At 28.9% G+C, this 101,069-nt stretch overlaps 11 protein-coding genes, 1 non-coding gene and 1 pseudogene across 38 annotated transcripts; 5 read left to right on the top strand and 8 right to left on the bottom strand.

The window, feature by feature from the left end:
- The first annotated feature begins 5,377 nt into the window (after positions 1-5,377).
- On the top strand, positions 5,378-6,718 carry LOC145192579 (uncharacterized). The gene has a single exon (XM_080069870.2). The coding sequence runs from the start codon at positions 5,488-5,490 to the stop codon at positions 6,439-6,441; it is 954 nt and encodes a 317-aa protein (XP_079925996.2). The 5' UTR covers positions 5,378-5,487; the 3' UTR covers positions 6,442-6,718.
- A 1,880-nt stretch (positions 6,719-8,598) lies between these two features.
- On the bottom strand, positions 8,599-24,169 carry LOC145192179 (AP-1 complex subunit mu-1-like). 16 transcript variants are annotated; one of them, XR_016450406.1, is made up of 15 exons: positions 23,985-24,169; positions 22,810-23,034; positions 22,560-22,690; positions 22,002-22,273; positions 19,858-20,072; positions 16,862-16,951; positions 16,648-16,716; positions 16,426-16,480; positions 16,223-16,293; positions 16,042-16,117; positions 15,317-15,602; positions 12,440-12,761; positions 12,232-12,351; positions 9,060-11,357; positions 8,599-8,952 (listed from the first exon to the last, which is right to left on the bottom strand). XR_016450406.1 is itself a non-coding variant. In XM_090080820.1 (11 exons), the coding sequence occupies exons 1-11, from the start codon at positions 24,024-24,026 to the stop codon at positions 15,577-15,579; spliced, it is 1,272 nt and encodes a 423-aa protein (XP_089936946.1). In that variant the 5' UTR covers positions 24,027-24,169; the 3' UTR covers positions 15,160-15,576. The 16 variants fall into 16 exon arrangements, 1 of the variants encoding a protein (XP_089936946.1); XR_016450411.1 differs by having other exon boundaries at positions 8,599-9,286; positions 11,325-11,357; XR_016450404.1 differs by adding an exon at positions 12,880-13,048 and having other exon boundaries at positions 8,599-12,351.
- LOC149894703 (small nucleolar RNA SNORD36) lies at positions 16,621-16,689 on the top strand. The gene has a single exon (XR_016449409.1). It is a non-coding gene; the product is annotated as a small nucleolar RNA SNORD36 (small nucleolar RNA).
- Positions 24,170-27,641: 3,472 nt separating the features above from the next.
- On the bottom strand, positions 27,642-28,752 carry LOC145192685 (uncharacterized). The gene has a single exon (XM_090100570.1). It carries the CDS (start codon positions 28,703-28,705, stop codon positions 28,112-28,114), a length of 594 nt encoding a protein of 197 aa, XP_089956696.1. The 5' UTR covers positions 28,706-28,752; the 3' UTR covers positions 27,642-28,111.
- Positions 28,753-34,269: 5,517 nt separating this feature from the next.
- Positions 34,270-52,783, top strand: LOC145192110 (tetratricopeptide repeat protein 39B-like). Of its 5 annotated transcripts, none has more exons than XM_090093641.1 (19): positions 34,270-34,317; positions 38,221-38,296; positions 39,358-39,413; positions 39,776-39,852; positions 39,977-40,044; positions 40,175-40,239; positions 40,896-41,001; positions 41,117-41,182; positions 41,937-42,045; positions 42,366-42,433; positions 43,330-43,389; positions 49,832-49,923; positions 50,418-50,487; positions 50,707-50,819; positions 51,008-51,122; positions 51,252-51,363; positions 51,462-51,579; positions 51,662-51,787; positions 51,959-52,783. In XM_090093641.1, exons 2-19 carry the CDS (start codon positions 38,234-38,236, stop codon positions 52,290-52,292), a joined length of 1,818 nt encoding a protein of 605 aa, XP_089949767.1. In that variant the 5' UTR covers positions 34,270-34,317; positions 38,221-38,233; the 3' UTR covers positions 52,293-52,783. The 5 variants fall into 5 exon arrangements, with proteins under 5 accessions (XP_089949767.1, XP_089949760.1, XP_089949773.1 ...); XM_090093634.1 differs by lacking the exon at positions 34,270-34,317 and adding an exon at positions 34,366-34,563; XM_090093647.1 differs by lacking the exons at positions 34,270-34,317; positions 38,221-38,296; positions 39,358-39,413; ... (1 more) ...; positions 39,977-40,044; positions 40,175-40,239 and having other exon boundaries at positions 40,973-41,008.
- LOC145192109 (metabotropic glutamate receptor 3-like) lies at positions 45,022-48,860 on the bottom strand. The gene is made up of 3 exons (XM_090093624.1): positions 48,667-48,860; positions 47,897-48,322; positions 45,022-47,607 (listed from the first exon to the last, which is right to left on the bottom strand). Exons 1-3 carry the CDS (start codon positions 48,695-48,697, stop codon positions 45,119-45,121), a joined length of 2,946 nt encoding a protein of 981 aa, XP_089949750.1. The 5' UTR covers positions 48,698-48,860; the 3' UTR covers positions 45,022-45,118.
- Positions 52,784-54,271: 1,488 nt separating the features above from the next.
- On the bottom strand, positions 54,272-59,483 carry LOC145192138 (uncharacterized). Of its 4 annotated transcripts, XM_090091434.1 has the most exons (5): positions 59,289-59,474; positions 58,182-58,316; positions 56,721-56,790; positions 56,016-56,414; positions 54,272-55,653 (listed from the first exon to the last, which is right to left on the bottom strand). In XM_090091434.1, the coding sequence occupies exons 2-5, from the start codon at positions 58,194-58,196 to the stop codon at positions 54,443-54,445; spliced, it is 1,695 nt and encodes a 564-aa protein (XP_089947560.1). In that variant the 5' UTR covers positions 58,197-58,316; positions 59,289-59,474; the 3' UTR covers positions 54,272-54,442. The 4 variants fall into 4 exon arrangements, with proteins under 4 accessions (XP_089947560.1, XP_089947563.1, XP_089947566.1 ...); XM_090091437.1 differs by lacking the exon at positions 58,182-58,316 and having other exon boundaries at positions 59,289-59,483; XM_090091440.1 differs by lacking the exon at positions 59,289-59,474 and having other exon boundaries at positions 58,052-58,316.
- Positions 59,484-61,633: 2,150 nt separating this feature from the next.
- LOC145191966 (alpha-1,6-mannosylglycoprotein 6-beta-N-acetylglucosaminyltransferase A-like) lies at positions 61,634-82,388 on the top strand. 3 transcript variants are annotated; one of them, XR_016451182.1, is made up of 21 exons: positions 61,634-61,859; positions 62,028-62,150; positions 62,353-62,472; positions 62,568-62,687; positions 62,957-63,021; positions 63,103-63,192; positions 67,322-67,387; positions 67,597-67,761; positions 68,070-68,227; positions 68,589-68,714; positions 68,836-69,017; positions 74,652-74,770; positions 75,118-75,222; positions 75,297-75,377; positions 75,492-75,565; positions 75,723-75,803; positions 75,882-76,010; positions 77,878-77,952; positions 78,950-79,049; positions 80,978-81,038; positions 82,180-82,388. XR_016451182.1 is itself a non-coding variant. In XM_090083225.1 (21 exons), the coding sequence occupies exons 1-21, from the start codon at positions 61,754-61,756 to the stop codon at positions 82,373-82,375; spliced, it is 2,352 nt and encodes a 783-aa protein (XP_089939351.1). In that variant the 5' UTR covers positions 61,634-61,753; the 3' UTR covers positions 82,376-82,388. The 3 variants fall into 3 exon arrangements, 2 of the variants coding, with proteins under 2 accessions (XP_089939351.1, XP_089939359.1); XM_090083225.1 differs by having other exon boundaries at positions 75,482-75,565; XM_090083233.1 differs by having other exon boundaries at positions 61,671-61,859; positions 62,568-62,783; positions 75,482-75,565.
- Positions 63,966-65,607, bottom strand: LOC149894702 (uncharacterized; annotated as a pseudogene).
- On the bottom strand, positions 65,695-66,796 carry LOC145184792 (uncharacterized). Its single transcript, XM_090071394.1, has 2 exons — positions 66,079-66,796; positions 65,695-65,847 (listed from the first exon to the last, which is right to left on the bottom strand). Exons 1-2 carry the CDS (start codon positions 66,391-66,393, stop codon positions 65,695-65,697), a joined length of 468 nt encoding a protein of 155 aa, XP_089927520.1. The 5' UTR covers positions 66,394-66,796.
- On the bottom strand, positions 69,404-80,880 carry LOC149894701 (uncharacterized). Its single transcript, XM_090083249.1, has 4 exons — positions 79,282-80,880; positions 73,064-73,309; positions 72,677-72,964; positions 69,404-72,158 (listed from the first exon to the last, which is right to left on the bottom strand). Exons 2-4 carry the CDS (start codon positions 73,143-73,145, stop codon positions 70,765-70,767), a joined length of 1,764 nt encoding a protein of 587 aa, XP_089939375.1. The 5' UTR covers positions 73,146-73,309; positions 79,282-80,880; the 3' UTR covers positions 69,404-70,764.
- A 3,141-nt stretch (positions 82,389-85,529) lies between the features above and the next one.
- On the bottom strand, positions 85,530-89,577 carry LOC145192212 (ras-related protein Rab-3C-like). 3 transcript variants are annotated; one of them, XM_090083273.1, is made up of 4 exons: positions 89,368-89,577; positions 89,159-89,223; positions 86,463-86,577; positions 85,530-85,936 (listed from the first exon to the last, which is right to left on the bottom strand). In XM_090083273.1, exons 2-4 carry the CDS (start codon positions 89,202-89,204, stop codon positions 85,705-85,707), a joined length of 393 nt encoding a protein of 130 aa, XP_089939399.1. In that variant the 5' UTR covers positions 89,205-89,223; positions 89,368-89,577; the 3' UTR covers positions 85,530-85,704. The 3 variants fall into 3 exon arrangements, with proteins under 3 accessions (XP_089939399.1, XP_079925535.2, XP_089939408.1); XM_080069409.2 differs by lacking the exons at positions 89,159-89,223; positions 89,368-89,577 and adding an exon at positions 87,661-88,180; XM_090083282.1 differs by lacking the exons at positions 89,159-89,223; positions 89,368-89,577 and adding an exon at positions 86,775-86,899.
- Positions 89,578-89,830: 253 nt separating this feature from the next.
- Positions 89,831-96,156, top strand: LOC145192210 (calbindin-32-like). Its single transcript, XM_090083258.1, has 11 exons — positions 89,831-90,025; positions 90,561-90,622; positions 90,800-90,880; positions 91,364-91,447; positions 91,816-91,872; positions 92,357-92,434; positions 93,964-94,019; positions 94,167-94,206; positions 94,328-94,375; positions 95,751-95,831; positions 95,938-96,156. Exons 1-11 carry the CDS (start codon positions 89,929-89,931, stop codon positions 96,046-96,048), a joined length of 795 nt encoding a protein of 264 aa, XP_089939384.1. The 5' UTR covers positions 89,831-89,928; the 3' UTR covers positions 96,049-96,156.
- Positions 96,157-101,069: the final 4,913 nt, after the last annotated feature.

Here is a 101,069-nt window from a genome sequence, read left to right as displayed (position 1 = left end):
AACTGTTTTTTTTCTGTACACGGGAGGCAACATTTACTAGTGCAAATCCTTTTTTCTAGGTAAAAATTGGAAACGAAGTTGATTTTTTTTTTGTGAACATCTTTTTGTGGCATTTCAATTGGACAGCCGTATCAAAGCCCGGTTCCTAGGCAACCAATATTAAAGTATTCGAAACAAATACGCGGGCCAACAAAAAAGTATGTTGCAAAAACTTTTTTAAAAATTGCAGTTGAGTTATATATTTTTTGGTGCTGAAATCATGTCTAGCATCAATTTTTTTTTTATCCCCAACAGCTCTCTCACAATTTGACATTAATTGTATTTTAAAATGGAGCAAGTAAGCTGTACAAAAAAATTAAACAAATAAACTGAGTTTATTTAAATTAACACACTATACAAGGTGTCGAAAAAATTCTGATAATTTTTTTAAAAAGTTTCAACAGCACGAAAATAATGTATAAGTAACAAAATAATTCAACTCAAGAAAAAATAAAGTCTCTTAGAGCGATAACAATAACAATAAACAAAAAAAATAATAAATGCTCAAAATTGTCTCCATCAGCCTCAATACATTTTTCTACACGTTTTGGGAAAGTTTCGACGATGGTCGCACATTTTTCAACCGTTATCTCGTCCTACGCACGGCTCGAGAGCCGTTTTAAGTGTTTCCACCGTAGCGTTTTGTGTTCCCCATATTTTTTCCACCTGGATGTTAAGATCCGGCGAATTAGGCGGCTAGACCTTTTTGCCGCAATGCCGAAAAATAGCTCCTTGTAGACGGTGGTTGTAAACTTGGCAGAATGCCCCGGCTCCCTGTCTTGCTAAAGCATGAAACCTACTAGGGCAAAGTGCTCTGTTGTCCAGGGTCTAGTACGTCGTGGAGAACTCGCTGCTGGTAGCTGGCGGCATTGATCTTGACGTTCCTCTGGATGAAGACCAGCGGTGTCTTCCTAGTAGTACATTACTGAGGCTGAAAAATGACTGCGGTTGATGATTTTTGCCTCCAAGGTCTTCTGCTGACTCTTCTTGCGAAGCTACCTGCGATTCTGACGGTTATGAAGCGGCTCGACCGTGAAGATCTTCTCATCGGTGAAGAGCATCCGTAACAAGTGACCACCGCCAACCAGCCAACGTATTCAGTGGCGTTTCGCCTTCATCGTTTGGTTCAGGAAATGAATGCGAGCGATCTTGTAACTGCAAAGTCCCAGCTCCTACTTGACGATGTGACGGACGCTTTTCTCATCGACACCGAGATTTTTAGCCATCTTGCGCATCGACATCTCAGAATTCCAACGAATTCGACATGTTTTTAAATGTTTATTTGTTCATATTCCTTTTCTCTTCTTTGATGCTTCTTTTGTAGTTTTCTCTCCGACTTGATGCGTTTTGTTGGTTTGATGAAATGACCAGTTTTAATCATCCATTATGTTGGCATTCTATTATCTTTAGTAACGTTTCTTAACGTTTCGTAACGTTTTTTAACGTTCCATCACTTTGATGTCCTGATGAAACCAAGCAACTAGCTTTTTTTTCGTTTATCTTGAAATCGAAATATTTTGTCCAAAAATAGCGTATATTCGTTTTAAAAACAGCAGCAGTTAGCTTAAGTTAGCGTTCTTTGAGTAAATTGACACTCGTTGAGTAAATCGACACTTTTGGGTTCAACTGTAGAACGAGAATGAGTTATTGATTTTACCATTTTGAGTATTGAGTGTATTTTAGCGCGAAACCTTGAATACCATGACGTCATTGATAAGTAGCAAAAAAAATATTATGGACAACTTTTTTTTATAACTATTCCATATAAAAACTAGCACATGATTTGAATAGTTTCTTTGTTTTGTTTTTGTGTGTATACGTGTGTGAGGGTTGGGAAGGAGGAATGTTCCAAACAGAATGATTCTATGCACTACTCTGCACAAAGGTTTGAAATATTTTTCAAGAATATTCTTAAAAAAACTGAAAACATTAATTTAATAGGCTTTTAATAAGTTATAGATAGAAATGTGATAGCATATAGATATTCATATGGCAGCACACTGTGCAACGTTGTATGCCAGGTGCAAAAACATTGCATAAAAACTAGGCAAGCCAGAAAGGCACATTTAAAAATAACCTCCCTTCTCTAAATTGTTTGTACCTATTTTTGACTCATTTATTTATTGAGCAAGACACTTGTTCAAACCGTTCAATTCTTATTAACGTTATACTGGTGAGAGGCTAAAAGATGTTTGAGAAAATGATTCAAACAATTTAGCTGAATATATTACTGGTATTCAATCCGTTCACACTTTATTTAACAGTAAAGCAAATTCTGCAACTCTTAACTGAGGAGTGGGAATAAAGCTCAGCGATGTATGAAGAAAAATTACCCATAATAAATGTTGGAAATCATTATAGCGACTTTTTTTTAATTTGATTACGCTTGCCTGTTACATAGATTATTTTCCTTAAGAAATCTACTTGATATCTTTAGGCAAAATGGTGGAGTTTGCTTTAACTTAACACAGGTATTTCTTAACAAACTTGGCAAAACTGCAAGTACAAATAGGTCACTAACACGGGTGTGCATGGATTTAAACAGTTGAGGATTGAAATTGATACATAAGAAATAAAAACAATATTGGATTTAATTATATCAGCTATTAATTGTAAAGAATTTATTGGTTGTATTTTCACTGGGTTCCATACTGCATTATTTCTTTCAAAATCTTTATAAGATTTGAAACAAATGATTGGTCTAATATTTATGCTCTTGAACTGAAAAAAACAGCAACAAGAGTTTGAGATAACAAGATTATACTACAGCTCTATTTTAATCTGCTTTCTGATACATTTCTATCCAAAGATATTACAATACCCTCCGCTAGAACTGAATCAGAAATCATATGTGTTTGCTTGTCAATAGAAGACAGGAATATACACTAATTCAAAAGGTTTGATTACCTACCCTAAGTGACTGCAACATTAGAACCTCAAGAGTGCTGCTATGGTTATATCATGCCTGTTCGGGAACAACGAATCATATTTTGTAAAGATAACACAAATCTACAACGAATGCCTTACGTTTAGATGATTTCAGTAGAAATTTTGAGGAAAAAAACAAAGTATTTCCTTCTCTTGTTGTCTTTTTCTTTTATTTGATTTGATTTAGTTTGTCTTTACTGAGAATATTTTTGTATCACCCATTTTTGATAGAAGACGATAAAAAATACCTAAGTAATATTAGTCTTCATTTGTTTTTTCTTGGTTTCTAAATTCTTTCGGGCCCTTATTTTTAGATTGTTTTTTGTTTAGTAAAATTTTGATGAAAAGTGTTTTGATTATTGATTTTAACTTCCTACAGTCCTAGTGGTGTATTTGAGGAAGCTTTGTCATTAACCATCATTATGTACCGAGATATTGATCTACGAGAGATGCATAGATCATTGAAGAAAGTTAAGCTCACTTAGTTTCATTTTTTGATTTTAATTAAAAAATGAAACTAAGTGGGTAATACAACAAGTTTTCCGAGATGAGAGGAGTTGCACATCCGCAACTAAAATTCCTAGCAAACGACAACAAAAATTAAACCTTAAACAAATTTCATACAAAAAAATATGAAGTTTTAGTTTGTTCTTGTGTTATCAGGTAATTTTTTTTAAAAAAATGGCTTTGAAGTTACAAAAGCCAAAGAATGTACCTTTCAAACGAAAAACCAAAGTAAAACACGTGTTAAACACATGTTAAAGAACCGTGGAAAATATATTATTTTGATATATTTGACTGTTGTGCAGGAAAGATTATGGCCTCATTATTCAAAATAAACACACATCTTGCAATGATCATTTTTGAGATTTTTACTAAATGAACCAGCAGTTAGCTTTTTTAATATAATTTATAAAAGAAATGACAATAGTAGACCAATCAAAAAATTTATAGGTGGAGCTGGTAGACTTATCAAAAAGGTTTTAAAAAAATAACAAAGCAAGACACATCTAATGATATTAACGATCCTCAGAATTAATGTTGTTGTTTGATTTATCAGCATTTGTAAGGCCACGTAATGAGCCACGTCCCATATATTCAACAATGTTAGCACAGTTCTTTGTGCTTTCCCCAAAAATAGTACTCAGATCATTATTGATTTTATTTTCTCCAAAAATAGTTATGATTTTTTAAATATACTCACTATTGTCGGTTCTGCATATCTTAAATGGTTATTCCTTAATACTCATTTCACGGGACTTTTCAGTTGAAAGAAATTTATTGAATTGCTTTTGAGTCACAAAACTTTAAAATGCAATCTAACTTATACTTTACCGATTTAATCCGTCTGCTTGCTAACTCGTATGGCCACATTGTTCAAGAAGTCCAGTTAATGGAAATTGAATTTAACTTACCTCTAACTTCCCAGTTGTCATTTTGATTGTAGGTTCTCTTTATTGTTTGTGCTATCTAAATATATGCAATAGTTTTGGATGCAAATATATACTGTAATTAAATGCCTAATATATTTAAATGTTTGATTTTAAAAGGTAATTGAGAGAGCAATTCATGATTTTCTTAAGCATGATCTTAATGTCACATTTTGGGCTGCAAACGCACCTAAAAGAAGCGCCTTCAATCGGATAGAAAAAAAAAAAAGCACCTTTAAGTTGTTAACTTTTTAGAGTCTTTCTCCCCCGTGATCAATACGGAAGCCATCTCAACAAGGCTGGTGTGATGATAAATGATAATCTGGAAAAAGAAAGTTTCAAGTTGCGGGGTCACACAGTCTAAAATCTGGTTTAATGTTTCAATCTCTCAATTTCCTAATATTGCAGAATAGGCCCAGAAAAATGCTGTAAATAGTCAAGAGGATACTACTTCACCATTATAGCTGATCGATTTTTAATCACCACTGATTTCTCTCACATAATTGTCGGAAAAAAGACTTCAAATTCTAAATGCATTGGACCACAAAAAGTTCTCATTTGATTAGGCGAGATATAAAGTTTGATGATATTGTCCTGATAGTGTGTCGGACCACAAAATTTTTGTGGTCCGATGATTTCTTCTGCCCATCTATGTTAATCAATAAAGAGTTGTTGCATAAATCTGAGCTCATAAGAATCATTTTGAATGAGGAAAATGGGGTTAAGGTTCGTAATAAATTTGAAAACAATAAATTAAAAATTTATAACCTACTTTTAGGGAGAAGGGGCGGGGGAAAAATGTTACGTCTTGTTACAAGGAGAGGAGGGTCCAAAATGCTCAAATATTATGTGACATTATTATGGACAACACGTTCCCCTTTCACCCTTCCTCCCCCCCCCCCTATCCTATTTTACTCGATTTCCGATTTAGTAAACTCGATTAGCTTGTAAAATCCAAAAGCAAGACAAACAACCTGAGAATTGAAAGCGAAACTTTTCAACAAACCCAGCCTTTTAGTACGCAGAGCTATTCCTTTCACTTTTCTTTTCTGAAGACGTGTTCTAAAGAACGAAAGTAAAATCTGTTATCATGTCTGGCAATTCAAGTCCGAACTTATTTCGTCAGTCACTTCCAGAATGGTTAAAAGAACAGATAGATAGTGGAAAGCATAAAGGAGTTTATTGGATAGACGAAAAAAACAAAATTTTCCATGTCCCATGGAAACATGCTTCGCGAAATGGGTGGGAAGTTGACGATGTTTCACTTTTTAAAGCTTGGGCGATGTATACTAATCGTTATAAGGAGGGAGTTGATAAACCGAAACCTGCTCTATGGAAGACAAATTTTAGATGTGCTATTAATTCTCATAACTCTATAACATTTCTTCCAGATCAAGGGCAAAGAAAAGGAGACTCAGCTCATCGTATCATGAAACTAATTGATCATCCTAAAAAGATAAATAAAAGATTGTACTGTAACAGTTCTAGTTCAGAAACCGAAAGTCCAAAGAAACTTGTCAGACTAACCTATCCTCATGGTAAAACTGAATCAAAGGAGTTAATGCCACCAACAGAGTGTCGAGATTGTTGTTTCTTAAAAAGAGAGGTACAACGTGGTTTAAATGCATTAGATATTTCTTCAGAGGAGCATCAATATGCGATGTTACAGACCAGGTGTCAGGAAATAATTGAATCTCAGCATCATGTTTGTAAAGATAATGACGCAGTTCATCACGCAGATAAGAAGTTACGCCAATCAAACCTTCAAGATCTTTTTTATATATCTTCTTTATATTTGCAATCAAAAAAGGATTCAAATGATGAGCTACCAGGAAACATTAAATCAGAGATAACGTTGAAACTTCCAGATGGAGGCATTTATTTAAATAATGAGTCAGTGACTGAAATTGAAGTTGTTTCAAATGAAGAAGATGTAGAAGATAAAAATGATTGTGATAAAAAATATGATGTTAAGATTTTTAAAATGGAGGATACAAGTAACGATGAAGTGGAAGAAGATGTTATACTTCCAAGAAACATGTAATTCACAGTTTTCATGAAATATTGTAGTGCTTCAATATTTATATATTCATTTATTTTATATGTTTATATACATATACATTATATATGCTTACATTTTTTGTGGTTGTCTGTTATACTTATCTAGAGTCAAAGTTTTTTTATATTTATTATATACATTTACATAACATTATGGATGTGTTATTTACATACATTCATAAGTTCAACTTAGCTGCAACTTTCAATGTTTTTGAGTGTTTAAAATAAAAACTATTGTCAATTAAATCAGATGTTTTTTATGTTTGATTGCCAGATTAATGTATTTCGTTGCGAATATCTTTCTTTTGATATATATATATATATATATATATATATATATGTGTGTGTGTGTGTGTGTGTGTCTGTGTGTGTCTGTGTGTGTCTGTGTGTGTCTGTGTATGTGTCTGTGTGTGTGTCTGTGTGTGTGTTAAAAATCAAAATGAAGCACATTATAAGATTCCTTGTTTATTTGAAAATTTTTCCTTTAAAAATCTAACAAATGTTTTGTGTTAAATGAAAGTGCAAAAAATATTGACTAAATTTTTTAGATTTTCCTTGTCTAATAGGAACTTTTATGAGCTCTATGATCAGTATAAACAGTCTTTTAGACGTAGCCAATTTTAAATAGTTAAACTTTTATATTTTCCCATGTTTTCTATGAAGTGCGACGTGTTTTAAGTGACATTGAAGTTTCATTTCATAGGCACTGTGATTTAAATGATACCACCACACAGTTAACTGCTATCTCAAATGTAATTGAATGAGTCAAACTTTTACACTTTAGTATAAAAGTTTGACTCATTCAATCACATCTTTAAGACAACAAGTTGGTAGTTGTGGTTTTTTTTTTTTTTTTTTTCTTGGTTAGTTTGAAAAGTTAATAACTTATAAAATCGTAAAATATTCTAATAAGAAAGAAATAATGCTCTGTTTCAAATCTTTGATAAAGTTTAAAGTTTACTGCCTACAAAAATGTTTGAACAACGGGAAATGTCTAAAAAGTAATGGTTTACCTAAGCTGTTTAACCATATCAGAAAACACAAACCTCGTAATTTTTGTTAAATTTGTTTTTTTTTATTTGTTGGAGGAAGAATAATAAGAGCATAAAAACTGAATTTCATTTTACAAACAATTCTAGATTCAGAGCAACTCAGAAAATATATCTATATGTTAATAGTTTTTCTGTTCTCTTTGTAACGCGACATTCCTTTAAAAAATTGACAGTTCATGAATAATTTATTTTAAAAAGATCTTTACAAAAGTACCGCACTATAATGTATAAAATAATCTAAATTCTGTTTTATAAGATAAATAGTAATAAAAATTAAGCACTAAAATCATAATCCCAAATTGCATATATATATATATATATATATATATATATATATATATATATATATATATATATACATATATATATGTATATGTATATATATGTATATATATATATACATATATATATACTCCCTGGAATAGGGGGGCGGCGGGTTTTCCATCTATTAAATATATAGAACTTAACTGTATTAATCAGAAATGCATTTGTAACACATCGATAAATTACAACAATCTTCGCTCCAAACAAAAAACTGTCTTTAAAAATTTTTCGTTCATTTATACCGTTTACTTTTGCAAAAAAAATTCCTCAAAAATCGTCATAGAAAACCGCTAACACATATTTACAATTTTTAGTTTTTACTGGTGAAAAAAGCTGGTAAAACCATTAGCTCCGTAATCACCTCCTCACTGGGGGTAGGAAATGGTCAGAGGGGGCTGAAACTTGGTTCCACCCATAAGCACCCTGAACATAGAGTCTGGGGTGGTCCAAACCTGTCCTTAATCCTTCGCTTGGAGATATTTAAATTGTTTGCAAAATTTGGTAAGGATTGGATCAAAACTGTGGATTTGTATAAAGAACATACCCACATACATGCATGCACACATACAAACTTTGGACTATATATATATATATATATATATATACATATATATATATATATATATATATATATATATATATATATATATATATATATATATATATATATATATATATATATATATATATATATATATACATATAGCTTTCTATACACTATTTTTATCATTTGTGATTCTAAATTTATAAAAGGTTAAAATGAATTATTAACTATTCGAATCTATTCAAAATTATCATTATATGACAGAATAATCTCCTTTTGATATATGCTTGACGCATTTCCTGCTCAGCTATTTTGTCAAGATGTTCTTATGTCGATTCTCAAACGTTAATGTTATGCTTCCGATATTAGTTTAACAGTTCGCTGAGCACAAAGAGAGTGAGATGTTCGGAATATCTGGCTTAACAGAATTGTCTATGAAGTAATAAGTTTCTTGAATTGAAAAATGTTGCGTGATAGGAGGTTTCGTTACGTTTGGAGCAGTGAGGTCAACCAACTCATACCAGTGATCGGCGTTAAAATTTATTTCAGGAACTTTTTTTTTTTGGCTATGTTTATTCTGTAAATATAAAGTAGTGATCCTACGTTATGATTGCGTTTAAAAAAATAATGAAATAGTTTCACTAAGTTAAGTTACTAGGTCAATTAAATAATTTAAAAAGATACCTTCGTCTATGAGCCAGTATTGATTGAAAACCATGATTTCGGATCTAGTTTTCGTCATCTTTAACCATCCCATAAAGAATGTTTTCAAGTCTTAGGCAGAATGCGCTATTTTTAACATCTTAATACATATTACATCATTAAATGATGGAATAGTCAAACTAAAGCAGAAAAAAGAAGACGAGTAGAGCCGTGCAGTTTCGATGATGTCTTTATTTCGAACGTAAAATCTGAACAATAGAGCGTAAATCTGAACAATAAAGACTGGTTTTGTTCATCATCTTATGTATTTAAACAGAGAATTCGAGTAGCTAGAATTAGCCACTTTACGTGGTTAAATGGGCCAATTTAATAAGCAGCCCATTTATCAGCAACTTTACCAAAGACATGGTACTAAAGGGGTTCAGTACTTCTTCTGGAATATACCCTTCAACTATTGGACTTGTGAAAGATTCCAACAAAACTTGATGTGTATCCAGAATATTTTCAGCATATCTTCTCCCAAGAAGGCCGCTGAAACATCCTAGTCCAGTTTCCTTACCATCTAATTTTTAAAAAAAAAATTCTTAAAAGAAGTTAGTTTTGATGTAACGCACATCCAATGAGGTGTAGTTTTCTTTTTAACAACTTATCAAGTTTTACCACTAAACCACTTATTGATTCAGCATCAAGAAGAACTGCCTGAATACTTTCAACACTGTTAAATTCTAATAAAATATTAAGCGTTTCTTTTAGATGTACTAAACCACTTGCGCTAATAGTTGGAATTGAGTCAAATAGGTACCAATAAATTTTCCATCTTCATAAATAAATGCCCCAGTGGGCATTTGACGTCCTAGGATGTCCAAAGACGAACAAATTTAGTCCGGGCTTCCGCGACATAATTAGATGTCCACTGAGGTCCAAATTAGTCAAACTTCGTCTTGATTTCTAATTCGGTCGTCTATTGACGTCAAAATAAAATTTTTCGGACATATTCTAACACGCTTGCGTGAACTATTTTATTGAACGCTAGACTTCATTTTTCATTCTAATGAACTTATGATCAGTGGATTTTCTCATAAGCTGAGTGATAAATATTCAAATACAGATGATGAAGAAGATTTATTTAAAAAAACTCCAGATAAACTTTGCTTTCTTAGTATTTATTTTGACTTTATTATCTTTTAGAACTAAAAAAATTGAAAACAGTACAAACTCCCAGTGTGTTACAGGATTTTCCGCCTGATTTGGCTTAAAAAAGTATTGGCATTGAATTTTCAGCTTTTGATGGTTTTTAAACTGATAAATTAAAAAGGAAACATTCAATTTTAGGTGATGGTTGAATTTCTTCTAAAGAAATGACAAATAAGCGTGAGTACCTTTGTATTTACTTGTATATATTTATCAATATTATATTACAGATAATTTATGAAAACTGCTTCTTATTCATTTTTTTTTGTATTATATTATTAATGATATAAACTTTTCAATTGTTTGATTTAATTTTAGTTTTAGGAAATAAGAATTTATTGAATAAAAAAGCTAATTAAATCTAATTAAAAAGTTACATGTTTAGTCATTTTTGACGAATGAATGTATAAAAACGTTTAATTAAAATCTCAGCTTTTATTTTCAGAATTCCTATATGCTATTTTTATGGAATTGACACGTCAGTTTGATCAAATTAAGGAAAATCAAAAGAAAATCTTTGATTGCCTAGAATTTCTTAAAAATAATGAGGTAGGACCTAGTGGATTTTATTTTCTCTAGATTACACAGATTAGACTGATTTACAGAACCACTTGACACGTTAGAGAGGTTTGACGAGGAGGAAAATTGATTAAACCCCAGTAAAGCAGCTTCAGGTTTCAGAAGGTAGTTTTGTCAGTGCTATTTTTTTTAATGCAGAAAACTTACTTAAAAAGTAACATTAATAAATAAAATTTAAATTGTGTACCACTATAAAGATAGCTCAAAACTAAAAACAAAGTTTATGGTGTTTTGATTTAAAAGCATCCCTACACTGATATAGACTGTTATTGTCTTTCCTCAACTATAGATTTGTTTGCACCGAACTTTTTTTTAACTAGGTTTTTTATTCTCTCTTGATTACACAGATTAAAGGTGTTGGTGGTTCAACGCCACGTAGAACAGTTAAAAATGTGTTTGACAGCATAATGATGCAACCTTTGCAAAGCTGTTTTAGTAAAGATGGGATAATGGGAAAACAGAAATTTGTACCCACAACGTTATACAAATATTTAAAAAGTAAGTTAGTTTACATACCAAGCTATGTTGTAAGGTTTCTACTGAGTGTTACTATGAAGAACAAAAAAGTTATAATAAAATTTAAGTACGTATTTAATTAAATGTATATATTTAAATAAAAAATAGTTCTATATTTTGGTTGTTTTAGAAGCGCTTATTTCAGAAAAAGATGGTTTTGACGTAGGCAATATCGAGACACTCTTTGGCGACTTGTTATAACGAGCAATGCCTAAATTGCAAGAACAAGAAACTAAATAATATGAAAGTTCTTTTTTGTTTTGTTATAGCATTTATATTATCTAATCTATATTTAAACTAGTAAATGTATTTTTAACTTCAAAAAAGGGATTATTCCTTGATTTTAGTGTAATTAATGCCCGAATACTATGACCATAAGTTTAATTTGGACGTCCGCCAGTCGTCGTAATTTGTCCTAAAAGTGTCTTAAAAGAACGTACATGAACGTCTAACATGGACAGACGAAATGTGTTTCATTTGGAAGTCCTAAATAGACATCCTAGGTCCAATTTGGACATCCAAATGCCCACTGGGGTGAGGTGATGTTCAGATTCAATGGATTTTTTGAGCAATTTCCATTCAGGTGAGTTTATTATACTAGAAATTCGAGTGATCTGATCAAGTTCAAGTGATCTGATTAAGCTTGCTAACCACACCATGGTAAACTAACAGATTTTTTTTTTAATAAACTTTTTTGCTTCACTAAATCTTTACATCTAAATTTTTAACTTCACCTTTAACTTCTACTTGTGCCCTATCTAATTTGTATTTTTCAATCAAGATATAATTGATATCAACATCATTTCTTAAGATATGTTAAATGTCATATAGTAAAGCATTTGCAAGAGCTGCACCTATAAATAAATTTATATAATTAATTAACTATAAATTTCAGTTTAAAACTTACCTGGTGCATTTTAAAACTTAAGCTTCATAATTCATTCCATAGCAAATCTGGGAAAGTTAATTAAACTGTAGTCTTTAGGAATTGAAGCTTCGAGCAGGTTGGCTTCAGGTTGGTTTCGAGCTACTTACAGAAAGAAAATGCAGTCTACAAAATGGGTTTTCAACTTGCGTGTATTTAAAATATTTCAATAAAATTACAATAACTTTACCTCAGTTTCAGACGAATTGCTCGTTCCAGATGAATTGCAAGTTTCTTCGGATGACATTGTAAGTTGTATGAGAGATTCTGTTTCGTCATCCTTTGAGATAGTTGTATGAGAGATTCTGTTTCGTCATCCTTTGAGATAGTTGTATGAGAGATTCTGTTTCGTCATCCTTTGAGATAGTTGTATGAGAGATTCTATTTCGTCATCCTTTGAGATAGTTGTATGAGAGATTCTGTTTCGTCATCCTTTGAGATAGTTGCTGTTGCACATTTTCGTCTTTTTCTTTTGAATTGTCATCAATCTCTTTTGAAAGCTACTTAAGTAACTAAAAAAAAAAGTTGATATGCTCTTTTTGAACTAGTTTTCTGGCTCTGATCTAGAAGATAAACTCTATCTTTAAGAATTACTTTCGCATTTCGAGAACAAATACATAGAATATGTACTTCTGAGTAAGTGTTTTAATGACACTTCTTTATGCACTGCAAGGACATCCAATGAGCACGAACTAGCAACATTGAAGAGCTTATCCAAACTTGCATCTAAATTTCGTTTGGTACTTGCTCTACCATGGTTTTTGAGTTGTTTTTCACGGCAGTGAGATCTATCACTTTTCTAGCAATAGAAATTAGGATTCAGTGCAGCCCGAATTGATTTTAAATTATTTTCAATTTGCTCTGTTTCAACTATGCGCAATTGGCTTTGCATGAATAAAATAATAGTAGAACTGAATAATCTATCTGAACGTATTTGGGTCCGTCAATATATTCATACGGTCCGTATTAATATATGACATCATACATTCATACGGTCCGTATGAATATATGACGTCCGTCAATAATTCATACGGACCGCCACTTGTTTAGCTTGTTTCAACTTTTTTGTAATAGGTGTAACTAAACTTTCGTCATTTTTGTTTTGTTGATATATGTAATTCTTGCTGAAGTTTTTATGTTTACAAATTTCTGTTTATCTATTTTATTATCATCAGATACGCTAAATTTGATTTGCAGCTGTAATACAATAAACATTTTATTGATTGCATTATATATTCAAAACGAGATATTTTGGAACGAGATAACTTGCTTAAGTTGCAAAAACTTAACAATGCTAGTCCATAACTGAGGACTTTAAATGCAAATAGGAGCCACTTTTCATACAGTACAATTGAAATTTGGCGGAGATATAGTTAGATCCTAATTAAACATGCAACAATACTCAATTTGATGTTCGGTAAAATCGACCTACCCTAATATACAGGGTGTCCATAAAGTCTCTTTAAAATTTAAAAAATTAATTACAAAAGCAGTTTATGAGATATCTAAACAAGATTGGTTTTATTTTGAAAATTTTTTGCTAATGTTTTTTTTTTTTTTTAATTAAAAACTTTTTCACATAAAACCTTTGTGTTTAGAAAAAGCACAATATGTATCGCAGTTTGAAACAAAATCGGATTTTCAGACTCAACGAAATAACAGATCTAAATATAGAAGAGATCCACTATCCCGTCCTTCCAATCGTACATAGCACAAGAAATTTATGGAGACAGCATTGGATAAAGAGAGAAGCGAGCAACCAAGATCATCTGAGGAAAACATCGATCGTGTTTCATAAGGATTTACCCGTTCTCCTAGGAAGTCCATCCGCACTACTCCCAGAGAATTGCAACTACCACGTTCAACAATCCACAAGGTTCTCCACAAGAACTTATGATTGTACGCAAACAAAGTGCAACTGTTACAGGTTCTTGAGTCAAATGATAGGCATAAACGAAGAGAGTTTGCTGAAGAAATGCTGGAACGTATTTCTGAGGATGAAGCATTCCTAAAGTCCGTTTTAGTGACAAGGCAACTTTTCATGTTTCAAAAGAATAAACAGACACTGTAAGAATTTGGAGGTCAGAACACCCCGTGAGACTAGAGAGCTTCACTGGGATAGGCCAAAAGTGAATGTGTGGTATGGAATTCTGTTTGATGGAATTAGTCCTTTTCTCTTCAACGAGGCAAAAATTACTGCAAATATTTCCTTGACTTTCTGACCGAATGTGGCACCATCACTGATTGACCTACAACCAACCATTGTTTTCTAACAAGATGGTACACCATCACAGTGGTGACGCTATGTTCGTCAGTTCCTCAATCAAATATTTCCAGACCGATGGATTGAAAGGGATGGACCAACTCCATGGCCATCACGTTCACCAGATCACTCCCTCGGACCTCTTTTTTATAACGTTATGTAAAAAATATCGTGTATCAAACAAAGGTACGGGATATTGATGGCTTGAAGTAAAGGATTCGTTATGACATTGCCACCATTGATGGACCTATGCTACAGCGAACATGGCATGAAACAAAGTACTGACTTGATGTCCTTCGTGTAACTAATGGTGCCCATATAGGGGTCTATTAAATAGAGTTAAAAACTTTAATAAACACTTATTAAAATAAGACCAATCTTGTTTAGTATCTCATAAACTGCTTTTGTAATAAAATTTTCAAACTGTAGACTTTGTGGACACGCTGTGTATATATAAATTTTACAGCAAAAATCTTGAACACAAATTAATGTTTGAACAAAGATGTGATAGGATCAAAACAGTAATACGAGTAATAAGAGAACTAAATAAAAACAAGGATGAGACAAAGAAGCCTTAAAGTAAATTCATAGTGTAAAAACAAAAAAAAAAAAAAAAATTTCAAAGACATAGAAAGCAAATAAAAAAGTTCTAGAATAGTAACAACTTTTTTACTACTTTTTTAAAATAGATATATAAGAAATAATCACAAGCAAATTGTTTGGCTTATAAATTCAACAGTGATAAGCGCTCATGTAAATACATACACAGAAAAATAAAAATAATAAAAAAATATAATTTCCTACCAATTAATTCTAAAAGATTTAATTGCAAGGAGTCAAATCAAAACATGGCTTACAACAAACCTTTCTCAAAATAAAAATACTCAGTGTCTCTTTACAGAAAATTTGAATGGGTTCAAAAACATTTCACGTTTATAAATGATTCTTGCATCCGAAACCAAAAGTAAGAAAGTTATTATATAATATACAAAAAATTGAATCGTATTCTGGTTTCTGGCATTAAATTACCACATCAAATATTCCCGAAAAATAAATATAGTTTGTTACGTCGATGTCCGCAAAGAATAATCTAAAGAAAAAAGAGAAAAATTGTTTTCTTTTTAAATGCATAAATTTATGTAATAGCTTTACGAATAAACTTACCTGAAGTTTCATCAATAAAATTAAACGGAATATTAAAACAAAAATCTCAAAGATATGTTAAAAAAACATATCTTTGAAATTTTTTTTGTAAGCAAAATGGCACACAAAACTATCTTTTGTAACACACTGCAAACAAAAATATCTGTTTTGAGTATAAAAAACAAACAAAAAAAATTTCGACACTGGTTGTTGATACAAATTTTACATAAAAAAACGAAGACTGGATTTATATAAAGAAAAAGTTGGTCGTGTTTAAATCTCATAATATAGCAACATAAAAATAAATTTTACCATTTTGAAAGTATTTTTCAATATCTTTTAAATAGTAAAATTTTTTTAAAAAGTACTGACTGTTTTACACTTACCTCCATTTTGAGTAATATAGCGTACCCATGGTAATGCTTGATACCCGCTCTTTTCAATAATTTTTAAGTATCGCACCTGAAAGTAACATAACTTAAACACAGCATGATATAAATAACAATAAATGATGACGAGAATAATAATAATGAGGGAGTATGTAATGCAGCTCAAGGCTTTACTTACCTGTATACCAGAAACAGTGAAGTACGGAATTTCAAACTTTACAGTGATTGGTGGACGAGATTCACTTTCCTCTGCGTTAAAGAGAAATTGTGCAGTTTATTATAATCTCTATTGAGTCAAAATTGATCTCTATAATTTAAATTCAAAGTTTACAAAATAATGTCAAACTTACAAAATTAACTCAAAACATAAGTTAATCAAACCTGCTTCAACACTGGGCAATCCAAAATGAGCACGCATCAAAAATTCTTTGCCTCCCTAAACAATAAAACTCAATTGAATGATTACAAATGGCCACAATAGATTTTCAAATGTATCAGCAATTTCTGACACAAAAAAAAAAACAAAAAAAACAAACAAAGGAAATTAACATTAGCCATGGAAATGCCTGTATAACACTGAATATGATTGATCTGAACTTCTACCTGAAATGACTTGATGGTCCAAATTATTGAGCTTTTTTCAGGAGCATATTTTACAGCTCCAACAGAGGTCTAATTTTAAAAAAATTATGTAATATAGCAAATAAAATAAAAAAACTATAGTAAAAATTAATAACTTCTCACAAAAAATTGCCAACTTAAAATCTTTAATTTAAAGTAAATAAAGCAATACTTTACTTGAGAACCCAAATAATACCTTAAATTTAGGTGAATCTGCATCATGTGGTACAGGTATAGCTATCTCAACATTGTTTGCAGTTGATCGCTTTTTGAACTGACTTTTTGCCTAATAAGAAAAAAATAAAAAAATATTGTTTGAGGTATTAACATAATGACAACAACCTTGTGATTAAGCAGTAAATATAAATGAAACATCACATCTTTTTGATTATGATCATCCTCATCACCATCAAAAATAACAATTTATTTGTCTAAAAAATTTACAATAATAAATCTGAAAGAAGAGCCACAACACTGATCAATTAAATTTTTCTTTTTTTTTGTGTGTGTTTCTTTTAAATGAATAGTTTGTAGGATGAAACAAGGTATTTTTTATTTTAGGTAACAGGGAAAATTACCTTGTTACCTGAAATCTTCATGCTAGGTTTCATTATGAGTTTCAAACAGGATTTGGAGTCTTTTCTTTTTTTTATTTTTTAGAAGAAATCACTTTGATATTGGATAAAGAAAAAGTAATGATTGGTCACATGATTCTTTGGTTTAAGAGTTCTAAAAAATATTTTCATTACAAATAGTATAGTATAATAAACATTTTTACAGCCAAACTACATGCCTTCTTGATTTTCCAATTTCTATATATACTACAATCATATTTTACATCATACAATGGACACTCACTTTTTTATCTCAATCAACTTGTTTTTGTTTTAGTGAGTTTGTGTTTCACCCTCAGTTTTATTGATTAAAAATTCCCTTACAGCTGTAAATTTTAAACTCTCTGAATACCATTGAATTAGTTGGTCAAACAACAGCATTTCAAAAAATCTGGAATTTCAATTTTCTATTAAAAAATTCTTATTTACACCATTCTTATAATCATTTACATTTCTTCATTTACATTCATTTCATTTAATTTACATTCATACAGATCATTTACATTCTTCTCATAACTAAATATACAGTCATATATCTCTTCTTTGAAACCTCATTGATAATAGCCCATGATAATAGCCCAATAGATGACAACTTGATCAGGTTTCATTTTGTAACAATTGGGAGGATTCATGGTATAAAACTGATGTTGCTATCTTTATACCACTGTTGAATCTTGTGGGAGTAACAGGAAGAAGCCAGATTAATTCTAAAGAATGAAGGTTTGTTGTGGACCTTAAGAAAAGGCCCCAGATGTTTCTAACAATTAATTATATTCATTCTTACAGATTGTTTGCTAAAACAAGTATTTTTGTGGGAGCTTTTTATGAGCAAAATTAAATTTGTTAGGAATTTTGCAGCATTTTTCCAATCCAAAAATTGAGACCTGAAAGCAATTTGAAGTAAAGTTTGAAAAACTGTCCATTTCAAATATCAAATACTAAATTGAAATGGTTGATTTGCCCCATTTAAACAAAATAATGGGTGAGAGAAGAATTAGTTTGATTTCAATTAACTAATTTTAATTAATTGAAACCTTTAATACTATTTGCTCAATTCATGGGTCAACACCTGACAATTATTTTGTGATCCACCTTTTCATTTCACATCTTTAACATCTAAATAATGTTTAAGTATGGTGGCTTTCTTACTGCAACCAATTAAATGATACTGAAGGTTGACTGCCATTCGACAATTTCTGAGGAACCAACCTCAGAAAAAAGTTGAATGGTACTGCAAGAAACAGAGCATACATGATCCACCTAAGTTTTATCTTGGCCACCAAATTTGCATCCAATTTAAACTAATATACAAATATCAATTCATTTCAGATACAATAGGAACTAACAATAGAGTTAGTAGAGTGTTTTCAAGGCATGCATTGAAATTTTTGATTAAAATAAATCTTAATAATACAAAACTTATTCAATCAAATACATAGATTTCCTTTAAGTAAGCTTTGCAATATATATTCTAATATGACATCTTCTCTTGTGTAAAGAAAAGGGAGATAAATTTGATAAAAATTAAATATTAGGATTTTTTTATAAACTAAAGTACTTCAAAAATTTAAGAAGTTATTTTTGAAATCAGCATTAAAAAGTGCTTAAACCGGAGAAGAGTCAAAAATGTTGTTTAACAGTGTGACAAAAAAGAAAAAATTTAACTAAGGTTGATCTTGGAGGTGCAAAATTATTTGTTTAAAGATTATGAAGGAAAGTTTTGTTTCAGTAAATTTTATCAACTTTGAATCTTTAGTTAAACTAATTCAAACAAGCTGCTACATTTATTAGATCTTGAAAGGGACTTAAGTAAATAAAAGTTCAGGTTACTCAATTATTAAGGAAGTTATAAGCAAAATTCTGAGCCTTTGTACTTCTTGCAAAAACAAAAATGGGAGAATTGACTTTTTTTTTTTAATCTTTTTATTATTATTTAAAAACAATTAAGTGAAAATCTCTTGAGTAAATAACAGAATCAAAATTGGTGGTTATTTTTTTAAGATCTACATTTCTTATGTTATTTCTAATGTAAGTTCAACTAGGCAAGAATTCATTTACTAAATCCTGACAAGGTTTCTTATATAAAATTGTTAAAATTAGAATAAATGCTAAGAAACATCAAGGTATAGTGATAAAGCATATAAAATAATTAAATGCTTGTGATGCACCCTTGTTTAGTTACTAATATCAGTTAATGTTAGACTTAAATTGTGCTACCTTGGTTATTGATATTTCACCTTCAATAGAATACTTAGTGTGGTACAAATATTCAAAAGCTTGGCTGGAGTACTTTAAGCCAGTACTTTAAGTTCAGTTTAAAACCTTATCGATAAGAGGTACTGAAAAGTCTGATGCTTTTGTAGTTAAACTAAGAACCTTGTTGCAGCTTATTGTGCAACAAGGGTCTGATGCAACCTTGTTATCAGAACAAGTATCTGAGGCAGTCTACAACATCTTTAATCAACTACAAGAAGAATCTGGTTTCAAAGTTACTGCTAAAAGGTCATATATACAATTCAAGACATTTTTAGCAGAAACAATTTTTTCAGATTATTTAGTAATTAAATTTTTTTTTTACCTTTATCATATACTCTACTCTGCTGTGTGAATGCCTCTCTATGACAGATTCAATCCAAATAAGAGGTTTCACTTGAGTGTTTAATCTATATGACATTAATTCAAATTCACCATCTGGAGGAATAAAGGAAATAGTTCTATCATTTTCAAAGCGTGATAAACGAACACATTGATGGAATTTAACATCTTCTAACTCAACAGCTTTACTTTTTGAACCTAAAATTATTTTAAACAAAATTTTAAAATGTTTTTATTTCTAATAAGTATTTATTCTTAACATCTTTAGTAAAACTCTATACATAAACCATAGTGATATGACTTTTGGTGCATATTTTTGTACACTAGTATTACCTTTAAAAAAGTAATACTTGTGAGAAGCAATAAGTAATTACATCACAAACCAATAATAAAAGAATATGTTTTGTCAATAAGTTTCAATAGTCAACTATTGAAACTAATTGACATAAAAGGCAAGCTATTTTACAAGCATGTTTTGTATCTAATAGGAAATGTTATTGGGTCCCATCTGGCCACTGAATGGGCAATTTATTTAGGACCTGAACCTAAACAGTGAATTGGTAAATACCTGTGAATGTACTTGAAATCATAACTGGCCAGGTTAGCAAGTAATTACAAATGAGGGCAAAAACTGAAATATTATTGGGTAACTGTTTAAGCATTATTTTTATGAATGCCCAAAACCTTCTACCTTTGTGGTACTTGACATCATGACTCTTCGGTTTCAGAGAAAAAAAAAGAGCAATTATAGTTAACAACTCTAAAGGAAATCTTTTTAGAATCATTTAGTACCAACTAAAATTTCAATTGGGTAAATTGTTGTAAACATTGCAGAATTAAAAAACTGATATGTTCCATTTTTTGGAATCAGTTAGGTCCTAAAAATATTTCCAAATAAATAATGCCATCATCCTTGCATCCTTGAGTATATCTTGGGTGGCTGTCTAAGATGATGTATTTAATTAAAAATTGATGAAGTATTTAAAGAATGCTCTAATCAAAATTAATATTTACAAAACAAATTTAACTAGAATAGCTTAGGTTTACCCATTTCTCTAGTTTTTAGCACTAGTAACCAATTCTTAGTAGGACACTTGGCAATCAGACTCTTCATAACACTACTTACTAAAGTGCAATTAATTTTTTTTTAATGTTATTAATACTTTAACTGGGTATTTGTGATTAATAATGTAACTTGGTTTTTATTACCTGGATTTTCAGTTTTAATTTTGTTGGGTAGTGGGTAATTTAGATTCAGATCTTGCTGTGGAATGTCACTTCTACCTTCATACTTTTCTTCATTGCCCATGTCACGATGTCAAGACTTTGTGAAAACCAAAGATGTAATTGGCTAGCAAACATTTCTTTAGAGTTTTGCAATTTCTCTCATGGCTGATTGATTGACCTCATATTGGTTGATTTGTTGTTTTTAACAAGCTTGCTTTGCAATATTTTAGTTTAGATATTTCTAAATTTGTTTTTAACCTTAAAATAATTTAAAAAAAGAGAAAACACTTTCAAAAACATGCAAAAACACTTAATGACTGCTTAAATTGGTTTTTAGTTTACCTTAGTGTTACTTCTTTAAAAATCCCACAGAGATCTATGGCATTAAAACAGTTGATGGCTGTAAAATTTACTATTTTTGAACCTAAAAAATGTCTTTACATTTTAAAAAAAAAATTTAATTTAATTTTTTGTTTTATGAGGTTTATTGCAACTACAATATACACTTTGTGGTTATGTTGATTAATTTCTGAAGAGTAAACTATTTTAAAACTATTTTTTTTTTGTTGGTGTTATTGGGTAATCTGGCGTTATCTGACAACTTTATGGATTGAGTCCGATTTAATTCTAATCAGGACCCAGACATTAACATCTAAATTAAATACTTTCATGCTTAACAAAAAAAAGGCCCAACTTATGCTTCTAAAGAAATACTCTGCATATGCAAATCATTAAAGAAAAAACTAAGTTATACAAATTAAATTATACAAAATCACATTCAGGGTAATTCAAACCCTGTTTTTAGAGACAGATGCCTATATTCTTAACATAAAATATTGAAATAAAGGAGAACACCTATTGCTTTGAATAACTTTAAATAAGAAAAACATTTAAACTTACGTCCAGTATTATCAAAGAGAATTTTATCATTTAAACCAAGTCTTAGTTCAGGCATTCCTGTGAGATAAACCTTCATTTTGACATTGCCAACAATTTCACTGCGAAGTACATTGCCATTAGTATTAACCAGCAAATTTACTGATTCAATTACATCTAGGAAAACCTCATTTTTTCTATATTTGACTCCTTCCTGTCGCCAAGATACAGCATTTGTTACTGCTGGTGGTGGCCTTGGTGCTGTCTCAAGTTTGTGGCTCTGCTGTGTTATATATCTGTCAACATAAAAACATCTAATTAACAAGAGCAATACTTTTTGCTAAACTTCATATAAGGTCCTGATCTCATATAAAATTACAAGAGCAAAATTCAGTAAAAAAACTCAGTTACAAGTTTGCCTTCATGAAACTGTTTCCAAAGTTTTCGTACTTAAAAAACATCTACTGTATTGGGTATGCATAACTTTGTTGTGAAAAGGTAAAATTATTAAGCAACCAGAAATTTATAATATATATATTTATGTATTAGTTATTCACTTCAGTCCAAAGTCAATATACTCACTCTTGAAGGATTTTTGTATCAGTTGTCTGTGGGTAGCCGAAATCCATCAGTTCATCAAAAAGTTCATAAATCAAAACAAAATTGTCTCTGATACTTTCTTCTTCCAACTCCTTGAAATATTCAGTGAAAACCTAAACAAAAAATTGGCTAATGTGTATGTTTTTTTAAATATATGCTAAGCCTAAAGACAAATGTTTTTAGTTAAAGATTATGGCTTAATAAACTCAATATGGTTTAAAACTTCTCTTACCCTAACTATTCTGTGAAGAAATGAGAAAATGAGTGCCACATTCGAATTTGCTTTTGTTATTGCAACAATATAGAGATTATTATACTTGATATACACAAACGTCACATCACCACAAACTACTATTGGTTGATCTACACTCTCCTCCTCCTGATCAAGTACAAGTGGAAGAAACTTCTCAATCACATTCATACTGATATCGCCACGATAAGTTCGACATATCAAGTTCTAAATATTAGCATTTTAAAATATTAAAAGGACTCTACACAAGAGTATTCTGAAAGAATCTGAAAAAGTGACAGTTAATCCCAATATTCTAGAGATATTTTTTGTTTTAACTATTTCAGTTATATAAAAACTCATTTCATGAAATAATTTTTCATTATCAGAAAACATGACTTTAAAAACTTTTGCTGGCAATTTATTATTACTTTATTTTTTCATTTGGTGCTGCTCAACTTTCTCCTCTAATCCCCTATTTTTATAATTATAAGGAATTTTATGGTAATTAAATATTGTATAAACATTATTAGCAAATTGCTATGCATTTCTGTACTTTCAATTTCTGATTAGAGGACTTTGCTTTGATTTTAAGACCTACATTTTTATACAATTCTTAATTAGAATAAAAGTCTCTATCATAATCAATCATAAAAATAGGGGGAAGGGAAAGGGGGAGGGAGAAAGTCAATTAGTGCCTTATCATTAAACATTGAAACCTTAATTTTAAAAAAATTTTTAAATTTCACTTAGTAGTTGCCAAAATGCAATTTTTTAATGAAATTCCCTTTCATTATATTTCCAAATAACAACATCCACTACATATAGTTTTTGTTGTCTACAAAGTTTGATACATACAGGTTGTATTGTGTATTTGATAAGAATAAATGGAAAAGTAGATACTTCAATTAATTTCACTTAGGAACAGACATGAACATACCATAAATGATTGTTAGTTATAAACCAGTTGTGTTACATAATGACCTATTAAAAAACCATTCTTAATTTGGCTTTTATTTATTACAAATAAACTTGTTAGTTTTTATTAGTCATTTTATTGGATTATGCTTATACTACAAGAGGTAATTCTATATTTAACAAATACTGAAATGTCTTGAAATCATTTAGGTATTTTTTTTTTTTTTTTTTTTTTTTTAGAAAGAAAAAAAGAAAATTACCTTTCCTTTGAGGTCTAAGATAAAAACAGCTGACATTGACATTTTATTTATAGTATAAAACTCATAAAACTTTAGGCAACATATTTAGGTAATTGGCATCTAGTCTATTCGTTATTTCCTAATTCATATTTCCAGTATAAATAGACTTCGATTCATTACGCTGAGCGTTGAAGTATGGCTAAAAGTTATGCTATAGTTCATACCGCAATGCATCATGGCTATTACAATAGAAACAAATCTTATATATGGCATCGGCCTTTAATTTTTATTGCTAATAACGAATAATAACGTACAAAATCTTATATATCATTCTTTTAAAATAAATTTAATTTTCTAAAGTTTATTTAAACAGAACTTTTTATCCAGTCAAAAAAGCAAATTTTTTTGGTGTAAAAAAATTTTTTTAATAATATGAATGCTTTCTTAAAAAATAAGTTTAACAGATTTGATAGAATTGCAATTCTGCGCTTTTTCTTAAAGGGTTGAAACTAAAAAGAATAAAGCACGAGGGGGGTATTTCAAATTTTTTTTTCTGAAATCTTATAACTTTTTGTCGAAATATAAAAATTATTTTTAATTTGATTTATTTCAAATTTTTTTTTAGACCGGTAATTATTTTTTTGGACTGATTTTTTAAAAATCAAAAATATTAGCATGAAAAAGAAACGTTTTTTTTCAATAATATGAGCTGAAAAAAAACGGTTCAATCATGAATTTGCTTATGGTAAAAGAAATGGACACAAACCCAATGTGGTATTAGTGGATAGTTTTTTTATTGTTTTTTACTGTTTTTATTTTAAGAACTGACTCTCAAAAATAATAACATACTTGGCAAAGTTACACTTTTGCGGTTTCAAGATAATCAAATTTTAAAGTTGGGCTTCGGTTGTTTTTCAATTATTTATGGTTTTTTCAAAATTTTTTTTAGGAAAAGAACATATTTATGCCTCCATATATAACTACTCTCTATATATTTGGCGGTGGCGATAACATTACATTTTCAAAAGAAATGACTGCTGCCTTCTGTTGCCCCCTGTTGTCTTAAAGTTGTTATTTCTCGAAAAACTGTTACTTCGAAATACACAAACTGTTCGTATGAACATGATATAATACATTTATTACTATGGATTTCAATGAGAAATACTTTGGTTAATCTCAATCAAGAAATTGGTCAAAACCAAATGTTTTGATTGAGCTATAAAGCGTAATACTTCAGCAATAAAAGCCGATTGGTTCGAATGAATATATATTATTAAGCCAGATTTGAAATACTTTGCTATTATTTCATTTGCGTCTATTAGACAAGTGTTAAACTGTGTTAAAGAAATAGCCCAACAATTCGATAGCTTTAAACAAATTTCCCACAACTAAAAAACGTGCAAACGAACTTTCATTCGACGAAAAAGATTTAACGGTCTTGGAACTTCACAATTTTTCACGTCTTTTCATCCTTCGTATGTGACTGTTAGGCGAAATAGTAAGCCGACTAAAATAAATAGACAAAATCACACGTTCACATTTCTTCATCTTCTGTATCTTGCTTTTCACCTTTTTAATTGACAAACTAAATATCTGGAAAGGAAACTAATAAAAAAAGATTTGTTTTGACCTGATAATCACTTGGAAATAGCTGATATATTTGATTGGACGGCGCTAAAATAAGCGTTTTGATAGGAAATAAAATTAAAAGTATGTTAGCCAAAGAAGTTGATCTACACATCTTGAAAATTTATTTACACTATTTGTATTTTCCAATAGATTTGAAGTGAATTAAAATAAAATGAAATAATGAAAAAAAAAAAAAAAATCCGTACAATTTGAGACAAGGTAGCGTCTTGGGAAAGTCAAAAAATCAGAAAGAATTGAAATTTAAGCTTGTTGACTCTAAAGATGATAAGAACACTAAATAAATAAAAAAAGTTGTGAGTCTGTAGACAAAATATCATCAGCAAAGGAAAAACACTACTCCCTTCTAGGTGTTGTAAGAATAAAAAATTAGCTTACATGATCTTGATCATTTAACTGCTCAACAGTTATGTAAATTACAAGAAGACATGTTAAATTCCATCTTCAGTACGTGCTAGACTCTTGTATGTCAATTGAGTCTAGATAGGTTTGTGTTAGATAGGTATTTATTGTGTTAAATAGGTATTTATATAGTGTTGATGGGGCTTTATTTTCATGTTATAAGAAAATGCTTTTAAAAGTTACAAGTTGTAGATGGTTGATTCATTGAATAAAAAATAACCGATTAATCTATTAACTTTTAAATACTAGTGTTATTATTATTAAAATATATTTTAGTATTATATATTTAAAAAAGGTCTTTTTCAGTAGAGAAAATATTTAATGTTAACGAACATCTACAAAGTGCAAAACCTATTTAAATTTGTGAAAGTAATGTTGTTAGGTATGCAGCAACTTTTTATAACTGCTTCACATCTATGTAGATTATAAGGCTTGGTTTTGTATTTAAAGGGAGTTTAGATGGGAGTTCGGCTCAGCATAAGCTACAAACAATTAGACCTAGCAGAATTTAGTAATTCATCAACATTTATAATTTCACGTGTTCCTTTACAATTGCATAACGAGGAAAATTAAGCTGCTATTGTATCTCAAAATCTAGTTCCTTCCTCCATAGGATTCTGTAGACCATTAAAGCTTTATACCAAAAAAGAGACTGATGCTTGTATAGTGTTTCATCTTTTACTAAAATACATATTGTAAAGGTGAGAAAATTTTTTGATAGCGTATAAATAATTCGCGCAACAACCGCATTTACTGTGCATCGAATATTGTTGAATATTTATCTTTTTATTGTCTAGTGAAGATTCACTTTTATAGGCTCCTCTTACAAGTGGTTCAATCTTCATTTAATCTACTAAGTAAAATGATTAACAAATTACGCAATCATTAAATGTAGATTATGCAATTAATTGAACAAAACGAGGAATTTTATTTTACCATTTTGTTTCTTAGCAAATATCTGTCATTGCTTTTAACTCAGAGTTTTCAAACTATAATTACAATAATTTAATTTTTTATAATCGTTAAATTAGAGATCTTAAAACACTACTTTTTCCTTTTATAAAGTTACGGTCGCCGAGAATGTCATCACTTGAAATTCCCTATTAAATTGCTTTAAGAAAGCATTGTGTAACAACAACTTTTAGAGATAATTTATCAATCCTATTAGTGAACCTATAAAACAAATTATCTCGGAAATTTGTTGTGTAACAACAACTTTCAGAAATAATTTATCAACCCTATTATTGAGATTAAGTAATAGTGATTTCGGATTAAAGTATGCTGAGTTACACAATCAGATTTAAACTGAAGTTAATAAAATGGCAATTAAGTTCATTTGAGCAATCGAGAGTAATCGAGCAGACTAATTTTATTCATCGACTCATTCTTTCAATGAGGATGTAATTTTTTAAACTTCGATCTCTATCCACAACAAGCTATTTTTCAGAAACACTAGACACATAAGCCCGGTGTATAAAAAATTTTGAATCAAGTATTAAGTAATTTTTGAATTATTATTCGTAATAATAATTATTTTTGTAAATCAAGCTAAATCTATAACTTATAACAGAAAACTGAAGTCAAAATAATCAATAAAACAATCTTAAGCAGTCTTTATTACAAAAAATACAAAGCATTTACCCAATTTAAAAATGGGCAAAACTATTTACACTGTTTTTCTCTGTAAAAACATTTGAAAATGTTTTTATCTACTAAAAATGCTTTTATATTTCCTTTAAAAAAGTTATTATTATGAAATACTTAAATGAGCAACGGTTTCACAGAACTTCTAAATTAAATTATCTTTTTAGTTATTTGTCATAGAAACAAGCGAGTTTCTCTTACTCGTCATTCAATAGTTATGTTTTGAATGCTATTTAATGTGTTTTTTCTGAAGGTCATTTTTGTTTGTTTTAAAGGTTCTCTTTTATAAAAAGAAAAAGCTTAAACTAATAAAGGAAGTTTTACTATTTACATTTGAACCTCACCAATTAAAAAAAAAATTTAGCCACTTCTCATTAAAATATTTTGCTAGTAAAGATAAAATTTAGATTCTTAAAAATGCATAAATAAACAACTATTGGACAGCACCTCACGTTTTATGATATGTTTTGGCGACGCAAAATTTCTTTATACATTGAAATGGTTTCCTCCAGTTTGTGATTGTTTTCTTGTAGGTTTTGCACAGTAAATTTAAGACTTGCGTTTTCAACTTGTAGAACCTCGCATTTTCGATTGATCTCTATCTCCTTTTCTCTCCTTTGCTCTCGCGAACGCTTTGCGGCTTCGTTATTTCTTTGTCTGCGTTCCCAATATGTTTCGTCTTTCTTTTTTTCATCAACAAATTGTCGTTTTGATTTCCGAATCATTGGTAATGGTTTATAATGATATTCGGTGTTGTTCTTTGTGGCATTTAAATTTCCATTTAGCGGACTAACAGCATTTTCAGTGCTTATCATAGAAGGGCTTGAATTGGATGTCGATCTTAAGTTCGTTGGAATGTTGCTGTAAAATCTATCGTTTGTTTCCGAAATTAGCGATGGTCTTGAAGCAAGCAATTGATTGCTATCTATCAAAGATTTCTTTAATGTTTTTGGTATATGGAAATAGGTTTGTTTAATACAGTCGACAACCCCATACTTTTGTGAAGATTCGCAAATAGTAGGACTGAAATGATTATTTGCTTTTGACATCCTAAAAACAATTAATCATTTATACGTATGTATGTATGTATGTATGTATGTATGTATGTATGTATGTATGTATGTATGTATGTATGTATGTATGTATGTATGTATGTATGTATGTATGTATGTATGTATGTATGTATGTATGTATGTATGTATGTATGTATGTATGTATGTATGTATGTATGTATGTATGTATGTATGTATGTATGTATGTATGTATGTATGTATGTATGTATGTATGTATGTATGTATGTATGTATGTATGTATGTATGTATGTATGTATGTATGTATGTATGTATGTATGTATGTATGTATGTATGTATGTATGTATGTATGTATGTATGTATGTATGTATGTATGTATGTATGTATGTATGTATGTATGTATGTATGTATGTATGTATGTATGTATGTATGTATGTATGTATGTATGTATGTATGTATGTATGTATGTATGTATGTATGTATGTATGTATGTATGTATGTATGTATGTATGTATGTATGTATGTATGTATGTATGTATGTATGTATGTATGTATGTATGTATGTATGTATGTATGTATGTATGTATGTATGTATGTATGTATGTATGTATGTATGTATGTATGTATGTATGTAGGTATGTATGTATGTATGTATGTATGTATGTATGTATGTATTTATGTATGTAAATTAAAGTCACTTACTCGTTGTTAATTAATTTTCAAGCTAAAACTAGATATAATTTTGTTGACTTTATTACATAACAGAAAGGCTTTTGTTGTGCGCTCTTACGCGATAATCAGAAGCTTATTCTCAAAAGCTTTTGGTGTTGCCTCAACTCACAGAAAAATTAAGCGGGTTGGTTAAAAATAAAAACCAGCATATTTTTCATTTGATCGAACATCAATTTAATTTCAGATTTAAGCAAAATTTTTTTCGGTCATTTTCAAATTAAAGCTATTATTTAAACACATGAATTCAAATGTAAACGAAAACGCTTCGTGTTTTTTATCCATTTAATCTACTTTTGAGTTACATAATGGTGTATTAAAAATGCCTCTGAAGATAAAGATATGCATTGAAAGTTTTTATTTCCATGCTTAGATTAATATTTTTAAATATAATTACTTTGTTCTTCTATTTTATAATCTAATCCGTTATAATTACAGGTCATGGATTTCTATTGATGATTACGTGCTAATTAGAAAACTTGCATTTCTATTTAATTACTGCCAATTGCATTTACACAAAAAACAATATATTTAGATAACTAGACATTTTTTTGACATCTTTTTTCCCAATAACTAATGAATCTTATAAAAACAACCAGTTTGATGACCAAAACACAAGTTAAAGACAAGAATCTACTTAAAAAGACAAGAATCTAAACTACTTAAAAAGGAAATGTTATCCGATTATATTTTACAAAAGAATTTCAAAAAAAGAAGATTTAAATAGTAAATAAAGCTGACCATGGTCTGAGTGTTTTACAACTGTATCTTTTGTATAGTTTACTGATCAAATTTGTCTTTAACAAATTTTCTTATATTAGGCTACCTCGAACAAATTGCTCACTATTTTTGCTTATGGAAGGGTAACACCAGACGATGGGTAATACATGATGAAGGGTAATACCAGACGATGGGTAATACATGATGAAGGGTAACACCAGTTTAAGTATGGTTTTTAGTAATTCTAAATAGACAAACCGACGAAAAAGTGTTAAGGAATGATTTGATGAATTAAAGAATTAGAAGAGAGTGCTGGGTTCACTCTCTGCTTCACCTTGGAGCTTAAGTGGCTTGTTCTTCAAGTATTCATAAAGTTCAAAAAAATCTAAGTGAACAAATTCTGTGGAAATATAATTGACCTCATTATTTTACCTTGCTTTCGAGTGGCGTTAAGTTTTTTTATATGTATTCTTAAACAATCTACGTCGAAATTGTTTTTTAAAATTTCCGCAAGAATAAACTTTCTATGCTCGCTAAATGTTCACTGGCCTCACTGGCCTTTTTTAAGTTAAGAATTTGTGTATCAGAGAGAAAAAAGAACAAATTCAGAGTTAGTGTCCGACTCTGTAATCCCAACTCTGAAAAATTTGTATTCAAAATCATTTCTAACCTAAAATTAACGAGGCGTATTATCGTTGTGAATTTTACTCAAAATTTTTCTGGTCATTACTAATGCAAATTTTCGAATAATTGCATCATAATTTAGAGAATTCGCAGTTTCATTCTAAATAGATATTATGCCTAAACTTATTCTTTCATGTGCCGCTGCGGATTTTAAATATTTGATTATCAGTTTTGTTTGTTAAGATGCTAAAACCACGTGATGTCACAGGAATGCCGAAATATACTTAAAATGCTACTTTGATGTTGGGGTACATATTTTGAATTTTATAGCCATGAATGAATTGTGATCGTTTGTGGTAAAAGTTTATCCAATTATTCATATAAAGATTTGCTTATTTAAAACTTTCCATGTTTAAACTAAATTCAGTGGCGTCATATTGTGTCATGGCGTCATAAAAAATCATAGCGTCATAATCTTCATATATTCTAATGCAAGATTTTTTTTTTCTTTAATAATTGAACTGATACATTTAAGAAATTGTCACTTTAACAAACAAATGCATTCAATAGGTTGTGACCGTTTGAAATTTTAAAACATACGTTTACAGAAAACTTTAGGCATTCTCATAAATGAAACTCATCGCAGTAGATTTTGTTGACAAGTCTATTTGGCTTTTTATTCACATTTGACATACTAACTAGCCTACTAACTAGCCAAATTATCCATTTGAAAATTGACTTGTTTAATAAATTTACGTTTAAATTTAAAGAACAACTTATTGAGTGATCATCATCGATATATAATTTCACGATAAGAATCGTTATTATTAGCAAATGAGCACTACAAAAAAAGTAATAAACAGTAATAAAATTATTGAATGTTGAAAAAGTTAATAAACGTTAAAAAAGTTTATACAATTTTTTTTTGCGGATATTTTAAACGGCTGTTTTATGCATTATTTACTCGTCGATCTCGTCTAATACCAAATTATGTTGAATGATTTCTGATGTTGTTGCAATTTTTTTATGCTTCTGCCGCGTGGAGCATCTTCAATGCTTTTACCACCAAGTTTAAGCTCTAAAGTCTTCATGTGAACTGTTTGAAATGAAGGAACAGATTTTAAAATATTTCATTCAACCCTTCGTATCAGTCAAAAAATGTACAGGATCAGCACTTGTTACAAACAAGTGATAATAGAAGCTTTCTCAAAAAGCTTTCAAAAAAAGAACCAAAAAAATTAGCTATTAAATCTATTTAGTAGCTGACTCAAAAAATGCTGAAAACTTTGTTCATAGATTGTTTCAATCAGTGAATGTCTGAGTCTTTGAGTGTCGATTATAAAACCCAATAGAGTCTTAATCCAATGGAGCATGTTTGAGAACATTTAAATAAACAACTTGAAATAAGGAAAAAAAACAAAAAAAGCAAGTTTATTTAAAAATTGAGAAAGCTCGAAATGAGACATCATGGTTAAGCTTATGGATTACAGGAGAAGACGTTATTAAGTTGATTTTATCGCAAAAAGCTCCCCAACTAAGTCCGATGTATCATAATTCATGTTTTTGATATACGGGAGAACTTTATTACATTAAAATTTGATTTTTTAACATTTAAACTCGATTAACAGTTAAGGAGTATGATGTAAAATTATACTTTACATAAAATAATTTAACTATTACTGATTATTTTGGAGATAAAATATTATCTTTTTTCTTTTTTTCTTTTGGTATTTTATTTATTTAGATGTAAATAATCCTTTTTTTTTTTTTTTTTTCATATCTTATATAATTTTGAAATTGTTACTTGGAATAATGTTATACTTTTAAATTCTTAATCTTGAATCTGTTATAAGTAAAATATTTAGCAAAAACATAAAAATTTTTCTTTTTTGGATCCCCCTAATGTTTACTTACATTCCAATCGGAGAAAAAACGTCTTTGTTTTCAAACATGTATTTACAAGCATAACAAGCAACCCCAAGCGGTCTAAAGGAATAAAATGATTTTGCTTGCAGTGTTTGAAATTCATTGTATGTTAGCCTGTATTTCAGAAGCCAAGAATCAAGCGTCAATAAAAAAAAAACACCCAAAAAGACAACATTTTATTATGCTTCTTTAAATTAAGTACACATTTTATTTTAAGTAAACTGCTAAATATATTAAAATTTTAATGCTTAACCAAATCGATATCAATATCAAAAAAATATATTAGCTACAACACATAATCTTTTTTTGTTTTACAAATTTTACGCTTGTTTCGACTTTTGCATTTCGCTAGAATAATAGCATTTCTTTTCTTGAGGTTGATGGATTTTCCGCTAGCTTCAGAAGTCAATTTCCAAAACTACTTCAATAACGTCCTAAAATTTTTCCTAAAAGTAGGGTTGTTTTCGACAAGAATAATTTGTTTTTGAAATCACAAATAACACACTGATTGACTTTGAATCTGTTCGATTTTGCTTTTATCATAGCAATCAATAATTAAATCAACTTTTTCTATAATAATGTTTCCCAAACAGTACGAAAGCTGTTGCAGATTTCTTCAAAAGCTTTCTATAATTTAACTCTTATTTAAGAAATCTATTTTAAAAAATACTTAGAGATTTGTATTTGTAATGCGGATTCGCTTTTGAATTTAGGTGTGGATCGAGGTTTAGTTTCAACTTTAAATATGTGAACCCCAATCTAACTGTCGATTTTTGCCCAACATTTTACAAATAATTAGTTTTAACTTTCGCAATAGATTTCTATTTTCTTGATATACTTTAAAAGTTTCGGAGCAGATCCTTTGTCTAAAAGTTTCAAATGGGGCTTATTCTTTTAATAACTTAATTTAAAGGAAATTATTTGGAAATGATATTCCAGCTTATCAATCTTAATGGGAATTTTCGGAACCTACTTTTCAATTAGTTAAATTTATAATTATTTAATAACGTCATTTATTTGCTCTCAGCCAAAATTTCGGCTTGTTGTGGTTAAAAATAAAATTAACACCAATTCAAATCGGATCTACATACTAAATGTTCTTCTTCACAGATTATTTTTTAAACTTTTATTGGGATAGATATGTAAAAAAGCGTGGAGCTGAAGCTCTAAGGAAATAACTTTAAAAAGTTCCAATGATTGTAAAACATTCCAGAAATACCGCAATTAAAACAAAGATACTACAATTCTGTATTTCTTCTCTTCAGTATTTTTTTTTGAGCAAAAATTATTTTTTTCATAAAGTCTTCATAAAAAGTCTTCATAAAGTTTTCATAAAGTCCAAAAATGTTTTTTTCCTCATTGAACAATTACAAAGTTACAGCTAGAATATCACTTTCGCATAGCTACTAGATTTTGGAAGAATAACTGGTCCTATTTGGTTTGTTTATTGCAGATGGTTTCCGTTTATTATCATATCTTTGTTAGGTTTTAGCTTTGTATCAAGATCAGATAAAGGCTAAATGACAAAGTCAAATATATATTTTATAGTTGTTAGCTGATTTTGCTTCATTCACTGATCATTTTAATAGTTAATAAACTTCTATGTTGTTATATACTTAACTTTCTCAGTGGTGCGTATGTTTAAAGTTAAAAATACTTTATTGAACAAATGTTATTTTGTATGTCTGTTAAGCTAACTTTTTTTTATATTTCAGTAAAAAGAAGTAAATAGGGATTTAGATATACATGTTAAAAAAATATTTTTTTATGGCAGCTGAAGAAAATGCATTTAAAGAAAGCATTAAAAATGCAAAAAAAGCCCTAGCTTTATGTTTGTGCAATAAGTTTACAGAAGCACAGGAATTCCTTCAATCATTGTGAGTTTAAAACTCTTTAAATATTACTTTGCACTTAACATAATTGTATTTATAATACTAAATATAGAACAAAACCATGTTAATAGTCAATATTGCATGTTTGAAAGTATATTGAGCTGCTCATATCATGTATTAGTAGAACCATGCCATCCAAAACACTACTTGTATCTTTCTTTCAAACTCCTGTTTGACAATTTTATATATATATATATATATATATATATATATATATATATGTATGTATGTATGTATGTATGTATGTATGTATGTATGTATGTATGTATGTATGTATGTATGTATATGTATATGGAAAATAGCAAGTTTCAGTTTGAAATTTTTTTGGTAAACTGAATAAAAAGTTAAAAAAAAAATCTTGTTTTTTTTGTTGATAAAAATCTGTTTTGAGAAAACAGCTGGTAATTTCATTCTGGTTTTTGTTAAAAATTGATAACAGATATTAAACAGATTTTAACTTTATCCAGTGTATTAAAAGTAGTTTATATTTTGCATTGCATACAAGGTTGTTGCTAACCATGGGCCTTGGTCATAACTGATGTATACCATGAATATGAGCATTTTTGTTTGAAGCAACCCACCTCAATAAGTTTTTTGTTTGTGGAGTGGGAGATTGTTTTTTATATTCTGTTGAGAAAGATTTGTGAAATTTAAATATCAACGAATTTCCTCTAAATTGGTATATTTTGGCAATTTCAGCCTTATCTAGTCAAAGCAGTTTTTAACAAACTGAATGTCCAACCACTTTTGAAAGAGTATATAGGAATGGGTCATTTGGAGTGCATAAAAAAAAATTATGCTTAATTTTTAAGGTCTCCAATTTCTGTTTGTAAAAATAGGTGTTTTTAGCTACAATTTGCAAATGCGAACTATAAAAGTGGTACTATATTTTTATTTTTAGCCTCAAACGCATTTTTTTTCCTATGCATTAACTATACCAGATGTTTAGGATTAGAGAATCCAATACTGGTATACCAGGGTATAAAAAACTGAAAAACTGGTCAAATTTTTCAGTATTGAATACTATCATTAAAAGATTCAAATACCAGTATTTTGTGCTTTTATATTTCTTCTTTTAAAAATTGTTTTTTTAGTCATTATTTTAAAACTATTTGTATCCTTTAATTACTTTTTTCAGTTTTTTCTTTCTTTCTTTTTTTTTTTTGTTCAATTAATCCTTGATTTAGAAGTAAATCAAGTTGAAATAGATGAAACAGTAAGTTCTGAGAAATTAATATGAAAAGTATTATACCAAACTATTTGTGAAAAAATGTATTATAAGATTGTCAGAGAATGACCAGAATGTACTAATGATATAATCAAGCCTAAAAAAAGGAAATGAGGCTATTTGAAAATGAAGATGTGTGAGGAAATTATTTCAAAGTTTTATGATCTTTTTTAACAGTTTGGCTGACTAGTGTTTAATTTGAAGTCATCTTTTCTGCTGACAGAGTAATAATGCCAGACAACAAAACTCTGGATGCTCTTTGTTTTTAAGAAGGTACTATAATAGAATTAGTGATAAAAATTCTGCCAAATAAACCGATAAATTTGAGTGATTTTCAAGTGCCATGTGATTTGTAAATTTATTTACTTTTATTATTATTAAAAAATAATATTACTGTAAATGTTTTTGCTTTGTATCTTACAAAATAAATGTAATTTATTCATTTTCTTTGAATACTTGTTTTAATACCAATATTCTTGTATTATGTTTCTATATTACTGAAATACAAGTATTGATTTTATTCCAGTATTAAATTCCTTAGTTTATTTTAAAAAAAAGACTTAAATTATGGTCCACCTTAAAATACCTATGTAGTAGTTTGGCCCTTAAAAACGAAAGCTTACAGTCAATTTTTTTTTTTAAAAGATTGTGAAAGTTGTGTAATAAAATGCCAATTCAAAAATTGCTATTAGATTGCTTTGATATAATGATGCAAACCTGTAAGTTGTAAGTAAGATGAAAATTTAAAAACTTGATTTCTTTTTCTCCAACCTTCTCTTTCTTTATTCACTTTTCAGGATTTAGAAATGGAAACAAGAGAGAAACATTTATTTACTTGAAATATTTGCTTACCATGCATCTCTACAAAGTTGACAAATTTACAGTTTTTTTAATCTTATAAGTCATCGAAATCGTATCTTTATTAAGCAGGAAGGTCTTATTTAGCATGAAATTCTTGCAACAAAGATTTGTATAGACAAATTAGAACTAATGCTTAAAGACTAGAAAAGGTCTGCAGAAGCACACAAATCAAAAAAATGAGGTCAAAATCCTCATCATCTGTTGCTTTAACAATTCACTGGGATGATATGTAGATAAATATGCAGACCATCTGCAAGCTCTTGTTTCTGGTGTTATATTGAAACAGTTGCTAGGTGTTTAAAATCTGTAAGCTGGAACAAGTAAAGAGCAAGTTTCTGCAATTAATGTTTAAAGTGGGGCATTAAAGATCAGGTGTACTTTGTTACAACTGCATCAAATAAAAGTTATGTTGGTGCTTGTTCATTGCTTAAAAAAAAAAAAAAAGAGAAACAATTTTTTTTTCCTGATTTCTCACCATCTTGGATTGGTCATAGGAGCTGCTTTAGAAAAGACTCTAATACACACATCCAAAAGACCTGAACTTTTAATTTCTAAACACCAGTAACAGTTTTTAGATCATGACAATTTTTAGATTTTTAGTCTTGTCAGGCTTTACAATGGAATCATTGGTGGCACCTCCTTGTTCTAATATCTTGCTATTTGCACAAATATAACAGAATCTGAATAGATGACTATAGGGAGTTTGTTGAGCTAAGTTATATTGCTAAGTTATAAGCTTGTGGAATAAGTTTAAAATGCTAAGTGCCATTTACTGAAGTAAAACTGCTTCAGAAGAATAAAGTGTATATGATCTTACCACTTTCTCTGTTTATTCACATCAGAACCTGGATTCCAACCATGGGACTTTTATGTTATTTTCTAACTTTTCCAACTGCTGTATTATATACAAATGCTACTTACAAATAATCTTTCATTTTGGGAATAAAATGAAGATTATACACAAACACAGTTGTCACTGTGTTTACAAACAATGCCTTAGCACTGTGCAGTTGTCAACAGCACAGTGCTAAGGCATTTTTTGTATCCAGGATTTCAGCAAGACATTTACAAGCAAGAAATATAATTTTCTATGACTAATTGTTTTTTAAAATTTATATTATATAAAGTTTATATTAGTAATATGCAATGATCTAGATAAAAAATATATTCCTAAAATGTTTATTTATAAGAATGCAAAATAAGGAAGAAAATCTTTTATTAAACTGGTGTTAAAATCATGCATGCATGCATGCATAAAGTAATTGTTTGATTGTAAATAAAATGGGGTCTCTCATTTTTTAGTCTGTTAAAGAAAATAATTTAGAAAACATTGCATTTTAGTTTTTAATGAAAATTCCATCAATTTTTGACTAACTAAAAATAAAGTCAGTTATTTATAAGTTGAAGATTTCAATTTTCCTTCAATATTGCATAAACTCTTTTTAACTTTCCTATATGTTTGTCAATATTGCATATACTCTTTTCAACTTTGTCAATATGTTTGTTTTATTTATCAAAGTGACATTGATGTATGCTTTTGAGTTTGACTTAAGGGATGGAACTTGCATGTATCATTCTTTATCAATATCAACAATAGCATATCTTCAAGCTTTTTTAACATATGAACAGGTATGTATATATTTTAGTTAGTATTTTACTTTTAATTCAGTTATCTATTCATGTATGTGAGTTAAAACTTTCTTTATGAAAATGTTCTGTTAAGTGCAAAAATAAGGAAAGTTTCCCTTTTCAAAAGCCAACTCTCACTTTAAAGACAAGGGTACAAAATGTTTTACAATTACAGTTAATTTATATAAGATATGATGTATTTTTCAATGTAAATTGAAAAATGCACCATATCTTATATAAATCAACCATTAGTTAAAATAAAATAGTCTTCACCCAACTTTAACAGTCTGAAATAGTCTTAAAGTAGTCATAATATTTATATAATTAATTAACTAATAATATAATTGATAGTCTAAAATAGTCATAAAATAATCTTGAACCAAATTTAATTTGAATTTAATTTGAAGCCATATAAGAGCCAAAAAATATGTGGTTTTTAAAAGATATAGTGTTCTCTCTAATAGTAGCCTTGAAGTTTTATTAGTTCAACTTCAAGTTTTATATTTAATTATTATAGAGGCAGGCTAATTTTTCAAAATTGTCTAATAGTACAAGTTTAATTTTTAAAAAAAGGTCAAAAATGATAATTTTTTTTTATCTAAATTTTTTCCAATTTGAGAAAAAGAAATGAATTAGTGGATTAATAGATCCGTAATGCAGGATCTGTAACCAGACAGGATAAAGTTTAAAAGACAAATCAAATTCTGCCAGAACTGTTAGAGCCAGCACTTTTAAAGAGAGATCTATTAGAAGGAATGCAGTTAAGTAAATTTAAAAAAAGCTATTCTTGAGTGTAATCTTGTAAGCTATTTTAGGTAGTAGTAGTATAGCATAGAAGAGTTGCTTATACTTTTATTTAGGTGTAAATTAGGTGAAATGTCCATAATATCTGTAATTGAAATTTTTGATACTAAGATTTTAAGTCTCCAGTATCAAAATTTTTTGGTTTCTTTATGTGCACTTACTTAACAGCTCTTTTTAAAATTACTGACTAGAGTTGGAAATAGATATTATAATAATCTATCCAGATTCATTAAAATTCTTAAATCTGAATTTTTTAGAAGTATATTCAATTAGCTCATGAAAAAGTGAAGGAAACTCTGAAATCATGTGATAAGTATATTTATATTAAACTTACTAATATTTCAATATTTATAATCTATTTACAATTGATATTTCAATATTTATAATATAATCTATTTATTATTGGTATACAACAAATTTAATGTTGATAATTTTAGTATGGGCTTTTTTCAAAATAAGAAATAGAAGTAACTTAAAACAACAGCAAGTATATTTTGCCATCTTTAACCAGTTTTTTATCTATTATTATTTTTTGTTGCTTTCATTTATCTTTATTGTTATATATATATATATATATATATATATATATATATATATATATATATATATATATATATATATATATATATATATATATATATATATATATATATATATGGTTCTTTTATTTTTCAGATTAAGAAAAAAAAGAACATGGAATGAGTCATTTTACAGCTGGTTTGGAAGGCCTTACTTTGATGATTTTACAATAAGTAAAGCAGCCAAAGTTATTATCTAGTTATATTTAACATTAAGCATAGTTGAACCAAAGTCAAAAGATACTAACCATCATATGAATTGAACTTATGATTGATTACATGTAGTTTTATGCTTTAGTTGAACTCCATGCAGAATTGTGCTATGCAGAGTGTCTTCTTGAAGAAGCTTTGCTTACTTTTGTGCAGGTTAATAATTTATTAACCTGTTATTCAAGATTTTTGAAGAAAAGTTCTGTCACTAAAGTTTTTTGCAAATAGTAATCAATTGAAAACCTTTTTTTTTTTTTTAATATTGTTTTTTGATTTATTGATTTAGGATGAAAATTTGATTAGCTTTGTAAAAGGTGGGTTAAAGATACGTAATGCTTACCAACTATACAGGTACATATTTATAAAAGTTATTGTTTTCTTATGCTGTTTAGTATTTTTTAGAAATATTAATTCCCGTTTTCCTTCTAATTTTTATAATAAACATTACAGTTTTTGCATAATTAGTGTTTGGGATTTGTGCCTGGATTTTTTTGTTAGCACCTCAGTATGACCAATTCTGATGCTAAAAAAAATCTTAAGGCTTCTATGACAGTATACAAAGCAGAACTTCTCACTATCACTAGACTTTTCTCTATCTGCTATCTATGACTATCAATATCACAAGGCTTTTTTGTTTGTACCATGTTTTACCTTTCTCAGAGAGGGCTTGGTTGCCTGAATCCATCTCCTAAGGTTCAGACATACTCATCTTGATAACATAACACCTTTTGGTGAAGCAAACCAGGTAGATGTTCCTCACTGGCTGGTCCACTAATTAGCTCCTTGTTTCATTTACACCTTGCTCTCAGCTAAATGTCATACCTCAAGTTATCTCTCACTATTAGCAGCTCAGACACAGTTCTCACCCTTTTTCAATAATGTTATTTAAACTTTGAGTTTGATGTCTTTTTGTTCTAACTTTAGTCATTTCTTCCTCAAGCAACTATTTTATAAAAAAGGTTCTCCAAAGTTTTAAAATCAATAATATATTTTATGTTTTTTTACAGAGGCTGTCTAAATGCTTTGGAACAAAGTCCTATCTCACTGAAAGAATCAGTAACAAGAGCAGATTTTGAAAGTGGGGTTGAAATGGGCATGGGTACATTCAATTTGGTAAAATGTAGATACAGCTTTGGCTTTTTAAATATATTAATTTCTACCCATTGTCTAGCTATGTTTGCCACTAAAGGAATATAAACAAGTAAAAAAACTGTTTAAATATTGTTAGCTCCTTTCTCTACTACCTCCACGTGTCTTAAAACTGCTTGAGTGGATTGGTTTCTCTGGAGATAAGGTAAATATATACTCATATAAATTTCTACAGCATGATAATCAAGTTGTTTATGTGTACATTAGAGAAACTAATTTTACTTAATTGTTCTTTTATGATATCAAAAATTTCTTAAAATTTATGTTGTATGTATTAACATATATTTTATTTTTAGTTTAAGTTTTTACTTATTTGTAACTGCTTATTAAAATAACTTTACATAAGATTCAGTGCATAATTCAGTGCATATTACTTTTGTTATTAAACAGTTAAATTGTTTAACAGCTTACTTAGGCAGTTTTATAAATGTTGAAAGAACAACATTTCAATAAATGTTAAGCTTTAATTAGAAATTTAATAATTTTACCTAATTAATTATGTTCTGATTTTCCATATTTTGTCAAATTTAGACGCCAGAACCAATATTTGATGTTGAAGAAACAAACCTCTATATATAATAACAATTAATCTAAAAAAAGTGATAGTAGATACCTTGAACAGAACACAAATTAGAGAATATTCGTTGAACACTTATTAAGTTTTTTTTTTTTTTATCGAAAAGTAACTAAAGTTTCTTAAGATTTTAGGGATTCTATTACTAGTTTCTTATAAACACATTTCTTATATATCTATATATAAAACAAAAAAACCTCCATATATAATAACAATTAGAAAAATCTAGAAAAAGTGATAGTAGATACCAGAAAGAGTATTAAGAAAAGTATCTAAAAATATCTCACATTAATTTAAATATTAGATGTTTATACTTTCTTTATAGGAGTATGGGCTTTTACTTCTCAATAAAGGATGTCATTCTGAAGGTTTACGGGATGCAATGTGTGGTATTACTCTTTTGGGCTTTCACCTTGTTGTATCTCCGTTGTTAGGTAATTTTTGTTATGTGTGGGTGTGTCATTCATTCACTGGTTCTTCTAACTATCAATTGAATTATTCTAATCCTTGAAATGTATCATGAATTTCCAATGAAAGTTTATTATATTTTATTGGCAAAAGTTTAGCTTATAACTGTCTTTTTGTTGTTTCTCCAAATAGAAAATATTGTCATGTGCAGTTACCACCTAATATTTTTCACCTATCTTTTTTTATTTTCACATTAAGTTTAACAAAAATGATAATAAATTTACATTAAATTTAGGGTAAAAAAATTTCTTTTTTTTTTTAGAAATTCTCATTTCTATTTTTATAGGAATTGGAGATATTGATATTGCATATAGCTCAAGCCGTCTTTCAAAATACATGACAATTTACCCTGATGTAAGCAGAGTAAATTTCGAGTTTTATTATTTTTTTTTTTTTATTTATTTTTTTTTAAATACTTAGCTTTTTCTTTATTCTAAAAGATTATTGCAAAAGATTAATAATTTATTCTTATCTTGTTTGCATTAAAAGATGTCTAAGAAAATGTTTGATCTTAGAGTGAGTTTTGTTAAATAACAGTAAGATTTATTAATTTCTGAATGAAATAATTTAATAATGCTTTTGGCTTTCTAAGGATTGCATTTAGTTAATGCAATGGTGATAAAAATTAAGTTAATGTTTAAATAGTGATTATTATAAGCAATCAAATAAGAAAATGTTAAGTTTATTTATAAAACAAAGTAGTTTTAAAGTTGATTAAAATTAAACATTCTAAAAAAATTGAAAAAGTATATACATAATGAAAATGTAATAAAAAGCATTTACATTTATAGTAAATTAACCACATCAATATATTTATTTAGTTTAAAATGTTATTAAAAAAGATCTTGACAAGATCTTGGTATGTAAAAGAGGTCATTTTTTTGATTCCTTTCTAAAAATTTAAGTTCTTGACATATACACTGGTGTATGTAATCAATACACTGGTATATACTGTAACATTTAAATAACATTTATTAAATATATTGTTTTACTTATACTCCAATAGTTATAATATTAGATTTTAAAGTTCATTTTTAGTCTATAAGGTCATTTGTACTAGTTAAAGTTTACTTAGATAGATAATCAATACAAAGTGATCAAAATAATCATGGTAAATAAACTTTTTTTGAAGTAAAATTATGTAATTTTATGGTAATATGGCTGGTTTTATGGTAATATGGCTGGTTTTTTAAATTAAAAGCTCTTCTAAGTTTTAACTTTTTTATGTTGAAATGTTTTTTTTGTTTTAGAGTAGTTTGTTTTTGTATTTTTCTGGCCGATTGATGCAAACACAATGTTATCTAGACAAGGTATACTTGCATTTTATTTAGATTAATTCAAAATTTGTTTTGAAAAACACTCGCAAAAAGTGTTCCAGGTCTTTATGAACATAATTTATGTTTCTTAAAGTCCTGCATACATTTATATATATATTTTTTTATTTATATACATATATATTTATATTTATGTGTGTGTGTATATATATATATATATATATTAGACATGTCCAAAAAACAACTTTTTTAAAAAATGTCTGAGCACAGCTGCTAAATGTGTTCTATGTAATAAATTAATACTAAATTTAAAAAATTTTTGAATAAAAAAAATTTTTAGGGGTCGCTCAAGACCCTTAAACATCAGACGAGTCCCTAATATTTTGAAAAAAAAAGTTTTTTAAAACCATATCATGTTGGGTCTCAAAAGAAGTGAAATTTTATAAAAATTTCAAAAATAATAAAAAAAGTTTATAAAAAACACAAATTAAAAAGTTTATTAAAAAAAACTTTAAAAATATGCACTTTTTTATTTTTTGTTAAAAAACGATAGTTTTTAATTCATAAAATTTGAACTGGTAATTTTTATATAAAATAGTTAATATTTTTGAAATTTTTATAAAATTTCACTTCTTTTGAGACCCAACATGATATGGTTTTAAAAAACTTTTTTTTTCAAAATATTAGGGACTTGTCTGATGTTTAAGGGTCTTGAGCAACCCCTAAAAATTTTTTTTATTCAAAAATTTTTTAAATTTAGTATTAATTTATTACAAAGAACACATTTAGCGGCTGTGCTCAGACATTTTTAAAAAAAGTTGTTTTTTGGACATGTCTAATATATATATATATATATATATATATATATATATATATATATATATATATATATATATATATATATATATATATATATATATGTATGTATATATTTACATGACACTATATCAAAAAGATTACCATAGCAAAATTGAACTAGGAAGATTTTTAATTAAATAACTACTTTTGATGTTAAAAACTTGTTGCAGTTTTTTAAATTTTTGTACTTTTAAAATTTTTTTAAGTTAATGACGTTTTTTACGAGTGTTTTTCAAAATATATTACATTTTTTAAAAATTGGGAATTGCGTGTTCCAGCAGAATGGAGCTCCAAGTTATTCTGCCATAAAAAATCCCAAATTTTTTTATAAAACAATGACCAATTTTTAGCCCAAACACTTTTGGCCTTTGTTTGGCCTAGTTTGAATCCACTTATTCAATATGGAGTATTGTGAAGAGCAAGGCATAAAAAAAGTCCCTTTTAAGTTTTTGGTCTGTAAAGTCATCCATTACAAGGGCTTAGAGCTCTATGTAAAGGGAAAGCTTCTTTTTGTAAATATTACTTAGAAATGACTATTTTTGACTCTAAAATCTCTTTAGTCTAGTACTAAAAAGTCTGCAAATTGCTACTGTGTAAAACGCTATAGATAACTTAAGTCACTCATTTTAATGAGTCATTTCATTTTAATCTTTTAAAAACATGTTATAGATCTAAAAAGACTATATTCACACACCCACACTAACACTTAGTTTTATTGTTAAAAGTTTGAGTAAAAGTAATTGAATAATTATCCCTAATTACCAGAGTAATACTTGGGCAAATGTTTTAACCAAAATGAAAACACTAATGTAAAAAAATTATAAAGCTAAATGTTTTTTTTAAAGACTTTTGAAGAAAAATAAAATAAAAAAATAAAATCTAACTATAAATAATTTTTAAACTCTGATTACTGTTCACTATTCCTTCTTACTAATTGAGTTTCAGATGTTAAAGATGCAATTCTGTTAGTCGTTTTAAACATTTCTGTTTTGTTCTCAATATCAGAAAAATTGTCAAATGCTCTATTTTGAAAAGTTTTAATGTGATTTAACGATGCACTTCTCTTTATAGATGGGTTTATCTTATGATTTGGTTGTTTCATTGACTTAGCAAGTTCCTTCATCCTTTTTATTTTGCTGTTTTGCTTTCTATTGTCTTCTTTAAAAAGGATTTTTGAATTTTGTGAAGTTGTGCTACTTTGTTTCATGATAGTTGATGTCTTTTTAAAGCTTGCTGTGGATATCTTGTTTTTTCGCCTGTATGAGTCAAACATTGAGTCAAAATCAAATTTAATCATGGATGTTCCATTTGATCTTTCCTTATCTATAAATTCATTTTGATTTATGAATGCTGTAACTGTAGCATTCTTGCGGGCTTTCTGGAAGTAATTTTTGTTATTTAAGTGAGGATAAAAGATAATTATGATGAATCTGTGTCCGTAGAGTATAGTCAACAAACAAAAGCTATTTATCAAGTTTATAACAAGAAAGATCAAATTTTTTTGCTCTCGCTCACTTATAGCATGAAGAAAGGCAAATAAAGCCCATGATAAGCATGTTATAAACATTGCAAGTGTAATATATTGTGCTTCATTGAAGTTTTCAGGAAGTTTCCTTGCGCGAAAAGCCATCCATCCACTTACCAGAGATAAAAAATATACATATCCAATATTGTAGTAAAGTAATATGTCACTATTATTTCCACAGTAGTCAACAATTGTCACCTGTTTGTTGTTAACATAGCTTTCAACTTTAGGAGGGTATATAAAAAACCAACAAATCTCACCTATCAGTTGAACTGTTACAAGTGATAAAGACAGCATTATTTGATATTTGTTTTTTAAAAATTTAGAAATTTTTGAAAATCGTTTTTTTCTAAATACGCGTAGTAACCGATATGTTTTTATAAGTATAAAGGATATTATGTAAGCGTACAGAATACCAAACCAAATAGTTTGCACTCCACAAAGAATTGGAGTTAAATTATTTAGATAAAGGAGTGGTAGGCAAAATAGAAGCACAATAGAAATCAGCTGTGTTGTTGACATTTCTCTACTGGATGCTTTTATAATAGGGGTGTTCCAATTTTTTATAAAGAGGAATAATGATGCAAAGCCAACTGTTGCACCTAAAAAAGACATTCCAAAAATTACTTGACCACCCAAGTTTTTTAAACTAAATTTGATATTTGTTAAATTTAGACAAGTTGTATGTGTAAGATCACTTATTGTTTTAAATGGACACCTATAACAGTTTATGCCATCTACTGAGAAAAAATCCTCATCACATTTTGCACACTCCCAACAGCATTTTCTTTCTCCAACTATTGTTGAATATCCTGGCTTGCATGGTTCACTGCATTTTGCTAATGGAGTTGATTTGAAACTAGTTTGTTTTAAAAGAGAAAAGTTAACATAAGTTGTACTTTGGTTATTAGCGCTCCAGTTTCCAAAGATGTAGAATAGACTTTTATTTCTCGGCCATGCAACAAATTCATATGATGTTGAAACAACATCTCCATATTTGTTGAATTGAAATTTTTGGTCTGTACCTGGAACAATAAATGATGAACTTACAATATCATTTATTAGTTTTGAATAAAGAATTGGTTTATTGTTATTTTGACACCCACTTTCTGTGCAGTTTAAGTATTTATGTAAGCCATGTGCTGCAGCATAAACAGCTGACATAACATTATAATAGTTAGGCTTTTGAATCCAATTTCCTTTAGGTTTATCATCTAGATCTATTCCCAATGATCTCCAATAACTTTCGAACCATACATTGGGTAAATGTGACTTTACTATAATATCATCAAAGAAATCTTCGAACTCGCTTACTTTTGGTATTGTTTTTTTAATACTAATTATTCCATTATTTATAGTAGATATATTTGTTTTTGATAATGCAATATTTGTAGCCCAACTTTCAGTTCCAATCCAAGTTAAGTTCAAAAGTCCTTCTTTATTTACAGCTTGAATGATTTTTTTTGCATGTTCATACTCACACAACAAAACAACAACTGTTGTTCTTGTATATTCACTTTTTAAGTCTGCAATGATGTTTGGTATGTTGTTTTCCAAACGTTGGACATCAAAAAGATGTGAAGCTGCCAAACATATTTTACTATCATCTAGTTTGGTTTGCATTAGCAGTAGAGAATTGCGACCAAAATCATCATCAGCTGCAATGACAAAAGGAAATGTCCAATCAAAATATTCAATTAATTGAATAATGGCTAAAATCTGATTTTCATCTGGGGGTATTGTACTCAGGTACCGTTTAAATCTGTTATCTTTTCCTGTATATGATTCAGAAGATCCATATGCTATTTGAGGTACATAGTCAGTTTGCAAAAATTCTGAGATTACCAGTGAGATAGTGCTGGACTTACCTCCTAAAATAAAATGATACAGAAAATAAGTACTAAGCTCATCAACATCTTATTATTATCATCATCATATTATCATCATGTCATTATTTTATTATTTTCATCACCATCACCATACTCCCTAGTATTGTCACCTAAATTTTTATAAAACATCAAGATATTGACATCTCTGATATGTTGATGTTTGGTAAAAATTTGTTAATATAAAAAAGGAATAGTTATAAATAAAATTATAAGTTAATGATCCTTAAATATATTTTTATAACTATATACATATTTTTTTAGTTGTAAATACCTATAACAGCAGCTAATGAACTCTTTCTGTTTGCTTTACAGTAGCATGTATTATTTTTAAACAGGATATTTTCTTGCTCATCTTTAACATACTTTTTATCAAGCATAAAATCGGTTGTATGTGCAACAGCAACTTGTATGTTGTTGCAGCTGTTACGTACATCAAAGCCAAGTGTCACATTGGGTAAAATACTTGAGCTGTTGTTAATTTCTTCAATTGTGTACAAGAAAGCTTCTATGTAGGGCATCTCTTCAAAAGAGTAATAATATTTTTGATTATTTAAGTCTAAATCTTGTATTGGAAATAATGCACCAATAATGAAATCTGCGTTGAGATTTGTTGATGTTTTATTGTATATGCATCCCTCATCATAAATATCATCCAAATCGAATGTGAATGTCTCAACAATTAAAACAAGCAGTAGCCCTATTTAAAAAATTTATTAAAAGTTAAAGAAATATCAAAATTTATTTAAATGTTTGTATTCTATTTTAAAATAAAAAATATTTTATAATTATAAAGTAATATTACAAATGTTAAATGAAATATTCTTTGTTATTTTGTATTAGTATTATGATAGAAACAAATATTTACTTAAAAATTTATATAGAGTTGTAGAATTTATAATTAATAACTATTTTATTTTATAATAAAAAATAGTTATGCATAAACAAGACATAACAAATAGAAGAGTCATTTATAATGTAGAAATCTAATTATTGTAAAGTGTATTTAGAATTTTTGTGAAAATATACAAAAATTATATTTACAGTCTTCTCCTTTCATTTGAAATGGGAACATTTTTTCTTTCTAATTGATCTTGATTTATCTGTTGATAAAACCAAGCAATCAGATCACCAGTACATATGCTTTTATGTTGATAAAACGGAATAATAAAATCACCAGTACAAACGACGTTTTTTTGGGCATCTAATGTTTAATGTAGTTCTTTTATTTACATTTTGCTTAATAAAATACAACAGTCTCTTTTATTTTCTGTGTAAACATTGGAAACATGTCAAATTCAACATTGGCTTGTTTAATCTTTGTCTAGTGCTTTTATTAGAAGTGCATAAGATGTGTACAAATGTTCAAGAAACTGAAATATTTTTTTGTTGTGTTAAAAAAAATACTGCAAAAGTATTTATGAACATTGAAAATAATATAAATTGTGCAATCAATTAATTTTGTATAAAATTGATATTTGTAATAAGAGATTGAATTAGGTAAAAATTGAACTGTTTATTTTTTAATGGTATTTTCTCTCTAATTTGTGTCATAAATCTGTTTATTAATCTTTCATAAATTAATTTGTTAATCTTTCTTGACTTAAAGTTTGTTTTTTGCTCTACGTTAATAAGTATCTTACTATTTATAAACCAAATGCAAAGAAGAGACTGCAAAAGGCTTTACAACATAATAAATTCTAATCTAATATTTGCTGCTCTTTAAATTGTAACTGTTTATGTCAAGCGCATAAAACAGCTTTATATTGGTTGTTAAATCAATCACTACAACCTGTTATTTACTCACACTTTAACAAACTTTTATAAGTTTGTTTTAATAGTTAAAGTTACAAGAAAGTTAAGTCTATAAAAAAATAATATATATAAAAGTAAGAAAAGATAAAAGTTGATTTTAAAATTGTTTTTTCCTATTTTATTTAATTTCAGTTTAAATTTTGACAAAAAAAATTTATCAGCAGTTTATCAATTTATTTATCAATATATATTATTTTTTAAATTGATATCAATTAAATCTTAATGCTCAGTTGTATTTGTCTGTTTGCTGAAGATTTGTAAGATTGTGATCAAGCTCCACATAAATCTACTTATTCTTTCCAGTTATTGAAAATAACTTCTCAATCATAAATACTGAATATTATTTATAGTAATTATATATATTAAAATTCTATTGTATTTTGCATGTTTTCAGGCACTGATCGAATATGAAAAGTCCGTATCTGTAAACATTGATTGGAAGCAGATTCACCACATATGCTATTGGGAAATGATGTGGTGTTACAGGTGTAAATTTAAGTTTTGTCCACTTTGTTTTTGTCTACTTTGTTTTATTTAAAAGAGTGTTGATTTTAAGTGCAAAAGTCTAATTTGATAATTATTCTTTTGAGGTGATAAAGTGGTTTTGTTTTTATGATTGTTAAGTAAATATTTTTGTCACTGAGTAATTATGAGTTGCCGTTGATTATTGGTCAAGAATTATTCATAACTGCAGGTTGTGTTTAAGTAATTGTAATGCTTCTTTATGTGTTTAATTGGTTGTGTCATTTTTAATTTGTTTGTGGTGAAATACTATACATAAGTGTTATAGGGTACTGTAGGTCATAAGAAATCTGAAGTGCTATAAAAAGTTAGTTAATGTTGTATGAAAAGTAAATTGAGTTGAGATGATTTACTAACTTTTCCTACATTTTACTTTAGATTTTTTATAAAGGTCAGTTGTCAGTTGTTTTTTATAGTTTTATGAGATCCAAAAAAAATTTAAATTCTCTTTCTTTCAGCTTTAAGGGAGAATGGTCAAATGCTGCAAAATATGCTAGCATTCTTGCTGAGGAAAGCAAATGGTCAAAGGTCAGATATTTATAAATTAATTAACAAATTGAATTTATTCTAATAAACCTGCACATGTGTCTGTCTGTCTATTTTTATGTATGTATGTATGTATGTATGTATGTATGTATGTATGTATGTATGTATGTATGTATGTATGTATGTATGTATGTATGTATGTATGTATGTATGTATGTATGTATGTATGTATGTATGTAATCTTATCTTAATTTGTTTAAGTGCTCTTACAAGTATATGCATGCAGCATTCCTTATAATGCAGCAATCAGAATTACCAGTTGACGAAGATATAAGTCAAACGTCTATTAAGGAAAATATTGATAAACTTTTAGAGTAAGTCCAAGTATTTCATATAAATATGACAGCAATGTTTTTTTTTTTTTTATGAATGATTAATGATATTCTTATCAGTGTTTGAATCAGTTGTTTGTTTTAGTCTTTTATTTTAATTTTTTACAAATTTAAGTTTTCTGTAATCAATACTATGAAGTAATAAAGCATGTTTTTTGAATTTGTTTTAGTGAAGTAGTCCAGCATCAACAGAAAATTGCAGGGAAATCAATTCCTTTTGAAAAGTTTGCTGTGACACGAGTGCATAAGTACTGCGAAACTGGCAGATTAGTATTGCCAGGATTAGTAAGCAAAGTTGTTCAAATCTTAGTTGTTAAATGTTAGCCGAGTTATATACATTAAAGTTACTTTTTTTTTTAGTGTAAACTTTTCTTTGTGTATTATGCGTGTTATTTGATATATTTATGCACTCAGGAAATCATCCACATATGGAATGGCTTCACCATGTTTCATAAACACGAAGAAACTTTGAAATATTTTTTGGATCTCGTACAGAAGTCTCTTGACGCTTTAAAAACGGAACCAGGCAAGAGTGTTATTTACTTTAAAGTTGTCGTTTCCTATTTTTCTTTTATCACTCTTATCTCTTATCTTTCTTATCTCTTGATTCTTTTTTCATTTAAGATTTATCAAAGCATCACCATGACAACGTATGTCTTTGCAAACTTTTACAAGGCATCTGTCTACGTCACTTAAAGGAGAACGATCTAGCTGAGAAAATTCTTAACGAAGTTGCAGACAGGTAAAATATTTATCATATGTGTGTGTAAACATTGGATAAACGGCTTCTTTTCGGTAATATTGTATCTTCATTTTATTCACAGTCCCTTTACAAGCCATTCAAGCAAAATGGATTGTTACTATCCACCTTTCGCGTCTGCCGAGCTAGCTTTTATGTACAAGAGTTTGGGTAAACACGAGAAAGCATTGGAAGTTTTCAATAACACGTTGTAAGTAGATAATTTCGTCGTAAAAGCAAATTCGTTTGAGGTTTTAATAGAAAGTCTACGCGATTTAATTTATTTATCACCACCACCACCACCACCACCACCATACTATTTAGAGTATTTAAACGAACCAATATTTGGTATTTTTAGTGTTTAACATGTTTCCTTTTACAGAAAAAATTATTCGAAGTATGGGCTTGAGAACCGTTTGCATTTTCGATTACACAGTGGCATAGCCAGCCTAAAGAAGTTAGACGTTGCTGAATGTATCGATGAGCAGTCTCTGGTGAGCAGATTCTCTGCCGATACAAATTTAAGCGATATCTCTCAAACCATAGAGATTGCCACTGCGATCGATGACAAACCTATGTCAGACGTCCCAGGTCACACGTCCTATGTAAAATTAAATGACGAGAACTTTTTACTCTCTGCCGCTTCTGCGCGGGTCTCGCCGATTATTTTTAAAAATGATAATGACAGGAACATTAACATGGTATCTAGCATATAGAATTTTTAATAGGCATTTACTAATGAAAGTCTTTAATAGACACCATTTTTGAGCTCGAGACTTTGTTAATATACAGAAAAAAACCTGAATTGATTGCAACGCTATTAATGATCTGATTATTATTATTATTATTTTTGGCTTCTTACAGGGGTTTATCGCACAAAATTACCATTTGCTTAATACGAAAATTTTATTTTTAAAACTGTTACAAATAAATTATTTGTAAACCATTTAATTTTTAATTCTGTTATACATAAAAAGGAGTGCATTAGATAGTCATATTAATTTATAATTATTTGTAATTTATATTTATTCATAATGGGGCTGGCTTCATTTTTTTTTTCTAACGTTACCCTCCTTTTGTGATTGCTACTTTTTAGAATGTGGTTTATTTCGCTTATGTACAAACGTTATGTACATCACTACGAGTATTCTGAAAGTTATTCAAATTGTATATATTTGCAATTGTATATAAATATGTCTATATCTGTCGTTCGATATTTATTTTTTAACAACGAGGCAAAAAAAATCAAAGAACTTTTATTATAGGTTTAAAAAAACTTGTCGCGTTGTTGTTGGACTAAAAGTATTCGTCGCAAGATTTTCCTTTTAATTCGTTAATGAAATAAGTTGTTTCATATGAATTTAAGTGAAAAGCTATTGAACACTTTTTTTTTGAGAATTTCACTGTATTAAAAAACTCTCCAAAGCTACAGTAAACCCCCCTCCCTCCCCATTTAAAAAAAGTTGGGGTTTAAAGCATTTAAGGTGATTTTAAGTGAGCATTGTATACTTTATTTATCGTTATTTTTTTCAGTTCTTTATCTTTATTTTTTTTCATCTACACAATCAACGTTTTAGTATATGAATATGTATTTGAGTAACTTGCCATGCAGAAAAATTGCTGATTACTGATGATGTTTTGTCAGCCCATAACAACTCAGGAGTGTAGGTCAAAAAAAACATCTTATACAGATTGATGTTTTGGGTAGTAGCATCTAAAAGGGGAAAAACGCCTCCGCTTGTTCACTTAGCAAACCCAACACTAAAAGTTATGTCAGTATCTTAGAAACCAAAGTTGTCCTCTGGGTCAAGATTATCCACATCTCTCCGATGTTGTTTTTATTCAAGATGAAATTATTTGCCATACTTCAAAGAAGACCTAGACATGGCTGAAAAATAATCTTTAGTACCAAAAGAATGGTTTTTCAGCTCCTTAGACCTTTATCCATTGAACCTCTCAGTGTGATTATCGGTAACTCAGAGACCTGCAAAGTTATGTATGAAAAATGTGACTTCCTTAAAGAAGCAAGTTTCCTAGACTAACTTATCTGAAAAGTTTTTCGAGCTTAAGGTATAAGTTGGAGGAGGTTATTATGACTGAAGAAGCTTTTTTTAATTTGAACATTTCTAAATAATTTTAAGGTAGGCCAGTTTTTAAACTCCAACAAAACTCGTAAAGTTGTGTGTGTGAGTGTGTGTGTGTGTGTGTGTGTGTGTGTGTGTGTGTGTGTGTGTTTGTGTTGTTTCAAGTAGAGACGATGGAAATATCAACAAAAAAACTCTCCCAAATTAAACTAAGATAAGTTGCATTCACAATAGAATGTGATAAAATATAGATCTCTCTTGAGAACGCGAGAAACTGTCCTGTTTCTAAAACTACTTATTGCGCATCTAGTTAGACAGTTTCATGAATGTTTCAAAGTGTTTAGAAAAAATGTAGTTTTTATGTGTCATCAGAATGTGCGAGAAGAGGAAGAGAAAGTTAAAGATCACTAGGACAACGAATTGAATGTAAATGTGTTTAGTTTGATACATGTCCAGTTCTAGACATCTTTGATATTTTGCGAAAAAGTGCTTTTGTTGAGATTCATGGTATTGAATATATCCTAAAGGTTCATTAAGAGTCATTTTCTACCCCTTAAGTTAATGTAAGACAGTAGGTCATCTAGGTTATTTTATAATTAAAGACTTGTTAATTTATAACTTCTTATATTTTCTGCTTTCAAACACCTTAAATAACTGACAAACTGTAAAGAAGCAACTTAATACAGAATAAATTTATTAACAGCTTTTTTTTAGAATAATCTGACAAAATTAGTGACTAATATTTTTGGAGAATTTAAATAATATTACATAACGTTACTTTTTTAAACATGAATTTCATTTTCTTTTAAGAAGTTAGCTAGTCCAGTTTTATTTGAATCTCCACCGACGTCTATCGTAGACCTTTTGCTTCTTTCTTCTCTGATTTCGCGTTCTCTTCGTTCTGTCTCGGCGATTTCTTCAATTATACGCGTGTTTTTCATTCCGTAATTTACGTTGGTTGAGTTGGTTTCGTTTGATTTCTTGCTCTCGCTTTTGGTGGATGTTACGTTACTTTCGAAGATTATATTTTCTAAGTCTGATGCTAACAAAGTTACCCCTATCTTCTTAGCTTGATCAGACAATAGATTGTTTGTACTCCCAAATTTATTCTTATTTAAGTTTGATGCTGCATTGTCGCTTTTGCTGTCAGGGACGACTTTAGATATGTTATCTCGTGATGTCCAATCGTATTTATTGAAAACACCTGCGTGATAAGACTTCGGGCGAGCATTTCCTTTGTTTACGTTACTTCGCCTGTTAACCAAAGTTTCTGTAGTCGATGCTGTTGTTTGAAATAACTTCGCTACATCTTTCACACTTTGTATGCTTGCTAATACTTCTTTGTCAGTTTTTTGAATGTCATTAGCACTTGAATTATTATAAGAATGAGGCTTAATTGATGAATTTTCTGCTAAATTATTTTGAGCCAGACCTATTTGAAATGAGTTAAGAGGAATATTGTCACAATTACTTCCGTTTTCTAATCTTTTGTTGTCATTCGCAATGTTTTGTTTTTTGAGAAAAGTAATTTCATTGTAATTGTCAAGTCTTTTTGCCCCCTCATTGACTTTTATGCAATTTTGTGTTGTTACATCCAAGTCTACACTCTTGCTATGCCTTATCTGTGAAGGGAGCTTATAAGCATTTCCGCGCTTGTCTCCGCCATCAATACAATCTCCATCTCCTTGCAGTAATTGATGTGACTGAGTTTCTTTATCGTTTATAGAGCTAATTGAGCTATCAGAGATTTCTACTGGTTTGGTAATCTTTTTATTATCTTGAAAAACATCGGATTTGCTTTTCACATTCGTTGTTGTTGCTGTTTTCTGAATTTGCTCCTCTAGCCATCTTTTTCTTTTGTCTATTACAATATTATCTTCTATTACGTTTTCGCTTTTTGATCTCTGATACTTATACTGGGATTTTTCTACCGGTGGAGGTGCATGCGCACTCGGAGGTATTGGTAACATGGGTGAACCAACCGCTCTGAAATCTAATATCAAAAATGTATCACGTATAACTGTCATATTTATAGTTAATTGAATCAGTGAATTCAAAAACAGAACAAAACCAAAATTTTGAGGTTATCAAGTAAATTTTAGTAATGTACTATGCAAGACTAGTAACCCCAAAAAACTGTTTATTGCTCTCGTTTTCTGAAACATAAAAGATACAATTCTATACATGTTAATGGTAAAGTTCGTGCCTAAAATTTTGCAAAAAAAAAAAAGTAATTAAACTTGCTGAGCTTGTACTGTTTTGAACTCACTGATTCAATTCTACAACTGGAGCAATAACAACATTGACAAATGATAATTACTGTCATTAAAGAAATTGGAGAGAAAAAACAAATACCGGCTGACTTTTTTTGCAAGAGATCTTTGTTCTTTTTTGACACAACTTCCTCAGCAACAAGACTTTCAAGCCACGCGCTTTCTTCTTGAAACGAAACTTGAGAGGGATCATTGCGGTTAATTAATCCTTTCACTTTTTTGCTTTCGTTCCCCCGCTTTTTTTCGCTTGACAAATCAACACTTTTACTTTTCAAAATTTTAAGGGGGTTGTTGTTATTAAGATCATGTCTGTTATTGCTGTTTTCGCTGCTTAAAGCCGGCCGCCAAGACACCATGTTTTGAGTAGATTGATCTTGAATCTTTTCGACAGCCGGTTGAATTGAGTCATTAGCAGTAGTTACTTTTTGTATTTTGCTTTCGTTAGAGTTTAGATGATCGAGATCCGTCTTTGAACTTTCGCCTAATCAACAAAACGAGTTTTCAATTGAAATCTTAAAAGAAAACGTATTTATGGCTACTATAAAATTGAATTAATTAATATAATAATTTATTATAAATATAAATCAATTGAAACTGTAAATACTAGTTATTAAAATGTAAGTTTTTTATTGCAATTTTTAGTTCAGTACCTCTCGTCGAAAACTTTTTTTTCCGGTTTGTTTAGCTTTCAAAAACAAGTTTCAAATCCAAACAAAAAATTAAACAGTCAGAATGCAAACTGAAAATTAGTATTTAAAAGACAGGATAATTAAAATTCCATTTTTACCTGTGTAAAAAAATCCTTTTGATCCGCCATTATTGAATACAGTTCCACCCTGCTGTATACTTTTTACTTCCTAAAAGAAAATCCGATGTTTGAGTTTAAAGAAGAACTGAAGGAAAATGAGGATGAAGACTAGATGTTTAAGTTTTTATTAAATTTTTGCAAAGAATATATATATTCATGATCTTTATTCCACTTCATACAATCGGTTATTGTGAAATGAGAACCAGCTATCTTAATATCAAAAGATCTATCGCGTAGTTTTACGAAAGTGTTTATTATTGTATAGAAAATAGTCGGGGAGGCTTTTCCTGGTTTTCACTTCAATTTCTTAGTACATCTTTTGATTTCTTAGTACATTTCAGATGACAAAAGGTCCAAAAAATTGTCGTAGAAAAAAAATCTCCTCTCCAAAAAGAGGGTTTCAATAACTTTTTGTTAATCTAAGAGTTACTTACCCTACCATTTGTTTAGTTGCTTATCTTTGGAAATAATACAAAAACAAGCCTTCACACATGCAAAACACATCCTATAGATTACACACGCGCGCGCACGCACAAACACACACGCACACATATGTAAATGCAAACTTCACTAGTTTTTTTTTACTCGAGAAATCTACGTCACAATCTGGCATAATGTTAAAAATATATGTAAGAAAATTTTTCAAATTTTTTTTTTAGGAAGTTTTTCACTTATTAATATTTAATCATTTTGCGGCTGTTTCATTGCACAAAGAGCCAAATGCTTCCTCAATCTAATATTGAAATTGAATGCAACTTAATAAATTTTTTAAAGTAAAGATTTTCTTTTTCTTAAGTTAACAACATCGCTTCACTATTTAAACGTTTAGTGAGAAAATGGCGGACAAGTTAATGTTTTAAACTTGTAGTTCATTGATTTATTGTATATTTTAATGACATAAAATCTGTAATGATTGTGGAAATCTCTGTAATTTCTAATTTCTTTTCTGTTTTTATGACTTTTTGCTTTCAATTTAACTTCGTGAGATGAAGTGAACACGAAACTTTTTATTTTCTTTAAAAGCTTCAATAGTTTTTTGCTGAGGGTAACGCAAATATAAGAGTTGCTAAAGCATTTTGAATAATCATACCACATTAGAATAATGATAAAAACTCATCGATATACTTAACAATAGGCTTATGATGCCTATTTAAAGGATGAAAGCGCAATTCAAACCAGAACTTAAAATTTGTATTGCGCTCTCTCGGTAAATGTCTGAGATTCGGCTTAAATAGCAGCGGTTCTTTAAATTATTACTATGGCGTAAATAGGATTGTACTTTATAATAATAAGATACATGTCTTTCTAACCTCGTGATTGTTGTGACGTCACAAGAAACTTCGCGGTTCGTTTTATATACTATATTTTGTAAACTATAAGTTAGGGTGCCGACTTTATACAGAGAATGCGTTCACTAAAACAAAAGATATAATTAATTACTTGCTTTTCAGTCATCTGTAGTTATGCTTCCAGTTTCTACTTCTATTTTTTTCTTTATCAAACTTTAACTATTGTTTTTTTTTTCATATTTTTGTCCGATTTAGTGAAATCTTTTCAATAGATGGTGACAGATCCCTGAAAATAACATAAGGTGGCAAATATATATATATTAAAAAAGGTTTTTTGCATGTATTAGTTGATACTTCAGCTAAAAGTAATTTGAAACTTATTCCTCTCACAGCGAGCAAGAAAAATTTCAATATTTAAAAGAGACGTTGCTTTCGAAAAAACTCCTTTTAATTTGATTTTTTTTTGTTTGTTTATTGCCAATATTTTAACAACTGTTAGTCACGTGCTATGAAAAGAGATTTTATGAGTTGATATCATTTTATTTACTTGAACGTTAAGGTTTTTAAATTAGGTGCTTATTGAGCCGAAATTAGCCATGCGAATGACGTCATAGTATGTAATTGTTAAACGGATATTTTTATTAAAAGTGACATTACAATGGAAAACTCTTAATCGACAAAACACTTTACGACAGCCTAAAGTAGCAGGCCAATATCTATTTGACAAAGTATGCTTCAATGGGCTTTAAGCAAGTTTCTTAAACACTCCTAATTTTATAATTACTTATAATAAAATTGTTTAGGATGGTATAGTTAATGTAACTGATATCTCAAGTACATTATATTTTAGCGTAAATTGTATTCATTTTATAAAGCAATTTACAAAATAGTCTTGTCACAACTTGTCGGTTCTCGAAAAGATAACCATAAGAGGAAAAAAATTTTGGACGTTTTCTAAAAACTACCATACAATATTCTAACTTTTTTTTTTTTTTTTTTCGTTTGTTCTCCCGTCAAAGTTGCATAATACTTTTACACTTCTAGCTTAATAAAGTCAATTCGGGGTTTGCGTTTACACACCCTTTATTTGTTTATTTACTTTAATTAGTTGTTTATTACTTACTTCACAGAAATATTTCTTAGAAATGATCAAATATTTTCAAGATGACAGTCGAGAGTTTAGTCAAGAGAGAAAATTATCGAGTGAAGGAACTCTTCCAAATTACAGTGAGAACATGGTAGCAACAAAAAATCTTACCATTTTACTTAACAAGAGCACGAACCATATCACTCGCCACAATCACGATTTTCGTGAGCAGCAGTTTAGTATTCTGCTACAAAAATTTGAAATGACATTTTTGCTCGTCTTAGAAATCATTAAACAATATCAATAAATTCTCAATAAAAAAAATAGATCATTTATAAAGGAAAAAGCATCTGTACTAGTAGGATTAGTGGGATAATTTTGTCAGTCCTGTGAAGGTCTTCCTCGCAGTGAGTTTATAATCTAAGCTTGTAATGACGCGTCATTGACATCGCATAAAATCAGTCTTAAAGCGTTTTTAAAGACGTCCCATCAATCAATCAACTTTTCAAGTACTTCCCATCGTCTAATCGACTCCATATTTTGAATGCTAACTCAACACCATAACAATTCAAAACAGCGATTATACATTAATGGATTAGTTTTAAACGAACTTACAGCTACGTGATTTCGTTTTTTAGTAAAAAAATATCTTGATTTCTCTGGCAAACTTTCAAATCTAACTTGTTCAAAAGTTTGAGTTTTTGATTTGAATAAGAATATTTAAAAGCCTCGAATGCTCATTCCTTTTGTTAATTATTATTAACGACACAAAATTTTATTTAAAATCAAATGTTGTTGTTTTTTTCTCTCCTGAAATTTTCCACAATTTTCACAGATTGGCTAAATAGACCTGCTACCCCACTTTGTTTATAAAATTTTGAAAGCTGTTCAAGAACACATTGATTTGAACCGCATGTGCTCAACAAATAATCTACAATATTTACCTGATATTTCCGTAAAAGCAAAATGCAATAAATGTGGGGTACTGATAAATAAAATTCGGTTGCAAGAACTGAGTTTTAAATTTTACTTCAAATTTGAAGTTTGATTTCAAAACTTGTATTGGTCTTGAAAATCAAATTCAGATTTTGAGCCTGACTCGTTGTTTCAAGTTCTATTCTTGAATTCGGGCCTAAATGTTTAAAAAGAAAAACCTAAGAGTTTATGAAAATATTTATAAGTAATTAGCGCCCCACAATATCTCAGTTTTTATTTTTTGTTTGTTTGTTCGTTTTTAAAACCTTTTTATAATTATTGATATCACATCTGGATTAAAAGTATCAAAAGAGTATTATTTTCCACAAATCATTTAACTATAAAGCAAGTTTTAAAAATTTATAAAAGTTGAATATAAACAAAGTATTTTGAGGTAAATGAGTTTAATCTTTACGCTATTTTCAAAAATGAACAAATCACTTCCTTTTATGCACTTAATGATATATGTTTTTGTTTTTTTAAAGAAGGATATAAGAAATTTTTGAAATAGGATTGAGTTTTGCTTATGCAAAATCAAAAATCGCAGTAACAAAAGAATTGTGGTCAAAAACATGCTTAACATAAAGAGTAAGGCTCAACAGTATGCATATTATATGTTAATTTATTAACAAAATATGAGCCTAGATATGCTTATAAGCGTTATTTTAATAATAATAAAAATAAATAAATAAACATGCAATTAACACGTATTGGTAGGATGTAAGTCCTCTGAGAGTTTTATGTTAATGTAACAGTTAAAATGTAACTTTAATGTAAAACGAATTTTAACTAATTAACACAAAATAGAAAAATATTTATTCATCTTTTTGATGAACAAATATTTTTTTAGTTTGAGTTAATTAGTTTCTTATTTAAAACGATGTAAAATTGTGAAATGAAAAAATATTTTAAAAATGCTAAAATACCAAAACTTAATGTTTTAAATAATTTCTCAGTATACGTAAAAAAAACAAGGAAATAAACACTCGATTTTAGGGGACTCAACAATAGTTTAATATCCTCGAGTTTGGTAACCGTAGAATTCACCCGTATCAAGACTAATGATATATAAGTGAAGCCGTGGAAGCCATTTCTAATTCAGGCAAAAACATGCATTTCTAACTTTTATTTCGCACGTCTGATATAGCTTTTGCCCTTAATACAAATGGCGGATTCAATTTGTAAACAAAAAAGCGGCTTCACTTTTCGTCCAATAAAATCCCGCAAGTTAGACATCTAGTATATATTATATATCATTGATCAAGACGGACTGACAATAAAAATGAAATAAACGGTGTGTGTGGTTGTGAATAAGCATCAGAGTCTCGGAAGTCTCTTATGTTCGATACAACCATTAACAATGCTTCAAAGTTAGTATCGGAAAAATCCGTCTACCGAGACTGAGCCAATTCGGTATCGATATCATAGGACGGTTATCGTAAAAAAGGACCGGTCCAGTGACTACACTGTACTTTCGGTATTGAGTGTCAGATGCAGAGTTGTGAAAGTAAATGATTAAATTTGTAAAATGTTCGGTTGCCGTGATAATAAATGTTTTGAAAAATCGGCGCAAGATTTTTTAGCGTTGTATTTATATTTATGATTTAAAGTATTTATTTTTGGTGCTGTATTTATCTAAAATATTTTAAGGCTATAATGATATGATAAAAAAAAGGTGCCTAAAAAGTCAGACGAAAGTATTGTTCATCTTTTTTTGTTGTTCTGTAATAGCAACAATAATCATTTGGATGCAGTCTCCTAATCCAGGTATAGAAGTTGTTAAAGTTTTTTAAGTCAGTTAAAATTTGTCATCCTTATTTTTTCATCTTACTTGTATCTTCAATATTAAAAAGAAATCAGAAATTTATATAAAATATAAAGTTTTTTTTAAAAAAATGATATTACAATATTAAATAATTGCATATTTTTTACTAGAAATATCGCTATGTGAAGTCTTACAGCAACCTTGTCACTTTCATGCATCTTGTTACTCCAGACCAGGCTCTTATTATTGTGAATGCAATAAAGGATTTTTTGGTGATGGTTACTTGTGTCATGGTAATTTCATAGTTTATCAATTATTTTTATATCAGAAAAATAATTTCAATTATACTATAATTCTACTAACAAACAGACTAAATTCACATAAACTTTTTTATGCTTAAGCTTACTAGATCTTTAGATTTTCTATTTCAAGTAATTGATATATAGTTTATAAATTAGCAAATAAAGAGTTTTTTAAAAGTTTTCTTTTTATCAGATATAAATGAATGCAAAGAAATTAACTGCGGTTCCAACAGTATATGTATCAATATTATTGGTTCATTTGAGTGTGGTTGTCAGCATGGCTACCACCAAGAAAATACACCATATTGTGAAGGTGAGTAAATATAAATGCACTAAAGCATAATATTAAAGCTATGAGGAATATAATATTATAAATATTAGAATTTTTATATCAATTCTCTATTGTAGATATAAATGAGTGTCTCCAAAGCTCTCCATGTGATAAAAACGCTGTTTGCTTGAATACACAGGGATCTTTCTCATGTGAATGCAACAAAAACTACTCAGGAAATGGATTTGATTGTATATGTATGTATTAAAAATTTCTGTTTCAATAATTTTGAAACGAAATTTCAACAGTGATTTTGACACCTGTACTTATAGTTTTCCATACTGTTTAAACAAGTATGTTAATTTTGATTAGGTCTCTATTTTTATTCATTTATTCATAAGTATTAAATGCATTTTCTTTTTAAAGTTTTAATTTATTTCAAGTTCAGCATATTAATTGTTATATACTATTTACAATTATTATTCATTAACTTTGTAACTAATTCTATTTTATTCTTTCATTACAGATGAGCCAATCAAATGTGAGATTCCAAATGATGAATCATTTCCCTATTGCAGCAGCAAAGTTCTGGTAATATGATGAGTTTTTGCTCATTACTATTTGATTAAATAACCATTAACATTTGATAAAAAATTTAATTTTAATTTTTAGTGGATGCTTAAATTTTGGAAGTCCCACCCTTGTTATTCACGTGAAGGAGTAGATGGATCAAAATGTTCCATTATAAGTTATTTATCTGAAGTATCTGATTTAATATTCTTTCTTATGCAATATTTTTAACTAATAGTAATGCAATAAGAATAACAATAAAAATTATATGTTAAAGGGGAGAAAAAGAAAATGTATTTAATGCTTGGAACTTTTATATCTTTTTTAGTTCTGTAAAAAAATTCTCAATAAGTTATATAATTATTAGAGAATTATATAAGTACATATAACAATGTTACACATAGGATTGTGCATTAGGGTACAGCGAGAATTTTTTTTTCTTCTAAAAGCTTAAGAAAAGGTGTATTCTTATGTAAAATCAAATTTTAAATAGGGTTTCCTTAAAAAAATCTTTGATCGGAAAAAGTTTTGATACCCAAATTTTCACTTTTAGAAATTGCAAAATTTAGTAAAACCTTATTTGTCACATTTGTCCTTTATTATGTTTTACATGTCCTTCTTTTTCATTGCGATGAAATATTAAATGCAAATAATGTTTCTAGACCAATTGCAAGCTTTTTTGATACTTGTTTCAAAGTCATTATCTTGCATGAATCCTACCAGCAATGCAGATTCTGGACATTTCAGGGGAGAGGGTCTTCAACTTTCATTGAGGTTTTAATGATTAACAAGTTTGCTTACAACAGCTGTTTTTTTTTGTTTCATTAGAAACAAAGGTGGTGTCAGTGATGCGGTTTCCCCAAAAAACAGGAGGTCTATCCCATCTTACTCAAATAATATTTTGATAACACTACTATAACACTATTTAAAAAACAATAAATAAAACAACATATCTTTCAAATCTATTAACATTGAAAATTTATTAAAATTTCTTTCTTTGTTTTAAAAACAGGTAGCAACTCTCTATGTTGAGCTCTAGCTCTAATATATCCATCTCTTGCATCTGGTCCAACTACTGACATGGATGCTACTGTCACTTGTTTTACAGCACGCTTGGTACTTTGAGTATGAATTTTAGCAGAAGGAGTTATTAGAGGTGTCAATCTTAGCAATACCAACTTATCTTTAGTGAGCGAACAAGTAAAAACAGGTTCTTGTACTACACCATTTTCCCATTTGACTAGCTCTTGAAGAGTAGTTGCTTCAAAGTTCAGTTTAGGTATTTTTCTTGGTCTGATTCGCATGTCTCCAAGGATATTATTACCCCTTTGTTCCAAAATTCGGTCAACTGCAAAGTTGCGGTCTTCTGCATTATTACTAGATAATAAAGAGATTAATAAACTTTCATGGTTCGCATACCAAGGGCCTAACTGGATGTAGGGAGTCACAATTTCTCTTACTATAACAGGTTGATTTCTAAGAATTCTCAATTGAGACAGAATGTGATTAGAAGCATCTTCAAGTCTGTCTTTAACTTTAATGTCAAAAAAAAGTTTAAAGTAAAATTGTAAACAAAATAATACAAGTAACTCAAGATTTTTCAAATTCTGATCAGTTAAGTCATGTTTCCTTGTCTACATAAAGACTATTCTCATGCCAGTAGTGAGCCATCTGGCATGACTTAAGGGGCCACATTGAATTTCTCTAAGATTAGGTGGCAATACACCGATCTTAACTGCTTTACATAACTTGTAGGTTTGTTTTTGATCTGTTGACATATTTTTTAGTATTGTTTCTGGAATGTCAACAAAGCTCTCTCCCTCTGGAAGAGCTTTAAATTGAGGATTGTACTCCATTTTATTAACATCAGCAAGACATTTTCCCACAGGACCTACAAAGCCAGTACTACATGATGTTAGTCCATCAATTCCTTCTATTAGGTGACGCAAAAATAACTCATTTGAATGAAGCACGCATATGGCCCAGTGGCATTTGTAACCTAACATCTTTTCAAGATGTGTTATAGCACCACCTTTCCAGCCAGTGTTAATTGAAGTACTATCAGCTCCAAGTACTAAACATGATTCAGTAAGATTATATTTTTGCAGCAAATTATAAACACCTTCAGCAATCTTTTTAGCTGGCTTATCTGAATGAGTATGTGCATTTGGAGTAAAATGACCAAGATATCAACCACCAGGTTCTATAGTCACAGTAATGTGCTGCTCTTTGATAATAATAGGATGTAGTTGTCCATTTGAATCATTTATCATCGCTCTTGTTGAATCTTTTCTTCCATCAAAGTAAATGCCAATATTATCTGCTTTTGGAAGATTAAAATTGTCATTATTCTTTGCTACTACCATGATTTTTTTTCTTGCTCTCGTCAACTTAGAAGGATCACAAGCAAGGTAAGAGTATTCAGGGGTGAGAAGTCCTGCTTCAATTAAATCTTGCAGATAACTTGTAGCAATTGCTGCAGTTGCGGCAGGTGAAATCCCAAACCTATAAAATAAAACTAGTTTATATTTATTTTTATTAATTCATCATCCGAACTTTTGCTGCTCAACAAAATAATAATCTATATGATTACCTTATACTAGCCATTGCTGTGTTTTTTATTGACGTAGTGTTTTTTCTTGACTTCTTTTTTAAAAATCTTGTTACAAGGAAAGCATAGACACCTAATTTATCCTATAGAAGCCTTTCAACCAACAATTTAATTTCATTGTCTTGTTTTAAAGTAAAGTTAACATTAACTGGATTATAGTTGTCATTGAGTGAAATATCAGGAGAAATATTTTTTTGATATTCTTCATATAATTCTATATCTTGTTTTTCTGTGACCTAAAACCAAACTTTTACAAATATTATTTTTGTTTTATATGTATATGTGTGTGTGTGTGTTTATATATATATATATATATATATATATATATATATATATATATATATATATATATATATATATATATATATATATATATATATATATATATATATATATATATATATATATATATATATAATTTGCTATATAAACAAAGAAAATATTTACTATTATGAAATTATATTTACCTCAAAGGATGCTTGATCATCTTGTAGTTTTTTCATTCTTTTCTCATAAGCTTTTTCGTCACTGATTTTTCTCTTATATTTTTTTCTAAGTTTCGTTGTCTCAATCTTATCAGCATGTCCCATTTGCATGTCAGACTTTTCACCTGTCTTATTTCTTTGACTGTATAACCACCTGAGCTCCATAGTTGGAATTTTTTTAGAAAAAATACAGGTGCAATTTATATGTGCTTTACTTTTACAATTTTGGGGGGAAGAACACTCAGACATATCATGTTCACAAAGAAGAATCTTATGAGGACATGTTATGAGGTCCATTAGCTTATCTAACTTCAATATAAGTTCTTCTTTTACTTTTGCCTTAGTTCTTCCCCATGCAATGTTTTCTACTTTCTCCCAAAGGGTTTTAATTCTATAATAAAGTGATGTTGAAACTTAACATTTGCTTTTCTCCATTGAGCAAGATGCTGTTGAAACTTAACATTTGCTTTTCTCCATTGAGCAAGAACAAATGGAATCAGGTTGCTAGCAAGATCTTTGTTAGAATATTTATTATGGTGTAGATTGCATGTCATGCTTTTTTGTTCTTTTAGTAAAATCCCTTTTTGAATAACTGCTCTGTTTGTAGGCAGCTCACTAGGAATAAAATCTTTTCCAGGTCCAATAAAATCTGAAATTGCAGTGGTGGATGATCTAGTCTTAACTTTCGACATTTATGAATATCTCGATTTAATAACTAATAATGAATAAAATAGTAACAGAGTTCGATCTTGTATAAAGCTTTTATACAGCGGAGAGCTAAGTAAAAATATCTTTTAAAATTAATTCGGCACTGCGCTTATTAGGAGAGTTTATTACATAAAAACGGATTTTGTTTATTTTATGATAATTTAAAATTTTTTCATTTTAATAATCTGTAAACATGAAAATTTGGGTATCAAGACGTTTTCTGATCAAAAAGTGGTCCATAACAAACCTACCTTGAAATTTAATTTTACATAGGAATACACCTTTTCTTAAGCTTGAAATTTATTTTTTTCAAAAACATATAAATCTCACTGTACCCTATTGTGCATGTTAGACCAACCACAATTATTCTTACTGTGGTTGGTCTTAAAAATTTGTTTTATTATATATGTTTATGTGGCATTATGTCCAGTTGATCTTTCTTAATTTCTTTCTTTTTCATCAACAGTGAATTTAGTATCTTAATTTTTCTGCAAAATTAACTTTTTTTTGTTTTAAGGTTGAACATTTTTGTCCATTATCTCTTGGCCAGTCAAAAAGGAATAGCACTTTTAATGCATTTGCTGTGGGTTTTGTTACATTTTGTTGTTTAATGTATTTTTCAGCTAATTTAAACTTTTTGGATTTTTTTTATATTGACATCTGATATTTATAGCATAATAATAATAGTATAGTTTTGATAATTATTTTACTTTTTAAAATAAAGTTCATTGTTCTTTTTTTTTCCTTCAGTCTTCCATTAAAATAATTTAGTTATAATTTGCAATTGTTCAGGAACTTGACCGTTTAGATGTGGATATTTTAACAAAATATATTCTATGGAATAAGGAAAGCTTTGAATGGATTGAAAATCGAATAAGATCTTTGTGGGACAAATGGGTGGAGTCATATCAAGCTTTTGCAAGAACTCAAAATCTGACTAAAAGAAAAAAGAAATATGTATGCATAATCTATTCAATTCTGATAATGATGATGATGATGATGATGATGATGATGATGATGATGATGATGATGATGATGATGATGATGATGATGATGATGATGATGATGATGATGATGATGATGATGATCATGATCATGATGATGATCATGATCATGATCATGATGATCATGATGATCATGATCATGATCATGATGATGATCATCATCATGATATGATCACAATGATCATGATCATCATGATCACAATAGTAATTATGATGATCATGATCATATCATCATGATCATGTCCATGTTTTGCTTTCAAGATTCTTATTTTCCCTGGTATTCTTGCAGAGAAGACATGGTCATGGTCAATAAGAGCTGGTCAAGGTGGTCCATTGGGAGAATTAGTTCAATGGGCTGACTTGATTGCTGGCTTATATCTCCTTGGACATGAAGTATTTGCTGCTAATACGCTTAAAAGGTTTCATAACATTTTATAAGGTTTTTATGCCATGATGAAAATTTTGCCAAAGAATTATTAAAATGGATTTTTTTGTGTTAATCTTTCTGAAAGCAACAAGTCATGCAGCACTAAGTTTTTTATTTTAGTACCATTGTTCAAACACTAACTTCTAAATTTCCAGTATTTACTTAAGGTCTTTTTGTTAAAGATTCGCTTGTTTTAGTTGTAACTTTTTCAAATCCACCCTCAATCGTTGTCAAAAAAGCAATTTCTATTGCTAATCCAGTGCTAAAAGTTGCTATCCAAGGTTTTACTAGATACAATGAACTTAGTAAATGAGCATATTGCTGTTATTTAAATAATTTTTTATTTGGTTTAGTTTGATATTTACATTCCCTTGTTATAATGGTGTGTTTGAAATAAACAACTTTGATTTGATATATACTGATATACATGGAATGAAGCTCCTTGAAGAATTTCAACAATTTAATTTCCAAAAGAACAAGTAAGAATATGTTTTAAACTGGGAAAAAATTTATTCAATTAATTTTTTTTTTATTGCTAAAGGTTGATGTGAAACATTAATATTTACATTATATTACAAAGTATAACATTTATACTTACAGATGCAAGTTACGAATATTAGATTCATTTGGAACAGAGGCCCGATTTAACTATCTTGAGCCAATAGATGAGCGGTATACTGGTTCAGTATCAATCAGTCATACTCAAATGAAAGATCTCATGGCTGGCAATCATTCTTATGCTGGATGGAAATTAAATTTAAAGCAGTTCTTGACCATGTTTCGTAAGTTAAAATGATAAAAGTTTTGTAAGTTAGTAACAAATCCAAACTTGAATGATAGTACTCTAATAATGACTTTAACTGTAGTGTAGCATAAATCTCAACAACAAATATGTAGTAGAAAGGTCTCAACAAATATCTAGTGTTTTTTTTTTTTTTTTTTTACTCTTACTTTACTCTTACTTTACTCTTAGATTTAAGCTCTAAAATAATTTCAATTTTAAAGTTAATAATTTTAGTTGTTATTTTTCATTAAGTACCAGCAAAATTGTTCTAATATATTACTATAAGCCTTAATTATAAATTGTATAAATTTTATTTTTGTATTGTCGTTGTGTTGAAGTGTGTATTCCTAACCTGTTTTGCCAAAAAGCAAATAAAAAAATAGCTGTTCCACAAAAAATTTATTTCTGTGATAAGACAATGATATTTGAGATTTGTATTGAATACTGAGCAATCTTCTAGAATATTCCTGAACTGTTAAAATTGTCCAGGTCTGCAAATTTTACAGAATATTCTAAAACTTTCAAGAAACTTTTAGAATTTTTTTTTTGGTGTTGGCATCACTTATAATCCAAGTGAATGGCATCTATTTGTAGACAGTTAATTCCAGAGCCTCAAAACCATGTTGCTTCACAATGGAAGTAACTACCTGTCCATTCTGATGGCTTACTTTGTGCACCTCAAAGAGGACTACACCAGTGTCAGGATGTTGCTGAGTGTCTTGAAGTATGACAACTATGGATGAGAGGTCATTAGAGAATTCAGAATGGTGTCATTCCTATGGGCCTTCAAGACAGTTTCACAAAATTTCCTTGTTTCCTTTGCCTATCTCACAAAAGACTGGCAGCAATTAATTGAGTTAGGCCTCATCAAGCATTTTGTCACTGCTCTTGACAAGGAGTCTGCATCTTTTAAGTACCTCCAAAGCTGTCTAAGGTTAAGGTGAGAGCTGGTATTTTAATTGGACCATTGGATCAAGAAGATCATATTATGATCAAGAAGATCAAAAAGAATGTTACGTGTTTGTTTAGTTCCTGAACAGAATGAGAGAGCTGCTTGAAACAGTTCTGTTGCAGTTGTTCATGGCTTCCTGGATAATCACAAGTTGGTTCAGATTCCCATAAAGAATTACTCCGCAATCGGATACACAATTTCACTAAATCTCCATATCCTCGATGCTCATCTTGATAAATTCAAGGAGAACATGGGAGCTTACTCAGCACACGTGTCCAAAATTGGTAGAAACTACTTTGAAGCCCTCCAGAAAAACCATTTTGAGGGATGATTTTTGTAATATTCCTGATCACAAAAATGTAACATTTGAAATCATCTGTAACCGTCCTTGGAAGAAAATTTGATTTGAAAATTACATCCTACATAATAGAGAGAAAATGAGAGCATTCTGTTTATTTTGATTTTCTAGAGCATTCAAATTTGAAAGTTTATATCTAAACATAAATATTATCATATGTGTACATAACTAGATTAAAACATAAGGTAAAGAGCTAAAAAACTTTGTGACATTTTCATAAAGTGATGTATTCTTTAGTAAATATTAGTTTTTAAATTCTACATTGCAAAGCATTCTTAACCACACATGAAACCACAATCATGTCCATAATATTGATAGGAATAAAAAGAATTATTCTGTGTGTTCTAAGAAGGAAGAAAGTTTTAAATTACTCATTCCTGAAAAAAAAAAATCTTACTTTACTGGCAGAATAAAAAAATAGTTTTTACTCCCAATTTAGATATTCTTGCTGTTGTAGTCCACGAGACAAGTTTGCAGCCACTTTCCATATTCTGGATGGTCTACTGGCCTCTTGTATCTGCTCCAATGAGACTTGAAGCTGTGGTGAAGAGCTTCAGTGGCCTGCTCACTATATTTTCCAAGGGAGTTTTGATTCTTTTCTATGAAGTGTTTGATGTGGTAAAGCACTGCATGGACTTTTGGAGTAACACTTACTCTGTCAAGAGCCAGATAGGAGGCTTGGAATGATGATAGTTTTTCATAATAGTCAGGTTCCAGGGTCATTCCAAAGCAGGCAGACACCACTGCATCAAATTTTCTCAGTGCATCAACAATGCCAAAAATGTTGAACGCACAGTCTTCTTCTGCAAGCCTTTGAAGGATATCTACATTTTTGAGGAGTTTTCTACACTCATTTCCTGCAAACTGACCACCATGGAAAGGCTGAGGCTTGATGTGAAGAACCTTGGGCCACTCATCAGCTTTCAACCACTCTTCCTTCAATGCCTTGAACAGATGGTTGACTACTCCAAGTAAGAGATGGAGTTCCATTGGTGGAATGAAGTCCAAGACTAGGACATTATCAGGCAAGCTTAAAAGAGGCTCATGGACAACATTCTTAAAATCTTTGGCTCTTTTGTAGTCCTGACCATTGTCCTGGAATGCTTTGAAGCATTTTCTCAATGAACCAAATGTTCGAGGACTTCCACATGCAGACAAATCCTTTGAGTCAACTTCACACCAAGTGCATGGGTGAGAGCTTGAATGGGACTGCAAACCACAGATAATATTGGCTAACTTCAAATCACATGAGATGAGGAAATGGGCACCCTCAGGATGAATAAGATTCAAAATTTTTCTTACATTGTTGTAGTTTTCTGGAGCTTCTTCTGCTACAGCAACAAGAAGTTGGCGCTTCACTCCACTTTCTTTAGCTACTTGTGATGTCAAGGTTTTCTTGCAAGGTGGAGACCTAGACTCTAACACTTGCTCCATCTCTTGAATGCCCAGACTGACCTTAAAGAAGCCACCACCACCATCTAGACTAAGCTTCACAATGTGCTGTGTATAGACTTGTCTTTGAAGCAGGACATCATTCAGAAGTTCTCCTAGGTTTTTGCAGTGTACAACCAATTGCTTCCTTCTCTGTGATTTGTCATTGCAGACTTCAATGTCAGTTTGAGTGAAATGAGCAGACAGCTTCTTTCCAATCTCAATAAACTTTGATTTAAAGTTGGGTTCCACAACGTGACTTTTGGTGACTTGGTTTATGGTAGACACCAATTTATTCATTGAGGAATTGGACAAACCAGTGTTGACTTGGATATTCACCAGATCTTCTGCTTTCAGTAGTGGGGTGTCTCCAAAAAGTTTTTTGGCACTTGATGGTCCTAATATAAAGTTGAAAACATTTATATATAGTTGTATTTGTTTGCTACAAGTAAAATAGACACTTAAAGTATAATGATATTATGATGGATAAATAAACATAAGTAGTAAAAAGCATTTGACTATCTAATTAACAAATTTTGATCTTTGGCTAGGTGCTAGTCTAAATGTGTAAGAAAATATGCATTTACTGATATGACACAACACTAAACCTGGATAATTATTTGATATGTTTGATTCAACTAAATTCAGCTGTAAGTTAAGTTTGGTGTACTTTATCATGCAACAAAATAAATTTTGTACTTATTCAAACATTGCCCTATCTCAAATTTAAGGGTACATTAAACACTAACTAATCTTTTATTTTATTATAAGAGATAACTAACAAACATATCTCTTTTTACAAGGGGCTTTTTGATAACGTGTCTGTGATTTCTTAAAATAGTAAATTAAGGATAAGAATGCTTAGTCTTAAAGCTTGTACATAACACAATAGTAATTTTAGCATAAATTTATGTACCTTTTGTAAGACACAAAGGGTGGCTACCTCTGCTTTGTGCAAGTTTGACAGTTCCATTTGGAGATGCTTCTTTGACAGTATCAACTGAAGCTGCAACTTGCTCACTGACAAGAGAATCCCTCATTGCTAGTTTTCTCATGTTTTCACGAAATGAGAAGTCAGAGCAGTTATGTGATATTCCTTTTCCAAGAATTGACAAGCACTCTGAACATCTTTTTTGGTTTGAAGAAGAATGTGAATGTTCTGAGGAAGTCTCCAGTGGGTGTTTTTCATAAGACTTCAAATGTCCTATTTGACAAATCAGGCAGTCACTGTCCTGTTCCCGAGTTGAAGGTCTGACTTTTATAGTTTCAAATTGAAAAATAAGAGGAAGTGAAACATTCTCACCATTTTTCTTCTTTCCAAGAGCAATCCTGCATGTGTCACAAATCCCTTTTGGAACTCTAGAGTCTGATATGTCAAGTTTCATTTGGAGCACAGTTTCAATTGTATTGATCAATTGATTGTTCAACTCTCTTGTACATTTTCTCAAGCAAAAATACAAACTGTTTTTCTACAGTCTTTATGAGTTTTCTTTGAGTTTGGCATTTTTCTGAGACTTTTAACAAAATTTTGCTCAATAAAGGTCTAATTCTAAAGGTAAAGTATCAGAAAGTTTGCTATTTCCCGAAAAAAATTTTGTTTACTTTTAAATATTTTAAATTCCAGGAAAGCTAAAATTATTGCAAAAAAAATTATTATTTGAGTATTTATTTAAGTATTTGATTGCTATTTTATCCTAAAATGCTGCAAAAATGCAAATGAGATATTAAACCATTGTTTTAAATTATCTTAAAACAGAGAAATTCTTCAAATCAAATTTTCTTTAACGGACGGTTACAGATGATTTTAAATTTTACATTTTTGTAATCAGGAATAATACCAAAATCATCCCTCCAAAGGGTTTTTCTGGAGGGCTTCAAAGTAGTTTCTACCAATTTTGGACACGTGTGGAGCAAGGGCAGCACTTTCATTAAAGTATATCTGACTTTTAACACCATTGTTAAGGACAGTAAATTGAATACATGATGGGGGACTACATTTGGGGGCTACTTTGCGAAAGTGATTTACAGTACATTTGCAAATCTAGAAAATCTACTGAATTACCAATATTTCTGAAGCCTTTTGAGTGATTTTTTTAGTGTCTTTTTCTATTCATAATACAGTTGTTATTTCTTACCAGGTAGAATGAACAAAAGTGTGAAATTTTTCTTATTCTGTCTCAATAAAACAAAACTTTGTAGTGTGGTTATAAAATCAAAGTTTGATCAATGTAGTCATTTTTCCACAGTCTTTATATGTAAGCAATTGAAATATGACAACTTTTGTTGAGTTAAGTTTAAAGTTAAAAGAAAAGTCCAAGTATTTTTAGCACTTTCAGATTTTGAAAATTTTCTATATATTTAAAATCATCCATCAGGTTATCTTATAAATAGAGAAACTTGATATAAAGATGCAATAACCATCAATAATGTCTGTTCTTTTTAATTTTTAAAAAATTGGTGGCGGCTTATTTTAAACCTGCTTAAAAAATTTATTTAAAAAAAAATTGCTTTAGTAAGGTTTGGTGAATAGTATTTATGGGATTTGATTATGTATGTATGTATGTATGTATGTATGTATGTATGTATGTATGTATGTATGTATGTATGTATGTATGTATGTATGTATGTATGTATGTATGTATGTATGTATGTATGTATGTATGTACGTATGTATGATGTTATAATCTATATTGGATATTTTTTATTCAACAGTTCACAGGTTTTTATGAAGCATATTCATAACTTGTTTATAAGTGTAAATCTAATCTTGATATTTTCAACAAGCAATTTCAATTGATAAATGTAAATTGAGCTTGATTTTTCAAAAAACAATTTCAATAGATGCATTAATCTACCATATTTAAGCCCTAGTGATCTTGCATTTCTTCTAGCTCATAGTGATGACAACTCTTTCCTTGGTTTTGTTGTTGTTTTGGATTCAGCAATAAATAGTACTAAGTCTAAAGACAACATTGCATTGGTTTATGGTAAACAAGATTATATGTGGAAAGTATGTTTTTACTTTTAAAATTTATTTGTTGAGGTGATGAATAGTACCCAACCCTTTTTTACATGATATCTTTCTAATATGACAGTTAAAAATAGTTTTAAAAATGTGTTTAGTAAATACTTGACAAATTCTTGATAAATATCTCTATGCTTTTTTTTAAACATGTGCATATACGAGTAACTGTATATTTTAACTTTGTTTTTTAATTATTTTAATAAACCTTTAGCTTTTTTTTCTTCTTGGGAATCATAATAAATGCAATTTATGTTAAGAATAGTGATACTAAAGTTTGTTTATAATTTATTTTAAAATATGCATGATGAATAATCTTCAAACCTTTTTTCTAGGATTGTCTTCCTTATTTATCTTATGTAAATAGATATTTGTCTGTTCATGCTAATGTGCTTCCTGATGCTGGAAAAAGCAGAAAAAAGGCCAAGATGAAAAAAAAGGTCCAAAAAGTTTTTTTATTACTTGGTGAGTTTTAAATATTTTGAAATGCATACCTTAAAAGGCTTCTTTTTAGATTTTGTATGTACCTCAGTTTGTAAACAACCATGGGTTTTTACCGTTTGACAAGTTACAGAAACTTCTGGAAAGTACAAAGGTTTGATTATATTAACTGTTTAAAAAATTCTTCAGGTAATTTACTGAACTAGTGATAATTTTCTTTAGAAATAAAGGTGACTTTTTAAAAATATTTATTCTCAGATATTTGTAGGCCTTGGATTTCCCTTTGAAGGTCCTGCTCCATTAGAAGCAATTGGCAAAGGAGCTGTGTTTCTCAATCCAAAGGTTTAAAAATGTTTGTGAATTGAATATCACTTTCTTTATTTATAAATCATGCTATGTTATATAAAGACTTTTGCAGGATTTTAAAAATATAATAGTAATGTTTTATTTGACCTTTTTTTAAAAGGATATGAATTTTAAGTGATTCTTTTAAATTTAGTTTTCTCCACCATTTAACAGACTCAGAGATGTTGAATTTGAAAAAGAGTTGTTTTTCAAAAGTAAACCTACCTTAAGAGAAGTAAAATATGACATTCTTCAGTTTTATGGTTTTACTCAAAATTATGCTTTACTTTTTATTTTTTTTCTTAATCTTTAGATAACTTCCCAGCATCCTTATCTAGAGAGGTTTGTAGGCAAACCCCATGTTTATACAGTGGATATTCATAATAAAAGTGAAGTTTCCCTTACAATTGCTGAAATTCTAAATCATTTTGAGAATAACATGGTAAGTAATTAAATTGTTTATATATATATATATATATATATATATATATATATATATATATATATATATATATATATATATATATATATATATATATATATATATATATATATTTGTTTTTATGTACTATAGTCTGTTTAGTAAGGTGGTTTTCTTGTTTCTTGATTTAGTGGATTATGTGTAATATATTTAGTTACAGTTTTGGTGTTTTATGTTAAAACCTTTATTTATTTATCAAAACTAAGATCATTTAACCCTTCATCAAAAACAGAAGCTAAATCATAAACCTAATGTTCATCTGGCAGAGAAATGATAAAAAAAAAAAATTGTTAAAAAGGGGTGCTTATAAATTAGTTTTTTTCTAATTTATAAGCACCCCTTTTTAACAGTTTTTATGCTAAACTTCTTGACTGTCCAAACTATATATGTTTAAAGCATGGATCAATGAGAGAAAAGAGACATGATAGCATTTCCAAATCCTTTACTAGTATTTCTTCCCAAAGTTTTTATCTTAAATCATTTTCAAAAACCTTGTTCATTTCTAAAGTAAATATTGGCTCACCATTTTCTGGTATATGAACAGTGTAGAGTTTGTTTGTTTAGCATGCAATAAACCATTCCCAGTAGGCATTGGCCAATAGGTTTGTTTAGCATGCAATAAACCATTCCAGTAAGATGTCCATAAACATCCTCTTTGCAAATAAACCATTGAAACTCCAGCAGCACAACTTGAAAGAACCAATTTAAACATCCTCTTTGCAAATAAACCACTGAAACTCCAGCAGCACAACATGAAAGAACCAATTTAGACATCCTCTTTGCAAATAAACCATTGCAACTCCAGCAACACAACTTGAAAGAACCAATTTAAACTTTGCAATTTGTGTAAGTTTTATTACTTTCTTAGAATAATCTAAATTTTGTATTTCTTCTTTAACCTTAACACTTGAGAGTTATAACTAGAGCGTTTTTTTGTACTATGACTTTCTCAAACATATCTAATGTAATTTTCCTGTGTGTTATTGTTGGACATTAAGGTAAACCAAGTTTTTTTTGGTTTTCTTGAAGTATTCTAGCCTCATTAGTGTTTGTCAGAAAAAAGTCACTACTTTTTTAAATTTCACAGAAATTTAGTGTTTAACTCAAAGACTTTTTGTGATACCAAGTGTACAAAACATTTAACCCTGTACTTACACTGAGTTCCTTCACAAGTACCATCCATATTAGATGGATTTTCAGTAACTGCAACTAAATCCCAACTATCCTGAGCATTCCATTTAAGTAATGCTTCTTTTAAATACTCACCATAATTAATTGCAGCATGTTGTTTGTACAATAAACAGTTTGAAGTGCTAATTTAAAGTAATGTAGTCCTGAGTAACACAGCTTACCATGTATCAGTGGTTATAAACACAAGCAATAAAAATTTTAATTTATTTGCAACCTGTAGCACTGTAGAATTGTATAGCTTAGGAATTAGAATATTAGAAAAATATTTTTGAGAGGTATCCTATATCTTGGCTCAATTATATTTAACAAGTTGACAAATCCAGGTTTGGGCACTTAATTATAAGGCACCATGTCCTCTGCTATAGCAAGAGCTAGTTGAAATTTTTGCTCAATATGAATGAAAATGTAAAAGATTTTTAAATAAGTTAAGCTTTTTGTTCATCAACTAGGAGTTAAAAGTTAAAATTTTATATTACAATTTTATGTTATATTATAATCATTTATATAGTTTTTTTTTTCTGGTTTTTAATTCAAAAGTTTTATCTTGTGTTTTTTTTCAATTTCTTTTTTAGTGTAAGTACTAAAATTTTAAAAAGATTGAAAATTAATTTTAGATTAACTTCCATTTCAATTTTAGATTGACTCATATCTTCCATTTGAATTTACACATGAAGGTTTTTTACAAAGATTGAATGTTTTTTTGCAGCACCAGGTTAAATTGTTTTATCCAGTTTTTTTTATTTTAAAAACTGGAGTATACATTTTCTAAACAAATCTGTTCTGGAAAAATAGTAAAAACACATACACACATATACACATATACACACATACACACATAAACACACACATACATACACATACATACACACACATACACACATACTCACATACTCATATACATACACACATACACACATACGCACATACATGCATACATGCATACATACATACTAGTAATATTGTTAAAATAGATGAAATAATGAACTACTATAATGAAACTATAAATAATGAAACATACTATATATATATACTATACTATATATATTACACTATAAATAATGAAACACTAGTAATATTGTTAAAATAGATGAAAGAAGTGTATTTGAGCATTTTAAGGAATTATACCATTCCTTCAGGAGTCAGATAGTTAATTCATTTTTCAAAAGATAATTACCCAACGCATTCCTCAAAACTTTGTAGGAATCATTTTTGTGAATTAGAAATCGAAAGAATGATTTGCTCTCTACAATCACCCAATCTTTTCCCAATTGAACTTTTATGTGATGAAATTAGACTAATTAATGAAAAAAAAAAAAGTCAAAAAAAATGTTAAAAATAATGTCAAAAAAAATGCCCAAGATTGAAAAAGAAAAAAAGCTAAAAGTGAATGGCATAAAATAGGTTTTCAAAGATTGAAACATTTGTTATGTAGAATGCCACTAATATGTAAAGCGGTTTTTGCTGCTAAAGGTGAGAACAAGTTATAAATTTCTAATTTATTTTTCAAGTAGCCAATAAATTATAATAATTAATTTTATTTAATAATTATGAGTTAATAATTGATAGTAAAAGAGCATATATTCAAAGTGATTTTCTTTTAATTATTCTCATTTCTAAGTAAAGCATTGGAAGTTTTAAAAAGTAATGTCATAATTATGGAATATATTTTACTCAAAAGATTGATTACTTTCTTCTCCTCTTTTGTAAAGGATTTTTGTGAGGGAGCATCGTTTTGGCCTCCAAAATCATCATTGGTTATTGTTTTATCAAATGTTAGTGAATCATGCTCAACAGCTTGCTTTTTTCAAGGTATCATATTAGCTAGTATTTGTGAGTTTTTTTTTGTATATTGCATAATATGTGACAGATAAATATGACCCCATAAAATATCAATAACTTTTAAATATCTTAATTCAATAGAATTTTCATAAAGAAAAATTCTTAAAATTAAATTCGTTTTTTGACAAAAATTAATGTAAAATGAAAATTTGAAGCCAATCAAAAAAATTTATGAACAAAAAGTGTTAAGAATTACATTTACCACATTTGTATTTAACATGTCCTTCCTCAACATCAATCACAGCTTCAAGTGGACTCCTGAACCTGGAGCAGAAGGTGTAGACATAGACCTTAGGCATCTTATCCTTCTCCTTCTTGATAGCAGCCTTCAGGGAGTTGACACTGTTGTGGGGATGTTGAAAGGCCTTTGATTCCATATACGCCCATGTTAAATAATCAAGAGGTGACAAAAATGGAGATCCAGGGGCCATAACTCTTTTGACCAGTGTTTTGGCAGGTTCTCCTGGAGCCACCTCTGGGTCTTCTAGGATGAATATGGCTATGCATCCTGTTGGAGCATAAAATTAACACCTGGAAAGTAGTGGGCATCAATCCAGGGTTTGGCATGGTTCTCCAGGATTCGAATATAATTATTGGTGTCAATTTTCTGACCAAATTTGATGAAGACCAGAGGTAATTTTAGACCATCAGAAGAAATTCGCCAAACATAACTTTAGGTGGATGTTTGGTCTTGAATGTATACTTTACATGCTCTGAGACTGCCTGGACTGGTTGATGACTAATAAACATTGATGGACTACCTTGGTTGGTTGATGAAAACGATTGTTTCTGCTATTTGAGACATAATCAGTAGTAAACAATTTTTCATCTAAGAAGATGATTGATATCTCTTCCTTAGGAAGCTAAGAAGTTTATTTGATCTTTCAAATCTTTTTTCTTTGACACTTGGGGAAACCAGGTGTTTCTCTGACTCTTGACCTTGCATTTAGATCCTTCCAAACCACATTTCTGATGGTATGCTCACTGACAGATAGGTTATTTAGCCATTTTCCTCATTGACCGTACTGGATTCCAAGAAATTCGACCCTTGACTACCTCGATCAACTGAGAAATTCGAACTGACCTTTTCAGACAACTGCCAGACTTCCTCTTAATACATTTGAAAACGTTTAATCACAATGTAGACAGTGCTCATAGGCTTGTTTAGCATCTTGGCAATATTTTTGGGGCGTGGTGCCATTCATGGCAAGGTCAACAAAGAGCTTATTTTTACTACTTATCTTCACTTTTTTGGCTGTTTCTTTCATTTATCTTTATTTTCAAAGATTTTTGCGTCATTAATAACAAACTACGTGCGTTAAAATAACAACGTAGCGTTTATTTTCAAATCACCAAGTTTATGAAATTTGCAGTCACATATGGTGTTAATCTCGTGTTAATCATGTGTATAAGCATTTTTAAATTTCTTTACTGTGTAATATCTACATGAAACGGAAAAATACAGCACAAGATTTCTAACTCATAATTAACTTTTAAGTAAATCATTTATTTAGTTAATACTGCATGAAATTCATAACTGAATGGTAGTTTGTTTGCAGGAAAAATGAAATCAGAGTGTGAGCTATAGAACCTATAGCGATGATTATCGCGTTTATTAAAGGCCAATTAAAAGCAAGAGAGATTCAATGTGGATTTTTCAGGAAAGGGATAAAACGAAAAAAAAAATAAAAATAAAATTCCACTATCATATATTTATTACATACGCATATATGTTATAATTATATAGTAAAATTTTTAACAAGTTGATCTCTTGAAGTTGTTAAAAAATCTTTTCTTGATTTGACCAAATAAACAACAAAACAAAAATTCCCATCTTTTTTTTTTATAATGGAAATGAACTAAATTTTTGTTGACTAGTTACTAACGTCACCATTTAGGTTTGGTTTGCGACAACTCTTTGTATGTCTTAGTCAATAACAGGCTAGCGTTTGAAGACAGGTGAGGTGCCCTTTTATTATACAATTAAAGGTTTCTTTTAATTAGCGCAGATTTGAACAGATTTTCTAAACTATATTAAACATTTTTGTTTGAAAAATTGCTTATTTAGAAATATATAATTTGTAACTCATTGTTTTTGCGCTTTCTTCTGTTTAAGAGGACACTTGTGACGTATTCTTTCTAATTAAGGAACTGTATAATTACTTACATTAATCATACAGATTAAAACCTTACCCCCCCCCCCCTCTTAGACTACAATATTTTTTTTTTTTTTATGTGAAAAAAAACAAGTAAAAATAAGAGTTTTTATTAGCGAAAAATACACGAATAAATATGCATGCTTCAAGTCTTCTAAAAGTTGAATTAACTAATCGAAAAATTATCTTTAAATGATTTTCGGTGTAAACATTTTATTTAAATGTTTACACCAAAAATCAAAAAGCTTCTCATAAAGCGTTTCTGAATTTACATAATAATCAAAAGTTGCCAAAAAAATATAAAGGAGGCGTTAAAATATTAATTGCAATGCACCTGTGCTAAACTTATTTTTTAATGCATCATTAATCTTTTTTTTTTTTTTTTTTGTTTCATGCTTTCTATTCGCCATGTTTCAATGGATATACAAAAAAAACAAAACAAAAACCAAACAAAAATAAGAATTTTATTTAAGGGTCTTTAGCTTTAACTTGCTTATCAAAGTTGTAAAAAAAATCCTTCTCATAACTTTGTTGTAGCTGACCTGTCTTGTTTAATAGTTGATGCTATGAATTGAAGACATAAGTGGATGAAGGTGTTATGTTACACCAATATGGAACTGTCCCTTAACACTTACATGCGCGTTAAATCGTGTTATGGGTGAATTAATATCTAACATAACTCCTTCATCCACTGTGAAAATCGTATTTTAGCACATTTTTTTGCGGTGTCATTATGTTCATGTGAAAGAGCGTTACTTAACACCTTTATTTGTGTAAAAAAGTGGAATTTTGTATTTTTGCGACATAACGCCTTCATCCACTTATGTCTTCAATTATAAAATGCCATCGTAGAGGTTATGCTTTTTTTTGTGTGGATAATATGTAATTTTTAGGTATTATATTGTATCATTCAATACAACATGTAAAAATTTGATACTTTTTAGATCGATTTTATGCAAGAATTATATTCACCTAAGGAGTTTATACGCCCCTTATGTCAATGTTGCAAATGGGAGTTGCGTTTTGCAAAAGGAGCAGCTATTGTATAGCTGCGTCGATTCAGCGCCTTTATATAAACGGTTGTGTCCATGTCGAAAGTTTTTGAAAGGGCAAATAGCATTATGTCCTGGTTGTAGTTGATACGGAAAGAAAAGAGGGGGAAAAAAAACTTGCTAATGCGCGAAATATTTCATTAAAATATTTATTACTTTTAGAAAAATTTTTTTAAAAATGAAAGTTAAAAAAAAAAAGTCTGTTTTCATGATCATCTACATATATTAGTTTAAAAACATCGAAACTTTTTGAATTCTGCTAAAATATGAAATGAATTTTTGTAGTTTTTTTTTTTTACTGTATATATTTAAATAAAGTAAATAAAAAAATAAGTTAAGAAAATTTTAAAGTATGAAAACTGTCTAAATCTAAAAAGCTGAAACTAAATTTAATTCTTCCGAACTCTTTTTTTTTTTTTTTTTTTTTTTCGAATTTCCGAAACTTTTTCGAATGAAATCATCCAAATTAATAATCCATCTTTTAATCATTCGTATTTGTTTCAGTATGTTGACTTAATTACTCTTAATTTTTTTTTTTTTTTCTTTTTTTGATCGCGTTTGTTAACCTCTCTTTTTTTAGTGTACATCAGCCGCTATATAAATATTAATTTGAATAGCAGGGTATCTTTTCATCAGCGTGTCTTTCAACAACCTTTCTTTTATAGGCGATGAGCACTTTAAAAAATTTTAAAAACTTTCCAAGAGTTAAAAACAGTTTTTCTATCTATTTATTGACCCAGACACTTTTTCTATCTACTTAGTGACCCAGACACCTCTTCTATCTACTCAGAGACCCATATAAAATCGATAAAACAAAATTTTTCCAATGGCAATATACTTCATTGATGGTAAAATCTAATAGATTTAAACTGGTTTTGATTTTATATCATTCCAGCTGATTAAGAAAAATAGGATATTTATAAAATTTCAGTTGTCAATACTTTTGAGAATAAATGTTACGCGTTAGTTTAAAACTCTAAAAAAAAAAATTATCCATTTTTCACTATTTTCTTTGTGATTTGCTGAAAAATAGCATTTTTTTTTTTTAAACGGATTTAAAAATGCCTATTCCTCTCTTTTTATTATTGAATTTCTCATCAGCTATGTGTTTGAAACAGATTTATGAGACTTTATTGTAGCACCTTTACGTGTGTAAATTGAAAAGTATTAAATTAGGTGCATATATTTGCTTTTAGCAAATATGTAATGCAAACAGGCATGTTTTCAAAACTATTCTATTTTGGATTTAAATGGATTTAAATGAGAAAACCTGAAAAATCCATTTTTCACATCAAAAGCGTTTTGCTCTTGAAAAAAGATATTAGAATTGTACTCTTAGTAATGGACCGTGAAATATTCTAATATTTATAAACCTTTTTAGAGAGAAAAATCAATATATTCAAAATCTATCTTTTAGAGTTGATATTGCATCAAATTTTAAAAAAATTAATATTTTTTGTTAGTTAGCCATTATTCTTTACTACTCCAGCACATCTTGCATACTGTTAACAAGTTTTTGACATCGTTCGGCAGTAGTGGCAATACAGACATTTTGAATTTCCATCCAAAACTCATTACACAACACAAGTTAGATATTCTAATTCAAAAAATACAAAGTAGATAAAATAGTTCATCAAATAGGTTTTCACGCTCCAGAAGAAAAAACCTCTGGAAAGAAGGTCATAAAATAGAAATAGAAATTGATTGAATCTGAAAATACAATATCAAAAAACTCCATATAAAGCTCTAGTTCTCATATTTGACAATGGTCTAAATCTAATTATCTGGGTCATCCCAACTGTGCATTGAGAGAAGGTTTTAATCTATATCATGAAAAAAGTTCGTTTAATAAAAATGGGTTGGGCTCTAAATGTTTTATGTTTGAGGTCTGAATGTTTTGAATGGTAATGAAATGGGTTGGGGTCTGAATGTTTTATGTTTGAGGTCTGAATGTTTTGAATGTTTTACGTACAGCGTTTTCTTAAAATAAGTTAAAAGTCAGAGGTTGAGAAATAAGCAATCGTACAATGGAAAGGAAAAATTTAAACAAAAGATTTCCTTTTTTTTTTTTTTCGAGATGAGTTTTAAGATCAAGTTGCCCTGGGTTTGGAATTGTCCGTGTCAAGTGTCCGTATCAAGAAGCTCTGGAACATCTGGGTAATTGAACTCAAAGAATTTTTCACATTACGGAACAAACAGCCAAATTTTTTAGAACGGATGCAGTTCTCATTAAAACGCTTCATTGAATCATTTGCAAATTGTCATAGGTTTTTTTTTTTTTTTTTATCAAATTTATCAAATTTGTTAATTTATCAAATTCATAGAGTACTGCATAAACGCTCTAGAAATTTAAGTCTGTAATTATTATCTTGCATAAAGCATACATCAAAAGTATTGAGTTTATGAATAGCAAGTAATAGACCAGATGGTTTTGCCTATTGGAATAGTGGGAATTAAAATAGAGGAAGCACGAAATAAAGATTTCAAAAAAGTTTTGTGAATCTTTTACACGAGATGCTCTTGATCCAAAACAAAAAGAGATCTCTTAAGACGCTTCTTGTTCTTTTAAGATTCTGTCATTGGTGCTTTACGGCAGCCACATCATCCTCATAAAGAAAATTTTGAATAAAAAATATAAAATGTATCATGTAAACTCTTGAAAAAACTTATGTAATTTGGAAAAATAGCATTTTATGTGTGTTTAATTTGATGCTTTAATGTGATATTTTTACATATATTGACTCAATGATTACTTTCCACATATATAAAAAAATGAGAACTGTCATCATCAAATAAGTTTATATGTAAAAAACAAAACTTAAAACACCTCTGAGAAATAAGTTATCAATTTTGTTCACTTAAATTTAAATTTGACCCACAATGCATTATCATCTTAGTTTTTTTTTTTTTTCTCGTTTGCTCCATTCTGCTTTAATTGTTACGGTGCAATATTTAATTCATTCCCAGGAAAAAAAGTTTAAGAATGTTTCGAAAGTGTATACGAATTAGATATAAATTTTAAAAAAGTTTGTAACACTTCTATAGAATCTCAAAAGACTAAAGTAATCCTAAAGGATTGCTAAAGGGGTTTTTGTCCTGGGCCACTGCGTTCATATTCTTTCCAATAAAAAAAATAATAAACCATTGTAGTTCTTTTACAAACCTTTATTTTGTCGTCTGAAATGTTCACGACTGATTGCACAGATTTTAACTTGTTATGACAGCATAATTAAGTATTTATATAAAAACGGGTGAGTTTATTTTCTATATTTATATAAAAATCAGACTTTACTTTGTATAAATCCATACAAAATTGAATTATCGTATATAATTCGTTGTTTGTTAAGGAATCACCTCATTTACTTATATTGTAAAGGGTTCTTTTTCTTTATCGGGATAACGATTGTTTTTAATAGATTAATGCGCTCTCTTTTCGTTACAAATATTGGTAACCATTCTTTTGATCGTTTTTTTGATGTTTTTTTTTGTATAAACACTGATTTCCATAAACTTTGCCCTGTAACAAGAGGCCATATGAACACCATCAGCTTTACAAATGTTGGGATTGTTCGGATCCCTTAAATCCGTTTTGTTTCCGACAATAACAATCTGAGCGTTTTCTAAAGCGTAGTTTTCAATGAGGTTCATCCTATGAAAAAAAGAATGAATATGCAAAAAAAAAGATCAAAAAAAAAAATTCAAATTCTATAGAGTTTTAGCAAATGAGAAGAAAAAAACCAAAGAATTTTACGGGAAAAAATAAACAATCGCATTACACCAGTAAACCATTGAAGTTAATATTAAAACTGTGCGTTAACCCACGCTTTCCCACCTTTGAACTTTCCCACCTTAATTTCTTTGTCTACTTTTAAACGATTATGCTTTTTTTTTTTTTTTTTTTGCTAGGAACTAAATAAACTTTTTGCAGAACAGACACGACCACCTATTAAATGATGAAAAATTGGTGGATACTCTAATGATATGAGAAGACATCAAGAATCATTTCTTATGATCATTGTTTATAACAGATATGAGAAGACATCAAGAATCATTTCTTATAACATTGTTTATAACAGTTTAAAATCTGAATTGTTCATAAAGATGCAGATTTTCTTTTTTTTTTTCTTTCCGCTTATAAAAAACAAAGAAATTCAAATTTTAAGTTCATTCATTACCAATCATAAACTGCATTGTATGATTCGATATCGTTGACATCGTAAAGCACAAGGAATCCTGATGCACGATTATACATCTCTCTGGCCACACTTTCACGTGTTGTTTCATCTCCAGCTGAAAAATAAAACTATTTCATTTACTTCCATTACTTTAGTAAGTAAAATATATACACACACAAATCTCAACTTAAGCCATTTGATCAGCTTGGTCTAAGTTCATTATGGTACAAAATTAAAGAGAGCGTTAGAACCTTGGGAACAAGAATTACGTCATTTTTAAATATAAAGTTAAGGAAATGATGAGGTTTTTACTTAAACCAAATTATAATTGTGAGCGATTCCTTAGCAACAGAGTTCGAACTACTAATTTCAACGTTTCATCGAAAGTAGAGATCAATTTTTAAAACAATTCATAATTTTGACAAAACATTTTTTTTTTTAAAAAAAAACCAGATATTGAAAAAATTTGATTAAGAAATGTAACACGTTTGAATTAATTTGAATTTAAAGAAATATCTTTTTTAAAAAAAAGAGTGTATTAGGTTTTAGTTGAAATTTGGCTGCAGCTGCTTAAAAAATGAATATTTATTAAAAATTCTACAACATTCTTTTTAAATCTTTTGTAATCGTTGTCTAAAATTGTTTATTTGCTCGCATTTTATACTTTTGTGTTAAGATAAAAGACGTTTTAAAACAACAATAATGCATCAACCTCAGGTGTTTTTAATGAATCCAATACAACCTATTTTGTTTTTCATCTTTTGTTTTCTTTATCCATTTTCACTTTCCAGCATTTTCAATTTTTGATAAACAAGTTTTCAGGCTTTGAATGATTTCATTGAATTTTAATTTTTTTTCTTTAACAAGTTTAATCAATCATATAAATTTAACTCTTATTGTTTACCTTGTTTTGCAAATCTTCCGACACTTTTTTGAAAATCCTTTTTTTTTTCTTTTCAACAGTTGTGTAGATAGGTGATCAATTATTCTTTATTATTATTTTATATATAATACTATGTGTGTAATAGTGTTGTACATATTTTAATTTACATATTTTACATATATCCTATAATATCATAACATTCTATAAAGTTATTGTAATAGATTTATTATTTTTACTAATTAGACTTACTGATTATGGAAGAAGAAGAAGAAAAAAACGCCTTTTGTATACAAAAATTAAAGAGAAAACTCTCACGTGTGTCCCAAAATGTAACCATAACTTTTATCCCACTGTGCGTTTCAATTACTACTTTTTTTTTATCGACTCCCATAGTAGGCATGTATATTTCGGAATACACATTTGTTATATAACGGAATATCAAGCTCGTTTTGCCAACCTTCCGATTTCCAACCACGAAAAGGTTGACTTTAAGCAAATCACTATCAATAGATTCTTCAATCGGTTTATTTGTTTTAAAAGTATTTCTCGAAATCATTCGACTCATAGTTATAATTTTAAAACAAAAAAAAGGTTTTATGAAGAACATCGAGAGTTTCTGCTTTTTCGTTTATTAAAGATTTTGACTCTTTGGTCGTTTTTTTATAGCAAAATCTTTAAACAAAAAACAATAGTTTTATCTCCATTTTGTCTACTTCTCCTTTTTTTATCATTGAGTTACTCGAATCAGCGGCCATTATTGCCTTGTATTTCATAAACCTTCGTTAAATATCGAATCTACGTTTCAAACTTAGTTTAATACGAAGAACGTTTCATTATTTAAGAATATATATTTTGTAGCTCGATTTTGATTAAGCAACACGATAAATTATTAAGGAAATGAGAATCGCAGCTTTCTCGATTTGAAGAGAGCAAATTATTAAGTCAAACGGTTTACAATTCAGTGCTGAAGCGATGGCAAAAAAATAATTTTAACATTGTTCTTTGCTTTTAAAATGAATTTTTTACTTTTAACTTTAAGAAATTATTCTTAAAAATCTCTTCTTGAATAAAAGAAACAAAAACATCAAAACTTGTTGCCATTGATTTTTATGGTTTTATTTTTCTGGGTTGTTCCTGTTTTTGGTCTTGTCACTATTTTTTAAAGCAATTAAACACTAGAGATGAAATTGGGTGTGTTTTTTTTAATTTTTTACCCATAGCAAGAAACCTAAGATTATTTTTAAAACCACCATTTGTTAAATAGAACTTTAATAGAAATATTAATTTTGCGTAACTTAAAAAATAGAAAGGTTTTCAAATTCATTTTGTAATAGATTCTTAAAATTAAAAACGAAAGAAAATAACTTTCTACAAAAAGAGAAAAAAAAACAGGCTTTACAATAAGAGAAAAAATAAACAACAGATTTGCATTCTATTTGATCACCCCACATTTATATACCGTATTCGTAGTTTTAGCGAGGTCGAGTGTTTGCGAAACATTTTGATGCAGACTATGCCTTGGCGTTGCTTAAAGGTCATATGCTCAAAAGAAATTAGGTACGGACTTAATGTTCCCAGGGGTTTATGGTTTTAATAAACAACGAATTTCTGTCAAATGAAATCCTACATGACGCGACGTCTTTAAATAGGTAAGCTATCTAAATCAAAAACTTCGAGCCAATTTGGTGAAAAAACCAAAAAAATAGTCTCTGTTTATACTATATTCTGTTGAAATATAAATTGCTTTTAATTCTCTAGTATGTTAAAACTTATTATTTACATGGAGCCGTTAAGTATTATTAAGAAAACTTACTGAAAGGATTTGTCAAAACAGGAGCCAATGGAGGAACCGATTCCATCGCCACGATTACTTTTAAACTAAAAAAAATTAATTATTTAATTTTGCTTAAAATGTTGTATGAAAATTATTTCAATATTACAGTTGATTGTGTACATCTAACTTTTAAGTTAAAATTTGTATAAATTTTTAAGAAAAAAATTTGATTTGGGATTTAACCTCACCTCAAGTCTTAATCACTTCAAGCTGAAAGGAAAAAAATAAAAGACCATGAAAGTTTCTTTAACATCACAGTTTCCATTGCTAAAAATAACATTTGGTTTTTGTTTTCTTTAGAAAAAAAATTTCACTTTGTTTCCTAGTTATTTTAATCTATGTTTTATTTAATATTTTATTTATTAATGCGAAGAAAAATATTATTATTGTAGCTGCTCCTATATCAATCGCTGATCTCTGAATGTGGCCAGTTGGAGCCAAGCGCAAGGTGGTAATTCCCGAAGGAGAGTTGTACATTTTCTAATGGAAAGTCTAGTGATCGAAAATGCAAAGAGTTTAAAAGTGTTTTTGTTCAAGTTAATTATTTCTTCGTTAATTATTCATAAAAGAATAAGATCCTTTGTTGAAATTTAATTATTGATTTTCAAAAAGATTTCCATTGAAATTAATATTTTCCTAGATTCAAAGTTTCCGTTGCAATTGCCAAGATAGCAACTTCTTTATTGGAAGAGCATTTTAGAGGTTGATCGTGTATCTTTAATAGTGTCTTGAGAGATTTCCTAAACAAAATGTCTGGATTGCAACCGTTTGTGACTGAATTTAAAGGGAAAAAAAAGATATCATCAGAGGAATTTGTTAAAATTTTCAGTGATTTTGATAAAGACGGTGAGGTTTTATTTTCGAGCTTCCAAACTTTCATTTTCTTTAACGTTAATTATTGTATTCTGTTTTACTGCCTCTTATGTCGTAAGACATGAAAATAACAACAATAATGATAATCAAAAATTAAGTAAAAGTAATAAGCGACGAAAATATCGGCCTTACTATACATGATAGTAATTTTTTTATCTCGCTGATTTTGCTTATCGACCTAATCTTGTTTCAGAATTGAGCTTTCCTTTCTTTGTTTATATACACTCACACTTTGGGTTTGGGTTCAATTATTTAAACTATTGAATGTAAAATTTAAATATTAAATGTTAAACTATTAACAAGAATATTTTTGGTTATCGTTTGTACTTTGTAACAGTGTATACTTTGTAACAACATTTGGTCATAATTTAAACTTTGTAATTCAACAGTTACGGAAGGAGGGGGAGGGGGAGAGGGACAAAGTCGAGTGCGCCAAATGTGTTAAACTATTCAGTGTAAAACAAAACTCCACGTTGGTATTTTGTATTTCAGTGTTTTTCTTTATTAGGAAATGGTTTTATTGAGGCTGGTGAACTGGATAGTTTCCTTAAAGAAATTTGTGGAAATAATGTAAGGGCTACTACTTGTATTTTATGCTTATTTAACAAAGCTGTTAAGTGCAATACTGAAAAAATTATTTGTGTATATGTATTAGTTACATGATGTATTAGGTATATGTTAAAATAGGTATAAAATATAGAAAATATATATTTGAACGTGTAATTTTTAATTCTTATACTCTTCCAGGTAAAAGATTTGGAAGAATTCAAAGTGAATTTATTAAGCAAATATGATGAAAACTTTGATGGAAAAATTTCAATGAAGGAGGTAATGTTTTAATTACATTTTTGAAAATATTTAATTTTATTGGTTTTCCTACCGTAGATAAAAGACCCAAGTAAAAATATATTAAATAAGTATTTAAATAAGAAATTTTTTGTTAATGCTATTGTTGGTGTTTTTCTTTTTGCTGTTACTGTTTTGTTATTAAAATTATATTTGCTAAGTCACACAAGTATTACCTTCTGTAGTATTTCCTTCTATAGAATTTAGTTCTAAGAAACACTACAAAATAAAGAATTTCTTTTTTTTTTTTCACTGTTATTTTGTATTAATTATTATTGAATTAGTTAGATACCATTTTTATTTAAGTAAAATATCAGACTTGTTATTTTTACATATTTCTGAATTCTAATGAAATTAGCTTTTTCGTTTGAAAACACAAATATTTTTTGTTTTATCTATTAAGGATTTTTGAAAAATATAGTTTCAAATGCAATTTCATGATGCTGAGTTGTTAAATTTTTATAGTTGGTAAAGGTTCTGCCCACTGATGAAAACTTTCTCTTGCAATTTCGAGAATCACATAAACTTCATATTGCTGATTTTTTGAAGGTGAATCCATTTTTTTTTTTATTAAAGACTTGACCCTTTTAATACATTGATTTTTTATGTATTTTTTATTATTATATGCAATTTTACCATTGATTTTTTATGTATTTTTTTTTATTATATGCAATTTTACCTATGCTGTGTTTGGTTATGATTAATACCTGTAAAAAATTTTCAAAAAATGTTTTTTGAACAAAATCATGAAAAAATTAAATTTTTACTTTAAAAAAAATTGACATTTTCATTTTTATGAAAGAAATTTTGTATTTACTGTTTCATACAAATCAATACTGTTATAATACCACTGAAGGTGCAAGTTGCAACAATATAAATTTCATTTATACTCATATTTTTGATTTTTACTTTTTCAGCTTTGGTACCATTATGATACTGACAGAAGTGGATTTTTAGAAAGAGGTGAACTCAAGGTATGCATAATTAAATGTAAAAAAAAGGTTCTGTTTTTTTTTTTTTTTTTTTTTTCATTCATCTGATTGAAAATTTATTCTTGCATGGTTTGTTTTTTCATTAGTGATTTAAATTTGTATATTTTTCTAATCTTTCTCAGCAGTCAAATGCTGTCAGTGATTAACAGTTTTTAAAATTTTTCTGAAAAAATATTTATATTCTGAGTGAGAAATGAATTTTTTCTGTCCTTTTTATCTTTACAACAATCCCTTTTTAAATGAAATTTGTATTCATTATAATCAAGGGAATATATAAAATATAATAAATAATAGATTAAAAAAAAATCTGCCACCAAATAGAGATCTTATACATTAATATATTAATACACATTCTTTGTAGATTCTTTTATCTTTAAACACATTAGATAAATCTTATCTCTTTTTTTTTTTTTTTTTTATAAGATTAAAACTTCTTAATTTTTTTTTTTGTTGTTTTTATCAACAGGGATTCCTTCATGATCTTCTCAGGAAACAAGATGATAATGTTTCACCACAGCGTATCGAGGACTATGCTGAAGCCATGGTTTGTCATCCTTAAAAATTCTATTTAGTTAAAGTTATCTGCTTGTTTTTCTTAAGAAAATCCATTTCAAATTGCTTGATAGTACAATTCTATTGATTTCTTTCATCTTTTTAATTTAAATACTTTAGTAAAATAAAAAACTGCGTTGTACACAATCACATCAAATTAGATTTCAGTGATTCATTTTTTTTTTTAAAGTTCTCATAAGTTCTGTTATTTTATTACATTATTTAAGTTATTATACTCTATTTATGATTTATTCTATTATTTAACTTGTCATGCTCTGCTATTTCATTTCTATTGTTTGTTTTGAATGTAAAGTCTTAAAGATTTTCTTTACATTTTCAAAAAAACCTAAATAAAATGTTACAGTCATTCAATAATTATCTCTTTGGATTAGTAACTTTGATTAAAAAAAATTTTTTTTAGCTTTCTTTTTTTGCTTATAAATTACACTTTAGCTTAAGTTTTTCTTTTTTGAATATTGTTGTCAAGGCTTTAAGTTGTCCAGTTCCAATTGTTTTAACTTATTTCTTAGTGTTCTTCTTTTAGACATAAAAACCTTTTTTTTTACTGTTAAAAAAAAAATGTATGAAATCAGTCAAAAAAAGCTATCACTTTTTGTTCAAGTTTTTTTTATTTAAACCTTGCACTTCTTTAGGTTAGTTAAAGGGTTCAAATTAAAGGGGCATATGATTAATGCTTTAATAAAACACAACAAAGTCCAGAAAAAAATTCCAACAGTTATTGCAACAGCTAAATTGTTCGTAAGAAAAGTAATACGAATTTGATACCTTAACAATTTTTTGGGGTCCGTCAATGGGCATAAAACTGTTTTCCTGATTCAAAAGTCTTTTTAGTAGTTTTAAAGTTTTTAAAAATTTTTTTAGTTTTTTAATTGCAACTTTTAGTAGAAATTTATACTTTTCATTAGTATTATTAGTTCTTCTCTGCAACTATTTTTTCCTAAATTAAAAGATAAGTAAAATACTCCCCAATAAACAGGAGTGTATCTTAGTACATATTTTATGTATGTATGTATGTATGTATGTATGTATGTATGTATGTATGTATGTATGTATGTATGTATGTATGTATGTATGTATGTATGTATGTAATGTTCAGTTGGTAATTTTGACTCTATCTTAGTACTTGATCATACATTTAAAATGTTCAAATGTTATTTTTGACATTTTAAGACATTTTTGTAAAACTTTAAAATGGTACAAAGAAAATTAGTAAATGAAAGTTTTCTAATGTTTTTTTAAAACCAAAGTAAAAACCTGACTTATGCAATTTAAATTATAAAGTTATTTTTGTGGTATATGTCAATATGTCTTATAACCTGATGTGTTCAGGACGTAAGAAAGTTTTAAAAACTTAGAGCATTGGTGAAAAGCAGTTTTAATATTTTTTTCAATGTTTGTTTTTCAACTATTGATGTCAAGGCCATATGGTTAAGAAATTTTGATTCAATTTAAAAGAAAACAAATTAATTTTAAAATATGTTTTATATTTTTCTTCTTTAGATTGAGTTGTTTGATTCAAACAATGATGGCAAGATTGAACTGAATGAACTTGCAAAGTAATTTTTTAACATATTTGCAAATTGTTAATTATTAAGATTATTTAATTTAGGGTGTATCAGTTTGCTTTGTTTTTTTTTTTTAAAAAAAAGAACCAGTGTAACATTTTGCCAAACAAGTTAATGATAAAAATGTATTTAATTTAGAATCATTAGTGTTGAAGATAACTTTCTAAAGAACTTTGAGGTAATGTATATGAAATTAATGCAGAATGCCACTTGCCCTAAATTGTTATGATTTATGTTTTAGTTCTTGATTGATGACTTTAACAATATTTAGTGCTATTTGTTATAAACACTTTTCATAGGAGGTCACCATCGAGGAGTTTGAAAAGATCTTTAAACATTATGACCAGGTTTACTTTTGTTATTCTTGTTTTTCAAATCTCATTTTCAAACTTGTTTTCTGTATGTATAATTGGTCTTTAAAAAAAAATCCCAGGCAATGTTTTATTTTTGAAAATTGACCAGCCCCAAATATTTTCTTTTGGGTTCATATCAGATAATCTTGCAGACTAAAGCACTAAGATTATGCCTTTTTCCAGCATCCAGACTTAAATGTAGCATTTGGACCATCATTCCTGTCACCTAAATTTTTTTACCTTTCAGCTTAACTACTAACTTGAACACTTCCAGTTATCTTCTATCTTGCTAAAGCTTTTCTTACATCCCTGAGAAATGGCTTAATCTTCTTCATTTTCTCTTTTAATTATGTTAAGTTGTCCTTTGGAGTTTCGTCCTCCTTTTCCTTCACTTTCTCTACATGATAACAAGTTAACTAAAAACTTTTGATGTCTTATTTTAAAGTAAGTTAATATTAGTAGTTGTTAACTTGTTAAAATATAATCTTATGAAAATTACTTACATCTAAGTCATAAACATGAAAAAATGTTACATTTCCTCTACTCTATTATTTTATGTGCCCTTGAGTTGTAGACCATACTCACTAACAGAACAGTGAAAAAAATTGGGATTGCTGACCTTGCCCTTAAAAATGTGACTCATTTGAGAATATTACCTGCAATTGATAAATAAGTTAACTATTATCAAGGTTCACCTCTTTACTTTAGTTAGTGTCAGACTCATTAAGATAATAGGCATGAAATGAAACAGAAATAGAAAGGAAAAAAAGTTTGTTTGCCCAAGTCTCTACTTATTGACGTATTTAACAAGTTAGTTATATACACTAGTATTTAGATTATATCTATAATTGGAAAAATATTTGGTTTAAAATATTGGTTAGTATTTGGTAATGGATTGAGAAGAGTATCTAGTAGAAATTAAATAGTACAAAGGAACTTATTTTATTGACTGTTTATTAGATTTTTAGGGGTTTGAAAAACTAAAGTATTGGAACCTTAATCTCCCATTCTATTTTATCATGCAAACAAGTTCCATATTTAATTTTTTCTTAACATTAACTTCCCTGGTAATGAAGATTTTAATATATTTTTACTAAATTACACTAAGTCAAATATACAAAATGTTCACTTTTGCTAATATGAGGTTAGTTTATCAAGTTTTACTGAATTTAATTTAATCAATTCAATCAAAAAGTATATATAACAAAACATTTACTTTGGGAATGAGAAGAAGTTGATAAGTAAAATTAACTGCTACATATATCTACAACATTACTAAACTGCTATTTGAATTTTAAAATTTTTAAATCAGTACAATTATCCTTTTATTGTTGTTTGGTGAGATCTTATTTAACTCTTATTCATTTAGGATGAAAACGGATATATGGAAGGAACAGAACTTCTTGGTTTTATCAGAGATTTAATGGCTTCAAAATCTGATGTCATTAAAGTATACTTTCTTTTACTATAATTCTTTTCTTTGTGTTTTTTAAAAACATTAAAAAAAAACGAAAGTATTTTAAGAAAATTGCAAAGTATTTTTCTTTTGCGTTTAGAGTACATCCACCAAAGACTTAGAATCCTACCAAAGAATTATCTTGGACTGCATTGACGAAAATAACGATGGAAAAGTATCAAAAGAAGAATTGAAATTGTTGTTTAAATGAAAGGCAGGTTTTTAAAACTTAACCGTCATAACTCCATTGCACCTTAGTTTTTACACTGATTAGTTTTATGTAAGTATATATATATATATATATATATATATATATATATATATATATATATATATATATATATATATATATATATATATATATATATATATATATATATATATATAATTATTTACTTATTTAATGGGTTTGTAATATAATGTATACATATAATATAACGTGGTGGAATAAGTATTATGTTTCATACTTTAATATTTTTTAACTACTTTTATTTGTAGAGTTAATGCATTAAATTTGGCTTCAAACTGAGTTATTTTGTTTATCGAGTTCCGTAAGATTTTTAAAAAAGGTTCCAAATAGAATTACAAAAAGAAAATGATAAGTGTTTTATAAATTTTATCTTTGATGTGAAGCATAAACTTAGAAAATGTCAAAAAGAAATTCACTTTTTTTCCGTTCAAATCCTTCATTTAGGAAGAACACCAATTAGATCTTAACTTCATCATAAAGATAAACATTACTTGTACTTTTGTTAAAGTGGAGGAAATTAATTTTTTAAAAAAGAAATATTTTATGTTTTTTGCTCACCCTATGATTTAGGGTAAACATTTAAAATCAAAACCCTACACACATGAATTCAAAAAATATGACCGTTAAAAATGTTGGAAAATATACCTAAAAAAATGTTCATTGAGTCGTCAACTATTCTAAATTCTCAAGCTCGTTAAGAATAAGAAGCAAACTCTATAAACGTTATAGGGTTTTAGAGAGTGGTCTTTTTAAAACCTTATCCCGTATTGTTTTGAATAAACCCCCGGGGCGTCTATTCGAGGGAGGCGTTTATTAAAATTTTACAGCTTTGTCTTTTTCATAAAAATTCATTTTTTAATGTTATTTTACATTTAATTTACGTAATGTCCAACTCCATGTCATCTTCAATTACGTGTAATGAAGGGTTTTTTAATCGGTTCCATCTGCTTTCCCAGTGAGACAAATAGAAACACGGACTTGATCATGCCTTACCGATTTCATGGGGATTTACTTCGAACCTATCTTCTCAATAGTGGTGTTGGAGGCCAAATCGTTCTAGATAGGTATTTCGTCTAAGGCAATAATATCGGCATGGTCAAAACTGAATTGCTTTTATGTTCTAGTTAGTAAACATCCTCTGTTGTTTTTGATTTAAAGCACTTTTCAAGATATTATCTGAATAATTAGGAATGCCAAAAATACGTTAAGAATTATGTTGTGAAGTGTTTGGTGTATCGAAAAAATTTGAAGACAATATTCTTCCAGAATATTTTTGCGAGCTCATCATTCTTCCGTAGCAGGTTGTAGAAAACAAATTAGTTTGCCGAATCTAGCCCAAGCATGTAATCGGACTAGGGTTTCAGATCGATCACCCTCAATACTTGTAAACGCCGGTTTCCAGGATTTGCATACCATAACCAAATGAAATCCCTGAAAAATTGTGGATAGAAGCAAAATATGAAGAGAATAGAAGAAAAGGAGAGCAGAACACAGTGAACATTAAGGAAAAAAACCCTCAGTAACTCAAGGACTTTATCACAATGAGCATCAAAAGAATTTTTAGAGAATTCTAATGCAAACTGTAACTTGGATAAATCGAAGGGAGTTTTTTGATTGGCATTCATAGTGCGCCTCTTAAATGGATTTAGAAATATGATTTTGTACAAATACAAAAATTATCCGTCTTCACAACTGAACCAATTAAAGTGGAATTGCAAACTATTGATCCAAATGATTTGAGTACCAAATCTCTTTGATATATGTAATGGAATTTCTAGTGGTAATACATCATCATCATTGTCTTTGCGGGATCCAAACTCAATTAATAGAAATGAGAGAGGCAAGATATACATTTCGTTTATCTTTGAAAGAATTGAATTAAGAAATTGTCATTCCCCTGTTATCTTCGGTAGTAACCTAAAAACATTGTAGCATTTTACAGTTACATTTTGGCCCTGTAACATGACTTCTTAATTGTTCATCTCAAGAAAACTTTCTTTTTCAACCATTAACTTGCTTTTTCTTCGGCTTTTCAGTGATATTTGGTTTATTTACGTCCACCATATTTGTTGTTTGTAATGTTGCTAACTGTTTAAGTGATTTGTTCCTAGATTTTCATTGGTTTTTACAGAAATGACCTGTACAGCTATGACATAACCCCTGAAAAAATTGGACTGCGGTTGTTGTTCTAATTTATCCAATTTTTAAACACCTCGATAGCCCCTGACAACGGTGATTTTTCGCTCCTATTTTTCCAGAAGTAATTGTAAGCACCAGTACATGATGAAAGAGACGCCAAAGCGAAATATTGAACAATGTGGTTTTTCTCCTGTAGTCTTCATTTTTGATCTTGAGTCATCTACCAAACTTGCAGGAAAGTTACTTAAATTTAATCTGGTAAAAAATCCATTTAATAATGCAGGCTTGATTAATTTTCATGATAAATCATTTCTGGAGACCTCAATGGCTTAGACCAAAATTCTGCAAGGTTCATTCAGACAAATTTAAAATACTATCAGCATGTTTTGATAATTTGCCTGATATTATTAGGATTACTGAATCTAAACAGCACGATGATAATGTGTCTATAACTAATGCTGATTTAGATACATGTATCTGCTCGCACACCAACTAAAGCTAAAAAGGATTGTGCTTTGATGTATATTTAACATTAAAACTCATTTGATTCCGGTTAAAAGTAAATAACTCGGATTTATTAAGTAAGGAATTCTAAAAGAAGTAGCGTATTAGTTGGTTGCTTAAATCGCCATCCATCAATGTGTCCGTCTGAATTTGTTGATGACTACCTAAATCCTCTTCTTAAGAAAATTAACTACATTGAATGTATTGTGATTGAGCAATTCAAAGTTGAAATTAAATTAATTTCAACTTTGAATTGCTCAATCAATGAGATTTCACATTTTTTAGAATCAATGGTTTCAAATTCTCTTTTTCCTATTGTTTTACAGCCCACACGCATAACCACTCATTCTAGGACAAGAATTCATAATATTTTTCTAAACATTTTATTCTTCTGATATAATTTCAAGCAATCTTACCACTTCACTATCTGATTATCTTGCTCAGTTTATAATAAAATACCAAAGCGCAAACTTAACCTGGACCTATTTTTAGAAGCTGCTTTAAAAACTTTAAAAAAGCTGAATTTATTCAATATATTTTAAATGTTGAATGGGATGACCATGTAAAGTACGACAATCATCTTAATTATTCTATTTAAAAGTTAATCAAAAGTTTTGATTGTATTTTGAATAAACATGTCCCTTTCAAAAAGTTAACAAAAAATCGAATAACTAAGGACTAGTTAATTGATTTTTCTATAATTTTTTATAAGGGACATGTAACAAACCTTGTGTAAGTCATTTTCAAGTCAATAACAATTAAAAATAAACTTTGTAAAAAATATTTAACCAATAACGTAATAGTTTAGCAATCTTCTAAAGCTTTCTAGCAAAAAAAAAATACTACACGACTTTCTTTAGCCACAATATCAATAACATGAAAAACAAAGCTTGGAAAGGTAAAAAGAGTTGATAAATCTAAAGCCTAATAAAATTCACTCCCTAAACTAGCAGACTCATCAACAATAAATGGGAACCTCTACTCATTGTAACCATCTCTTTACTACAACTGCTTCCAAATTATCTAACGGAATTCTAAATTCAACTTTTAAAAGTATCTGACCAATCCTAATAACGATTCTCTTTACATCAACCAATAACAAAAGAGGAAACGCTCGGCTATATAAATATTCTTTACTATACAAGGTAAAAGTGTTTCATTTCAAAACAGAGCAATACGAATAATTCATTTCTACTCAAGAGATTTCCATAGAGACATCTTGATTTTATATCAAAAATTCTTTGTTTCTATGACTTAATCCAGTTCTTAAGTTGTTCATTTGTCTGGGATCAACAACACAGTCTCCTTCCAACCTTATTACATAACTACTTTGATAATAGGACAACATGTGCAACCTTAGATTAGTCGCTTGTAACAACTTTCACGAAAATAGACAGTTAAACATTAAATTAATTCCATTATATAACTGTGTATCCTCTCTTGCAGCAACCTTCTAAACACCCCAAAAACAGTTTTTATACTCAAAAAGTCTATTCTTAAAGTCATTCCATCAATTCTACCTAAAAAGTTACGCCTAACTTCATTATTTATCTCTAGAATTTTTTTTTCTTTGCGTTTATGCTTATCTTACAATTTTTTTTATTTGTTCATCTTTGTACACGTGCATGTAAATATGCGAATACATTATGTTAATTATTTTATCTCCTAAAGGTCTGTTTTATGATGAAAATAAGTACAAAATAGTTCATGATGTTGTAACTTTTTCTTTAGAAAAAAATATTGATGATCTAGTACAGTTTTATTGTAGGGAACGCTATTCCTTTTTTGCAAAAATAGAGTACTGGCTTTGGGTTCTATGATAAACAAAGTGAAAAATTCATCTTGAGGTCAACAATTTAAAACATGTTTATCAATTTATTCCTTGGCCTAATACCTGTTTAAAAGCATGTTGTTAATAAATACATATTAACAAAAGTATTTGTATATTACTTCAGAAAATGGACCCCTTGTCACCATCAAAAAAATTAACCCTATAAGTAGAGTGTTAATTCCAGATGTTGCAACTCATATTTTAAGTTTTTAATTACCCAACTGAGATATCGGTAAACTAATTTAAATAAAAACAGCTAAAAAATAATTACATTCATGCCGGAGATTTTGCAATTATTTGATTTCTAATGTAAAATTGCGTTTGTTGCTAAGGGCTGTAGCCATTTTGAAAACTTTAATTTTTTTTCCCGGAAAATTGACACATGCGTAATATGACAGCGCTTCTTAATGACCGTGGAAACAATTAATCAATAATTGCTTTTTCAATTATAATTATTTCAATTTTGTGAAATATAAAATTAATCAAGTTAATTCTAATCTGATAAATT

Source organism: Hydra viridissima, unplaced genomic scaffold (assembly GCF_058129835.1).
Source record: "Hydra viridissima isolate aposymbiotic clone 2 unplaced genomic scaffold, HvirCarnegie_v1 scaffold_1, whole genome shotgun sequence".
NCBI classification, from domain to species: Eukaryota; Metazoa; Cnidaria; class Hydrozoa; order Anthoathecata; family Hydridae; genus Hydra; species Hydra viridissima.
The sequence above is the reverse complement of the archived record's forward strand: the minus strand, read 5'-3'. Positions and strand labels throughout refer to the sequence as shown.

Excerpts from the sequence above, each read along its gene's own strand:
- LOC145184792 (XM_090071394.1), bottom strand. The coding sequence starts at position 66,393 with ATGGACCTCATAACATGTCCTCATAAGATTCTTCTTTGTGAACATGAT. Across the intron at positions 65,848-66,078 it reads ATGATCAAGCATCCTTTGAG|GTCACAGAAAAACAAGATAT; the intron begins GTAAATATAATT and ends GTTTGGTTTTAG.
- LOC145191966 (XM_090083225.1), top strand. The coding sequence starts at position 61,754 with ATGATAAAAAAAAGGTGCCTAAAAAGTCAGACGAAAGTATTGTTCATC. Across the intron at positions 67,388-67,596 it reads GCACTTTTAATGCATTTGCT|GAACTTGACCGTTTAGATGT; the intron begins GTGGGTTTTGTT and ends GCAATTGTTCAG. Across the intron at positions 79,050-80,977 it reads AACAGCTTGCTTTTTTCAAG|GTTTGGTTTGCGACAACTCT; the intron begins GTATCATATTAG and ends GTCACCATTTAG.
- LOC145192138 (XM_090091434.1), bottom strand. Across the intron at positions 56,415-56,720 it reads AAAAGGATTTTTTTACACAG|GCGAAAGTTCAAAGACGGAT; the intron begins GTAAAAATGGAA and ends TTTGTTGATTAG. Across the intron at positions 55,654-56,015 it reads CTTGCAAAAAAAGTCAGCCG|ATTTCAGAGCGGTTGGTTCA; the intron begins GTATTTGTTTTT and ends TTTTGATATTAG.
- LOC145192179 (XM_090080820.1), bottom strand. The coding sequence starts at position 24,026 with ATGTCAATGTCAGCTGTTTTTATCTTAGACCTCAAAGGAAAG. Across the intron at positions 16,952-19,857 it reads GAGTAGAGTATATGATAAAG|GCAAAAAGTCAGTTCAAAAA; the intron begins GTAAAAAAAAAA and ends TTTTCTTATTAG. Across the intron at positions 15,603-16,041 it reads CTATATTACTCAAAATGGAG|ATTATTCTTTGCGGACATCG; the intron begins GTAAGTGTAAAA and ends TTTTTTCTTTAG.
- LOC145192685 (XM_090100570.1), bottom strand. The coding sequence starts at position 28,705 with ATGTCAAAAGCAAATAATCATTTCAGTCCTACTATTTGCGAATCTTCA.
- LOC145192210 (XM_090083258.1), top strand. The coding sequence starts at position 89,929 with ATGTCTGGATTGCAACCGTTTGTGACTGAATTTAAAGGGAAAAAAAAG. Across the intron at positions 91,448-91,815 it reads ATATTGCTGATTTTTTGAAG|CTTTGGTACCATTATGATAC; the intron begins GTGAATCCATTT and ends TTACTTTTTCAG. Across the intron at positions 91,873-92,356 it reads TAGAAAGAGGTGAACTCAAG|GGATTCCTTCATGATCTTCT; the intron begins GTATGCATAATT and ends TTTTATCAACAG.
- LOC145192579 (XM_080069870.2), top strand. The coding sequence starts at position 5,488 with ATGTCTGGCAATTCAAGTCCGAACTTATTTCGTCAGTCACTTCCAGAA.
- LOC145192109 (XM_090093624.1), bottom strand. The coding sequence starts at position 48,697 with ATGTTCCCATTTCAAATGAAAGGAGAAGACT. Across the intron at positions 48,323-48,666 it reads TCAAATGAAAGGAGAAGACT|GGCTACTGCTTGTTTTAATT; the intron begins GTAAATATAATT and ends TTTTTTAAATAG. Across the intron at positions 47,608-47,896 it reads TTCATTAGCTGCTGTTATAG|GAGGTAAGTCCAGCACTATC; the intron begins GTATTTACAACT and ends ATTTTATTTTAG.
- LOC149894701 (XM_090083249.1), bottom strand. The coding sequence starts at position 73,145 with ATGAAACTTGACATATCAGACTCTAGAGTTCCAAAAGGGATTTGTGAC. Across the intron at positions 72,965-73,063 it reads TCTTGGAAAGAAGAAAAATG|GACATTTGAAGTCTTATGAA; the intron begins GTGAGAATGTTT and ends TTTGTCAAATAG. Across the intron at positions 72,159-72,676 it reads CCCTTTGTGTCTTACAAAAG|GACCATCAAGTGCCAAAAAA; the intron begins GTACATAAATTT and ends ACTTTATATTAG.
- LOC145192110 (XM_090093634.1), top strand. The coding sequence starts at position 34,433 with ATGTTAAAAAAATATTTTTTTATGGCAGCTGAAGAAAATGCATTTAAA. Across the intron at positions 51,123-51,251 it reads GATTAGTATTGCCAGGATTA|GAAATCATCCACATATGGAA; the intron begins GTAAGCAAAGTT and ends TTATGCACTCAG. Across the intron at positions 51,580-51,661 it reads CTTAACGAAGTTGCAGACAG|TCCCTTTACAAGCCATTCAA; the intron begins GTAAAATATTTA and ends TTTTATTCACAG.
- LOC145192212 (XM_080069409.2), bottom strand. The coding sequence starts at position 87,952 with ATGTTCTTCATAAAACCTTTTTTTTGTTTTAAAATTATAACTATGAGT. Across the intron at positions 86,578-87,660 it reads GGTTACATTTTGGGACACAC|CTGGAGATGAAACAACACGT; the intron begins GTGAGAGTTTTC and ends TTTATTTTTCAG. Across the intron at positions 85,937-86,462 it reads TACAATGCAGTTTATGATTG|GATGAACCTCATTGAAAACT; the intron begins GTAATGAATGAA and ends TTTTTTTCATAG.